Consider the following 144179-nt stretch of genomic DNA (forward strand, 5'->3'; position numbering starts at 1 on the left):
TGATTATTGTCCCGAGTTTGGCTGGAAGGCTAAACCACACAGTTCTAGTGATTAAGAACCTGCTTCTAATTCTCACCCTAAATTTATTCATGACCATGTTTGTCCTTGTTCCAGTATTGTCCTTCGGCTTAAATAGTTCTTCCTCTTCCTTGGTGTTCACTGCAATCATACAACTTTGTCTGTTTTTGCTTCATTAAGGCAATAATACAAATTAAGTATCCTCTTACAACAGGCTTTCTAGTCTCAGGCTCATCCTAGCAACTCTTTTTACCTGTTCCACTTTGAGTAAATTTGACTTGAATATGGATGACTACAATTGTATAAAAGATTCTGCATGAGGTCTCATAAGATTTACTGAAAATAATTGTCCTAGTATCACATTTGCATTTTTCTTGGATGCCAAGTAGGGCACCAAGGTCCTCTTCCTCCAGAGCCATTCTCATTTGATGAGGTTTTTTTCTCCTTTGTTCCAAAACATGTGAACTATGCAACTGATTTTCATTCCATGTCTATTGCTTCAGTCCCCAACACCATACAGTACCTTCTGTATGAAATCTTGATTATCTTCTGTAGTTAATGTGCCTCCAAGTTTTGTTTCATAAGCATATTTTTTTCAGCACATTCCTACAGTTTATAAGATCACTAATGAAAATATTAATGATTAGTAAAGCCACCATTTGTTTTCTATGGGCTAGATCTTCTAGAGACCAAATTTAAAATGTGGAGGTTGTATGAAGAGAAAAGGCTGGTAAGTTGTCTATGTCTCTCACAAGGCATCCATCCATTCCTTAGCATACATTTAGAGGGAAATGCAGTAGAGTTAAATAATTCATTTTACACCCAACTGTAATGGTGTTACCAAAAAAAAATCTGCTTGCTTGCTAGGTTTTACCCAGATAATTTCTGTACATCAAGGCAGAAATCCTCTTTTCCAGTTTCAACCCTTTCTGCTAGTTATGCCAAATCAGTACTCAGACACCACTGACTGTCATCTCCCAATTCTGTACCTGATTCCTTCAAGGGATACTCACATGACACTCAATGATAATTAATGCTATTTTAAAGCAATATTAGCTTCCCCCAATTACAGTAGAGTTCTTGCATCAAGTAACTGTTAGAATATCCCAGTGCTTTCTGTACAACTACAGTTATATTGGCTGTCTTGTGCCTTTGCTTTCACTGCCTTGTCATCCTACCGTGGATATTTCTATGATTTTCTTGCCCTCTGTACCATCGGGGTCACAGGACATACTATATTATGACATTGTTGCTTATGTACCATTCCCTTTGAAAGAGACAGAAGACACAGTAACCTTTCTTAAAAGTTTGAGGAAAGACTTGATTAAACTGTTGGTTTCTTCCAATTCCCCGTCATCTTATGGATCTTCTTTCTGCTTAGATATTTATGTTGTCTATGTGGAATTCTGTCTTAGCAACCTCAGAAATATATAGCCATATGTTAGTCTCTACAATATTAACTTGGCAATTTCATTTTTTCGATAAAGTAGGGAACAGCACAAAACTGAAATGGAATATCCACTTAGGAAGAGATTTTCAAAGGTGAGAAGGGTAGTAATGTTTCCAGCTTTTATTGAAAGTGCATCTGAGCTAGAACTGCTTATGACTTTGAAAATCTCCTCCTTCCATTTATGTTGTCTATCAGGACTAATGCCCCCAGAGTCATTCGCTTCTTTATTACTAGTCCTAATAACAAAAGAAAACAAAAGAAAACAAAAGAAAAAAGCAAGGGAAATCATACAAAGCCAGACATGAAGATATAATTCTTTGGTGGCTTGTACACCAACTGTTGTCACTCAAGTAATAATCCCTGCCAGTATAAAAGCAAGGCAATACTGCTTTACATCCAGTCTGCATAGACCTTGCATAGATGTAAATGACTGCACAATGTGTTTGGAAGTGAAGAATCAGGAACCTTATTTTTAATATTAAAAGTAATGTTTGTAAAAAAGACTATTGCAATCCATGATACTGTACAACTCTATATAGAGTTTTGCCTGAGACTTCAATCAAAAAAATGTGTCCAATAAGTTTCTGTTACTAATCCTAGAGACTCACAAAATATATTGCATATGGATGGTTTCTTTGTGTGTGTTGTATCCAATAACAATATCTATGGTAGGGAAAAAATCAGAAAGATATGTAGCTTATTACTGTTGCTGATAAAAGTTTGTTAGTGCCTAATATACACAATATATTATTCAGGAACAGTTCAACCATATCATTGGCAATGTGTAGGGGGTGCATGCAGGATCAGCCATTTGCCCGCTGGAAGCGCCAGCCACAAAACTGAAAGTGCATTCAGTGATTGGCCACTGAGGGAACCCCCTCCCAGTCAGCAATTGGCTGCTGGGGGACCCCTCTGGTCACCATTTGGTCACTGGGGGGACCCCTCCATCGACAATCTGGTGCCCCTCCAGACTCAGGAGGCACCAGTCACCCATGAACCATGTGAACGTTGTTATGTTCCTAGGGCTAATATAATATAGGGTGATGTATTGAGAAATACAGTCTTCAAGCTAATGCTTCTTAGGGGCAATTTCAACTTGCACACTAAGGACAGAATCTTATTAGAATCATAGAAAATTAAGGTTAGAGAACATTTCAGGAGAGATTTAGTTCAATGCTCTGCTGAGCTCAGCTCAGTGGTCAACCACCTCTGATTGGCTGTGGGATGTGGCCAACCACACCAAGCCTCAGTGGCCTCACCGGAGACCCTCCCCCTGCATCCCTCCCTGTGGTTTCCAGAAGACTCTCAGGGCAAGTGCCCTACTTTGTTAATTCCACTTGCCCTGGGATCTCAGCCTGCCAGCACCCAGCCACGGCACTCCATTGACTATGCCAAAGCCTTCAAACCCAAGAACTGTGGTACAGTCTGCTCACTGTCCTACATGACTCTTGTTGGAGCCTGCAGGATAATGTGTGGCCATCTGGACATGACCAGGTACCATGGGATGCAGCTTCCTGCCCATGAGCCTGCAGCCAGCCATCCTCCGTAGGTCCACCTATTGCAACCTGTGCCCACAAAGCATCTTGGACTGGGCCACCACCTTGCAAGTAGCCAATAACGATGAGGCAACCCAGGTTTTCATGGATGCCATGGTGTTCTCTGGTACCACCCTCAGATTGCAAAGTGCTGCCAGCTGCAACTTGTGGGAGCAGATCATCCTGGACACCTAAGACGATGAGCAGTGGGTCCTGAACTTCTGCATGTGCATCTGTCATTTTGGACATTTTTGCCAGACAGCCTCCAACATCAAGCTGTAACAGGGAGCTGGAGGCCTTGTTACCTTAAGAAAAGGCAGCTGGATAAGTTGGCTGTGTGGGGCTGCAGCAGCAGGAGCACAGGCTGGTCCTTAATTAAAAAGGGTAAACACCTGTGTGTGTCTGGGAAGCCATGTGACAGAAAGGGGGTGGGACTTCAAAGCATATAAGCCCAGAGACTGAGCCACAGTGGTCACTTAAATTCTGCATGTTGCTGGAAGAGGAGCTCCCCAGGAAAACTGACCACAGGAAACAGATTTGTGGACATCCAAGCTGCCCACAAGAGTGAGAGTGAACTTAGCACTTGGAAATGTAGTTTGGGGTAGGGCATTAACCCAGAGAGGGGAAGGACTTTGTGTAAGTAGTTTGCAGATATTTCCATTATGCTGATACTTATGCTTTTTTAGTACCAGAGGACAGGGTTGTAGGGTATTTAGGGCTACCACATGTCCAATATCAAAAAGAGGACACCTGTGGGGGTGGGGAAGGGGCAGAGCAGGCCCTAGGGAAGTGTGGGGCCCAGGGCAAATCAGCCTGTGCAGAGTCCCTTTAATACTGTGCAGGGCCACTGGAGGGGGTTTCTGTGCTTCTTCCATAGCTGCAAGTTATAAAAGCCAGAAGCCATTTTGTACCTGAGAGCACACACACCAAGAGCCTAGACAAGACTGCTTATCTGTGCAGGATTGCAGCAGGTTCCATGTGCCCCCCTGGACAGGCCACAGGCTGTCTCTGCCTGGCCTGCCCCCTTTCAGATCTACTTCTTGGCTGCAGGTGAGTGTTGCAAAGGGATGCAGTTTGCCACACCCCTTGCCCAGCCCTGAGATCCCACCCACCAGCAGGGGGTCAGCACCTGCTCCCTGCTGTGGCTCATCCCTAGCTGTCTTCTGTGCTTGCAGGTCCTATGGTAAAGAGCCTCTGCCATGCAGCTTCCAGTCCCTGGTTGTATCCCTGCACTGGGCATTGCTGGCAGCCATCCAGGGCTGGCTATACAGAGACAGTCACACAGGGGACCAGAGAGTCAGCACAGTACGACCATGTCGTCATCATCCCCGCTCCCCTCACCCCACCGTTAAGCCCTGTGCCAACTGCCAGGCCACCAAGTGGACCTGGGAGAAGGTGCATGACCTCATGGAGCTTTGGGGTGATGCTGATGTGCAGAGGCAGTTTGAATGGGATAGGCACTTGAATACCCACATTTATGATTTCCTGCCAGGTGGGATATGTGAGCGACAGCACTTTCAGTTGGTGTGGCAGTGCAGTGTAGAAATCAAGGTCTTGCAGGCACAGTGGATGGCCATAACCAACTTCAATTGTTGGTCCAGTCATGCCCAAAAGTCCATGACCTTTATGCAGCGCCTGACCCACACTTTGGTTCCCTGAGAGATGGGCAACACGCCTGTAAGTGCCATCAGCAGGGATGGCCTGGCCAAGCCCCTGCCCCACACTTATGCCTCCAGTGATACTTCACTGGAGGAGGAGACCTCTGGGGTCCCACCCCATCCTCTTCTCTAGCTTCTGCATTGACAAGCAGCTTGAGCAGCTGTGCCCAGTGGCTGTCTCACCCTCAGTGCAGCCCCAGACCTTAGAACAAGGAGGGGCCTGCTATACCACTGCCAGCCACCAACAATACCAGTTTTACCCTGGGGGAGGGGCCCTAGCAGGATGCAGCCAGATGCCATCGCTCCTGGTTGGGCATAGCAGGCACACAGCCAGATGCCATCATTGATGGGGAGACCCATGCCAAACCACCACCCTTGACAGCTCCAGACACATGGTAAGTCCTGCACTGGGGGAAGTCCCTCCCAGTCCCTTCCTCTGCCTCTGTCCTTGCCCCTGCCACCTGTCCCCACTCCCTGCCTCATCCACCTGCAGTCCTCTGGCCCTGGGTTCCCCTGCACAGCATGCAGACAGGTGGGACACAATTCAGAACTTTATTGCCCAGCCCAGATCCCTGCAACTGTGTAGGCACAGGCAGCTCGCACACTAAGGAAGGCATTGATGCCAGTGGCAATATCCTTCATGGCAGCGGGGGGGGCGGGGATGTGCAGCACTGCAATAGGTAGCCTTTTAGACAGTGGTGGAGGTTGCAGGGAAGCCTGGGCTTGTCCCCTGTGCTGTTGTAGCTCAGGATCCTGAACCAGAAGCACAGGTGTGTCCATGGCACCAGGAGGCTCAGCAGCAGCAGCAGGGCATAGTGGCTTGGGCAAACCTCAGCCTGCACAGACAGCTCATCATGTACTGCTCAGGGCATGCACAGCAGGGGCATGCTCAGGGAGCAGCAGTGATGTGGGGTAGGACCAGCCAAGGGCACCTCCCTAGAGAGGCCTCATGTAGGAATGGTGGGAGTGCAGCCAGCCCCTTAACCTGTCCAGGAGTCCAACACACCCTGAGTCCAGGTGCCATGGGCCAGGCATCAATGCAGCAGAGTAGTTGGCTGGCAGTGGGGGGGGGGGGGACGGGGAAGGAAGGGGGAGGAAAGCAAGGTCTGGAGCTATGGCCTTCCCTGGGAAGGGGGTGAGACAATATGCCCTACTCCTGATGCACAAGCTGGCTTCCTGAGAATTGTTTGATACCTGGAGGAGGTTCATCTCCTTTGAAGTTGTGGAGGGGAAGTCTGTGTTGCCATTCAATGTGAGAATCAGGCACATGTTTTACCTGTGGCTTCAGTACGTGGAGCTGACACCTATGGATGAATTCATAATTGTTTCCAATATTAATGCAATGCTGAATATTTTGTGAGTATGAAACTATGAAACCCCTGGCTCCAGCTTCCTAAGAAGGGTATTGCAATATGCTACCCTTGGCTTTCCAGCACAGTTCTTTTGCTTTGAATAGAACTAAAGAGAGTGGGGCTTGCTGTGCTCTCAGTTGTTGGTGGGGAGGGGAGTGGGAAGCAGGTAGCCTCTGTCTGGGACCAGGATGAGGCTGTAATTATGGAGGGGATGGGAGTGGTGGGGGCAGGGATTGCTGGTATAGTGACTGCTTACACTATGAGACTTCAAGTTGCCTGGCTTTCCCTTGGAGTTCACTAGAGTTCACTTGGAGCTAACTGGACTTTTCCTTGGCATCTAATCAGATGTGAGGGGTTGAGAGTGCTTGAGTGCCACCTGCAAGTCTGTCCAGATAGGCAGCTCAGGAGTCATCCTGGCAGTGGGACTGGATTGACTGCCATTACAGTCCCCTTGTGGTACTCCTCCCATCACATCCCTGCCTTTCTTGGACAAGAAAGGCAGGGATGGAAAGAGAGTGGTTGTTTGGCTAAGGGGAATTTGTTTCTCATTGCTGCTATGCTGCAACTGTCACTGGCAGCACCCCAGGTGCACATGGCCCTGGTACTTGCTGGCAGTGGCTGAGCCATGGAGGTGAGAGGGTCACCTCTATATCAAGACCAGTCCCAAAATTTTTCCACTCAGGGTGGATTTATGCAAGGGTCTGGGTTGCAGGTGTCTAGCCTTTAAGATGTTCTGTCTGTGAGGCTGTGCCCATGTTCAAGGGTTTGGGGGTTCCTGGATAGATATGTTATTGCCAGGTCTAGGTCTGTGGGGCTCTGCCTGGGTCTGGGGCCCTGCAGGTCCCCAGCTGGGTGTGTTAGGGCTGGGGTTGGGGTCCATGGGACTGTGCCCAATTCCGATCTATTCTAGGTTGCATGCACCATTTTTAGACCAGTCTGTGTATAGCAAATGTCTGTACAGTTACAGGTTTAGATTGATCTACAGTCACACAGACTGGTCTAAGTGTAACATCTGTGTGCACCCTGTGTGCCTGGGGGCTTGAGCAATGTGCTGAAACGCTGCAGAGATGCAGGTTCAAACCATCTCTGTGTCTCACGTCTCCAGGGTAAGTGCTCTGTGTACTGGGCTGAAACACAGAAAAATCCTTGTCCAGTCTCTACCTCCTGCTAGTCATGGCTTTCTGCTGTGTACACTGTTGTGGCTTGCACTTGTCCAACATACTCGCATACAGAGCTACAGATCTGTGCAGCCTGGTGCTCATGAATTATATGGATGCTTACTATATGTAAATAAGATTATAAACTGTACACAACTGTTTCAAAGGGCAATTATGCATGTGAATCAAGGACAAACCTGGGGGCAGGTGTGGTGGTGCTGTTGTACCTCCTCTTCTGCTGCCATTATCCCCAGATGACCCAGGCACAAGGGAAGCTCAAGAGCTGGTCTGGTCTTGCTCCAGTTCAGCATAGGCTGCAATTGCATGGGGAGCTGAACATGGCAAGGGACAGTAGCAGCAGTGGACAGGCTTCTTCTTCCTGTACATGCTCCCTACCACACCCTCCTAGCCCTCACACTGGCCAGGAGCAGGGAAAAGAGGAGAAATATATATATATATATATATCACTGCCACTACTACCACTGCCCCTTGGTATCCCAGACTGGAGGAAGAAGAGCCACAGAGCTGCTTCTCCCCAACTCTAATTGGTACTACATGGAGTAGCTGCATGGGGTGCCAATCTCATCTTGGAATAGCAACAGTAGTGTGCAGGTTCCCCCTTCCAGTGCCTGCTCCCAGAAATCAGGGAAGACAGGAGGAAAGCAGGTAGGGAACAGCCACTAGAAGGAGAAATCTGCACCTTTTTATCCCCAGTTAAACCTGGATCTCCATACAGCTACTCCTTATAGTTCCTGGCATGTAAAATGAAGTAGTGTATGTAAAAGGATTCTGGCTTAGGGGTCAAATCCAAAATTCCTTAATTGGCTGTTATTCAGGCCTAGATGCACAGAAGGCATCTAAACATCACAGTGCTAAGTGTTGCAGCAATTATCTTTTAGATTTCTTACCTACTGCTTACTGCCTACTGATATCCATACCTTGAACTTAACTCACCTGTGTACTCCATACAGTCCCTATCAGTGGGAGGAAGGAACCTATCTCTGAACTAAATTCATAACCCTGAACTCTCTCCTGGAGGAAGATGACTATACCAGCCCCTTCTGACAAATATCAATAGTGGTGTTCTGGTCTTTCCCTGCCCACTTCCCTTGTAGAAAGCACTGTAAACAAAACACTCACCCAGAGAAAAGGGATATAGGTGTAATTCCCTACTATACCTCAGGACATTTGAGTCTATATATCCTACCTGCATGATCAGTCCACCAGGGGATGGCATTCTGTTTAGTCATATGTTCTCAGTTCTCTTCTGTTGGAACTGCTTCGGTTCACATAGCATAATTATAGATTTCATTTGCCAGAAATTATATGCAAGAATGCCTGTCTAGCTTACAACCTTTTAAGCCTCAAGATACCCCTCAGAAGATGCCAGATCTTAGATTTCACTTGTTTTTTGACTACGGAAAAAATAATACAGCTATCCCCCTGTTGTAAAGAACTCAAAAAGACCACAGCAAGTCAGAATGTTCATAACACGATGAGTTCCTATTTGAAATGTCTGAGTTGAAATTGTGATTCTTGCTTGCATACCTAACAGCACTGAAATAACTTGGCAACCCATGGCATACTTCAAAGGATCTCAAGGATGCTTCAGTACTGTAGTTGAGAATTACTGGCTTAGTTGATAGTACAATCACCTAGTAAGGACAGACAGGTCCAATGATTGCTTAGGTGTTTTAGCTTAAGTACACTTTGGAGCATTACAAACACAAACACTAACAGAAGGCAGGGCAGAGGTGGCATCTTAGGGCATTTTTACATGTGCTTCGGGGTAGGGAGGTGCTTTAATTAGATCAGCTCCAAGAGCTACTCTAGTTAGAGCACCCATAGCATCACATGTATCGGTGTCCCTGAGTTTCAAAATGCCAGTGGGGGCACTTTAACTAAAGCTCATTGAATGAGCTTTAGTTAAGTACCCTCACCACCATTTTGAAACACAGAGATGCTGATATACAAGACAGAGACTACTGGACAGCATTCCCTCAAAGCTCTGTGGCAGGCGCAGCCAAGCAGGCCCACCTGACAGTGCGGCATGAGTGTGCCTGTGCAGCCACGCATGCCACACACCTTAGAGGGAATGCCGCTGCTGAAGCTCACTAACTGGCACACTCTTTTGCTCTGATGTGTAGTAATTACAGCACATTAGAGCAGCCTCCCCCCACGTCTACAGACACCCTTAGAGACATTGGTGATGTGTAGGGGGTGCACACAGGTGCATGTCCACCCCCTAAGCGTGGCTGTGCACCCCTTGTGAAAAGTTGGCAGTCACCGCTTGCCACCCTCCCCTCACCATTGACACTGCAAGCAGCATTTCCGGTGGTCCGTGATCACTGCTGGCTGCCACCAATGCTGCCTATGGCATCTGCAGGTGGTCGCTGACCACCTATCAGTTCTTGCCACCACTTCCCTGTGGCTGACAGTGCCGCAGCCACCTGTGGGGGCTTTCCACTTGCTGCCGCCAGGCTCCCACTGCCAACAGCGCTGCTGTCACCTGTGGGAGCTCACCGTGCCCCCCCCCTCCCCCCAGCCTCCAGGGGCATGTGGCTTTCATGCTTAGAAACTAACTCATTCAAAGAGGCCTAAGCTTGTGTAGATTACATCCTATTTTGTTAGATACTATGAATAGACTTGCAAAGAGTAGGGGTACCAAATATATATTAGAAAGGTAATTTAAATACAAAGGAAAGGGAAAGTAGGAGGAAAGGGTAGGGGCACTGCTGAGAGACATAAGGATGGCTTGAATAGAATAAAAGGATAAACAAAGCAGTTAATCTTCTGAGGGACATAAAGGTTATGAAAACTAGGCCAGGTAATGGGATAGGAATCCAGAGTCAGTTGAGATCATACTTAAAAGAATCCAGTCTTCAGATGATTTATTGTTCCATGATTTCATGTTCAGGTTGACTTCTAAGGTTGTATTGTTTGGGAACAGCTACTCTGAAGTCAGTGATATAATGTCCAGGAAGTTTAAAGTGTTCTGCTAAATAGCATGTGCATGGCTAAATACTTTACACACACAAAGTTTCCGTCTGAAAGACTGTTTGTCCCTACCACATTCAGAATCTATGAAAGTGATTCAGTGGGATGTAAATCTATTCATGTTCCACAGAATTCAGCTCTGCTATGAGCACATAGAAATGCATCATAAATTTTGAAATTTTAGTCAGCCAAAGATTATAACCAGGGGTCCTGGTTTTCCATGATAAAAAAAAATCACAAATTTTCTGATAAAAATCCCCAAATCCATGGTTAAACGCCCTTCAGCACTGCTTATGTCCCTTGCCCCCCACCCACAGCCCCTGCCTTTCAGTCCTGCTGGAGGGGCCCCCAACTGCCAGGGCTATGGGGCCTGGGACCCAGGTCCACAGCCCCTGCCCCCAGTGGAAGGCAGTGGTTGCTGCAGCAGGAGCATGAGCCAGCGCCCCCCATGCTGCCTGCCTGCTGCAGGCTCAGGTGGGGCCAGCTCCCAGTGGCAGTGGGCACTCCTGAGGGACAGGGGGTACCCATGTCCTCCAGATCTTCATGGGGGGTGGGGGCAGGGCGGATGTTCATTGCTCCCGTGCATGCAGAGGAAGCGTGGCCAAAGCAGCATGAAGCTTGCAGTGGCAGGCAGCTTTCATGCATGGCCCCGCTGTACTCTGCCTCGCCAGTCGCATGTACTGCACTCTGGAGAGCCTGGGGGAGGGCAGCAGGGTGGAGAGCACAATATTTGTGACCCAGGGTTTGCAACTGGCTGGGCACTCCAGCTGTGAGGGAGTTTTCAGCCTGTCTGTTCCTGGTCAGTGGTCAGCCAGACGCAAACCCCTGCCGCTCCTGGCCAGCTACAAATCTCCCCTCCCAGCTGGAGTGCCCAGCTGGGGAATGCCCAAGCTGGCTCGGGGCTGAGGGAGCAGGGAGGTTTGCAGCTGGCTGGGAGCAGCAGGGGTTTCCAGCCAGCCAAGCACTCTGGCTGGGAGTGGGGAGGCTGAAAACCCCTCTCAGCTGGCGTGCCTGGCTGGCTGCAAATAAAAAGGATGGGAAGTGGCAGATAGCTGGAGAAGCCTTAGTACTGTGCACATGTGGGTTTTCTTATTTTCTGAAAGGAAAGTTTGAGATCTTAAGGTCAGTACTTAGCAATCCAGCAGGCTTTGTTTTCTTCTATACAAATACAGGCACACACTCCTTTCTGAATAAATTCTGAGTCATTTGTTCTAGGAGGTCTCTCCTGAATCTCCCTGATCCCTCAGCCCTGAGCCAGCTTCCCCCCCACTCCCTCCCCCAGCCCTGCCTCACAACCCCCAAGATCCACTTACCTCCAGCAAGAAGAGTGGGCCTAAAGCAGCCTCTGGTAAATGTGAGTGTTGGGCCCTGCCTATTGGGCTCCCTTCCCCTCCCAGCAGGGTTGAGGGTTTCCCGGCCCCTTTTGCAAACAGTTCTTGTAGGCTGGAACTCAGCCAACCTGCAGAGCTCTTGGCAAAAAGGAAATTCATGGGTTTCTCTTCTAAAAGGGAAAATCCATGAGTTTCTCTGTTTTTCCATGGGAAACAGAAAACCAGGACCCCTGATTATAACTAACATCTGCTTAACTTGTATATCCATCCCAACCCCTGCAGTAGCCTAATGGGAAGCTTACCTAATCATCTGAGTAATAAGAAACCTGGAAGACAATGGTTTGTAGCTCACTCCTAATGAGAACTGAACTTCATAATCCATTTTGATCACCAGGCAGGTCAAGAGCACCTTCCCATTGAGGCCAGGCCATTGGGTGTCCAATACAGAAGGTTCTTGTGGACAGAAAACAAGGAGCTTAACTGAACTTCAGGGAGGTGAAGGCTGTCCTTGGTGGGAAAATAGCGAGCCCTTGCATCAGTATCTGTGTATTTTGTAAGACAGAATGACTGGGAAATTGCATAAATAGCATTCTGGACCAAGAGTTGTCTTTTCAGAGGGTGTTGCACCTTCTTGAAACTCCCTCTCTGAGGGACTGGCATAGATGTCCAAACTGTACTGTCTGGAAAGCCTTTGAGTGGAAGTCCTCATTACAAGTGATCATTCAGGAGAGACCTCCTAGAACAAATGACTCAGAATTTATTCAGAAAGGAGTGTGTGCCCATATTTGTATAGAAGAAAACCAAGCCTGCTGGATTGCTAAGTACTGACCTTAAGATCTCAAACATTCCTTTCAGAAAATAAGAAAACATACATGTGCACAGTACTAAGGCTTCTCCAGCTATCTGCCACTTCCCATCCTTTGTTGTAGGATAATGTCTGACTCCCTCTGCTGTCAAATCTTTCTTGAAATCACATTTCTGCTGTGACACCTCTAAGCATGCATCCAGCTTATGCAGAAACATACAGTGGGCATACTAGCATTGGTGATCCATTTGTTTTCAGATCATCCTGTACATGACAGGCCATAAACCCCCTTCCCAAGTGCATTTATATCACTGTACTGAGCAATATCCTGTTCCTGTTATTTCAGTAATCATGCTTGACAAGCAATGGTATGCCTCCTGATACAGATCAGCATTTGTGATGCATTTGCCAAGTGCATCTGGGAGTAATTAGATGAAATGCACAAACACCTTCTAGAATAGTGCTTTTCTCCCTGGACTCTCTCTTTGCCTGCAGACTGTGAATGTTTCTGCTGGGACTTAAAAACCCAGAAGTTCCTATTCTTCTATTCAGGGCCAGACTAATAACCACATTTGTAGTTATAAAGGAATTCACCGTGATGGTCATGATGTCATGGACTGTGGGCTTTTTTTTGGCCTTCCTCTGCTTGTTCCTTTTCCCTGTATCTCTTGAGCATATTTTTACAACTACTCCATGTCCTTATAATGGCATAAAACTGACAGTACCATCATCCCCCTGCTTTATCTATGGCAAGTTAGGATTTTTGTTTGTTTGAGTCTTCATGTAAGAGATGATTGTTTATGAAGTTCTTTAAGAATAGGTTAGACAATCATTTGTCTAGGATGATTTAGATGGGATGGTTCTGCTTTGAGTGGGAGGTTGGAGTGGATGATGTTCTGAGGTCCTAGCCAGCCCTAATTTTCTACAACTTTTTAGCCCTCTAACTTTCCCTCCTGAAGATGACAGTGAGCCATCTTCAAGAGGAGGGGGCAGATGGTTCTCACAGTCATATCTGTTCTATGATTTGGGAGTTCGACTACTCTGCTGAGATAAATGACATGTGGGTTCAAACACTCTGAAGCAAACATGGCCCTAGAACCTCGATCTTCCATGTCCTTAGTGAGTGCTATAGCCGTTAGACTATTTATGGAAGAAGGTCTTTTTGCTCTTCACATAGACTTCTAGATTTTCAGGTCGAAAAAAAAATTCCTACTAACAGAACTTATGTGGCCATGGGGAAGTAAGATTCTGAGCAGCCAGGCTTATCTTAGCATAAGTTAAAATTCCCCATTGGAATTCATTGATATATGCAACTGAAGTTACAGTGTCTAAGTGCTGCCCATTCAAATAAGCAGGAGAGGCAGGTGCTCTTGTAGGGTAAAGTAGAATTAAGCTGATAAGCTCTGTACTTGCATCACATTGAAAGTAAAGAACACAGACTAATCTATGTAGGAGACAAAAAAATACTTCCCTTATCCTGGTTGTTTACATTAGGACCTTGCCAGCTACATTAGATAGCGAGTGGGTGAAACAGAAATTTGCTTTCTCTATTTTATGACAAAAAGCTGGCTAGACCCCTAACACCAAGTACTGGAGTTCAAGTCTGTGGATCCAGAGTAAGAGAAGGTATCCTAGAATTAGGCTGAAACCTAGAGCTGGGACCTCCTACTATTTAGGTTTAGTTCCCATCTATATTTGCTACTGACTAGCCCATGTAGATACTTGCACAATATGCTGGATTTTGTGTGTTCTATTCTTATGTGCCTAACCTTCCCTGACCTGGTGGATAATGACTTGAATTTGAAAGCTTGTCTAAGTCTATCCCAACTATAGAGTTCGTCCAATAAAGATATCACTGTAAGACATCTTTGCCTCACATCATTTCTGGATGATAATAGCTACAACATCAGTCTTATGCTACAATAACCTTCCCCAGACATTTTATGGGGAATAGAGGTGACCTACTCAAGGCTTAGATTTGCTTATGTGCCTAAATATCAGGTACCTTCAGGTTAAGTGTTGCAACACAAACATGCTTTTGTCAACATAGTCTTCATTCAAGTTAAACACAAATGGAAATACCTTGAATGTAGTGAACGTCCTGATTACAGACAGTTTTGTCTATTTCCTCTAGTTGCTTTTGGAGTATAACTATACTGCAGTCACAGAAGTTGCTGCAGTATAATACAGAAATACAGGAGCTAACTTTAAACTAGCTTGCTCAGATACTAGTAGCAGCACAGAGCTCACTATAGGCTAATTTAACTAATGTCTCGAGGATTTTGCAGCTGTTGTGAAATTTTATACTGTGGTGGCTGGAACTATATAGTTGATAACTAGCTTGGAAATCTCAGTACTGCTCTGTGTTTTTTGTGATTGTGATGTAGACGTGCCATAAAATGGACATCTCCTTCACAGTCTGCTAGTAAAATTCCCAAGGTTTATATGAAAAATTAAACAATTTAATATGCCAGAGTTATCTTAAACTATATCTCTTAATAATCACATAATGAATCAAACAAGGCAGGCCATAAATAATATAATTACTCTTATTCCCATGGCATGACCTTTAGGAAACACAAATTATGAGGGCCAATGAACAATTGGTGAAAAATTTATACATCTGCTATCCCTGTAAAGTGACTAATCTTAAATTAATTTTTTAGTTCATCATGGGAGCTGGCTTTTTGGGGCAGACATGGCACAAATTAGCCTCTCACCCTTCCCAGTTGCCTCTCTGATTCCCTTACTCTGCCTAATCTGCTGCTCTGCTTTCTACTCTGTGCTCCCATCTCAGTCTCCTCCTTTATTTTCTGCTTCCTGCCCTATCTGCTTCTGTGCTGCCTGTTATTCCTTGATCTTCCAAATACCACACCGTGGCTGTCTATGTCACTTGTGGTACTCATGCTACAGGTTGGCCACCCCTAGATTAGACATTAATGGAGTGACACTTCACTGTGACTGGGGATTGTGCAGCATAGCTCAGGAAGGGGAACTGAATATTCCCTTGTTATTGGGACAGCTTTATACATGTGGCCCCTCCAGGCTGATACCACAGGTTGAAATCAGTGGGATGTACTGAAGCACTGGCCAGAACATGTTTTTCCCAGCCATACTCTTTACTCTCATTGCTTGGATTCCACTGGAACTGCTACAGCATCTCTCCATCTCCAGAGATTTTCACAATACTGATTTGATCCCTTCTGTGGTCTCTTGTACCAATCTCAATACCAAAATCAGTCAGCAGCACAATACATGAGCATGCTGCAACAGAAATACTGGACCTAACCCCTCTAAAAATATTGGAGGATTGATTTTTGGATATTTAAATCTTAAATAGAAATTAAGACTGTTACTAAGTGATTGAGAAGATGGTAGAAAATTCTTCTGCCAGTTTAAATTAATGTAAAATTTTGATATTGCAGTGTTTATACCGATTCTGTGTTCCTTCTTTTCAACTGCAAATGACAATGGAAGTCTCAAGGTAGGGGAGAATAAAACTCTACATGTTTAAAAAAAGCCTTATCTCCAGAATCTACACTAAAAACAAGTGATTTAAGAAAGTATCAAAGTTTTACAACTTCAGGAGTGACACCTATTTGATAAAAAATGAAAGAGAAAGGCTGTTCAAATGTTCATTTTCAAGTAAGTTTCATGCATTTATTTTTCCTTAAAACTACTGGGATTTTTCCTCTTAAACAGAGTGAACTTTAAAGGAATTGAAAACCAACAAGGAAATGTAATACTATGTGTATGCAAATAACCCACTCTAACATTAATATTAATATCACCCAGTCTACATGTAAGGTAGTAGATCTTTTTTTTTCCCCCCCCAGAAAGAAGCGTTTTTTAAAAAGATTGATAACTAACATCTCTTCCATGTCAACATTTTCATATGTCATTAGGAATCTTTCAAAGTATTTCTGTTTAATCTAGGGAGAAAAAGTAGTAACACTGCATCTAGTACCCATTTCCTGTGCAGTCTATGAGACATAATTATTGCAACCCCACGCAAGACGTAATTATTTCTGTTATTTGTACACTGCACATAGAATTAGAATGATAAAAACAGCCCCAATAATAATGATTAATTTTTAATTGGCAGAATAAAACTGTTCCATAAAACTAATTTGATACTAATCTGGATGCAAAAATGTACTGAATTCAGATATAGAGTATGTTACAATAATTCTTGTTGATTTGAGAAAGTCAGGATTTTAAAACTAACGCTTGAAATATTTTTGGAGTAGTTTCATGAAAGTAATTCCTGTCCTATTTCAAAATGAGAATGAAACAGAATTGAGAGGAAAGCATATGCATTCATTTTAAAGGGAGAAAAGATGATATAAAAATTGAGGTTTTATAAAATTGCCATGGTGCACAAAGCTCCAATAAAATATTGAATGTTTTGTTTTTTCCCCTTTGTTTTAATAGTAGTGTGTTTTCTTCCTAACAGCATTCTCTGTCTTTCACCCTATCCCTGTGCATATTGTGGTTTGTTTTTTTTAAAGAAATGTGTCTTCTTTTAGTAGCAGGGACTGTGATGAGAAATGAGGGATTCCTCTCTACGTACTGTTTCATACTGTATTTTTATGGTATAGAAGTGGTGGGAGCTTTAGGCATTTATAGTCACAAGTCAGCTAATTGAAAGGATTATCACTTGTATAAAATTACAGTTGAATTATTGTTAAAATAGATCTTTGTATCATCCCTTTAACAAACAAACAAAGAAACAAACAAGTAAATAATTTTTCATTTAAAATGAAATTATCACTTTGTTATATATACATTTCAATGAAGAATACCTTGAAGAGAGGGTTGTTGCTATTTATCATTAAAATAGGCTTGCATTATTCATGTCAGCATGCCTATTCTGAATAAATGTAGCAAGTAGAGGATCTAAATCTGCATGTACATGACAAAACATACCTGTCTGAACCACTGTTATTGAAATGCAGCTTATCATATATTGTCTTTGCTTATCCTCACCAATTAAGCATGCTTTACATCAATTGTGCTGCACCCATTCCTGACAGTACTTGAAAGCACAAGGTATTTTATTTAATTCAGAAAATGTGTAAGACAGACCACATTAGAGACCAATTGTTCTCAATTATATGAAGGGTCTAAGTCTAGAAAAAGGGGCTGTTACAGTTTGGAAGAGGAAATATTCAGCTTCCAAGAAGGATACACAAAGCACTTAATTCCCTCCCTAAAAAGTTCTGAAATTAGATTATGGGATTCTTAAGTCTATAAAAGGTATTTTAGGGTATTTTTAGCTGTTTTTTATAACTCCCTATGAATCTTGTACAATTTAGATGCAGATAACTGAGGGTTCCTGGATTTGCATGTAAAAAATAGAACATTAATCCCAACCTACACTTTTTCTAATTCTCTAAAACAGTTAAGATGATGTAATATTTGAATAGTGGTAGGGTCTATATTCTCCAGTCAGGTATTAATCTAGCACTAAACACTGGGTGCATCTACATATGAAATTATGGTGCATGAGCAAATTGTGGAACTTATTGCTCTGGAGTTAATTGCTTCCAGGCATACTGTTTGAATGTGTACCTGGGAGCAATTAACTATGGAGCAATACATAGTTTATTAAGGTGCAGCACATGGAGCCCATGCAGAACAGCCCCAGGTTGCAGGGGACTTGAGGGGTCATCCTGGCAGCCCAGGGTTACAGCCCCCCCAGCCCCCTCCTGGCTCAACATGCTGCAGAGAGGCTGGCTGAAGCAGGAGCAAGCTTCAGCAGAGAGCTAGCCAACAGGCAGCCCCCACACTGAGGCACCCTCATGTCCTAGCTAGCTCCTCCAGCAACTACATGTGCTCTGCTGCAGAGTTGTTTTTTTAAAGTATGTACACATGCCATTAGGGGGCAGTGATACACTTCAGAGCTTATTGCTCCACAATTTATTGCTCCCAGGTGCACAGTCTGCATGTGCACCCAGACCACAGCACACTGAGCCAGGTCACAGCAGCCTCAGCTGGCAGGGAGTCTGGGGGATTAGCCTCTCAGCTCAAGGCTGCTCTGATCAGGCTTAATGTAGTGTGGAAGGGCTGGCTGGGGCATGAGGGTGCTTCAGCACAGGTGTAGCTGGCAGGCAGCCCCCACAGTGAAGCAGCCTCCTGCCCCAACCAGCTGGGGCAACATCTTCTTGTGTGCTGCTGAGCTCAAACTCTGTAGTAAGAGTTATAAGTAATACCTTGTTGTGGAGCTTATTGGTTTTGTGCACCCTAATATGGGTGCACATGTAGAAGTTGAGACATTTACTGCACAGTTAATTAGTCAACTATGCAGTAAATATCTTGTGCATCTATATGTGCAATTAATGCAAAGCAATAAACCCAAAAGTAGTTTGTGCTGGAGTAAACTACTCCCAGATGGAATGTCTACACATGCACCTGGGACAGATATTGAATAGACAGACACTACTTGTATAGTGGGTAAACAAGTTGCTATAGCACAAAACTTAACATATCGCCTACACCATTGCTTGATTTTAGCTTTCCAGAGGTGTAATAAACCAATCCTGATTGAAATTATGCATAATAGTTATAGTTTTAAATGTTCTTAACATTTATATTGCATTTATATTGAATAAGCATGAACTTCTTTTTTAGAGATATGGATAGGGTCAAATCCACTATCTAACTATCTTGGGTTAACTGGCATAAGTTTTAAAACTTTATATGACAGTTTAGACAGGATGATCATCTGCCCCAGAAATTGTATTTTGAAACTATGAAAGCAGCTCCTTTATCGATGGCAAGATTCCCGGTGACTACAAATAAGCTTTGAATAAGACCCTCAAATTTAGAAAAGAATCCATGACAGTGGGCTCATCTCCAAGTGCATTGATTCATTTTTCCTAATGCGTATTAAAATTAGTACCTACACTGTAAGGTACTAAATAAATGTGTATTAGGCTGCCTTAATATGCATTACTGAAAGCACATATTTTTTTAATTATGTTAACGTACAGTATCCTATTATACTTCATATTAGCATAATTGCCTGATTTCTTTTTTTTTATGTGACACTATAATGTGTAGCAAAATAGGCAACTGCTCATTAAAGTACATGTGTAGATGTGCCCATAGAGAAGTAGACCTGGAAGGGACCTCATGCCATTATCTAGTCCACATCCCTGACATAGGATCATCCCTATCAAAACCGTCCAATGCAAACCCATTGACTAACCTCTTAGCAAAACTATAGTCAACCCTGACCTAAGGCAAGACATAACACCCTAATCTGTTACAGGTAAATATGATGGCCAGTATCCTGCTGCTGCAATCATTGTTAAAATATGCTCAAGCGATACCAGGAAGTGAGCCATGTCCCCTACTACAGAGGCAGGCAGAACCCTCCATGGTCTGTACCAATCTGACTATGGTAAAAATTCCTTCCTGACTCCAATTATGGAGTCAGACCCTGAACAGAGGAACAAAACTGTCAACAAGGAACCTTTGATTGTAAGGAGAATGGGCACACCATAGTCAAAATCCCCAGCTTTGGCTTCAGCCAACAGACAAATACCTTTGAGGTAGGCAAAAAAAAACAAACCTCTTTGACATATAGCAGCAGGAAAGGAACAAATTCCTTCTTGGCCTGATGCAAGCCTAGAAGAATGGGAAAAAGCTACAGCAGGCATAGCTGTGCCTAAATTATCTGACCAATACCTGTCCAATCTCTTGACTGTTAATTAATATATTTTTAATTTATGAACACCTAATATGAATTACATGGGGTGTTTTTTCTTCTAGGTTTCTGCCTTTACTCCATTTTCTGGTGCCTTTTCTACTTTCATTAATTTCTTTCTATTTTTTTTAAATGATTGATTTCATTCATTTTTTAAAGGATTTGTTATTCCTCCAACTACTATTTCCTTCTTCAGTTTGACTGGTAAAATTACAGACTTTCCTTCTTTAGTCCATTATCAGTCCTTTTTTTTATTTTTTGCCAAATGCCCACCAGCATTTCTCATCCTTCTCAATAATTATTTCTTACACTTTGAACCTGTTACTACAAATATCTTGCCTGCCTTTCTATTTCTCCTTCTTTTCTTCTACTTTCTCACCTCCTTTCTCAGTTGTATCACACTTCTTTTCATTTGTGCCATTTCATAGTTCTGTCTTTTAATTTTCCTTCTCTTTTAAATCATTCATTTGGTGTGCCAAAAACTAATGACATGAAAGGATTAAAGTTGAAGTGCACTGGAATTTAGGAGACTTTTGCAGCCATCTGCTTTTCTGATAATTAATATGAAACTCTTTCCAGCAACTTTCTTCATTCTATTTAATCCCTGAATTCAGAATTTGTGTGGACTAGGTGAAAAGTAATTTAGGCCTTGACGTTCCCCTTTCAGAGAAAAATTGGAGGGAGGAGGAAAAGTAACTTGCTCTGAAGTTCCAATACTTATTTCTAATGGAAGGTATGTAGCAGAATCTGAGAATTCAGAAGGAAATTAGAACAAAACTACAGATTCCAGGCCTTCCAAAATGATGGCCACTTTTCCATACTGTTTTCTTGGGACACATTCTAGCAATAAAATTTCATAGGATATCTTCAGCTAGTCTTTTGGTAGAACTACACGCTTTCCTCTAGATACAGAAACCATGGTGAGGGTTAATTTTGCTTATGACAGGATGCAAAAGGACCCTGTGTAAAATGCATGCCTTCTGTGTAGTGGGAGTCTGCAGCACAGAAGTTTACAGAAAGCAGTTGTAAGCAGAGCATGAACAGAATATAAGTGGACATGGGTTTGCTAATTGTGCCTCCTTGGGACTCATTATACCCATTAAGCTACAGTACCCTCTGTAAAACATCAACACAAATTTCCACCTTCTCAGTCTCTGGCCCAATATATGAAAAATACTTTGAGTTCCTTGGGCAAAAAGTGCTATAGAAATAGAATTATTAATATTGTCTGGAGAATTTTGCAAGACTGATTTATTGTTATATTTGTTCTGTAATAGAATGGGTTCTAAGATCCTCAGGCATATGAGGGCAGCTTTGCATCACTTCATACCTGTAAAACAGCTTCTAAGATGGTTTTCTATACCCTGAGTTAGACAATCAGGACATAATTTATTGCCACCATCATGTCTCCCTTTTCCTGGGAATGAATCCTGTGAATATGGGCAAGAAAAGGGGGATAAGGTAGAGGCTTTATCTTAGAATAGCTTCTTACTTCACTGAAAGCTCATGCAAACCAGAACAATCTGTATCTAGGGACTAGGATAATGTAGATAAACCCTTAGGTCCAGAGAGACATCAGCAGTGATCTCTCACAGTCAAGGATGATCACTCCCATGGGTCAAGTAAAGGGTTGCAAATGAGTCCATTGATGGCTAAGGAGGCTGATCCTAGAGCTGTAGACTGTCTGGCAAATGTCACAGGTGTTGGTTAAAGGGAGGGTCAGACCATGCATTTCTTGGTCTTGATGTCCTTTCCTTCCACTTCTGTCATTTTTATGCCTCCAAGACAAGACAGTCTTCCTCAAAGTAAGATGTACTTTCTCTCACAAGGTGTCACCATGTCCCAGGCTAGTTTATTCCCAATTTTTGGAATCAATGTCATACTTCTTAATGTTCACGTTGAGCATGTCCTTGAAGCATTTCCTCTGGGCCCTGTGTGTCCTTTGTCCTTGACTGAGTTGGGAGTATTGTTTTGGTAATTGTACATCAGGCATGTGCACACAATGCCCTGTCTATCACTGCTGCTGTTGAATAATCAGTGTTTCCATGCTGGTAGTGTTAGTGTTGGTGGGGACACTGGCATTTGTGTGACAATCCTGCCATATTATGCCAAGGATCTTCCGGATGTAGTGCTGGTGATAGCGTTCCAGGCTTTTTAGGTCGTTCCTGTAGGTCACTCAAGCTTCACAGCCATAAAGAAGAACTGAGATTACCACAGCTTTGTATAATAGGATATTTGTTCAAGTCCTGATGTTGTGACCATTGAAACGACAGTGATAGTTTTCTGAAGGCAGAGCTGGCCTCATTGACTTTGGCTTTCTTTGAGAGATGGCTGCTAAGGTATACAAAATACAAAACATTTTCCAGCTCCTGTCTGTCAATGAGGAACTTTTCTGGGGGAGATGACTGGAGAAAGCTGGTGAAGCACCTTATTTTTCCAGTGTTAAGGGTCAGTCCCAGACACTGGTATACTTGAGAGAAGCAGTTAAGGGTTGTTTCTAGGTCCAACATAATTTTCAGTGTACTGAAGTTCCACAATCAGTATCTGAAGCAACTTTGGTTTTGGCATGGAGGCAGGAGAGATTGAAAAGGTTTCCATCCATCCCATACTTAGTACTGAAGGCATATGGAAGATGGTTATGGATAAGCATCTTGACACCTGCAAGAAAAATGGGAAATAGAATCTATGTGATAACACAGCCCTGCTTGATGCCAGTTGAAATGGCAAAGGGCTCTATAGCAGAAACACAGCATAAGATGGAGGCAGTTATCTGGTCATGAAGGAGTCTTAGGACGGTGATAAAATTCCCTGGGCAGGCAAACTTTCATAAGTTCTTCCATAGAGCCTCAGGGTTAACAGAGTTGAAGGTTTTGGTTAAATCAGTAATGGCCATTTACAGTTCTTGATATTTTTCCTGGATCTGCCAGGCCACAAAAATCATGTCCGTGGTACCTCTTGGTGGTTTGAAGCCACACTGAGACTCAAGAAGGATTTCTGTGGCACGAGGAAGCTGTCAGTTCAGCAGAATCTGAGCAAGGATCTTCCCAGCAATGGAGAGGACACTGATACCTTGATAATTTCCAGACTCAGACTTGTGTTCCTTTTAAAAGATGGCAACAATATTGGCATTCCTTAGGTCAGTGGGAATTCCCTCAGTGTTCCAGATTTTAAGAAAGTGTATGGAGCATTTTGGTCCTAGTTTCCCTACCAACTTTGAAGACATCAGCTGACATGCCATCAAGGCAAGATTCTTTGTTGTTCTTCTTCTACCTTATCACTTGGTGGACTTCTTCAGAGGCTGGTGGACTGGCAAGTACTTCCCTTACTGGATGCTATAGAATGGATTTGATGGTTTTATCAATCACCATGAATTCTCAGTTCAGGGGCTTTTGGTAGAGCTCCTTCCAGCAGTTTTTGATGCACTTGTTGTCTTTCAGGGATATATTGCTGTCTTCACATCAGCAGATGGGGTAAGTCCATAAGAGTTTAGTCCATACACAGTCTTGATTTCACTGAAGAAGTGCCACATGGCATGACTGTCAACAAATGGTTGGGTTTATTTTGCCTTCTCTTTCCACTGTTTGTTTTTGATTTCTTGAATCTTCCTCTGGGCTTCAGCTTTTAGCCTTATGGGAATTTCCTGCTTCTGACTGGATGTTGGATGGTTTGCCAGTAACAGAAAGCTTTTTTCTTCTGATTGGGAAGGACTTTGATCTCAGTATATGTCAACTAGTCCTGATGGTATTCGAGGATAAAGCCAGTGTTTCCATTCAAACCTTGTGGATAGTTTCCTTTAGATTTTGCCAATCATTCTCAGTACAAATGTTACCACACCCATGAATGTTTTTTTGATTACACATTCTTATGATGATGTAGATGAGGAAGTGCCATTGTTTTAAGCAGGGGTGTTACCATGTTGTTTTGTACCTGCCATGTTGTCTGAAGATAGTTTTAGTAAAGGCAAGGTCATACCCTACACATTTACTAAGAAGATAATTGGCCTTGCCCACTCCTTGCTTCCCAATGGTGCCCCTTCATATCTAAAAGTCCTAGCCAACTCTTGCATTGAAATATCCAAGAAGGATGACCTTATTTTCTTTTGGGATGATAGTCAGGATTTCATTAAGGTCAGCATAAAACTTGCCTTTCTGTTCTTCCTTGGCATTGAAGTTGGAACATATGTACTAATAATGGTAGCAAACAAATTGTTAGTCTGTTGGAGGTAGAAAGTCATGAGGCATCATTAATGCCAATTTGGTCATTTGGCTGATAATCTAGTTCTTAATTACAAAACCAATGCCGTGTATGCATCTGTTGTTTTCAGGCTTCACTTTTCAGAAGACTATATAGTCATCCCCCTCCTCCCTCAGAAGGCCTTCATTTGCACATCTGGTCTCATTCAGAGAAGCAATATTTATGTTATATCACAAGAGTTCTTGGGTGACAATAGCTCTTCTACATTCAGATCTGTCACTGTTTAGGTCTTATAAGGTTGATATGTTCCAGGATGAAAAAGACATTTTTGTTTCAAACACAATTTGCTACCCTAGTAGCAGCTGTCCAATTATCCAGTCAGGTAAGATGTGAGAGTCTATGCTTGGGGAACATATTCTATTCCCCTTCCCATCCAGGATGAGCAGAGAGAATTCTAAAAAGTACGGCTCAGGTATTATTGTGGTTGCTGAATCACCCTCCTGTCCCATTCTAAGGGTGAAGTGACCACCACACAGCCACCACATGTATGTGAATCCAAGATTAGGGACTCCTGGTGATCAATTTTTTGTCCCCATTACCAATCATATATCACACCAGAACTTTGTAGAGGTTATGGGTATTAATGACTGGTCATTGTGGTAGATGTTGGACCAGTAGGAGAAGCCTGCGCCTGACTTGTTTTATGTGAGGACACTTGTGGGAGCCACTTCTGAGGAATGGAAGAGCTTGGGACAAACATCGACACTCTGGGGGAGAGACCCAGGGACCCCAGCCCTGAAAACTTACCTGAAAGGCAGGCTGGTTTGCTTGTCAGGTCACATGAGCTGGCACTGCATTGGCTTTTCAAGCAGCTCTCAGTTAAGTTTGGTGGTGGCCAGCTGATGATGTCAGCCACAGCTGCCACAACAGGGTATTTAAAAATGCTGGCAGAAACCAGCAACTGGCAGAGAGGCAGAAGGCAAGAAGATGAGCTTGCCAGGGTGCAACCTGGCCAAGCAGTATTTGCAAACAACACTGCCCCACAGATAATAGGTGAGAGCAGTGTCTGAGAGCCAGACAAGGCTCGTTTACCTCAGGCTCCACAAGAACAAGCTTGGGTTCAGCCACCAACTGCAGTGCATGGGCAGGGTTTATTCAATCCTGAGCCTGTGGAGGGCACCACAGGTACAAGCCCTGCACCGTTGTCAAGCAAGGTCAAAGACCCAGAGCAAAGAGCAGGCTGCAACCACGAGCCTGCACTGTGAGCAGAGGCTGAAGACTCTGGGGTCTCTCAGCTGAAAAAGAGAAACTGGGACCATCAGCTGTCACAGCAGCACAACAACTATGGCTGGTGAGTGGATGGAGTCTAGGGGAGGTGGAGCCCCAAGACCAACTGCAACACAGCAGTGAGTACTCCCATCTCTGGGCCTGGGCTTGGAACACCACCGAACCCCTCCTTTTCAGTTAAAATCCCATCAAGTCATGGCAGGAGCGTTGCAGGGGCCCACCCCAGGGAGAAGAGAGATACTCACAGTGCCTACTGAGGTCATGACAACACTGTTGCAAATTGGCAACTGAATGGATCTTTGCAGAGGAAAAACCATTTTCCAATGGCAAGGAAATCCAAGATGAATGGGGTTACTCTGGCACTGTATCTTTCATTCACCTACACAGCCATTGCAAAGTATGTCTTTTTCATCTGCTTGCTCCACTGTTAAGTTCTTAATGTTATGTTTGACTGCTCTTGGTTCTATACCTCACCTTTCCCTTTACTGCCATGGGTGACCCTACCAGAAGTACAAGACCCTGGAGAGTGTTGCTCTTAGGGTCATTAGTACACACAAGACTCTCGACTCTGCCAAGGTGGCAGTCCATAGAGAGGAGGCATAGAGGCTGCAAGATGATTTAAAGTATGTAGTATGCATGTCCTTTCTCCAGCAGTAACTTAATACACCTTTTACCAAGCCCCAGAACCCGTTTCATAATTACAGGTTGCCAGAAAATGGACTTTCCTTCCTACAAAAAAAAAGTAAAAACAACTTATCCCAAACAGGGCAAATTAACTTCTGGGGAGGGGGGAGAATATGATTTCAGATGAACTGAAATGCTTCATTTCAATACATTCAAAATCTTTCTAATCAATTTAGATTCTTTAAATATTTTCAATATATACAAATAGATAAGTTTTAGAAACAAATATTGTTTCAAATGAAAAATCAAAACTTTTCATTCTAAATATGTAAAAATACGATACTTTAAATACCTTGGTTTTTTCCCAAGTTTTAAAAAATTACTTTCATCAAAATATTAACATTTGAATGCTAAATTAGAATATTCTAACAGAAAAATAACCTTTATGATAAAACATTTTTTCAAGCACTATTTATAGGACTAAATGGAACTCATCCTTTAAGTAGCTAAGTGCTACTCAACTATGTAAAGTTACAAATGTAAGTGACTCTTGTCCAATATTCATTTCTCTAAGGTCCCGTCTGAACTTGTGTTTCTGAACATGTTCAAAAGAGATCTGCTACTGGCACTTACTCTACTGTGATCCTATTCTGTCCCAGTCAACAAAAAGCCTGAAAGTGGAAGAGCCCTCAGCCTATTCTATAGACTAATAGCTAGGGCACTCCCCAGGGAAGTGGGCCATGTGGGTTGTAAGGAGGGACTAGAAACCAAGTCTCCCAGTTTCTGGGTGAATGTTCTAATCATTACACAAAAGATCACAACCTTCCCCATCATTTAGTTAGGTGCTTGTCTCAGAAGTAGGATTAGACATAGCAGATCATGTGTAAACTAAGGTGACTAACATGCCAACCTTACAGAGAAAAATGGACGTACAAACTCACCCCTTTATTTGGTATTTAACATTGGCTGCCTCTAGTTGCATGTAGGCTTTGGGTCTTCTCCTTTGAAAAGCCTACCTTTCCATTGCTTGTGTTTCAATTAGTACCACTCTTCAAAGGTACCTAAGTTTTCCAATTGGCTGCATCCATACATACAGGCATGTGAAGTTTGTGGCACCACAAACCACACACATTGCACATTAAACCATGCACAGGGTTGCTGATTTGCACAGTAGAGTCAAAATTTGCAACCAGGATTTCCACATAGCAAAACAAACAAACAAAAAACCCTGAAAAAAGGGGCACAAAACATACCAAAATAGCACTCACTGGGAAAAATGAAAAGACAGGTGAGGAGGCAGCCCTGGGTTGGCTGCTTCCCTGTCTCCACATTCTGCCTCCTGACTGGCTGGGATGCAGGGTGCATCAGTGTGCTGCCTACTTGCTGGTTAGCCCTGTATTTAGGTACCCTGTGCCCCCAGACAGCCCCCACCACAGTACATGGAGCCTTATTGGAGGAGCACACTGGAAGCTGGGTGGAGTTGGGCACGGACAGTTTGCCCACAGCAGGACAGCTTGTCCCACAACAAAATGCACATGCAGGGGAGTGTTCTGTGGCACAAAGTTTCAGCACAAATTTGTGCTGCTACTACTTGTGCCACTGCAGGTCCATACCCCCGCTCATCTGGATGCAACCGTTGATTGCTTAAATATCCTAGTTGTTTATACCTAGTTAAATTGGATCATTTTTCTGGTCCAAGGCACCTAGACTTTAGATGGCGAAATCAAACTCAGTCTGGCCCTACAACAGTTGGACACTAATCTAGATGTAAGATGTTGGACACTTATCTAGATGTTTCTCTACTGGCTTATCTGATGTATAGTTATTTTCAAATAGTATGCATAAAGTTCCACAAAAAAGTAGAGTAAAACCGTCAAACTTTTTGTGATCTAGCAATTTACAGTATACATATCAAAAGCAATCTTTCAAAAAACCCCAGGTACATGGGCACAGTTAAACAGAAATTATAGAAACACCACTTTTTAAAACTTGGCTCTGAGTTTTTTAAGTTGTACACCTGAAATTAATTTAGATCTTGTAATACAAAGGAAAAGTCAGTGGTCTTGATTCTCCCCTGCCTTTCATCTGTGGACTTATTTAGAAAACTGCTCATTGCCTATACAATGCAATATAATTACTGTGGCATAATTTTAAATGACATGGGGAAGGGGGGCAGGCAAATGGCAGTGGTACTTATCCCCTGTGTTGTCGAGTCATTTGAAAGTAGATGCCTTGGCTAAATCCCATGCTGACCTAAGATCCTTGAATTGCTGGATTGCAGCTAGGGGGGCATGGCCATGACCTCTTTGCCTGTGTGGCACATTCACAGTAAGGATTCTTTACTGCTTATATACCACCAGGGGGGATGCCTTGTTGGACCTGATGCTGGCCATGGGAGATGACCTGGTGAGGGGGCTGCAGGTGCTCGACCACCTGGGTGACAGTGATCATCACCTGCTGGAATTCACCATCCAGTGCAAGGTGGCAAAGGCCTGTAGCAAGGCAGGAACCCTAGATTTCAGAAGGGCAAACTTCACCAAGCTAAAGAGACTAGTCAGGGATGCACTGAGGTCCCAGAGGGGAAGGGAGCCAGGTGTCCAAGGAGAGTGGTCACTCCTCAAGGAGCCCAAAGAGAGGTAATCCCAACAAGGATCAAAGGGAGCAGGAGGGCACACAAGCCCTCATGGCTCACCAAAAGCATCCAGGATTATCTCCTAGCTAAAAGGGAGGCGTACACCCAGTGGAAAAGAGGGGCCATCACCAGGGATGACTATACTGCAGTTGCTCAGGGATATAGGGAGGCAGTCAGGAAGGCCAAGGCAGAGATGGAACTGGGACTAGCTTCCTGGATTAAGGACAATAAGAACTCCTTCTTTAAATACATAGGGGGTAAAAAGAAGGTTCAGGGTAATGTGGGGCCCCTGCAGGACACTTTAGGAAATTTGGTCGTCACACTAGACGATAAAGCCAACATATTTAATGATTTCTTTGCCTCCATTTTCCTAAGCAGGGACTGGAACAGCCACCCCTCACCCCCCGCTGGGCCACCCTCAGGCCCCAGGGGTGGTGCACCTAGGCCAAGGGTTAGTGTGGGACTAGTTAGGAAGCTTCTGGAGGGATTGGACATATTCAAGTCAACAGGTCCGGACGATCTCCACCCTAGAGTGCTAAAGGAATTGGCTGAGGTCATTGCAGGACCCCTGGCATGGCTTTACAAGCACTCGTGGTGCTCTGGTGTGGTGCCAGAGGACTGGAAGAGGGCCAATGTGGTTCCCATCTTCAAAAACGGGAAGAAGGAGGACCTGGCAAAATATAGGCCAGCTAGTCTTACTTCGATCCTAGGCAAGCTGTTCGAGAACATTATGCTGGCACACATCCATGAGGGGCCAGCAGGGGATTTCATGCTTAGGGGCAACCAACACAGATTCATCAGTGACAGGTCCTGTCAGACCATTCTGGTGGTCTTCTATGATCAGATCACCAAATCCTTAGATGCAGGGGTAGCAATAGACATAGTCTTCCTGGACTATTGGAAGGCCTTCGACACTGTCTCTCACCCTGTTCTCATTAATAAACTGGGGGACTGTGGTGTCAACACCCACACAGTCAACTGGGTCGCTAACTGGCTGGAGGGCCACTCCCAGAGAGTGGTGGTAGATGGGTCATTTTCAACCTGGAGGGATGTGGGCAGTGGGGTTCCGCAGGGCTCCGTCCTCAGGCCCACGCTGTTCAACATCTTCATCAGCAACTTGGACGAGGGGGTAAAAAGCACCCTGTTCAAATTTGCTGATGACGCTAAGATGTGGGGGGATGTGGGCACTCTAGAAGGGAGCAATAGGCTACAGTCAGACCTAGACAGATTACAAGGGTGGACGGATGAGAACAGGATAGGATTCAACACCGACAAGTGCAAAGTGATGCACCTGGGGAGGAACAACCGGCACCATACCTACAGGTTGGGGAACTCCCTTCTTGTCAGTACAGAGGCAGAATGGGATCTTGGAGTCATCATTGACTCCAAGATCGACATGGGTCGGCAGTGTGGGGAAGCAGTCAGGAAGGCCAACCGTACCTTGTCATGCATCCACAGATGCAACTTGAGCAGGTCCAGGGAGGTGATCCTCCCCCTCTATGCGGCACTGGTCAGGCCGCAGCTGGAGTACCGCAGTTCTGGGTGCTGCACTTCAAGAGGGATGTGGACAACATGGAGAGGGTCCAGAGGAGGGCAACTGGTATGATCAGGGGGCAGCACGGCTAAAGGACCTGAACCTATTCAGCATCCAGAAGACAAAGCTGAGGGGGGATCTAGTGGCCTGTTACAAACTCAGGGGGGGTCAGCAGGCATTGGGGAAGTCCCAGTTCTCCCGAACACTGCCAGGAGTGACCAGGAATAACCATCACAAGCTGGTAGAGGGTAGATTTAGGCTAGATATCAGGAGGTGCTACTTCACAGTCAGGGCGGCTAGGGTCTGGAACCAACTTCCAGGAGAAGTGGTGCTGGCCCCTACCCTGGGGGTCTTGAAGAGGAGGTTAGATGAACACCTTGCTGGGGTCGTTTGACCCCAGTACTCTTTCCTGCCATGGCAGGGGGTTGGATGAGGTGATCAACTCAGGTCCCTTCCGTCCCTAGAAACTATGAAACTATGAACTATGAAAAGGGGGTGTGGTTGCACCTCCTTCACAACAACACCAGATCTGTTCATGTTCACAGGAATGTGGATGGAGATAGAAGGACACTGGCCCATTACAAAGTTGACATGTATAGTGCTCCTACTGATCTGGGATGGTTCAGAAGCATGGATAACTAAAAGAAGTCACAGGCTAACCACAATTGTTTTTCTTTGGGTTGGTCTTCAGATAAGGTCATTCCACCCAACTACCCTAGTGCCTTAGAAGGTGGCCTTCCATATGATTATTTTCCATCTATCCCCATAAAACCTACTGTAGTGCTTTTCCAGGGCCCAGGTTCAACAGGAGGGATGAAGGGTATCTTCATCCAATCTCTTCTTGTGGGTGTGCTCATTGTGTGTGTCCATATAAGAACTTTCTCACTATAAGAGTGTTAAAGCTACTCATGGATGTCGTGGAATCTCCATCCTTAGATGTTTTTACAAGCACGTTTAGATAGATATTTGACTCTGACAGTTTAATGAGGGACAAATCTTGCCCTGATCTGGGAGGTAGAGTAGAAAATCTCCTGAGTTCCCTCTCACCCCTCCTATCCTATGATTCTATATCTGTACCAGATGAATCTATAACCCTGAACTGAGGATATTGGTCCTGTTAGAGTGTTATGGACCATTTGGTAACTGCACACTGAACCCATACAACAGATTGCTTAATTGTTTTCCAGTCCTAATGCCTATATATCAGAGGGAAATCAGTTCCATCTGAAATACTGAGCAGGAACACCATTCGTTTAGAAATTTCTTGAATTTTTTGGGTTTTTTATTATTTTTTTGCTCAGTTTCAACCACCAGCTAAAGCCATTAACAAAAATCATATTCTAACCCCCTGTCCCCCCAAAAAAGGCTTCTAAAACAAGTACTTTGGAAATGCCTTATGGGCCTGGGAAAGGCTGGCCAAGAGAGGGGATGGACTAGTAGATGTTGTGAGGCTGAGACTATGCTGCAGTTACATATAATTTTTTAAGGAGTATTTAACTACTTTAGATTAGATGCATATTCATCCAAAGCCATGGGTGCATTATTACTTGTATCAAAATCAGAAAAAAACCCATTAAAATAGCTAATAGTTGAAGGGAAATTGGGGGGAAATGATTAAAGAAATTGATTCTATTGGGGAAAAAAGATTCCTTTTCCCTTGGATAATTCTTAATAGTGGCATTTCTGCATTCAATAATAATTGGATACAATGCATATACAGTAGTGATAGCAAGTGCAGAGTCAAAACTCAAGGCACTCTCTCTTCCAGGACAGCACCCCTGACACAGATCTAGGTTCCTTCTGGTTCACTTTCCTTCTGGCCCCTCATATATTATTGTCTTAGTTTCTAGCTGTTTAGCTTCAAGAGATGTGAGGGATATGCTAGACTTTTCCTAACCCAAGGCTAAACTCTTTTGCTAGCAGGTGGACAATGGAAATTCAATCCCTCACTGGGGAGGGGAGAGCTAGAACTCAGATATTTTGCTCCATGGTAAGTGCTACTAGGTTGTTGATGTAAAGGGGCTCCCTCCTCTATCATCATGTTTTCATGGCTTAAATCATGGCTGTACAAATTCTAAGCAGCCATGAGCCACAAGCCCATTGGGCCACACCAGTGGGGATAAGGGGTCCCAAGCCATATGCTGCAGAGATGACCCCCCACCCCACATTGCACTATGTGCTTTACACCTCCCCCTCTTGCAGTGAGTGCCACCCCACATGCAATGATCCAACAACAATGTTATCCCCACCACCACCACTTCACCATGTGTCTACGTGAATGCTTACCCTTCCACTGCTGCAGTATAGTGTATGCAGCTTTGGATCCCCTCTGAACACCCTGTGTCATGTTGTCCTGCACCCAGCCAACCTCTGGCACCTGTGCAAAGTGCAGAAGCTGGAGGAGGGAAGAGGAACCTGAAGACTTATAAAATGAATGAATGGACAAGATAAGTGACAAGGAGAGTCACAGCCTAGCCACTCCCCTTGTGAGCCCATGCAGCCTGTGGGCTGCCAGTTGGACAGCCCTGACTTACACAGTTACACATCTTTCCTGGATTTGGATTTGGGTCTATGTTGCCAAGTGGTTTGGACTGTAGTGATAGAAGTTATAATATAGAGTTGCATCCCTGCACAAGACTGAGGAAGTTGGAAATTGGGAGATGGTCCCTCAGTCAGGGATCACCAAGCTAGATAGAGATAGGCAAAGGGTCTTCAGAGCTTGTCTACTGCTTCAAAATAAAGTTTGTTGTTCATTTCTTTTCATTCATGTTATGCTGGTATTTATTAAACTGGTGATCACCACACAGACTGCTTTAACTGTTACTTCAAATGAGGATGGGGACAACAGTGGTGGCTGTGTGGTAGTGTTCTTGCCTACCATGTGGGAGATCTAGATTCAAGTCCCAGCTGAGATGGCTTGGGGTGAGTGAGCTAACAAGAAGCAAATCTTCTTGCAGTGGAAAGGGGCCATAGTGTTTTGGGGGTCTACTACAGACCCCCCAACCAAGGGGAGGAGCCAGACCAGGAATTTTTGGGCCAGCTTGCAGAGGATGTAGTTGTCATGGGTAATTTAAATTACCCGGACATCTGCTGGTAGGAACAGTCAGTCAGGTCGGACCGTTCCAGGAGGTTCCTGGCCGAGATACAGGACCTCCACTTAATTCAGGAGGTGCACAGTCCCACCAGAGGAAATATTCTGTTGGACCTGGTCCTGGCCACAGGCAATGACCTGGTAGGGGGCCTCCAGGTTCTTGACCACCTGGGTGATAGCGATCATCGCTTGCTGGAATTCACTATCCAGCGCAGGTTGTCAAGGGCCTGCAGCAAAGCCGTAGCCCTAGACTTCAAGCCAAACAACTTCAACGAGTTGAGATTAGTGGGAGAGGTGCTGGAGTTCTCAAGAGCAGGGCAGCTCAGTGCCCAAGATGAGTGGTCGTTCCTTAAGGAGACAATACTCAGGGCCCAAGGGGTGACCATCCCAACAAAAAGCAAGGGGGAAAGAGTGCCCAAAAGCCCCCCTGGCTCACCAAGGTTGTATGGGAATGCCTGATAGCCAAAAAGGTGGTGTACAAGTGGTGGAAGTGGGTGCTATTTCCAAAGAGGAGTATACCTCCTCTGCTCGGGCCTGTAGGGGGGTTGCCAGGAAAGCTAAGGAGGACATAGAGCTAGAACTTGCATCCAAAATCAAAGATAATAAAAAGTCCTTTTTCAAATATATAGGGAGGATGAAGAAAGCAATGGGAAATGTGGGGCCCCTGCAAGATTCTCTGAGCAATCTGATGGTTGCTCCAGAGGAGAAAGTGGACCTCTTTAACCAATTCTTCACCTCTGTTTTCTTGTGCAGGGACTGGGACTTCCCCACCGTGATGCAAGACGGACTTGAGGGGAATGTCTCCAGACCTCAGGTTGGGGAGGACCAGGTTAGAGATCTTCTGGAGGGGCTGGACATGTTCAAATCAGTGGGTCCAGATGGTCTCCACCCCCGGTTGTTGAGGGAACTAGCAGGGGTTATTGCAGGGCCCTTGGCATGGCTTTATGGTGGTGCTCGTGGTGCTCAGGCCAGGTGCCAGATGATTGGAAGATAGCCAACGTGGTCCCCATCTTTGAAAAAGGGAGAAGGGAGGACTCAGGCAACTATAGGCCTGTTAGTCTTATCTCAATCCTAGGGAAACTCTTTGAGAAGATCATTATGGAGCACATCTGTGATGGGCCAGCCTCAGTGATGATGCTCAAAGGCAATCATCACAGTTTCATTAGGGGCAGGTCATGTCAGACCAACCTGATTGCCTTTTATGATCAGGTCACAAAAGCATTGGATGCAGGCATCGCTGTGGACGTAGTCTTTCTGGACTTCAGCAAGGCCTTTGACATCGTCTCCCACCCCATCCTCATTAAAAAATTGGACGACTGTGGCATTGATGCCTACACAGTCAGATGGATTGCAGATTGGCTGAAGGGTTGCACTCAGAGGGTGGTGGTGGTGGACGGGTCATATTCAACCTGGGGAGAAGTGGGCAGCAGAGTCCCCCAGGACTCGGTCCTTGGGCCCACACTGTTCAATTTCTTTATCAGTGATTTGGACAATGGGGTTAAAAGCAACCTGTTCAAATTCACTGATGATACCAAAATGTGGGGTGTGATGAGCACGCTAGTAGGGAGGGAAAGACTGCAACAAGACCTGGATAGGTTACAGGGCTGGGCTAACAAAAACAGGATGCGCTTCAATACTGACAATACTACTCGGGCAGTAGTAACCAGCAGCACATTTATAAGATGGGAAACTCCCTTCTTGAGAGCATGGAGGCAGAAAGGAATCTTGGAGTCATTATTGACTCCAAGATGAACATTGGCTGACAATGCGAGGCCATGGTTGGCAGGGCTAACCGGAGCTTGTCATGCATCCACAGGTGCATCTCAAGCAGGTCCAAGGAGGTGATCCTTCCAATCCATGCAACACTGGCCAGGCCACAGCTGGAGTACTGTGTCCAGTTCTGCGCGCCCAACTTCAGGAGGGATGTGGACAACATTGAAAGGGTCCAGAGGAGGGCCACCAACATGATCCAGGGACAACAGGGCAGACGCTACAATGAGAGACTGTGGGACCTGAACCTGTTCAGCCTTCACAAGAGAAGGCTGAGGGGAGACCTGGTGACCTTCTATAAACTCACTAGGGGGGACCAGAAGGGTTTGGGAGAGACCTTGTTCCCCTAGCTCCCCCTGGCATAACAAGGAACGACAGCCACAAGTTGTTGGAGAGTAGGTTTAGATTAGACATCTATAAGAACTACTTCACAGTCAGGGTGGCTAGGATCTGGAACCAACTTCCAAGGGAAGTGGTGCTGGCTCCTACCCTGAGGATCTTTAAAAGGAGGCTTGATGCCTACCTGGCTGGAATCATTTGAGCCCAGTTTTTCTCCTGCCCAGGCAGGGGGTCGGACGTGAAGATCTACAAGGTCCCTTCCAACCCTACTTCTATGGTTCTATGAACATATTTGCAGGGAGTTGGGATGGTGCAGGCATTAAAGTGTACAGTTAACAGTCCAGAGCTCGCATGTTTAAGGCCATAGCAGAAGCACTCATGGTGTGGCCCTGTCCGGTTCCAGTGACTCTCTAAATTCTGCTAAATGCCTTGTCACAAGGACATGAAAAAGAAAAGGTAGCAAATTGTGGGACCGTTCATACTTGAATGGTTGATATTTTGTTAAAACAGCTGTTGGTAAGGGGCCCTGATCACATTCTGTAACTTATATGAGTGAATTATCCTGTCCATTCATTCATTTTATAATGAATTCTAGAAAGAACTCACAAATTACATGCCACAACCATTAGCAGATTATTTGCATTCACTACATAGTTTATTAAATGCAGATTCTTATATTGTTTTGGCTCTAACGAGCAGAGAAGAAGTTAGCTGTGTTAGGCTGCAGTCAGTCAGAAGGTAGGGCAGGATAGCACCTTAAAGACTCACCAGTTAATCTCTGAAGTGTCTTGACTTCTGCTATTAAATAAATGAATAGTAGCCAACCTAGTGGGCAGGTGTGCCACAAATTAGGCTTACACCCTCTCAGCTAGAGAATTGGTGGGACCATTAGGTGACCAATGTGCAAAGGGTGCACTCAGAGGTGATAAGGATAACAGAGAAGCTAAACAAATTCTTTGCATTGGTGTTTTCTGCAGAAGACACTGGAGAAATTCCCTTGCCAGATGAGTTCTTTCTAGTAGATTGGTCTGAAGAATTGTACCACACTGAAGTGACAACAGAAGAAGTTTTATAGCAAATTAACTAAAAACTAATAAGACACAGGGAGTTCTGAAGGAATTCCAAAATGAAATTGCAGAACTGCTAAAAGTAATATGTAACCTCTTGTTACAAATGGTCTCTGTGCCGGAAGATTGGCAGGTTGCCAACATAACACCCATCTTCAAGAAGTGCTCCAGAGGTGATTTTGAGAACTGCAGACCACTGAGTCTCACTGGTAAGTTGGTAGAATCTATAATAAAAAATAAAATTAGCAGTCACAAATATGATCTGCTGGGAACACAGTTTTTGTAAAGGGAAATCCTGCCTTACTAATAATCTGTTGGAGTTCTTTGAGGGTGTTAACAGGCACATGGACAAGGGAGACCCAGTTGATATTATATATTTGGACTTTCAAAAAGCATTCAAAAAGGTCTCTCACCAAAAGCTTGTTTGGAAAAGTGTATTGCCACTGATTTGTAGGGGAGGTTATTTTGTGAACTGAGAGCTGGTTAAAACATAGGAATCAAAAGGGTAAGGCTAAAAAGTCACTTTTCAGGATGGAGGGAGGTCAAAAGTGGGGTTCACAGGGATCTGTGCCGGGCCCTATTTTTTTCATCAATGACCTGAAAATGCAGGTGCACATTGGAATTCCAAGTTTGCAGATGACAAAATTATTTTGGGTAGTCAAGTCCCAAGCTGACAGAGAGAAGCTGCAGAACAATCTCACCAGACTAAGTGAATGAGAAAAAAAAAAATACAGATGAACTTCAGTGTCAACAAATGCAAGGTAATGCATCTGGGGAAAAATACCTTCAACTCCATGTACACAGTACTGAACTAGCTGTTACAACACAAAAAAGACACCTTGGATTCAATGTAGCTAGCTGTCTACAAACATCAAATCAGTGTGCAGTAGCAACCAAAAAAGCCAATAAAATGTTGGGCATCAAGAAGGGAATTGAAAACAAAATGAAGAACACCATCATGCCACTATAAAAATCCGTGGAGCATGTACATCTTAAATACTGCTCTTGTCCTCACATCTGCAAAAGGATGTAGTAGAATCAGAAAAGGTACAGAGAAGGGCAGCCAAAATGAACAGAGGCATGGAACAGTTGTCCTTCCAGGAGAGACTAAAAAGACTTGGACTCTTCAGTTTGGAAAGGAGAAGTTGGTTGAGTGGGGGTGGGGTACGAGGATTATTGATAGAGGTCTATAAAATCATGGAGGATGTGGACCAAGTGTTGTTCATCAAGTCCCAGAATACTAGAACTAGGGGGTACCCACTGAAAGTAGTAACTGATAGGTTTCAAACTAACAAGAGAAGTACTTTTTAATGCAACATGTAGCTAACTTGTGGAATTCATTGGCATAGGAGGTTGTAGAGGCAAATAGTATAGCCAGGTTTAAAAAAGGGACTGGATAATAGATCTATTAATGGATGTTAAACAGAATGGTTGGAAACGTTTCTTCCAACATCTTTAAACTGGTGGATGCTAGGGAGGATATTGAATAGGGGGGATAGATCACTTCAGAGATATCTGATTTAATAGTCTCCCTCTATAGCCTCCATTCCTGTCACTTTCAGAAATAGAATATTGGGGCTAGATGGACCATTGATCTGACCCAGTATGGGACTTATGTTCTTGTGCTTTTCCTGGGTGTGTCTACACATGAAATTTATGCAACTGAATAAATTCTGGCACAGTTCACGCTGTAGTTTATTGCTCCCAGGTGCTGTGTTTACACGTGCGCCCAGGACTGCAGCTAGGTCAGTGCAGCCCTAGATGGCAGGGGACTGATCAGCCTGCCAGCCTGGGACTGCTCAGCATGCTCTGAAGGAGCCGGCTACTGGGTGGGACTAGCCAGCAGGCAGCTGCTGCACTGAAGCACCTCAGCCAGATGTATCAGTTTTTACACATTCGTTGTGACACACTAAATAATGCTGCCATAGGATAGTACTTGTGTTGTACTACAGCGTTGTTTATTAATTTACTGCAGGCTAATAGGGCCACACATGTAGATGCTGAGACTTTATTGCAAAGCTACTGTAATTAGTTACCTCCAGTAAACAACTCATGTAGATGAGCTCCCTGAGTACCACTCTGATTCCCTTCTCTGCCCAATCTGCTGCTCTTCTTTCTTGTTCCTGCCCTATCTGCCACTGTGTTGCTAATTCCCTCCCTGATCTTCTGTGTGCCATAAGAATATGCTGCCCATGCCACTTGTGGTATATGTGCTGCAGGTTGGCCACTCCTTAAATCTATGATAAACACAAAGAAGAATCCAGATTTTATTTTATATATGTATACAATATATATGTGTGTGTATAAAATAAAATTCAGATTTTCTTTGTAACAATTAATTTGTCTGTCTCTTCTATGTGTATGTGCATGTGAGTATGTGTAAAATAAATGTATGTATATTTAAAATTCTTTGTTGAACTCATTTTACAGATGAATAATATATATTTATTTTATATATCAATGACCTGGAAACACACACACACATAGATAGATAGATAGATATAGCTATATATCAGATTAATTATATAAATCATAATATATTATACATGTATATAATAGTAATATATAATTTTATATATTCTTTGGTGAACTTGGGAGATATATATAGATATATATATATAGATATATATATAGATATATATAGAGATATAAACCTGAGTTCTCCAAATATATATCACTAATATGATATGTATATACATCTTAAAACAGTAAAAAGTATATATAATAAATCCAAGTCAGAGGAAAATATCATCTAGTACCTTCTACTCAGTGGGATTACTCCAGGATGAATGACCCTTTCAGATGCATAAAATAGATGCACTGTTAATGTGACCTCATTAAGAACTGTATTTTTCTTTCATTGTGACTGTGAGGAACTTTATAACTGCATTTTACAACAAAAGTCAACCCTTTCATACACTTTGGAGGTTAAGACAATCCAATAAGCAGGAACAGCTGTGACTTTAATCACATACAAAATAAACCCTTTCATTATGTCCTGCTGTATACGAGAGACAGAATGCAATAACTAAACACCAAAAGGCAGGAGGCAATCAGTGGGGGCATTTATTTCCTTTTATTGTTTTATGGTATCCTAATTACCTTTAAAGTAATGTTCACTTTTTAATTTAGTGTTGACTTAGAGGCAGATAAATATTCATCAACAAAATTCTAAGGAAAATTTTTTTAGAAAGTAGAAAGGTTAATGCTTTATATGCTTCAATAAATGTAAAACATATCTTGTCTGTTAATATGCTGTACATTAATTTAATCTTTTTTTCCAGAACCTTATTAGCAAGTTGCCAGTACTAATAAGCAAAAAGAGAAATCAGTTGGGAAAGTGGAATATTTTCATGGAATTCTTCATCACTAAGCCACAAGTGATAGAACAAATACATCCTTCATAGGGGTGAGAGAGAAGAGGGTAAGCAGTTTTTGCATATGCAAAGCTTGACGCTACTAACTCTTGTTCCTATTTGTTTTTCTTACATAGTTGATTGACTACTTTACTGAATTTGATGAGGCTTATAATTTTTTTTTTAAGTTTTGCAAAACATGCCTCACAATTTAATAATCAAAATACTTTGTAGGTGGGTAACCTTTCCTGAACTCCAAAAAAAAAAATTCTATGGATAAATGCGTTGTAAACTTTATAGGGATGGACAGGAAATAAACCAGAGACCTTGTATTCTAAATTGAGCTGATCTACTCCAATCTGAAATAAAGCCTTGAGATTATTTTTAATTAATCTAGTTACAAGAGACTGGCAACAATTCAACAGAACTTCTTGAAGCCTGGAATGAAAATGCACCATCATAGATATTTGATGCTATGAACTTGAGTTGAAGCACAGTTTTTGTCATCAGGTTGTTCTCCCTTGCCACAGAGAACAGGACACAAGTCACTGAGTTTAAATTGAAACAAAGCACGTGTAGATTAATTTCCAACAAAAAATACAGAAAAGAAAATGATTTAATTGTACAAACAGTACAAAGATGATGAAACAAACTTCCTAAGGAATTTGTGGAAACAAATTCTTGTATTGTAGGTTTTCAAGAAGAGGCTAGGCAGTCACCTATCAGAGACTTTGGAAAGTTGGATTAGCCCCTTTTCAATCTTATGATTTGATAATTCTATGGGTAGTTGATAGGATGGAAAGAAGGTCATGTTTAGTGGAGTGAATGAGAAATATATACAATATTTTAATACTTAGCCTTTATAAAGCATTCTTCTTGAGCAGATCTCAAAGTGTTTTACAAATGTAAATACAGTTTTGTAAGTTTGTGGGAATTTTTAGAGATGAGGAAAGTGAGGCACAGTGAGACACCATGAGGTGCACAAAAAGAGTCTCTGGCTGTGCTGAGTGTAGACTCCCTGATTTTTGTTCTAGTGTTTTACGTATTTTAGTTAGGAAATAATGAGATAGAAGTAGATTCAAAGTACAAGGAACTGTGTGCAGTATGCCAGATTCCTTCTGCCTGTGAAATACGGCCAAATAACATCTTAGAACTCTCAGATGAGTCATTTTAGTTTTGTTAGCTTTTCAACATTTATATTTTTAATTAGTCCATCATACAATATGGGTTAATTAAATAAATAAGTTCTTAGAAGATGCATATCTTCCGGGCCAATTGACAACTTCTGTTTTATATTCGTGCACTGCGGATGGAATTCTATTTGTATATTTAAATAGCAGTTTTCTAACCATTCAGTGGCATTTTTGCCACAGGTTTCAATTCTATTTCTAAATCTGCAGAAACATAAGCATATGTGTATAGACTATGTACAGTATGCTATGCAGTAGTTAGGTATGTATGTATGTGTAGCTAAGCACAGGTTCTGGAAAAAAAGATGGGAGAAGAGTAGAGTTTTACCCAATAGCAATTTCTAGGCCTCCCTCACTCATAAACAGGGATCCTGGTTTTCTCCAATTTTAAAAAATCCCCAATTTTGAGTTAAAAAAAAAGGATTATAACCCAAAATTCACAATTTTCCATGATCAAAATGAAATGCCACTATACGTGTGTGTATACACACACACACACACACACACACACCGTGCATGTCATTTTGATCACGGAAAAATGTGGATTTTGGGTTACAGTCCTTTTTTTTAAACTGAAAATTGGGGATTTTTTAAAATCACAGAAAATTATGATCCCTGCTTATGAGTGAGGAAGGCCTAGGAATTGGATGTTGTACTTTCTGGGGGGGGGGGTGTATACACACACACATATGTGTTTCATTTTAGTCAGGGGGAAAATGTGGATTTTGGGTTACTTTTTTTAAGCTGAAAATTGTGGATATTTTTATCAGAGAAAACCAAGACCCCTGCTCATAAGCTAGGTGGGGGAAGGAAGGGTGCAGGGAGTAGCAGGGTCAGTACAATTCTTAAGAATTGGCCAGGCTCCATCCTAGAACTTTTTCTGAAGTCAAGGTCATTGCTCCATCCACAATTACTAGATAAAAAAGGCAGAGTAGTTCAGAGGCAAAATTTCTGTCCTATTGGGAGCAAGGGCTCTGCCCAGAACATGGCCTCTGGGGCCAGCTGCTATTCTACAAAGCCACTTACCCTCTAAATTGTTCTCTTCCTTTTGGCCCCACATACCTTCCTTTCTTGGATGTCAATGTCCAGCGAACCAGCTTCCAAAGGTGTTCTAAGTTACAATTCATTACAAATCATTATGATGGCTATAGGGTGCAAAGATGATTTTCGTGGCTGAGGTGATGATCTATTTTTGCGCTGTGCTAATTTCACTTACAGCATTGAAATCCTGAGCTCAGATCCTAGGGTTTTATGTAGCAGAGAGGGATTTGGAGTTGATGGGGAGCTTAACATCATAATAGCAGAAAGAATTTGAAAATCCCAATGGATAGGAAGTCAACTGAATATAAGCACCCAGATCTTGGAGGGCACATCTTCAAAGGAAGTACACTCCATATTCTGATGTGATAACTACTTGCTGTGTAAGCACCCAAAATGAAGCATCTTAACACATCTAAAGAAGGACCTTTGAACGTGCTATAGGCAAATAGGCAATAGCTAAAACCCACACATCAAGCTGACTGACTGCCATAAATAATTTGTGCCTCTTCAGTTATTAAAGATTATTTCAGTTGTTTGAAATATAGAGCTCTGATTTTCCCCAGTATCTCATTTCCTCCTTTGCATTACCTTCACTTGTAACACTATTGTGAAGCGCTGCCCTTCATTTAAATCCTTGAGTACTTGCCCTGCTTGAAGATTCGTATCTCTCTACTTATTATCTGTCTTTCCATGTCCTTCTGGGTTTGCACTTGTTCAGGACTAAATTATTTACTTCTGTATTTGATGAAAATGTAAACTATATCAATCAAACTGATAGCTCCCCAGGTGACTTTGCTTACAGTTTTAGGTCATACATGTACAACAGCTGTTTAACTGTCAATTTTATTTTTCCTGGCCTGTCTCTCTGTAGGCCTTTTTATTGTGTGTGGAGCTGAAAGGATTGAAGAACACTAAATATACTGATGACAAATAGTGCATCATTTTGCTCAGTTCCTTATAGAAGTTTGATTAGATTGCTTTTAGTGATTCCACAGCAAGACATTTTCTATGTTTGAGGAAGTTCATAGTTAGATATGTGTGCCTGGGGAATCCATTAACAGGCTGAAGTATAAACTGCCATACAGTTTGTCAATTTATAAGTTCATTTTTTGTGTTATGTCAGAGGATGCTGTTTTCTTGTAGCCCATCATGCAGCATCTCCAGTGTACTTTTAGAATCCTCTGCAATGGAGTAAGGGAGATTTTTGGTAACAACATTTTTATGTATTTAAAAACAAGTGGCCTATGGGATTGGTAAATAATTACTAGTTCCCCCTTCTCTTTCTTCAGTAACTAAAAACTTAAGCTGCCTACTGGTTTCTGAGCTACCAGTTAATGAGTACTTCAAGGACTTACGGTGCATAGTCTCTTTTACTATATTTACAATGTAAGATGGAGCCTCAGTCAAATAGGGAGGAAGTAACATGTTATAATTGTCAAGGTATGGGTCATATATCATCTTAGTAGTGTTAAATCCTTCCAAAACTGAAACGTGTCCAGAAAGAATATAAAGATTATGACCTTTATAGCATGGGGTCTGTCTATTTGGGGGTTACTTTATTATGCTGAGGATGGAAAACTATGAAGAAGGAAATAAAACCCCATTCACTGGAAGGTAAAGGATTTCATTGGAAGTCATCCATATGTTTTCACAGTGGGGTATGATATTAAAATATCAGTATCTTTCAGTTTATGTGCTGGGTCAGACCCACAGCTGGTGCAGCTCCATGGACGGCAACAGAATAGATGAGTTTATGACAGCTGAGGCTCTGGCCCACAGATGTTGAGGTGTTATTTTTTGTCTTTAGTGGAGGTCATCGCTCTAGAAGACTGGGTAGAACTGAACTTCAGCCTAGAATGTTTGCAGTATAGATGAGACTGTGTTTGTAGTACATTTTCTGGGGTTGGCTGTTAGGAAAAAATATCAACAATCCATTGCATGAGTATAAAATCCTAACATAAAACATAATAGCCAGGGATCCTGGTTTTCTGTGATTTAAAAAAAAAAAATCCCTGCTTTTTAGATTAAGAAAAGTAACCCAAAATCCAGTTTACATGATTAAAATGAAACATTACTGTATATATTGAAACACCACTATTTCAAATATAGTGGTGTTTCAATATATACAGCCGTGTTTCATTTTAATCATGAAAAATATGGATTTTGGGTTACTTTTCTTAATGAGAAAAGTCGGTTTTGTTTTGTTTTTTTTTAAATCAGAAAAAAACAGGATCCCTGGTAACAGCTCTCAAAATTTTCCCAGAGTATGCTAAATAAAGGATGTACAGAATGACAGGTGGAGGGTAGTGACTCAGAAAGGGTGTGGAGTATAGAAATTATAAATAGAATTACTTCTGATAATTAATTAAAATAATCTTCTTGCAGGGTGTTCTTTTGAAAAGAATGTCAGCTCTCCGTGGAGTCTATGGCTATTTGTACATGCCACATAATTAGCCTTTAAAGTGGCTTAATGTCCTTTTGCACCGTTTTAATGGTACAGCTGTTTGCATGTGTTGGTGGTGTAATGCACTTTAATGGCAGGCTGTTTCCACATGTCAGTGGCATAATGCACATTAAATGACTTTGGGACGCAGCAAAATAAAACATCTCTGAGGTGATTTAGTTTGCCACAGAGGGAAGCTCTGGGTCCCGTGTATCTCAGGGGCTGTGCAGGCAGCCCATGCAGGCAGCCTGGCTGCAGCCTGTGCAGGCAGTCTCCACTGAAGAAAAAAAACAAACAAAGGGGTTAGCCTGATCTTTTGGGGTCTTTTTTTTTCTCCCTGGCTGCCTGAACTGTGTGGGATCCCAGTGCTTTCCTCGGCAGCTGTGATGCCCTCTAGGTGCTTGCAGGAGGGTGCTGCCTGGGGGTGCTGCTGCTGCCACGGAGGGAGGTACCATCCCCTCTGCTGCAGCTTAGGACCACTTGGCCCACTGGCAGCTCACCCTCTCCTCCCTGCCACTGGAGAAGCAGTTAAGGGTCGGGCTGGACCCTTGTGTACATGCCATGGGGGTTTACTTCACCCTAACTTGTAGCTGTGTTTTTAAAGACCCACCACTTCTGTTCAGGGAGATTTAAATGAAAGTAAACTCCTGTGGCCTGTACATACACTCTATAATGACTTTCCCAAATATGTGGTTAGATGCACAGCAGCGTGTCTGAGAATGCTGAAAACCGTAAACTCGTAACTCGATGCCCATTTCATTTGACCACACTGTCTCTTATATCTGCTCTTTGTACTGAGTGCTGAAGACTGTAACGAATCAGAAGACATTAGAGCAAGTGATACAGGAAGATAGACTCTAGTAACATTACCGGCAACAGAAGTAAGAGATGACAAAAATCATCTGCTTCTTCAACTGTTACCTGAAGACCTGAACAAATGGAGACTTAAGAGGCTTATAAGTCATCACAGGGATCCTGGCTTTCTCTGATAAAAAATCCCCAATTTTTTAGATTTTTAGATTTGGGGTTAAAGAAAGTAACCCCAAATCTACATTTTTCCGTGATTAAGATGAAATGCCTGTATATAGTGATGTTTCATTTTGATCATGGAAAAATGTGGATTTTGGGTTACTTTCTTTAACCCCCAAATTGGGGATTTTCTCTTATCAGAGAACACCACAATCCCTGGTCATAAATCATTTGTACATGAAGTCCACAATATCCTGGAAGAGATGGAGGTTGCTGAACCAAACATGTGGGCAGCAATGGAGTAGGCTGACTGCTGTGAAAAATCAGACCTATTCCTACAGAGTTTTATACCAACACACAACAAGTTCCCTATTGGGTATGGCCTTGACAGAGAAGCACAGGTCAGGCTGAACAGACTGAGATCTAGATACAGATGCTTCAAAACAACATTTCACAAGGGGCATTTATACACATAATTTTTTGTCCTGTAACACGCTGGAGATACACCACACACGAGCTGATGTGAACTGTGCTTCACCACGTGCAGTTGTATAAGCAGAGAAATGTGCATCATCATGCAGCAACTGGCTGTAGTTTACTTTTGAACTAAAGTACTTCTATGTGTTTTATTTCAAAAGCACCTCACTGCCATTTTCTCAACGCTGACACCCACCTTGCCACTTACACAGCTGCAAGCTGCAAGCATACTGTGTGCTTTTCAAAGTGCCCGGTGCTGTAGCACTCGCATGTGGAAAAAATGCCCAGGATGAACATCTTGGGCAACCCCCTGTGTGAATGTGGTGTCTAACAAACAGCACAGTACCCAATTGAAAGCTGCAATCTCTGCAAATGCCCAGATAGCGTAGATGGAATCCACACATTTAGTGATAATACCAGACAGAGGCTCATAGAGTTGGAAATTGATCTCTCACACCATATAAAATACAGACAGATGACAGTAAGATTTGTCTTTATTTCATTATAATTATACTTTAGAAACATTGTTTCAAATAATTATTTATTATTTCCCATTTGTCATTTACTTTTGTTTCGTGTAAAACTATTCCAATAGTAACTCTGACTAGCCATAAACTTAGTTAAAATTGCTGGGTAAGATATGATTACTATCATTTTGGACTACTGAAGTGACCCAAAACAGCTAGAACCTCACTAAAATGTGAATATTATCAATATTGGATTATATCCATAGCTATCATAAATTAACGCACTTCCACTGAGGATATAATTTTATATCTGCTGAGGCCCTACATCTTTTAGCTTCAAATTAATTAAAATTGTTAAGTACTTTACTGAATGTACATTACGTAAAAAGACCTGGAGTCATGTTACCTAGTGTTCCTTCAGGATAAAATCTCCAAAATCTGTAAATGAAGGTCTACTTTTTTACTACTAATTAAACAGGAAAAAAGAAAAGAAAATACAAACTGTCATTAGAGCTATTGGTTAGAAACCAATTCAATACATTTAATTTGAAGTAAGAAATAAAGAAGAAACCATTATTGGTACCTGAGGCATAAAACCAACCCAACATATTACATTTCAAAGTGGCCAACCAAACTGCTTTTCAAAGGTTTTAAGATAAGCAGTAAAACTTCCTAAAGTAATTAAAACACAGCACTGGACAAGCTACTCAGACAGTGGCAGCTTCCTGGCAGTCAGTAAAGCTATCCCAGATAATCCAACTGAGAATCTAGACCAGTACCACTGATATTCATATTTGCTACCAGTCTTTATCTTACTGTGTCTCATTTATAAGCTTCCAAAGTTCTTGGATCCCTTGACAATCTTTAGATAGTCCCTAAATAATCTCTGTCTAGATTACTGAGGAAACAATTCCCTGTTTCAGCTGAGTCTTTAGTTTCTCACATCAGGATAAATATTTTTTACTCACGTCTCTGAAGCTCTAACATTTTTTTTTTGCCCATTGTTTAAGTCTTCAACTTTTATTTACACATTTTGTTTTCTGTTGTTCCTGTAGAACTTCAACAAGTGGGTACTGCTATATGCAAATACTATTTACTGTAGTTTTATAATCCGTGTAGAACAAAGGCTATAAAATAACTATGACAGACCTGCCTCTTAAGCCAAAACATTGCATCAAACAGCATTTTGTTTTCTCTTTGTCTCTAGAGGTGCATCCCCACATGCTGGGGCATGTATTTGCCATGGTAAAAATAGCACAGATTTGCGTTGCTGCTTTTTGCCATTGTGCAGGCCCCTGCACGTGAGGTTTGGTGTGGGGCAAATAGTCCTAGGTGGGATAGGGAAAGCTGAGGCCAGTACCTGTGCTGGCCCCAGCAGCTTTATCCAGGATCGTGGGGGCCTCCCAGGCAATAGAAACACTGAGCTGGCCACTTGAAGCCTGGCCATCGGCCAGAACATGGTTCTAGCTAGCCAGGCTCTATTTCCGGCAGGGCACACTGCTTTTGTGTGAGTTACTCTGCCTTTTTAGCAGCATTTTTCTTTTCTTTTAATATACTGGTATCTCCCAGTGTCAAATTTGGCACTATGCTGCAAATTAACAGCAAAGTGAATGATTGCATGTGCACTGCATGCAGTTTGTAGCACCTCAAATAGCTTTGAGGTGCTGTAAACTGCATGCTCACATTCATTTGAATATACCCTAGGGAGGTAATTTCTTAAATATAAAACTTTTTTAAAATGAAGACATCACAAGGAAAAGAATTCTCCTCTGTCACTTGAGTTAGTTGGCAAGGCTCTATCAGGAAAGAGCTGCAGCCAAGACTAGGATCAAAGGACTCCTGGCTGACATGACACAGTATTGGAATGGGTAAATATCTCCTGCTCTTCTTCTCAGCCATGCAAAATAAGGAGTGGGAGGTGATATTATTTTGAACTATCCTCTGGAGGTTGGACTAGATGACCTCTCAAGGTCCCTTCCAGCCCTATTTTTCTATGACTTCTCTGTGATTCTGGTAAGTACTGTGTCCTCTAAGTATTACCACAATAAAACACGATTATAGGAGAGTGAAATTTCCATGGACAGAAAGAATCTTGCCTGTTAAGGGAGTAAAAGTTCACTAAAAATCACTGAAGCAGTTTGGGAATTCCACACCACTTGATTTTTATGTAGTTTCACTGTGGCAAATGTTATTTTTAAGATAAGTCACCTGTAAGAGATTATTCTGATACATACTTAGTTTATCTTCTTTATGACTATAGGCCAGATGCTGATATACTTACTAATGTCAAATAGCATGTTGCCCCATGAATCATCTCATTGGACTTAAAAAATACTACCAATGGAATGAGATATTACACAGAATAATATCAGAATTTTTTCCCGAGCATTAATTTAGGGCCTACATTTTTCACTACTATCCATTTGAATCATGTTAATAGGATGACTTTTGAGGTAAGGAATAATGTTATGTGAATGAGATGATAGAACCAGAACCTATGCTCTTTAAACACTATCCTTGTTTTGTGTTTCTAATGCTAAAGCTTTTACATGGACAAAAAGTTAACCTCTGTTCAGAATCTCCTTGCACTTATCATTGTTTCTGTTTATGACTCTGTCACATTTGTGCAGAAATTTGGAATAAAGACCTAATTTATACTATTGATGATGCCGTCAATTTTATATTTTAAGTAAAATAGCATAAAATTAAGACCCCAAAGCTTTAAAATTCAGAGAAAGGGTCAGGATCCTTCTCCTTCAATACAGTTTCCATTATAGCTGGAATTAAAGAAAATGTTTATTAAGTTGCAAACATATGGCACAGATTAGGAAACTACTAGGACTGAGCTCTGATTGGTTGGTTAATATTCTAATGAGATAGATTAATCAATGTAAACCACATAGCTCAGTTGAAACTGCTGTTCTAAACTGCTAATTTCATTTTCATCCAGCAGAGAAAATGCCAATCTTTCCCTTTACTGTAAAATCGTCTTGTTGTAACAATGAAGCAACTCCAGAGTTACTGTTATTGTGAAACATCTGGTAACTACAAGATGTGGCTCCTAAGACATAATCACATCCTTGGAAAATTAGGAGAACTTGCTCAACTTCATTATATTTCATGTTTTGTAATACCCCTGAGTGTGGTTGCCTCATAATTTTGTAATCACTTTGCCTCTGCACCATAAATGAGACCACAGATGCTACATTTTGCTGTAATGGCCACCGCTTAACATAAATAAATGATCAAAATAGCAATATTGTGCATATATAAAATACATTCACCCCGATGAATAATGTGGCATTAAACACTGTTTTGAAAATGCTAAAATAGGTGAAGAAGGCATCAGCAGGGACATCATTAAAAAAGCAGGAGATAGGGGAGCAAAAGAAGCTATTCATTTCCATAGCGTTGTTTTCATTTAGAAATTGTGATAGCTTATGTAGTCTTTCATTTTTATGCTAGAATATTCTCATTTTAATGCATTGAACAGGTCTAAAGGGCCCTTGTGGTTGAGCCCCTCCTTCACTACAAAGGTTTTTGGAGGGAAAATGAGACAAATTCTTGTGTTTTGGAAGTCTGTGTAAAAGAAATGGAATGGAAAAATAAATGCAGAAATACAGGACTGGAATTCTAGAACCCGTGCCATTTGCTCTGGGGAGTCTGAGCATCCTCCAGCAACATCTTTAAACCACATGGGAATAAAAGAGGAAGGTGTGTGGGAAGAGACTACTCAGATGTGAACAGTTCATCAAAATAGTGTAATAATTACAGTAGCCATCCCTACCCTGCTGAGTAAACTTCTCATCTGGTTGAGGCAGATGTTAGAAAAATCAGCGGATTTAGTAGCTTTAGGGGATAAGGTGCAAATGCATGCAGGGAAGCAGACAAAAGAAAAAATACAGCTAATTTGCTGAAAATTCAGAGTTTTTGCAAGGAACGGGGACCTAGAAATCAGTTGGAGGGGAGAGGCAGGGGTGGAGGAGAATATTGCTCCATTTGCAAATAATATTTTTGTTATCCATCCCAAAACAACAGAGGCTGCTTAGCACCCTGGGCTTTCCCCCAGTTACCTTATTGCTAGGGCATATTATTCTTGGCAGGCAGTGTTAAATATTTTAAGATTGGTTTCCCCAAGGATTGTACTGCACCCTTATTGCTTCTAATGCATATTGCACGAAACACAGAAGGCATAAAAAAGGGTTGCCCTTTGTCTGACAAAAACATCAAGCTGAATCATCTGAAAGCAGAATCAAATATTATTTAAGCTGTGTTGGCAGAGATAACACATCTTCAATTTAGAAAATGGCTAACAGAGATCTGTGGTTGCAATTCCTGTGTTCACTAACCTTGCTTCTCCACTGCAACTTGTAATATTATTAACACAGTTAGCACACAACACTGTAATTTTGATTGGAAAGCATTTTTTTCACTGAGTTGACATGGGTTTAAATGATAAAGCAGGGAACAAGTCTTTGGAGAATTAGGCCCAGTAAAACATTAAAATCTAGAATTTGGTTTCTATTGTAAAGTTAATTAACAAATTAGCATCCAATAATTTATATGCATTTAATGTGTTTGCTTTTTAATGATTCCTTCATGTTGTATTGACACTGTTTCAGGGTTTGGAGAATTTGGTTGATGTGGACCTGAATTCCTGGAATTGTGGATATAGCTGTTGCATATGTGCTTTTTCAGTGTTTTGAACTATCACAAGAGCTGTCTACATTATCCTTGACATGAACTTCCTGGTAAGTGATAATATGACAATAAGTGACAAAAGAGAAATAATAATAAAGACACCAATTGCAGTTCCATTTTTCCCATGTATACTAAGAGTCCTGAGGCAGCTTTGAATTGCCCTGTGCTAGTTTACCAAAGTAAAGTAGTAAGTTACAGTGAAGCCAGAAAGGACAGTATATCCTGGAAAATAACTTACATCTGTTCCAAAAGAATCAGTGTTAGAGCCAGCCTAGTGTAAACTGGGAACTACAGCTTACATAAAGACATCTGAGATGCATGCATATCACCACGTGTGTGCTACAAAATCTTTGCTACTTCCGCTTCCTGACTTATCTATGTATCCCTAGGACTGTATTTAGCTGTGCTGCATTGCTAGGAGTTGAATTAAAGTAGCCATTCAGTACTTCCTTTCTCAGTATACCCATTAGGATTGCCAACCCTCCTGGATTGGCTAGGAGTATACTGGAATAAGCATCGATCTCCTGGTAACTATTGAAAGCAATTGGGGAGATTGATATTGTGAATGGGTTGAACAGCACAATTAATAACTAGAAGTGCACAGATACATTGTTCCCATATTGGATCAGCACCGATATAAGGAAAATTGACAGTTGGCTTTTTTTGGATGACGTGACTGACAATGTCACTGATAAATGCCCTGTTCATTCATGCAGCTGCAGCGCAGCATGCAGATGGCCAGGAGTATAGCCCAGCAGTGTAGAGAGCAACCGGGTCCGGATGCTAACTCTATTGTAAGGGATGGGGCCTGAGGAAGAGTAGAGGGGCACAGATTAAGGCACCTATGGTGAGGGAGGGAATAGGGCTGGGGCTGGGGCAGGTGCTGCACAGCCGGAGTGAGGCATAGGATGGAACCATGAGTGGCTCATCCAGGGAGTGCAGTGAGGGGGCAGTGGCATCTGCCACTGCACAAATCCTGGGAGGGCATGGGGAACATATGCCCCCGTATCTGTGCACAGGGTGAGGGCTGCTGTGGGCTGGAGTGGTGCTGAGCTCTTTCTGGTGGGGGTTGGGCTGGGGCTGCATTGAAGGCAGGCAGCAGCAATGCTGGGACTAGGGGCTACACTGAATTTTGGGGTAGCTGCAGCTCCCCCCCACGTAAACTCCCTCCCAGCACTGCCACTGCCTGCCTTGAGTGGAGCCTCACCCAGCCTCCCACCCAGAAGAGCCTGACACTGCCCCACCCCACCCCACAGCATCAGCCTGCCCTTGTCTTATGCTCAGATCCAGGGCCACGTATCCCCCATGCCCTCCCAGGGTGTACCTAGTGGTGGGAGCCACCACCCCCTCCCTGTGTCCCCCAGACAAGCCATTCACTGCTTCGTCCCATGCTCTACCTTGGCTGTGCAGTGCCTGTCCTTGCCCCTGCCCCTGCCTCTGCCCCAGCCCTACTCCCTTCCTTAGTGTGGGGGCCTCAATCTGCCCCTCCTACACCCCTTCCTTCCCCCCCTTCCCCCTTCCCCCACAACAGACTTACCAGACAGATGCTGCTCTCCAAGGTGCCCAGCTGCATATCAGCAATCAGATCAGTATTGGCTGATATGACTTGTTAAAAATTGGCCATCGGTATTGGCTCAAAGCATCTTTATCGGTGCACCCCTATTAATGATATTATATCGTGTTAGGGAAAAAATCACCAGGAATAGCTTCAGTCAGAGTTGGCAGCCCTAATACCCAAAGATCAGGGCCTTCCAATTCATGGTCTATGCTTGTGAGCTCTCATTTGAACACTGCTTTCCCCGCATCACTCTGGCAGGAACAGCAGCTAAGCCTTTAAGCTTCCCTTTCCTTTTACCAGATGTTGCTTCCTGCCATTTCCCCAGGGGTTGGATTATTACAGCAGTAATGTATGCTGAGGGTAAATCTGAGGCTGGGCTGGAGGGGGCATGGTTTGAAGCTGCATGCTTGGGCAGGGGGCAGGGAATTTGCCCACATGTTGCAGCTGTGAATGGGGGCACCCACTCAAATATGCATTGCAGTGAGGTGTGGATTGCATTCATGCACCTGCACAGTACATTAATGATGAGATGGGTTGCCCAGTGCAGTGGTGAAGGGAACATTCATACAACACACCTGTTGTGGCCCACGTGATGTGTGGCTTCTTCTGATGTGACCCCAGGAGCTTAGAAATTTGACAGTTTTGCTATAAAGTACAGGATTTTACAGGGCTTTTCTTTGGGCTGTTGGATTAATGTACAACATTATTTGGTAATATTATGAAAGGAATTACTAGATAGCACCATTATACATAGTCTCACTAGTTCCTTTTCTTAGACTGAAAACAGAAAAGGGCTTCTGAAGAAAAAAGACATGTTAGATTTTGATGCTTATGCTTTGGGGAAAGCAAACACTAAGGGAACTTGCTTTTTCCCTTATATTGTCCTTGATGCAAAGTGGGTTTCTTAGAAGCAGACACTGGATTTTTAAAAGTTAACCTCTTTTGAAAGTGGGGTTTGCCTGTATACTGTTTGTGGCCACCTGTCTATAAGGGCTCACCTGTTTAGTGTAAATATACTAGTTGCATGAATAAATAGCATATATGTAACTGTTTTTCCACTAATGGGAGTCTGGCCTTCAAGAACCAAGAATCCTGTGTACAGCACAGGATAAACAATAACATGTCATGCAAAGATTACAGAAACACCAACATGACAAGAATCTGAACAAAGTCTTTCAAATACTTCTAGAATCTTTTAATATTAGGATCTCCTTTTTTGAGCTTGTAAAATATTAATAAACAGCATATGACATCTTTGTTCTTGTTCAAACTCTTTAATTTGCATTGAATTTGCATATTATTTAATAAGTCATATGTCGAGGGGGTGTAGATGTGTGGGTTAAAATTCTGGAAAGTACTAGATGCTTTGTACCTGATGTAAGGTTTTTTATACTTCCTTTTAGCAACAGAAGTTTTTTGTTTGCTTGGCACCTTATAAGTATGTAATATATGTGAAAGCAATGGAGATTTGGCTGGTGAGCTTAATGGGCAATATGCTGCTTTTTTGTACTAGCACTTCCATACCATATGGTGTGCTTAAGTTCTGGAGACTCTTCAGATGGAAGTTTTTTGATAGTCCCATGTCTCAGAGGCTAAGGAACATTTTTAGATATATTTTGAAGAGGATGGATATTGGCAGTGATACTCTTCAGGTGTTCTTTTTTACTATTAGGTAAATTGCCAGTAGAATAAAAAAAACTTGCTTTTCTGCAAAACTTTCATTAGTACAATTATGTTAATGAGTGTTTACAAACACCTAAGAAATTATGTTTAAAATTCATACAAGACCTGGTGAAGAATGTCTTGCATTTCCAGCCTTGTCTAACTCTATCCCAATGACATGGTTAGTTGAATAAAATATATCACCCTCAGAAATCCTTGCCACTTGCATAATTTCTGGACCATCATGTCTACAACATCATTTTTGCACTACCACACGACATTTTGAAATTTCAGGAACTTTTCATTTTAGCTCACCTTTCCCCTTTCCATTCCTTTGATGACAGTCAAACTGTCATTATTATCCTGTCTGATGCTGTTAGGGAACACTGCACTTTTTTGTTCGTTTTCTCTGTCACTTATTGCTCTTCTCCTTTTCCCATCCTTTCTCTATATATAGGTTTTATTCATCTTTACAATGTGAATTATGATGGCTCAATTGTCTGAAGTTGGATCAAGCATGAGGTAAGTAGTGGTTGGAAGGATGGAAGGAAACACTGATTCTGTAGACTTGGATTGCCTTTTAAAATCTGTATTGTTTCTTTTCTAAATGTAAGCCCAATTCTTAATGTTGCTAATCTATGCCCTGTAGTAAATCAGGTTTAGAGAGCCAAGTGTGGTGGAGCACAAGACAGTATTATGAACTGCTATGCTCTGTTGCTGAAACTGATAACTATATATTACCCTCAGCAGATCAGTTTAACACTTTTGACCAAATCCTAAGTAGCACAAACATAGAATTTATGTATTTAAGTTGCTATACATGATCTTATTTCACACCTGCAACAACAAACATCAAGATGTCTTATGTCACTATGAGCCCTCTTAGTATGGCTTTTAAATGGCTTTTACATGGGATCATAGGAAAGTAGTGCTGGAAGGGACTTCATGAGGTCATTTAGTCCTGTTCCCTGTCTAAGGCAGAATCATCCTGGTTAAACCATGCAAATCTAATGTCCATCTAACCAAATGCATGGAAATTTTCAGGAATGGAGATTCCACAGTTTCCATAACTAGACCTGGCCTAATACATGTTCTAAACAATTATCTAATTTGGACACATACAAATCTAACTTCACCTCTATCCTTTTGCATTTCAAATCCATTTGGGTAGTTCATAGATTCCAGATAAATCCTCAAGTCCTTAGTAAGTCCTTAGAAAGACATCAGCTGGCAAGTGTTTGACAATGAAATAAGGGTCAAAATGGCAATCACCTTTTACCCAATTATCTAGTGGTTAAGGCACAGACATAGTACATACAAATTTTAAGGCCCCGCTATGGAATTTAGGCTCACTTATCTAACTATTAAGTGTGGAGATCTTTCCTGCAGCTATGGACATTCAGGGTCCTGATAGTGAGCTACCTCATGGATAGGGGTCTTGGTGGGCTTAGCTAGGGTTTTTCAGGGGGCAATGCCAGGTGCAGGGTCCAGCAACAACCCTGCCACCTTCTTATAAACATAAAAATCATTGTTGAAGCTGAGGACCCACTGGTAGTTCCTAGCCTTGCACTACTTGGGCCCCTTGCCCAAGGCACTCTGTGCCTTCATGGCATTGAGGATTTGGTGAAAGTTCCTGAATTAGTCCAGGGAGAGGTATACACTTTGTTCCCAAAAGGTCCAGGGAGAGGTGTACCTTGATCTCCAGAAACTGGAGCAGTTCTTCCCTGGGGACCACTGTTACCAAGAGATCTGCAGGCTCCACAGACTCCAAGTCACCCTTTTCTTGATTGTGTGGATTTTTTCTAGGTCTTCTGGGGGACAGATGTTTCCCACTCCTCCATCCCAGTGGGGGCAGAGGCCCAATGGAACATATTTTGAACTTCCAGGTCTGCTATATTTCGTGACACCAGCAGAAGTAGTGGTGCAGCTTCTTGAGGTTGGGGAGAGTAGGCATAGCAGAAGAGAGGGGGAGTCCACCTCAGATTTCAGTCATAGAGTGGCCAGCAGCTGGGTTAGCTCCAGGTAGGGGGAGTGGTGTGGAGTTAGGACGAGTTGGTGGTGGGGTAGTGGGGGTGAGAACACCCCACTACCTTCCTTCCTCTGCCAACTCCCCCCACCCTGCCTTGAAACCCTGCTGGTGGTTGTGGCATGGCTTCCCCTGAGCTTGTGGAAAGGCTCCATACTGGTGGCAGTGACACTTCTCAGGTGATTTAGGAGGCACTCTTAGAGGAAGTGTCCTGGTGCCAGGCACTGGAAGTAACAGCTGTCCCCATCTATGTAATGGACTTGTATTAGGGACACCTGGAAGGGGACCCTGAAGCCCCCTTTCACCCCCACCCTGGCCCCTGCCATCAGCTGAATGGTGACCTGGTGGTGGGCAGACCATACATGGCAGAGGCCAGGATCCCAGCACTCTAGGAGGAATAGGGGTGACTACATAGATGATCTTCCCTAGGTCCTGGAGGTGGTGCATCAGGGCTGAGTTGAGCAGATGTGGTGAATAGATGTTTAGGACTATCAAAGTTTCCAGCTCCTCTGGCGGCTCAAGGGAGATGTTGACAGCCCCCAGCACAAGAATCTTCATTATCTCTGGTGCAGTAACCTCTATGGCAAGGAAGAAGAACCCCTTAACATAGAACTTGGAGACTACCATGATCCTGGGGCCTCCCACTGCTACATAACCACTTGCACATAGGTCTCAAGTCTGAAGTATCATTGGGCAGCTAGCAGTGCATCCGGTGCTACCTGCTGAGGGTGGGGAAGAGCCAAGGTAGAAGAGGTGGAGGCAGTGGAGGGCCCAGGCCTGGAGCCTTTGGGTTTCCATATAGCTCCCTGCTACAGCCTGGCTTGGGGCAGGGGTAGGGAAGGGTTGGGTGGTTGAGGTGGTCCCTGATAAGCAGCACCTGGTTCCCACATGTGTTACTTCTTTGGGCTTGGTGATGAGTCCTTTATCCTTCTCACACACTGTGAAGGAGGCCACCAAGGAGCCTCTTACTCCTGCCCTGGGTTGATGTCAGGCCATGGACCCTGTGGGGAGACTGGCCAGGGGCCCTGCTGGCTCCTTCTGTTTCATTAGCTTCCCCTTGTTGGGGACTGCTGGGGTCACATCCACCTCAGGGGGCTCTTTCCCTATTATGGGAAGGTACAGGGGTGTGGTGATATTGAGTTGGTGGTATTGGGTCAGAGGAGGCCCTGGTCTCCTTCTCCACCTGGGAGAGGGATGATGGCTTACATAAGGGTGCCTCTTCTAGCTGCATTTATGGGGGACAGTGGTGAGGTTTGGGGGCCTGGTGTGTGTTAGGGAACTTAATCTGCAATTTTGTGTTCCATTCGTTCAATCATGCCAGATCCTTTTCTAGCACCTCAAAGTCTTCCTTGGCTTTTACCAATTTGTATACTTTTGTGTCATGTGCAGATTTGGCTGCCTTGCTACTCCCTTCTTTTTCCAAATCATTTATGAATACATTAAACAGCATCAGTCCTAAAACAGATCCCTGGGGGATCCCACTGTTTACTTCTCTCCATCCTGAAAACTGACCATTTATACTCACTGGCTGCATATATAGGAGATGCTGAGTGCACGGTAGCCTGAGACCACTGTGCAGTAGTGTCACAAGGCAGCAACCATGACACAACACTACTACACAGTAGTTTCAAGCTACTGTGCACTCAGCATCACAAACAAAGCCATTCATCAACACTACTGTGCAGTAACCCAAGTTACTGTGCAGTCATTTAGTAATTGTATTAACAAGTGGTTTGTTTATAAACAAGTAGTAAATGACTGCATAGTAATGACTGCACAGTCAGTGTCTCATGTAGACACGGACACTTTTTGCTTTCTATCTTTAAGCCAGTTTCTAATCTACAAGTGGACATCCCTTTTACTCCCATGACAATTTAGTTAAATGCTTGTCAAAGACTTTTTGGAAGTCCAAATATACTATGTCAACTGGATCTCCCCAGTTTTTCAGGAATAGAAATTAGGCACACTGGCCTGTAATTCCCTGTGTTCCTTCTACAGCATTTTTGTGAATATGGAAGTCACATTGGCAACTCTCTAGTCCTCTGGTACCAAGGCTGTTTTAATTTATAGGAGCTAGGGACAGGAATTACATATAAACCTGTATAAGTGATCAGAAACCAGTTCAAATTTGTAATACATCAGAAGTTCAGTGCACATAAACTGCTTTCAAAATGCCCCAAACCACTTTAAGATAAATCTGGATCAGATTTAGTTTAGTATCAGACTTAAACATCTGTCCCAAATTTCCTAGTTAGCTTACAGTTCCTCAACATCCCAGAATACTTTGAACCTCTCCCACAAATCTCTGCTTGGCCTTAAACCAAGCTGTTTGCTTCAGCTGGGTAGGGAGGGGAGGGATTCTCTAGCATCTCCTGGCTTCTGGCCTAAACCACTGCAGGCATGCGGCTGCTTTTCCCTAATCCGAAGTGAATGTCTATTCGCTTGTTTATTGGTTCGATCTGTGGAATTTAGATTTACTTGCAAAGCTAGAATTGATTCAGCCTCAGGTTTTTTGACTGTTTGTACTTAGACAGGCTGTTTTAGTTGCATACTACAGCTAGGAATTCAGCAATTTCTAATCTGATCTCCTTCAGGACTCCAGGACCCCAGGGTGAATGCCATCAGGTCCTGGTGATTTGCTGTTCTTTAGTTTGTCTGTTTCCTATATGAACTCATCTATTGAAATCTCAGTTTGGGTCAGCTCACTGACTTGTCCTTAGACAGGAGTGGATCTGGTGAGGGACTCTCCCTAACATCTTCCACAGAAAAGACAGATTAAAAGAACACATTTAGTTTCTTGGGGATGGCTCTGTCATGCTTTAATGCCCCTTTAGTGCCCCTTTTACACTCTGATCATCCAAAGGCCCAAAAGACACTCTGGTACATCTTTGGCTTCTAATGAACTTAAAGAAATATTTATTATTATGTTTTGTATACCTACCTTTTGTGTCTCTAATCCCTCCTCAAATTCCTTCTTAGCTTTACTTATTACAGTCTTACATTTTATTTGCCACAGATTGTGCTCATTTTTATTTTCCTTATTAGGGTCAGACTTTCACTTTTTGAAAGAGGCCTTTTTTTTTGCTTATTGCCCCTGCAACTCTGCCATTAAACCATGCTGGCTTTTTTTTGGTTCACTTTCTAGGTTTTTTTAGTTGAAGTATGTATTTGCTTTGTGCCTCCAATATGGTGTTCTTAAGCAGTTTCCATGCTGTCTGCATGTTGTTCACCTCCTTAGAGGCCCCTTTTAATTCTGTCTAATTAGCTTCCTCATTTTGGTGTAGTCTCCCTTTTTAAAAGTTACTATCAGAGATTTTTTTTCTTGTATCCCCTACGACGGATGTAATATCCAGTTGCATCGTGGTCAGTGGCAATCTGCTTTTTTCTCTTTGTGAAAAAGGTAAATATTGGTTCCACAAAAGAGAAGAGCAGACTAAGAAGGCCCTAAGAGAGCTATTTTAAAGTATTTTATGAGATCTATTGCTCATCTCAGCAGTTTTCTATTATATTAACAATGTCCCATCATACCCAATGAACATCCATTTTTCCTAATACAATACAAAAAGTTTATCATATTAACAACTCTCATAATATATTATTGGAGAAGAGTACTAATACAATACAACACTAATTTAATGTGATAGAAATGACTAATATAAGACTTCCATTTTGCTTTACTGCAGGAATGTCAATGCTGCCTGTTCTGGATTTCTTTTAACATTGTCTATAGGGGATGCCTTTTTCTTAAATTAACTTAAAAATTACCAACAAAGCTTTCAACAGATACTACCTCCAGTAGGGATGAAAGATTGGGGAACAGGCTTAGCTATTTCAGAAAGCAGAAAACCCTAATGATTTTCACAAATACTTTTTTTCATAGAGCAAATGAACTATTTAAAAAGTTCTAAAATGTCATCTATACAATTATTCAGGATACACATTAAAACATCATTCTACTTAAACCCATCAGCCAAACACTTGTGATTGTAAAGGAAATATATATGTATAATGTTAATGTGTACAAAATAATATTAGCTTCACAGCTCACCTGTTTATATGACTCTCTTATGGTTGGATCCTTTCATCAAGAAGCTTAATTCTAACTTTCAGAACAATATCCTCCATGACAGTTAACAAATATTTGACTGACTCAGTGGATGGGAGGGCAAGGATGCAATATATAGATTCCTTTTTTGCTTCCCTAGTCCTGGAATTGTCTGCCAATCTACATGAATTAGGCTCTTCTAACCTGTGTCAGGTGCCAGTGAAGACCAGTGATTGCTATGGTGTGGGGCAGTTCTGCCACACTTCTCTCCTCCTGGCCCTGTCTCCTATGCTGGAGGCAAAAAAGGGAAAAAAGGAATAGATAAAGATTTTTACAACCAATCTGTAGGAGATAAGGATTCTTCCACATAGAGCTGATACTCAGGAAGCTGGATTTCTGGATTGAGGACCAGTAGGAGCAATTGCTCTAAGTGATCTTTATGTTACTGATAAAGTTGTATCCTTCCTGGACTTCATTCCTGAGTCCTATTTTTACTATTGTTTGTGTTTCTCCCTCCCCTTAGTAGTCCTTTCTGTCTTTTCATTCTTTACACCTGTTTCTCAGGGCAATGTGTTGCTTTCTAACCATTATCCTGACTGCACGTCACTTTGCTTTACAGTAGTGTGAGAACTTCTCATGGAATTTGTACTATTTGGGTTTCTGGTCTAATGGGCACTTGGGCACTGTGGCAGAAGAGCTATCTGTTAGAGGCAAGGCATGAAGATAGCTCTGCTATTAGAGGAGCACTATGAAAAACATTACCATGTGTGATTGGGTGGGACTGATGGAAGGAGGAAGAAAAAAATAGTTAAGAAAGGCATAAACTTTAAAATGGGAGAAATGATAGAAGAGAAAGTTTAAAAGGCAAAGAAGACAGAGAAGGAAGGAACAGACAAGAAATAAAGGATAGTATAGAAAATGGAACGGGGTTAACAGGAAGAAGAAACTAAAGCTAAAATTCTGAAAAGGGTTCTGCATCTATAATCAGGGCTATATCATCAGAATATTTAAATTCCTATTTAGGCACCAAAATAAGTAACTGGATTTTCAAAAAAAAACAAACCAAACCAAACCTAACCAAAACAACACAACGAATAAATAAATAAATAAATAAATTTTAAAAAGATGTGCTGAATGGCTTTTGAATATCTGGCCCTCGCTTATATTTTTAATTGGGAATTAGTTATGCATTTTATTGCAAAGATGTAATTATTGCTATGATTTGTTAAGTGTAGTGTAATTCTAAATTCTAATAATCCTTACCCGATGAAAATGAGTTGGCATATAACCATGGTGAGGAATAGCCAAACATACAGCTCTTGATATAAAAGAGGCTATTGATTGCATAAAGTTATATGAAAAGATTCAAGTTGCACCAAAATGGTTTTCATTTCAGTATTGATATCTAGAAATATAAGTTTTATTTTGATCTATATCTTTTAAAAAGAGTGTAGGGTCCTGAACTATATAAAAGTGTCTAGTTTTCCCCTGAACCTGGCCATCAGACTACTCCATTTCATTTCTCATCAAAATAAGAAATGGAAAAGAACCATGAGTTATTTCCTCCATCCTTGGTTCCCTTTTACAGTTCTATCATAGATTATTCCACAGCCAAAGTTTTCTTACAATGAGGATGATTACCAAAATTTTAGGTCATATCATTAGGTAATATATATTGAAGTATACCCATTATCTAATTCAGCTGACAATCTCTCCCATTCAGCACCTTTAAAATACATCTCCAAATTATATCCCTTAATTCCTCTCTTTCCTTGTCATTTTTACAACCTTCAAACAGTTGTATGGAAATTGCCATTGGAAACAGAAGAAATATCTCTTCAAGAAATGAATATTTGCTGTATGTGGTATTCCAAATACTAATTATGTGCCTGTGGAACAGTATTGAATTATCTACTTGAAAAGACAAATTTAAGTATTGTTTCATTTCTCCTTTCAATCATTCCTTTCCAAGTGGAGGATATTGCCTGTGGACACTAAAAATATTTATTTATTTGTTTTCTGTACCGTGTGTCTTTATTATCAAAAGAAAGGTTGAAAAGTACACATTGTTCTTAGAGCATAAAACATGGAGGTCTGTGTTAACTTAAGAGTCCTTAGTGAAGTCATTCAACTGGATCCTATGAAAGCTCTATTTCCCCACAAGTGACTAATACACAATTCTGTGTACCAGTTCAATAGATATACATGCCAGGCAGTAAAATCATCATGATGATTAAATCTCAGAGTGGCTTACCAAGGGATGTGGTGGATTTGCTATTTCTTGGAATGGTCAAAATCAAATTAAAGATCTTATTAAAAAGATACACTTTTTTATCAGCATTTGTGTGTTTCTATAGGGGAATGGGAATGAGATAGATGGTGATGATGGATGCTGTCTTGGTATTTGAAGATCTGAATATCTCCATTCTTCCATGAATATACCATGTAAGTCTACACTTGATCTGAGCCTTCAGGAGCCTAGATTAAGACTATTATTTAATCCAAACTCATGCTTTTGGGCTTTAGAGTTTATGGATATGAAAAGATTATTTTCCCCTCAGTGTCTTACTGGTTTCTTTAACCATTTTCTTCTCTCTCTCTCTACCCCTTCCTTTCAGACATCAGGGAAGGACAACTGGAGATAAATTACTATGGTAGTGGATGGCACAGCAAGCCCTACAGGTGCTTGGTGAGTGTGTCTTTATGTGCCTTTGTCCCAACTGATCAACAGATATGGGATTAGAAAGACATTGCCTGTGAGATCAGAATGGTGGGATCCTTGTAGCATCTTCTGGAGTTTGAGGCTTGGTTTAATTCCTGGAATATTTAGGTATATTAACAGGACACTCATTGTTTTCTTCACATCCTGTAGTAAATTCTGTTAATTTTTAGTTTGACTGTTAGAGTAGAATATTAAGAAACACTACAGATTCCTGAAGCTACAGTTTTTATTCTGAAGTATCTTTTTTCTAATTTGTTATCTTCATTAAGATCCAGAGATGCTAAACTTGATAAGATATTCTAGGAGATTTAGTGCACTACTAGCACAGGACAAGTCTGATGTGCTGATGGGAGCCTGTATTGCTCAAGAGGTACCACATCTTCATTTTCATATTATGCTGTAATATCCTGGAATTGTCATGGTAGATTAACTTCATGTCTTCCAGGAGCTGTAGTAAGAGATTTAAAGGTGTAATGGGAGCTGATGTGAGATCCCAAAAATCACACTTCCTGCCATGCTACATGTGAATGGAAGGAGGCATCATTGTGGGATCAAGCATCAGATTCCATTACACCATATTGCTGGTGCAGAGGGAGCCTGGGATCTCCTACACCAGTAAGTAGGAAGCTTCCATGGCTGGGAGCCATCAGTTGACCTGGGGTGCTACTAGCTTTAGGGAGAAACAGGCAAAAAATATTATAAACACATGAACATGTTTAAAACAGAAAAATAACAGTAAATTCCATACTCTGTTACTGGGACATTTCACACCACTGAATGACCAATAAAGACGGTAGCATTAGCAAGCCACATCTAAATCTTTAGATAGCCTAGTCGGAAGTGAACCAGTCAGTGAAGAAGCTCTTCTCCTGCATTGCAACATCCACAGTCATTTTACATTAGTCAATGATGAGCATGTGAAGTTTTTTGTGATTATGATACTTTTAATTTAATATATGGCCTTTGTTACATGGGCAACTCCTGGAGCTCTTAACCACACATTAATACCTAAAACTGGTTTAAAGCACTCATTATGCAGGTTAGGGTAGGATTAGCTCTCATCTGTGCTATCTAGCTTGTATTGCACTAAGATGTAGCCACTCCAGGCTGCATCTTAGTGTAAACACCCTGCTTACTCCCTCCCACATTGGCCCAAATTAGACCCACTGCCACCCTCCACCCTCCCCAGCACCCCAGATCCCTGCTCATTACCTCCCCTCATCCCCCTACTTGTGGCTGCCTGAGTTATCCATCCTGGGGTGTGGGTAGGAAAGGGTTAACCTGCCTGTCCAGCTCTTACCACTGCTATTGCTGAGAAGAACAAGCAGCCCTGTGGCAGCAGTAGTGGCCCACCAGCAGGCAAGTTAACTCTTCCCTGCCTACTCTATCGGGAAAGATAATGTAGGCAGACACAACTAAGTAATGCCTTGGGGGTGGTGGGAAGCAGGAGGTAGCAGGGAAAGCCCCAGGAGTGGGGTAGGCGGGGGGCCGAGGGAACCCCAGGAAGCAGGAGGAAGCCCAGACTGGCAGGGGAGATATTCTTACATTTCAGTTTTCCAGGCTCCTTCTGGCCCGAAGTGTGACTACTCCAAACTTGAGGTAGCAGTAACACGGATCAACATTTGTGCAGTTCATGGTCTAAGATGTAACAAGGCCCTAATGCAGCTGACGTAACAGATGAGAGAGAAAATTGTAATGTAGTGTGAAACTTTTTCAGAAATAGATACATGTGAAAGAAGCACAAATTCCACGTTTTTCCATTTTGTTTAAACTATGTGTTTCCAGTTCTGTTATTGAATGACTGGCATGAATATTCCACAGCATTGTGCCCATCTTCAAGAAGGGGAAGAGGGAGGACCCGGGCAACTATAGACTAATCAGCTTAACCTCTATCCTAGGGAAAATCTTGGAAAAGCTCATTAAAGAATCTATATGTGATACCCTCATGGAAGGTAAGATTCTGAATGACAGCCAGCATGGCTTTGTCACAGGTAGGTCTTGTCTAACCAATCTCATCTCCTTCTACGACCGGGTCTCTCACCACCTGGACATGGGAGATGAAGTAGATATCATATACCTACACTTTCAAAAGGCTTTTGATCTAGTATCCCACAATAACCTTGTGGGAAAACTGGAAGATTGCGGGCTCAGCTGCTCAGCAGTTCAGGGGGTGGGAAACTGGCTACAGGGTAGGACCCAGAGAGTTCTCATGAACAGATCTGTGTCATCCTGGCATGAAGTGGCCAGTGGTGTCCCTCAGGAGTCCATGCTTGGACCAGTGCATTTCAACATATTTATCAATGACTTGGACAGGGGAATGAAAAGCTCGCTAGCTAAGTTCATGGACAACACCAATTTATGGGGCAGTTTGGTCATGCCAGAAGATAGGTTGCAGATACAGGTGGACCTAGAAAGGCTAGAGAGTTTGGCAGACCGGAACCAGATGAAGTTTAACACTTCCATGTCTAAGGTGCTCCATCTGGGAGCAAACAACCCCCAAAGTACATACAGGCTCATTGGTGACAGCTTGACTTGCACCACAGCCAAAAGGGACCTAGGGGTAATGATCAACCATTGTATGAATATGAGCCAGCAGTGCAATGCAGTGACCAGCAGGGCAAATAACATGCTGCCATACATCAACCGATGCATCTTGTGTAAAACTAAAGAAGTGATACTCCTGCTGTAATCAGCACTGGTAAGACCACGGTTGGAGTACTGTGTCCAGTTCTGGGCTCTGCACTTCAATAAAGATGTGGAAATACTTAAGAGGGTCCAGAGAAGAACCACCTGTATGATTAGGGAGCTGCAAGGCAAGCCATGCAAGGAAAGGCTGAGGGACCTGGGCCTCTTTAGCCAAGAAGAGAAGGTTGAGAGGGGACTTAATAGCAGCCTACCACTATATCAGAGGAGTGCATCAGGAGTTCAGTGAACAACTATTCACTGGGGCACCCCTAGGGAAGACCAGGACCAATGGATACAAAATCCTGGAAGGCTGCTTCAGGCTTAATACCAGGAAAAACTCCTTCAAAGTCAGGGTGTCCAGACTGTGGAATAAACAAAGTGACTAGAGGTGGTGCAGTCACTTACCGTGGAGGTTTTCAGAAGGAGACAGGATGTCACCTCACTGGCATCACTTGACCCCAGTTTTCTTCCTGCCTAGAGCAGTGGGGTGGATCTGATTATCTATGAGGTCTCTTCCAGCCCCTGACAATCTATGAATCTATGAATCTATGATTTTCTTACAGACAATAATAAATAAATTATTGTGTAAAATGAGGTACCACTAAATTAAAGAAAAACAATCTAAAAATTGCTGTCAGTCTAAAAAATGTATGAACCATGGGTTTGAAAGCTCAAAATGAAAATTAATGAGTGTTTTGAAATAATCAAAATGAACTGTTTTAACTTAACCATCCTTTATCCAGTTGATATTTAATGGACATTTTTGAGATGTTGAACTTGTCATCATTTGAGATGAAGAAATTTTTCAAATTTTCCAAAAAATACTTATGAGATGAGAAAACAATTTTCTGCCTAGACAGACTTCTGAAAAAAATGTTTTTCTACTTACCAAGATAGCAGACACATTCAGTCTTCAAACAGATAGGAGATATAATTATATTCAGAGCAAATTTTAAAAATCTATGCCTGAAGAGATAAAAGCATGGAGATCTACAACCAGATCCACATCCAAAAGGAAAAAACAACCAACCAACCAAACAAAACAACAATCACAAGAACAACAAAAAACTTCAAAACTTTTATCTTTATGGTTGAGCATAGATAGGAAAATTTCCTAGTCATAGAGGCTTCTTGATCACCTAAACGAACATGTTCTTTGACAACATCCTTCCCTTGTACATCTAATTACCAAATAGTGGGTGCTATTATCAATCCAGGGGAGGTAAGGTTTTGTAGGTGAAGGGTGAAGATATAAACATTTCTTGAACCATGGTCCAGTTTTTTTCCTACATTTTCTGACAAATGAGCAAAACCAAATGAAGCAGCCTCATTTTCAGGCTATGACAAGGGCCAAAACTCCTTTCTGCATAAGTTTTAGAACCTCTAGAGCTAATCTGATAGCCCTTTGGCTGCCAATGGGCTGCATTGCAGCTCAGTATATCCTTAAGCTTGTCTCTAAACAAAGCCAATGAAGAGATCAGAGGATAGTTCTGGTGGGCTTCTGGTCACCAGTATTATTAGGGGACCTGCTGCTGTTTTCTATACCATATGCAAGGTTAACTACCATGTTACAGTGCCTTCTTTCCAAGTCTCAGAGAAGATAGTCTTCATCTAGTTTTGATACCATCCAAACCTTTTCTCTATGACTAAAAATTCTCCCTTTAATAACAGCCTATTAAGTTCTCTCTGCAACCAGTGTTGTACTAAAAATAAAAGTTGTTCTAAATCCTCAACTACTATTAAAATCAGTTCCTTCACCAGCTGTGCACATTCTTATTTTTAACCTTCTGCTGAGGCATGTACTTTATACTTGCAGAGTTTCAGGTTGCTTTGTATGTTTTCTTCCAACCACTGCATTTTAAAAAGTTACTTTATTTTATTTAGGAGATTCACATAAGGGCCTCTTGGTTTCGCTTTAGATTATAGCACACCAGTGGTTTTCAACCTCTTTTAATTTGTGGACCCCTACATTTTTTCAAATGGAAGTGTGAACCCCTTGGGAAATTTTGAATCCAGGTGAAAACCCTTTTGAATTGTAAGTGTGGGTACTCACATACCTTTGATAAATCATAGTAATCTTTTGATTAATCCTAGTCATCTTTTGTGGACCCCTTAGACAATCTATGGACGTTCAGGGTCCAATAGGTTGTAAACCTCTGCAATATAGCATTATTAATGGCTGGGATAATAAATGTAATCCTTTCATAAATGCATGCTGGAGCTTAGAAGATAAAGTTTTATAAATTTAATAAAATGGGAATCCAGTAATGGAAGCCCAGTCTCATCATGCCTTATTAAAGTAAGATCTTGTACACTTCTGTCTGGTAACCTGAGGTAATAAAACGTCACTAAACCATTACCGGTATTTTTTTTTCAGGATGAGATTAAGTACTGTAGGCCAGCCCTTTTTTTGTGGTGTAAGTACTGTAGTAAAATATCATTCACACAGTAGATCATAGCAGCTTGCTATACTCAGTAGTAACTCTGTAGTGTAAATGATATTCATTTGAAAAAGTCTTGAATCATCTCTGTTCACAGCACATCTTTCAAGACTGTACCAGCTATCGGGTAAATAATATACATTTTCAGTAGTTTCTAAGGTCTTTATTCTACAAAATACATACGCCAGCCTAAAGTATATATTTTATGTGGAGCCTTATTGAAATACACACAAAACAATGCATCTGTTTACTGCACAGATGAAAACGAATGCATCTGTTTACTGGATTCAGATTTATATCTGAGTACAAATTTATAGAGAACAATAACACAGCTCAAATGTGTTCATTACATGAGTAAATTCATATTTAAAACTTTAATTAAGCTCACTTCAAAAGATTTATTACGCTTCTATTAACAAAAGGCAATGCTTGTTTATCTAGAAGAGCAAAATCCGGATTGAGTTCTGTGATAACTCTAGTTTAGGCTTTGCATAACCAAAAATTAGGCACCTGGTACCAATTCAAAGAAACAGGAATAGGACTCTAGCTCCTTAATATTTTGGCTTTGGTTAGTCAGGAAAGCTGTCTTCCTTTGCATTTCCCTTTCCTCTTTATTCCAACAATTTGTTTCCTTCACCCCTTCCCCCTTCTGGCCTTCTTTCATTCTATGCCAGTGAATAAACTATTCTTTAAAGATGTGCCAACTGCCTTTGACTCATTCAAAAATATGTCTGCTATGCTATCAAAGAAAAGCTAAGTAGGAAGTAAAGGAAAAGAAGGAACAAACAAAGAAACAAACATATAGGAAGTTAAATAGATCCTCAACACATCTACCAGCCTCACTAAGGCAACCACTTCCCACTTCTCAAGCTAATAATAATACTGTCAATAGATTGTTTAATCAAGTATAGGGAATATTCCTCAGGTTGCGCCTTAGAAACAGTGCTTTGTGTTTTTAGTAAACACATTTCCAAAGTCAGATAACAGATAGTGATAATAGTGGTATTGCTTAAGGGGTCCTTTTGAGTGAGGTGTTGCAGTTATGTTGTAAGATGCCTGGTACATTTTTGGTGCTTTAATGTAATTATAATTAATATGAATCATTCTGCTATTGTTGTTGCTGTCATTATTATTAAGTTTAGATAAGGCATTAATAAGTTCCCCAAGTTAACACACATAGTAAAAATTCCCCCCATTTCTGCTCTGTAACTGCATAGCCAACAATATTCTGTGATTAAACAAGTATTAAACAGGGATGCATGTAAGTATCTATCAGCTTTTTTCCTTCATTTCTGAGAATGACATTTCAACACTACCGTATCAGAATTTCATTTATTAGCATGTCAGTTCCAGAAATACTGTGTCAGAGAAGATGATACTTCAGGCAATCCAGTCAAAACGGCAACATTCATAAAGTCACTGCTCCAGGATAATCAGCAAGATGCATAGGTAACTCATATCCAGAGATGCCAGTAAAATATTCACAGACTTCCTCTAATATCAATCTCAAATTCTTAACAAGGTGTGATTCTGCTTTTCTCTTAAGAGGGATCTTCTTGCAATCCCAGCTGTAAATCTTCAGGGAAATGCATAGAGAATTCTAGGCTTTCTGTAAGGCTGTGTCTATACCAATAGTTGGGATTAAGTTTAAGGCTACCCTCAACCCTCAAGCCTGTATTGTAAATTCTATTTCTGATGGCAGTCCAGCCTGACCTCTGGTAAATTTCAGTGCTGGAAGAACAAGTCTGCTTCCTAACTAGGCCTTTTTTTACACTATACTTGGAACTCACCTGAACACTGCTGGTTTCAAGCATCAGGGTTTAAACTGATGCTGCCCCATCATTAGCAATCATTACTCTTCTAGCATCTGTCTTCCAGATATGCTGCATCTCACTTCATTTCTCTCTATAGCCCACTATTTAAAACAAGCACAGTGGGGGGGGGGGAAGTAGTGGTAAAACTAATTTCTGTAGATTAATCCTCCAAGAAGAATCAGCACAATGGGATAATAATGTCCACAAAGTGGACAATCATATTGTCCACAAAGTGCATTATAGACGGGGCAGTTAACATGGCTTGGGTGGTTGACAATTGGTGATGCCACTCTTAAATATTTGTGTAGACCTATATGTAGATTCAACCAAGCCTATTTCTGCCAAAAGTCATTCCATCAGTCACCCGAAATAAAAAGGACTGACGATCTCACATGGGAAAAGCTCACAGTTTTACCCTCCCTTCATCTACCATAACAACTGCACCTGTAATCATTAGGGACAGCCTTTGTTATCTAGGTCTCTGCTAAAAGTTGTAGACTGCCAAAAAGGAATTGTGGCACTATGGAGTAAACTGAGTAAAGGGCCTACAATGCCTAAAAAATAGGCACCGTGTCCCAGGAAGGTGATCCAAAACAACAAAGGAAGCAAGGCACTTATGAATAGAAAGACCTAGCTCCTCCAAAGGGTGATCCAGTGCACCTACTGAGCATCCTATAACATATGATGACTGGGGGAAAATAAATAAAAAGAGGCTCCTTTGTTGAACCTGGGCCACCATGCAGCCAAAAGTAGAACGTTCACATATAACAAACAAGGGGAGCGGGATTCTATAGCCTACAGCACTATAAATTTCTGGACTATTTAATGCATTTGCATTAGACAGTCATTTATTAAAAGAAAAAGAAAAAGAAAATCCCTGAAAAAATTTGTGGATTCCCTGTTCAAGCAGAAGTGAAAGGACTTCATTTGCTGGTGTGCAATACTATGTTCCTACTGGCTTGCATGTCTTCTGGCCCAACTGAAACGTATCTTACTGCATTTTCACAGCTTCATTAGAATGGGAAGAAGGCATTTTTAGCCATCCTATTCTGGTAGTTAAAGTACTTTTCAGGGAAGTGGGATATAGGTGTTGAAGTGTGTTTACATTGAGGAAGAGTTGGAATCCAAGTTCTAGCCTCATGCTCTAATCATTATGCTATCAAGCAAAAGGTGGTTAGAAATACTACTACTAGCTCTTTTCAAGTATGAAAGAGACACTTTCAAGTGTAAAAGAGAAATGGCCACAGGCGATGACCTGGTAAGGGGCCTCCAGGTTTTTGTCCACCTGGGCGATAGCGATCATCGCTTGCTGGAATTTACCATCCAGCGCAGGGTGTCAAGGGCCTGCAGCAAGACAGTATCCCTAGACTTTAGGAGGGCCAACTTCAACAAGTTGACGAGACTAGTGGGAGAGGCGCTGGGGTCCTTGAGGGCAGAGGGACTCAGTGTCCAGGACGAGTGGTCGTTCCTTAAGGAAACAATACTCAGGGCTCAAGGGGTGTCCATCCCAACAAGAAGCAAGGGGGGCAAGAGTGCCCAAAAGCCCCCCTGGCTCACCAAGGACATCTGGAAATGCCTGATTGCCAAAAAGGCGGTGTACACCCAGGGCAAGGGGGGTGCTATCTCCAAAGAGGAGTATACCTCCTCTGCTCGGGCCTGTAGGGGGGCTGTCAGGAAAGCTAAGGTGGACAAAGAGCTAGGACTAGCATCCAAGATCAATTATAACAAAAAGTCCTTTTTCAAATATATAGGGAGGATGAAGAAGGCACCGGGTAATGTGGGGCCCCTGCAAAATACACTGGGCAATCTGGTGGTTGTGCCAGAGGAGAAAGCGGACCTCTTTAACCAATTCTTCACCTCTGTTTTCTTGTGCAGGGACCGGGACTTCCCCACCGTGATACAAGATGGACTAGAGGGGAATGCCTCCAGACCTCAGGTTGGGGAGGACCGGGTTAGAGAGCTTCTGGAGGGGCTGAACATGTTCAAGTCAGCAGTTCCAGATGCTCTCCACCCCAGGGTGTTGAGGGAGCTAGCAGGGGTTATTGCAGGGCCCTCGGCACAGCTTTACGAGTGCTTATGGTGCTCGGGCCAGGTGCCAGATGATTGGAAGATAGCTAACGTGGTCCCCATCTTCAAAAAAGGGAAGAGAGAGAACCTGGGCAACTATAGACCCGTCAGTTTTACCTCAATCCTAGGGAAACTCTTTGAGAAGATCCTCAAGGATGCTCAAGGGCAACCAGCATGGTTTCAGTAGGGGCAGGTCATGTCAGACCAACCTGATTGCCTTTTATGATCATGTCACAAAAGCATTGGATGCAGGTGTCGCCATGGACGTAGTCTTTCTGGACTTCAGCAAGGCCTTTGACACTGTCTCCCGCCCCATCCTCATTAAAAAACTAGGCGACTGTGGCATTGATACCTACACAGTCAGATGGATTGCAGATTGGCTCAAGGGTTGTACTCAGAGGGTGGTGGTGGACAGGTCATATTCAACCTGGGGGGAAGTGGGCAGCAGAGTCCCACAGGGCTTGGTCCTTGGGCCTGTGCTGTTCAATTTCTTTATCAGGGATTTGGACGATGGGGTGAAAAGCAACCTATTTAAATTCGCTCATGATACCAAAATGTGGGGTGAGGTGAGCACGATAATAGGGAGGGAAAGATTTCAGCAAGATCTGGATAGGTTACAGGAGTGGGCTAACATAAACAGGATGCGTTTCAATATTGACAAGTGCAGGGTGCTGCACTTGGGCAGTAGAAACCAGCAGGACACTTATAGAATGGGAAACTCCCCTCTTGAGAGCATGGAGGCAGAAAGGGATCTTGGAGTCATGATTGACTCCAAGATGAACATTGGCTGACAATGCGAGGTCACGGTTGGCAGGGCATCCACAGGTGCATCTCAAGTAGAGCCAAGGAGGTGATCCTCCCCCTATATGCAATGCTGGTCAGGCCACAGCTGAAGTGCTGCATCCAGTTTTGTGTGCCCCACTTCAGGAGGGATGTGGACAACATTGAAAGGGTCCAGAGGAGGGCCACCCGCATGATCCGGGGACAACAGGGCAGACCCAACAATGAAAGACTGCGAGACCTAAATCTGTTCAGCCTTCACAAGAAAAGGCTGAGGAGGGACCTGGTGACTGTCTATAAACTCACTGGGGGGACCAGAAGGGTTTGGGAGGGACACTGTTTCCCCTAGCGCCCCCTGGCATAACAAGGACTAATGGACACAAATTATTGGAGAGTAGGTTTAGATTAGACATCCTCAAGAACTACATCACAGTTAGGGTGGCCAGGATCTGGAACCAACTTCCAAGGGAAGTGGTGCTGGCTCGTACCCTTGGGGTCTTTAAGAAGAGGCTTGATGCCTACCTGGCTGGACTCATTTGAGATTTTCATTCGAGTTTTTCTCTCACCTAGGCGGGGGGGTTGGACTTGAAGATCTACAAGGTCCATTCCAACCCTACTTCTATGATTCTATGAGACTGCAGGCATGGGCTGTTGGCTGTTAATATACAAAGGATTTAGGTAGAGTTTATATGTCTTCCAGATTGCAAGAGAGCTTAGACAGGAGTTACGGGTTTCTTTAAATTGTATGACTCATAAGCATGATCTTAAGCTTAATTTTAGGTCCCTTGGGAGTTTTCAGGAAAAAAATAAAGTTACCTAGGTAGTCTCTGGCTACTGAAGCAAGATTCCTTTGGATCACGTTTTATGACTTAGCCATATGAGTTCTGTTTATGGTAAATCCTGTTTATGTGCTTATGAAATAGTTTGGAGTTGTTTCTCTCATAGTGCAAGGGAAAACCTAGATGCCTCAAAATGTCCGTAAAAACATGCTGAGCAGGGAGATGCCTACAGCTGGCAAATACTGGATCAAGATGTGTCTGAAATGCTATTTATCTATGAGGTTTTGATGCAAGACTCAAGGCTAAAGAGATGCATAGCCTGAATTCCTTCCTGGAGGGCGAATGCTTACACATATTATTACAAGGAACTGGATGGATTGAACTTGTTTATTTTTTCTTTTAAAACACAGCCACTGAAGGCTATGTTTCTGCTCTCGTCAGCACAAACCAGTACCTCCAACCTCATTGGAAAACTTCCTAAGCACATTTTACCCCCTGCTATAAAAGGTGTGCCAGTAGACAAGGAAGTGCAAATTTACGCAGCCAAAGAGATTGAAAGTCCATCTAGCAAACACAGCCTTCTTTCACAGCCTACTGTTTAGCCAAGAGGGGGTCTCTTCCCTGTTCATAGTGCTTACTCATTTTATATTAGCCAGTTGTTGATGAAAATATATAAATAGTCTTCAGAGTGATGACCAGAATTGTAAGGGGCAAGGATATCTTAAGGCACCATCTTTTATTGGGCATTTTAAGTGGCAGATTTTGGTGTATTCCATGTTATGGAAGTGTAACAGTGAAGTTTTAGCCATGATGGTTGAGAAGTTAAGTGAGAGTCAAGGATTTTAAATTTCAGAACCACCATGGCAACATCACTCATACACCACAGTAAGATGGAATATATCAAAATCTACTGCTTACAATGGCCAATGAAAGCTGTCTTTGCCTCTCACATAATTTCTGAACCATCATGGCTACAACATCACTCTTACGCTACCGACCAGAATTTAGACATTCCTTTTCTTCTAGAGAAGAGTTTATATAGCTTTTCTAAAAGATTTCTAGTCACAATTTTCCAGTGTAAGCCTTACTGGAGTAATCATAAGGACAATTCTATGCCGGCAACACAAATGTCATTCATTCTTTTGGTTTATTTCTGGATCAAAGTTTAATTATCTCTCTGTTGTCTTTGTGATTCGCTGCATTTTTTCTCATCTCTAAAATATCCCTTGTTACATGACAAGTGTTTCTTTTATTCTACCCTTTCAGAAAATAATTTTGTCAATTGGTTTAATTTCTTCTCATCACTACATTTGATTTTCAAACCTAGCTAAGATGCTTTCTTGTCACTTTTGTTGCAAAACTAATTTGTCACTGGAGCAGGCTGAATATTTTTTCAGCAAATAATAAATGGCTGATAAATTCAGTTTTGTATGGCCCAAATCATTCAGTATTTTGGATGAAGTTTGGGGAACACTTTCAAGCAAAGAATTGGCAACAAAAAATAAAATATTTAAATTTAAATAGAATTTAATTTTCACCATTTCCAAACAAAACACAATTGACATGTTTTATCATTTCTTTTTAAATGATTTCTTTTATTCTGAAATTGTAAGGATAAACAATAACAAGGGGTGGGGAAAGAGAAAGTAAAATAAATAAAAAATAAAACCAAAAATGAATGCTTTTATTTCAGGAACATAAAAAAAATTTGGTCTGAATTAGTTTGTTTCTCCTATTTTTCAATTTGACAGTTAAATTAGAAAAATCCTAAGTAACCCAGCATTAGTTAGAGCCTAATTAGGAACTTCTTTTTTTCTTTCTTCCTTCCTACCTTCCTTCTTCTCACTATCTGAGTGAGGAAAAAGAAAACTAATTTTGCACTGTGCCATCATTCCCCACGTATATCTTTCTATAGGTCTATTGTGCTTTTGATAACATGATTATATGAATTACTATGAGAAAGAATCTGTAAGTCTTCACTGTGTTTTTAAATAATCTTCAAGGAATTTTCTAACTTTCATTGCAAAGAGAGAGACTTCTTTTTAAGAGTTAAAATGGCTTGAAATCCCTGCTATCTTGCAGCTGTTGCAGTCATGGCATTGTCCTTTGCCATCTCTTATTTTCTTTAAGGTAACTTTTCAATCCTCTTGAAATGACTTGGGGTCAGTTGTCACGTGTAATGGAGAATGGTAATTCATGTGTCAAAAAATCTTAATCCAAATGCTGTATTGCTCTGTCTGATTTTCTGCTGTCAAAATAAACATTTCACAATACCTACTGTAGTAGTAAGCCAGAAGCCTGAAGCTAATGGTCCAAACACCAGTGTCTGCCAGAGTGCCCTAGGCCTTCAAGTGAATGCAAGCTCATTTCTCACTCAGTCTGGATAGTTACGTTGTAACCATGGATATTTACACAACTCTGTTGTTCTTTGCCTTGATGCTCTTCCAGACTCAATCTCAAAATGTGCATCTTCACGTCCTATATTTATCTCATTTTGCTGTCTTTTTAGCTCTTAGTAATAAATTCCTAAATAAATTTACATGTAATAAATGCCAGTAGTTTCCTTTTGTTTTGTTCTCCAGATAGGATAAAACATCTTAGTTTGATGGACTCAGAAACACAATTGACAAATTTAAATATAAATATTTTGTTTTCTTCTACCACCTGTGAACCTCCACAAAAAAAAGGTTTTTATAACACAGTTAGTGTATAGCCTGCCACCTGACATCATTTTCATTAGTTATAAACCTTGCTTTCAAGAGGTTTTATACTTAAGCCATTTTAATTGACTTCATTATGAATTTTGGCATAGAAGTTTTCATCCCCAAGGGGATGAAATAATAATTTATATTTCTAAAATCAATGTGTCTTTGTTTATTTAAGTTTAAATCATTCTGTTTACACATTACCTAGTTGAAAAGATGTAAAATTCACTTGGATCATGACGGCCTGTGCTTTTTTTTAAGTAAAAAAAAATCTTGATTTTAATGAAGTAAAAAACAATTAATAAAGACAAAATGTCTGGGTTTTTTTAGATACAACAAACCAAAAAATATCCAGCTGTCACACATATGAAGCAATTAACTTTCATAACATTCTTATTTCATTGCATTTTGTCTTGCATGCTAAGTGTTACTTTCTTAATCCTACAGCCATGGTAGATAATGTTGAAACATCCATTGATCTAAATGGAGAGAGAATCAGGCACCGGTGCATAAGTCAAGTAGCATATCAGATGTGTTTGACTTAGATGGAACTTTTTGTGCCTAAGATTTATGTAGCAACTTTCCCCTGCAATTATTGAAGACTTCGCATATCAGTTTCAGAAAAATGAGCAACATTCTCATTCCAACAATCCTAATAAGGAATGTATATTATAAATAAGCTGACTGTAGCCCTTTATTTTGCATTGTTCCTATTGAGACATGACATGTCAGATGATGTCAAATGCCACAAGAAGAAAAGTATTCTACACAGAAAGTCTCAGGCTAAATAATTTGTTACCTGCGGGGAAAAAAAGAAAAAAAAAGGAGAAAAAAGGTGACACATTAATTTTGGCCATTTGTATTAAAAATATCCATAGTGACAACAAGACCTAACATGTTATACAATGTACCATTTCATCAAACTTTAGATCAGAGACACGCAATTATTTCAGCTGGAGGGCTGCTTAATGAGTATTGGTGAGCTGTTGAGGACCACAAGGGTAGCCCCCTCCCTTAGTAGGTGCACCACCCCTTGATTGTCATCTTGGGACTGGAAATCCCACCTCCAACCCCTAACCTGTGCCACTGGAAGTCCCTCCCCTTCCTCCCAGAAGTACTCCTTTTGACATAGGTGATGCGTAGGTGGGGCACCCTGAGATTGGCCCTCCTTGAGAAGCGCTAGCGGCACTTCTGCTTTTCTCAGTGGCACTTCTGGTTTTGCTGCTGATGATTGGTCACTGGGGAACACCCCCATCCCAGTTGGTGATTGGCCTTTGCTGGTACCCCCTTAGAGTCAGGAGGCACCAGTCATCCGTGCCTTTTAGGAAGGGGGTTTGCCATCCTAGAACCAGAAAAAAAAAATTATGTACTAAAAATCAAACATTGACAACAACATATTTTAATTTTATTAAAAAATATATTTTTGTCCTGATTTGTGTGTTTTGTACTGTATATAGAGGTGATTGCATATTAGCTAAACATGTTATCATAGTCTTGTATATTGTGGAGGGCATGGGGGTATGGGTGGGGGGTATGTGGTTGGTGGAGGGCTGTGTGTGTGTATGGATGTATGTGTATTTGGAGTGTGGGGCAGGGCTTGGGGGTATGTGTGGATGTGAGTGGGTGGGTATGGGAGCTTTGTAAGGGGGTGTATTTGTGGGCATGTTTGGCTGTGTTTGTGTGTGGTTATAGGGTTTGTGGGGGCTGTGAGATGTTTGGAGGGCAAGGGTAGCTAGGGGTGTGTGTGTGGGGGTGTGGTTGCATGTATGTGGTTGGGTGTGTGTATGTAGCAGGGAGCAGGGCTCCTGCTAGAGGAACTGTGTGTTGGGGGGGCTACATGTGGTGAGGGGTATGGGGTTTGTGGGGGTTTGTGGAGGGGGTGTGGTTGTGGGCTTTGTGGGGGAGGGTTTGTGGGTATGGTGGGGTGTGCATAGGAGTCCAACCCCCACGCACCCTCCTGAGCCAGTCAGCACCTGCTGCCTCCCACAACAGCTTGGAGTCCACATTCCCTGTGTCCTTGCTGCCACCAACAATGAACAGCCCCATCCCTGCCCTGCATCCACTCCAAACTCACCCCCACCAGAGCAAATCAGCCAGAACCCAGACACAGTCCTGACCCATCCCACACCACCCACCTGTGGCACATCCTACCTACCCTTCAACACCCAGCTGTGCCATGTCCTGCTGCTCCCTAGGCATTCAGTGTGGCTGGAGCAGCTTTGAAGCTGGACTGCCTTTCTAGGCAGCCCAGGTGATGGCCACTTCTTCCAGTGGCCACCACTGATGGTCCCAGCCCTACAGTACCAGTGGGAACCCACACTGTACAGCCCCAACCCCAAGTGCTTCATGCCTACTCCAGACTTGCTTGTCCAGGCTGAGCAGTGTGGGTGCAGGACAGCACAGGAGAAAAGTAGCCCCTCCCCTTTGTGCTTCTGGCCATTTCTGCTCAACCCACCCAGAGTCCATGCCACACTGCCCTCACCTATGCTGCTGTCACCACCACCTCTGGACTGCCCAGTGGGGCAGCAGTGGCAGTGCAGAGCAGATACAGGGCAGTGCACTGCAGGCTGCTGGTGGCTGCAGCAGGAATGGCCAGCAGTGGGAGGGGAAGAGGCCACTTTTCACTGATGCTGAGAAACAGCTTCTGTCCTGTGTCACTCACTGCTGCTCAGCCTGAACGGGAGAGCCCAGACCAGGTGCGGGGCATACGGGGTTGGGGCTGTGCAGGGTGGGTCCCCACAAGTACTGCAGTAGTGCGTCCAGTGTTGGTGGCAGCTGGAGGGATCTGCCACCACATAGGCTGCCTAGAAAAACAATCCACCTGTGGAGCTGCCCCATCCACTCTGTGTGCCCAGGGGGCAGTAGGATGCACTGCAGGCAGATGGTGCCCAGGTGAGGCAGGATCATGGGACCCACTGTGGTCTGGACAAAGACCAACCGTGGGCTGAGTCCAGTCTATGGGCTGTATTTTGCCAATCTCTGCTTTATATTATGCTGAAATGTTTCTTCTTAAATGCAAAGCCATAGCTTGCCACTGTGACAATGTAGCCTTGGCAGGCACTAACCATGATGCTGCTGCTAATGTGCAGTAGCAATGAGCTCATTGTTACTGCACAGTAGGGTCAGAAACAAGTACTGCACAATCATTTAGCAAGTACTTAATGACTGCACAGTACCAGCTACACAGTGGGAACACAGGTAGACGCACCCAGAGAGTAGAGATGTATGTCTGAACTTAATGTCTTTTCTGGAGCTTAAGCATTTGAGCCAGGACTACACATTAATTACCTCCATTCCTGTGGAAACCATAACCCTTCATCATCTTCTGAAAGCAGTCACTAAATGTTCAACAGTTGGGCTCTTTATTTTGGGATTATATATATATATAAATATATATATATATATTTTAAATTCAGAGACTGTAACATTTAAATGGAACAGTACAGGGACCAGACCTCAAGATTCCCTTCTCCTTAACTACCAGTGTTGTAACTATTAGGCTACTATTATGCTACAGGATTAAGTTCTTTTCTGTTATCCCACTTACAATACTCAAAAAGCCTGAAATGGTCATGGAGAAGTTTGTGACCATCTGACCTTTTCATCCCTTGGGGTGCTCTGGTGAACAGATGTTCCCCTAGATCAGGGGTGGGTAAAATATGGCCCATAGGCTGGATCCAGCCTTGAGGCCATTCTATCTGGCCCATGGGCCCCATAAAAAATTTAGAAAATTAATATTTCTCTGTCCTTGGTTCCTGTCAGAAATGACAGGAGCTGGGGCAGTAGGACTCAGGGGTACCCTGGCGGACTCCCACAACTGCAGGGCTCATCTAGCCCCACCCCCCACCCCCCCAGCTGGGACCATGTGGCTGCACTGGCATGGGAAGCTCAGGTAAGAGTTTGGGGAAAAGCAGGGGAGGACTCTGGGCAGGGAAGGAGCCTGGGGAAAAGTTGAGTGAGGGGAAAAGTGGCCCCTCACCCACCCCATGGCTGGTGCTCCCTGCTGCATCCACTCACAGCCCATGCAGAGATGTCCTGAGCAGGCACGGGCTGCCCCACGCAGGCTGCAAGTGGCTGCAGCATGGGGCACTGGCCATGGGGTGGGGGAGGTGCCACTTTTCCTTACCCTGTGCTCAGCACCAGCTTGTAACATGGTGGCAACAACTGTGGCTCCCCCTCTTACCATACTGGGCAGCATTTGCCACTGCTGCCTCTGTGCTAAAACAGCAGGTGAGCTCTGGGTGAGCAGCAGCAGCAAACACTGCCCAGCATGGCAAGCTGGTGGGCCACAGCTGCTGCCACTGTGTGCAGCCCTGATGGGTGAGCCAGGAGCTAGCGCAGGGCCCAGGCTGGCAGCAGGGTTGGGTTACCAGCTGGTGCTGAGCAGGGGAAAAGCAACCCCTCCCCCTCCCCGTGCCTGGTTCCCTGTGCTGCAGCTGCTTACAGCCTACATGGGGCTGCCTGTGCTTGCTCAGAAAGCCCCTCATGGGTTGTACATGGCTGCAATGGAAGCTCTGGACACAGGGTGGGCAAGGGGCCACTTTTCCTCATACTCTGCACCAGCTTATTCCCTGCTGGTGAGCAGGGGTTTGTGGCTCTGTGCTGCCCTCCACCTGTACTGCGGGGCTGGGGGACACTGGGAGTGAATGGGCGGGGAGCCAAGGGGAGCCCAGGGCCTGCACTGGTGTGTCCCCGGGCCAGCGCCAGCAAGGCCCAGAGCAGGGCAGCAGGGTCACAGGGTCCTGGCCAGCAGGTGGTCTATGGAGCTGAGCCAACTTCCCCATTTCCCTGCTGGTGCAGCCCAGCCCAGCCCAGCCCCACAGACTCCTGCCAGCCTGCGCCCTGCTCCGGGCCCTATCTGTGCTGGCCCTGGGACATTGGCCAAGGGCCGGGGGCACCTGTAAGTGGGTGAGGCTACCCATGCAGCCCTCAACAGCTTGCCAAAATTGGGTAAGCAGCCCTCCACCTAAAATAATTGCCTGCCCCTGCTCCAGATCCTGGTAAGCACCCCTGATAAACTTATAGGATGCAGTACTCCAGCTGCAGCCTCATCAAGCTGAGTACAATAGCAGAATGACATCCTGGGATTTGCTTGAGAAGCATCTATGGATGCTGTAGCAGAGCACTGGAGTGCTCCCTACTAGCAACAGTAATAAGGACAGCTGCCAATTAATAGGGCAGCACAGGTGAGGGTTGCCAGGGCAACTAATGTTGGTCAGATGGCTAGAAGTGGGCTGGGCCGGGCCTTTATAAACAGCCCAGGCCAGAGCCTAGCTAGCAGTTCCCTTCTGGCAGGAGCAGGAGCAGGAGCAGGAGCAGGAGCAGGAGCAGGAGCAGGAGCAGGAGCAGGAGCAGGAGCAGGAGCAGGAGCAGGAGCAGGAGCAGGAGCAGGAGCAGGAGCAGGAGCAGGAGCAGGAGCAGGAGCAGGAGCTCTGTGGCTGAGCTGAGTGGCTGAAGTTGGTGGTTGCAGCCTTACCTTGCTGACCGGCTGCGATGATGCTAGGGATGAGAATACCCTAAAGAGAGGTAGGGTTGGGAGCCCTAGAGGGGCTTGGAGTTTACACTATGAGCAGGGAGGCTCTGTGTTGTTTGTGTTGTAGCCAGTAGGCTCATGGTTTCATTATCATTACACCAGAGGACTGGGTGAAGCTGTAGGGGTGTGAGGAGGCCTCATGGGAGCTCCCCAATAAGCTGGGGGTTCCCAGCAGTGCAGTGGGCGCTGTATTTTAGAGTGTGACCAGGGAGGCCATGGCGATTGATGCCGGAGAGGGCGCAGCTTTAGTTGGGGCATGTTAGCCCAGCCCCAGAGCTTAAGGGGGGGCAGCGAAGAGCCCCAAAGCTAAAGGGGGGCAGCGAAGAGCCCTGGAGTTAGTGGGGTATCCTGACCCCAGCCCAGTGGGGCAGTATTGGGAGTAAAGCCTGAGTAGGGTGTAAGACTCCAAAGGAGGGTCAGGGGGCCAGGCACGGCTATGCCCCAACTGTGAGAGGCGCGGCACAAGGCCCCAGAGTGGGCGAGGCCCCCGAGAGGGGCAAGACATACGGCAGAAACCCCGAGAGGGGTGGGAAAGCCCAGAGGTGGGCAAGAGGCCCCTGAGTGGATGAGGTGCATAGAAAGAGTAAGACAGGCTCCAGTGGGGCGTAGCCTGGGCGAGTCTGGCCCCTCTGGGTTTGTCAAGGGGGTGCTGGTTGGGAGGCTAACCCAGAGGTGCCAGGCAGGGTGCAGGGAGACAGAAGGATCAGATATAGTCCACGAAGAACTGCGAGGCTCGGGGCGTGCTAAAGGGAAGCCTGGAGGCACGCATCGCCCATAAGGCAGGGGTGCACTAGGGCACCCCAATCGGAACAGGGCATAGTGCAGAGTAGTGTCCAAGGCAAGACAAGGCAGTTTCCCTTACTGAACATAGAACATCAAAGACGTGGCGGGCGAGTTGAGGGTGCTGAATCGCCTAACTGGACACAGCAGGGGGTGCTAGCAGGATCACGGCCACCCCTGCACCCACTCTGACAGATGCAAGCCAGCATTTTGCTTGCTTTACTAGCAGCAGTATCACACTGAAGGCTCATGTTCATCCTGTGGACAATCATGACCTCCCCCCAAGTCCCATTCATCCGTAGTCCTAGCCAGCATAGCACTGCTGAGCTGATAAGGATGCTACAGTTTTTCTTTCCAAGGTGGAGAACCTTGCATTTTTAAGTGTTAAACACCATCAAGTTCTCATCCACCCATTTGCTGAGCCTGTCAAGGTCAGCCTGGATCACCCTTTTGTCCTCAGGTGTGGATGCTTTACACCAGAGTCTGGTGTTGTCGGTGAACTTGGGCAGTCTTCCTGGACTTTCGGAGGGTCTTCGACGCTGTCTCTCACCTTGTTCTCATTAAGGAACTGGGAGACTGTGATGTCAACACCTACACAGTCAAATGGATTGCCAGCTGGCTGGAGGGCTGCACCCAGAGAGTGGTAGCGGATGGGTCATTTTCGATCTGGAGGGATGTGGGCAGTGGGGTTCTGCAGGGCCCACGGTGTTCAACATCTTCATCAGTGACTTGGATGAGGGGGTAAATAGCACCCTGTTCAAATTTGCTGATGACACTAAGATGTGGGGGGATGTGGGCTGCAATCGGACCTAGACATGTTACAGGGGTGGGCAGATGAGAATAAGATGGGTTTTGACACTGACAAATGCAAGGTGATGCACCTGGGGAGGAAGAACCAGCATCATACCTACAGGCTGGGAACTCCCTTCTCATCAGTACAGAGGCAGAAAAGGATCTTGGAGTCATCACTGATGCCAAGATGAACATGGGCTGGCACTGTGGGGATGTAGTCAGGAAGGCCAACCTTGTCATGCATCCACAGATGCATCTCAAGCAGATCCAAGGAGGTGATACTCCCTCTTTATGTGGCACTGGTCAGGCCGCGGCTGGAGTACCGTGTCCAGTTCTGGGCGCCACACTTCAGGAGGGATGTGGATGGCATAGAGAGGGTCCAGAGGAGGGCCATTCACATGATCGGGGGCAGCAGGGCAGGCCACATGAGGAGAAGCTATGGGACCTGAACCTGTTCAGCCTCCACAAGAGAAGTCTGAGGGGGGATCTAGTGGCTTGTTACAAACTAGTCAGAGGGGACCAGGAGGCATTGGGGGAGTCCCTGTTCCTCGAAGCACTACCAGGAGTGACTAGGAATGATGGTCACATGCTGGCAGAGGGCAGGTTTAGGCTAGATATCAGGAAGCGCTACTTCACTGTCAGGGAGGCTAGGATCTGGAACCAACTTACAAGAGAAGCGGTGCTGGCTGCTACCCTGGGGGTCTTTAAGAGGAGGCTAAATGAACACCTTGCTGGGGTCATTTGACCCCAGTACTCTTTCCTGCCATGCCAAGGAGTCGGACTTGATGATCTGCTCAGGACCCTCTCGACCCTACTAACTATGAGACTATCCTTAGGCTAGTTTGTTTGGTCCTTACTGTACTGGATCCCTGGAGACATAAGCTTTTCTTTGTAAGAGTAGGGTCCACCAGTATGCCTTGTCCTTTTTGAGTATGTGCATACCCCTTCCCTGCTGTTTTTGGTGCATGAAGAAAGAGTACCTACCACCTGATGTGGTATGATTGAGTATACAACTATTGGAACTGCCAGGACAAGAGCTGGACATATATCTTATGTTCCCATCCCATGCAGAAATAGACTTCTGATGGTGCTAACACAAGGGAAAGTAGCTTATTATAGATAGATATGATCTTTGATGCTAGGTCATTTACAACAAGAAATACTTAATAGTGTCCTTTACTGCACACAACCGGATTAATTGGATTTTTCATCATCTAAAATAGTTTTGTTGATTTGATTTCTGTGTACTGGAAGTGGGGGAAGTCTATCCATTCAAAGGATACAATTTTAAAATCTCATTCACATGATTAGGACTTTTGTCATTCCAACCATTTTACTCTCTATTTTGTTAGACTGAAACTCTTTGGACTGTGAAAATGAAACTGGGGAAATAAGATTGAACCACTTAGACCTCTGTAACTGTAGTCTTTAATTTAACTAGCAAGGTTTGTGCCCATATCCCACCCAGGGAGTGGGTAGGAAGAGGTAGAGAGGGAAAGTAGTGGTGAAGTTAGGAAGAGGGGGTTCTGAGAGTGGAGGTGAAGAGGGGGGTGGAAGTGTTATCTGGTCCAGAGTCTCAAAGAAGTCCCAGGTTGCTGCTGCTATGGTGTGGTCTACCCTACTTGGTTGTTGCTGATAGAGCAGCAGAAAAGTATCCAGGCACCTGACTGTTGTTGTGACAGCAAGTTTTCAGCATTGTTGCTGTTATCTGGGCCTGGATTGCTGGGGCTGGGGTTGCAGCAGGAGGGGGGGGAAGTTGGGAGGAGAAAATGCCATTCTGCCACCCCCATTAAATTGACACTTGGGGTTGGTTTTCAAATTCCCCTTCCTCCGAGTTATGCTACTTTACAGTTTATTATATGTGTCTTCTTAACACTGACAAGAGTAGGGAAGAGTATATGCTACCTGAGGGGCTGCTGAGATCAATTACATTTTCATGGTCTCCAAGCATGATAGAAGATGGGGGAAAAAAGGAGGGAGGAAAAAAGAATTTAAACACTTTTTTACATCATGTATTGTTTTTATTGTATTGTTAACATAGAAATAACTTTACTGAATAAAAAAAAAAATATAATGAATTGACTGAAAGAATTAATTCTACATCTCAAAATGTTGTTACATTCCTGAATTTAAAAAAAAAAAATGTCACCAAATCCTAATGGCAAAGTCCTTGTCAGGAAGGAATGTACTTCTTAAAGGGAAAATAATGGTTTCTGGTAACACAAATGTACCTCTAGCTCTATGGGTACAGCTTGAAACCAGTTTGAGTATGGGTTCAAGCAGAAGCCATGAGGTCCTTAAATAAGCCAGAATAGTAATAATAGAAATGGATGTCATCAGGAAGAATCAATTTTGGCAACTCCAGTGTCACTTTGAAGGTGAACAGTGTCAGATAAGTGAGAAGCGGTGCAATAATCAGAGCATAGTACAACTGTGTTGAACTCAGTTGTGTTGCATGTATATGTCAATGAAATTATTTTTACCTCCAAGATAGAAAATATCAAAAATTAAAACTTTTTGGGAGAGATTCTTAAAGTGTCTAGGGATCACAATTGACAGGTAACAACATGAGCCCAAATTCAAGTTTCTTTCATAGTACAATGTTAAGATAATGAGTTATAGGGTATGCCTACACAATGAGCATTTTATACAGTGATACATCATCTAAAGTGTGTCCTTTCTATAAGCTAACTCTATGTTAGCTCTGTACCAGGTCATACACATACTCTACTTGATCTAATATACCCTAGAACGAAAAAATAACAAACTCCATGGAAAAAGAAGGACATTTTTTCCTACCTTTTGTCACATTTTTTTCTGTCATCCAGAAATATGAAATATATACACTAGGAATTATAACAATGTTAACTCACTCAAAATTCTAGAATAATGTTTCCTTAGATTGTTTAAAAAAAAAAAAAGAAAAAAAAAGAATCAAAGTATCCAGAAATATCATCTGGCTCTTTCCTGACCTGATCCCAACTACTACCTGGAAAGGAAAGGAGCAAATCTATTATAAGTTAGATAAGCATTGCTAGAATAAGAAAGTATAGTAGTATTGCCCACTGAAACTTCAGACAGGGTTGTATAATATGAGCTAAATTGTGTCCTTGGGAAGTTCTTTCTAAAATGCCTGTGATCAAAGATCCAGATTCTTAACTAAAACAATACTGTACTATTAAAGGTTTTCAATTATTGTTTATCACCTATGATTCAGAACTGTGCAAAAATAGCAATGTTCTAACCCTTCCTATTAGGAGATTATCTCTTTGAAAATGTGTCTTAAATAGAGTATATTTAGTAGATAACGTGATTCTTTTATTATAGTGCAGCAATGTTTTACTTGATTTCCTTCTGGGAAAAAACTAATGGTCAATATTTTTTTAAGTAACAATGTACTATCTATGCTATCTTGAATTCTTTTTTTCTCTTATCAATCTGTACTTCAATGCCATTTTTAATAGAGGCATTTAGTAATATTACCTGGTCTCATTGCCTACCTTCATAACAATGGACAGACATTGGCAAAAAAAATGGCTGTTCTTGGATTCAGAAATGTCTGCTTTCATTTTTATTCCTTACAGGCACATAAATCCAATATTTAGATAGTTGCACTTTTCTTGTGGTTTCTGTTTGCTCTGGGGACCAGAATAGGAGATTGTCATTTCCTTTCTGGTTAGTGTTCATTATTATCTGTCATTAAGGTCCTTTTGTTACAATATTTGTAGGTAGAAATGAAATCTGTTAGATGAATCTTTCTGTGACTGGAGTTTTTATAACACAGTTGCAAAGATTCTTGTACTCTGCATCTGTATTTCTGGGATGACATGTAAAAGTCAATAAAGTTCTTCAAAGGAAATTAAATCACAAATACTTGCATTAAAATATTTATTACTTTGAGATACAAAAATCACAAAGAAAAAATTCTGAGCAAGGCTGAGCCTGGATGCTGACAGTACCCCTAACTCAACATCTACTATTATGTATAGTTGTTGTGTAGCACCTGTATACAGTGCCACTGGAGAACAAAGATAGGGTTTTTGCCCCAGATTACTTAGTCTAGGATCTGTAATGTGCAAATCAGTAAACAAATTACTTAAGCCACTTCAAGTGACGTTTTGCCAGCAAAAAGTGTGTAGGATCCTGTGTGTGCATAATGGCACATCTGTCTTGGATATGGGTATAATTCAGGCAAGGGCTAGTAAAAGCACACAGTTCAAATGATGTCCTTATAATTCAGAGGGTTAGCCAGATTTTCCCCTGAGCTTTTTTATTTATTTATTTATTTATTTACAATCCAATCTCATTTTAAGAAGTTTGTAAATACACTCCTGCAATGTGTAACATCCCATGGGGCAGAAGCAGCAGTTAGAGGTACACTGCCATTGGGGGAAATGACACATTCGCATTATACAGTGCATGTTCTTGCACCCATTGAAGAAAATATTCAGTACCATGAATGAGGAGTATGACATTCATTATTTATTATCAATAGCATAAATATGGGTGAATGAAGCGCACGTTTTGGTTGCTGCCTCAGGATGGGAGGGAGGAGGGGGTCAAATGGGCCTAGGTGGTCCCCTGACTCCATTCCTTCCTGTACCCTGCACCTTTCCTCCAGTATCTTCCCCATAATAATAATAATAATAGCAACAAGAACAACAACTTGCAAATAGTGTTTTGCAGTTATAAATTGTTGGGACTTAAAAACCTTTACTTCATTAACATTTATTTTATTTGCATAAGAGGAGATCAAAATAAATGGTCATTTACTTATCAAAACATCATTATTACTGGGTAATTGTATATTGCCTGCCATGGTTCACCTAAGCAAATTCTTTTACTTATTCTTTGTTACTGACATGGATTTACAGAAATTTTTGAGTTAGTACTGATCAACTGCATTTGCTTTTTTTTGTTGTTGTTTCTGTTTTTAAAGAAGAATAATTTTGTCTCTCAAAATCTTTTTCAGAATCTTCAGGGCAATTTCCCTTCTAGCAATATCAAGTGTTCTAATCATATCCATTTGTCACTTACACATTGATTGTTATCATTCTTGTAATTAAAGTCTTTTCAAGCACATTTATCTGTTACATGAAAATGTACATCTATAATGATGCTGAAGTTGTAATTTTGAACAATTAATGTGAAAACCCAAAATACAAATCATTATTCTTCTCAACCCTTGTTGCCTAGGCAGTCCAAGGTTCAAGAAATGGTGGATGATGATAATCATGTATGCTGGAGTGTAATGCCTGGATGGGAAAGGTAGACTAAAACATTCATTAACAATTGCAGTACTGTGAGAAAAAAGAGATACTACTTGCATGCTTCAGTCTTTTTTTGGCATTTATTTATGTGATTTTTTGGTGAAAAATGATCAAAGAATAATGTATGTTCTTTATTTTTTAATATAACAAGAATGTCAAGGGTGTTTGGACTGAAACAGTGTGCATGTTTTTAGTACTTGTACAATATATAGTTTGCTCTACCTACTATTCCCAATACCTGCTAACATGTTTGTCAGTTTCCAGCTAAATCCTGGTTACTCTCCAGTGTCTGTCGTTACTCTCCAGTGTCTGTCAGTTAGACACACTGGTAAACACCCTCTCCTAATGAGACAAAGTGTTTCCCCTTTAGATTACAACTTTCAAATAGAGTTAGGCTATCAATAATCTGTACATAGAGAGAATGAAAAATAAGGAGGCTTGCATCTCTCTGGGATGGAATGGGGTCATTCTCTGGCCCCATTCTCTCCATCTGCCCACTGAGAGAATACAAACACAGGCATTTTAGGGGACCAGCTCTCCCCAGGAAGCTGTCTAAATTTGGGGGAAGCAGCAATGAAGTTTTAGTCACGTTGGAAGAGAAATTGGATATGGGGCAGCATCAGTTTAGTATAAAATTAACAAATAATTCTGTATTAATTGCATTTAGTTTTATAATCAATTGGGGGGCACCATTTTAATCAAAAAGGAAGCTGACTCTGAGGTCATTCATTAATGAATGAGGCCACCAGTGAATATAAAATCCTTATCAACAGTATTTAGGTCAAACTTTGATACAGGGTGTGTCTACACATGTATTAGAGCTGGGAACAGTTTGCTCAGCAGTAAACACTCCCGGGCAGGCATCTACACATGCAGAGAGGTGAAAGCAAATATGCTTTTTATAGATTCATAGATTCTAATGGCAGTAAACTGCTCCCACTTCCTGAAGCTTTGTAATGGGCCCCTGCCATCACCAGGGGGAGCAATAGGCTGCCTCTGAGTGCTAGACCAGGGGCTAGCAGGGAACACCAGGCCAGGAGATGTCTGTCTCCTGGCTGCAGCTGGAACATTGCTCTCTGCCCCCGGGGGGCAGGGTGCTGCATGCTACATCCCAAGGACAATGTCCCCCTGCTCCAGCAGCATGAAGCACATGGCCCTGACTCCCTGATCAAGGGCAGAGTACTTGGAAAGAGCTTCAGGGGAGGGGTAGGTCCCAGCATCCTGCCCAAATCCACTGGTGAGGCATCTAGCAGTGAGCCCCCAGCTGGGCAGGGAATCCCTTCCTGGCAAGGAGCTCACTGCTAGCTGCCCCACCACCAGACAGAGGCAGGGGATTGTAATTTGCCCCATCCTTGAAGCTCTTTCCAAGCCCCGTGCCTCAATCATCCAATCAGGGCATGGGGCTGGGACTTGTTCCCAGCTCCCTGCTCCCACTCCGTGATCATGAGGGATCCTGGTTTTCTCTGATTAAAAAAAAAAAATCTCCAATTTTCTGTTTTAAAAAGTTAAATCAAAATCCACAGGTTTTCCATGATTAAAATGAAACACTGTTATATAGAGAGATAAGGAAATATATATGTGGTGTTTTATTTTAATCATGGAAAAATGTGTATTTTATGTTACTTTTTTAAAATAAAAAATTAGGGATTTTTTTTATCAAAGAAAACCTGGATTCCTGGTGATCACAGAGCTGGGCAGGGAGCAGGCTTCTCGGCCCCCATCAGCAGGAAACTCCTAGCCCCATTCTACAATTGGTGACCAGAAGACAGGGGATCATTATCTGTCAGCCTGTGCTCCATGGTTGTGGGACTGGAGCTGGGAGATCCTTACAGGGCTCAGGCTGGGAGACAAGGATCTCCCAGTGCTGACCCCTGCCACAGTGGATTTCCCAGTGCTGGTGCTGGAAGAGAAGGATCTCCCAGTCTGCTGCTACTGTGGAGCTGGGGCTGGGAAATAAGGATCTCCTATCCCTGCTCCCTGTTTGCAATCTTGGAATAGGGGGCTGGGAGCTCATGCTGCTGGGGCTGGGTGACATAGCTCCTGGATAGGCTGTGGTGGTGGAGCCTGCCCTGGCAGCAGGCAGGTCCCACGGGCAGAGAGCAATCTCCCACCCTCTGCTGGCTGGCTGACCTGGAGAAGATTTGTTCCTGGTCAAATGTCTACATGCACACTAAAACACACTAAGGAAGTGAAGGTAAATTTGCTACTTGCATTTGGAGGTAGCAAATTTACTAATGATTAGAGCAGGTTATAGTGCAGTAAGCGTGTGCACATGTAGACATGTGTGCTTACTGTACAGTAAACTGCTCTATTGCACAGTAAAGTGTCTCATGTAGACACACCCACATTGGCCCAGAACCATGAATGACTGGGGGGGCACCATGGTGGTGAGCATGGACTGCCCACAGATGCCAGTGGTGGTGTTGGTGGTGAGGGGGTGTGGGTGGTGAGTGGTGACCTCCTGCAGAAGCCAGCGGTAGCTTTGGTGTTGGCCAATCTCAGGGGTGCCACGTGCCCCCCGTGCCTTCCCTATGCATTGCTTATACCCAGAGCCACAAAATGATGGTGGGAGGTGGTCATCAAATGTAACTTTTAGCTGACTGTTTCTGGGACTGGAATTTACAAAGTTTAGCTCACTGTGAAGTGAATGAGATTAATAACCATCAGTAAACCGAACTAGAGAGTGAAAAGAGAAGACCCAAAGCAACTAACAGGATAGGCCAATAAGAGTGATGCATCTTTAATATATATATATATATATAACTGGTGATTTTTTTTTTAATCAGAGAAAACCAGAATCCCTGGTAATCAGCCTCCAGAATATCATGTTGCAATGAGTTCTGCAAACTACTTACACACTGTTTGAAGTAGAACTCACTCTTGTTAGTTTTAAACCTACCACATAGTTTCATTCTGTGCTCTCTATTTTACTATTTGAAAACATATAGGTAATACATCCCTGCTTACTTTCTCTTCACCTTCTAATATTCTGCAGACCTTCATTATGTCCTGTCAAATGTCTCTTTTCTAAGCTAAAAGTCCTAGCCTATTTAGTCTCTCCACATATGAAGCCCCTCCATACCTTGGATCACCTTTTTTGCCCTTTTTTATAGTTCTTCCATATCCTTTTTTGATGTGTAGGGACCAAAGCGATACACAGTTTTCAAAGTGTGGATGCACGAATAGATTTATTAAAAGGCATAATGACTTTTTGTCTTGTTTTGTTTACATTTCCCTTCCTAATGACTCCTAACATTTTATTTACATTTTTTACTGTGTCTGGAAACTGAACTAATGCTTCTAGCAAACTACACAATGGCCACATCTACAGGAGATGCTGATTGCTCAGTTTTTACTGCTCATTCATTTAGTACATACCCAAATAGTACACAGTAACAGTAGCTACTGGGTGCATCTACATGTGCAAAGTTACTGTGCAATATGTGCATGCCCATACTGTGCAGAAACTATGGTAACTTACACCACATTGGGTGTAAATTTGCTACCTGCATGATATGTATATTTACTACCTGCATTTAGGCACTGAACAGTAAGGCACATGTAAACTCCTTAATGTGCAGTAACACTGTGTGTGTGCGCTCCAACTTGAGAGTAATTTTACTCCCAGTTTGTAGTGCACACAGCATTACCACATAGTAATGCCTACACATGTAGACACCAGTATAAAACTCACTGTGCAGTAGCCTCACCACATGGCTTCCTGGTGACATTGACTGCACAGTAGCTCATTGCTACTGCACAGTAATGTTGCATCACGGTTTCTGACATGGCCAACAACTCCAAAATCTCTTTTCTGTGCGGCAACAATTACTGTTGTGAGTATTACTGTATATATGTATTTTAAGTTATTTCCCCCCCCATGTTTATCACTCTGCACTTATCTGCATTGAATTTAACCTGACTTTTATTACTTAGTTGCTTAATTTTGAAAATCCTTCTGCAGTTTTTCATAGTCCACCTTGGTCTTTATCACTGTGAATTATTTTGTTTTGTCAGTAAACTTGGCTACCTCATTATTCATTCCATTTTCAGGTCATTTGTGAATATATGAAACAGAAACAGTTCCTACACAGATCCCTCAGGGATCCCGCTGTTTATTTTCCTTTCTGCAAACCAAATGTTTATGACTACTCTCTTTTCTATATTTAAAACAATTTCTAATCCACAAGTGGACATTCCCTCTAATCCTGAGGCAATTTAATTTCATTTAGAGCCTTTGGTGTAGGACATTGTCAAAGGCTTTTTCGAAGTTGAGGTGTACTATATTAACTGATCCATATTCTTGTTGACAGCCTCAAAGTCAAATATGCTGGTCAAGCATGACCTTTGTTTAGAAAAGCCATGCTGACTTCTTCCCAGCAAGTCCTCATATGCTGAACAATCCTTTTGGAATTATTATTGCTAACAAATACTGTATTTAAGAAAGGAGATAGATAGAAAGAGTACTAGTTAATGGGAGCAAATCAGCATGGGCAAGGTGAGCAGTGGAGTCCCTTAGGACTCAGTATTCAGCCCAGTACTCTTTAACATCTTCATTAATGATCTGGATTCAGGCGTCAGTTGCAGATTAGCAAAGTTCGCAGATGATGCTAAACTATGGGGGAAGGTAGTCACACTGGAAGACCAGCTGGGGATACAGGCCGACCACAGGGTGCTCCACCTTGGAAGGAGAAATAAGCATTATATTTATAGGCTTATCAGTGCTTCACTTGCTAGCACCATGACCAAAAGATACTCGGGGGTCTTGATTGACCACATGATGAACATAAGCCACCGATGCGATGCCATAGCTGGCAAAGCAAACCAAACACTGGCATGCATCCATCGATACATCTCAAGCAAAATCATCCTCCCACTCTACTTGGCCTTAGTGAGGCCACATCTGGAGTACTGTGTCCAGTTTTGCCCCTTCTCCCACTTCAGGAGGGAGGTGGATAAGCTTGAGAGAGTCCAAAGGAGAGCTGTGCTTATGATCAAAGGCCAAGAGAGCAACCCTTACAAGGAGAGGCTGAGGGACATGGAACTATTCAGCCTGGAGAACAAAAGACTCAGGGATGACTTGGTGGCAGCCTATAAGTATTTAAGGGGGGTACATCAGGACCTGAGGCCATGTGTACTTGAAATGAGTGGTTTGTACCACTTTAATACTGTTGGTGTTTTCACACGTTGGCAACATATTGTATAGTAATTCCAGTTGCTGTATCAAATTCAGTGGTGTAATGCACCTTAAATTACTTGGGGCGCAGCAAACTAAAACTCCTCCTCAGAGTTTTAGTTTGCTGCCCTACAGCTGAAGAGCAAAGCACCAGGCTCTGTGTAGCTCAGGGTCTCTGCAGAAAGGCTATGCAGGCAGCTTGGCAGCAGCCTGGGAAGGCAGACTCTCCCCAAGACCCATTTTTTTTCTTTCTCTGGGGCCTGCCTGCCTGTCTGAGCTGCTTGGGAGCCCGGTGCTTCCCTCCGCAGCTGCAGCGCCCCCTGTCACTGCCCAAGCCGGGTCCCTGTGGAAGGGTTCTGCCTGGGAGGCCTGCTGCTGTCATGGAGGGAAGCACCTGCTCTCTGCAGCCCAGGGACCACGCCGCCCACTGGCAGCTCACACTCCCCTCCCCACTGCCAGAGAGTTAGGTAAGTCTGAGTGTGTGTGCAACACAGGGGATTAAAGAGCCCTAAACTGAAGCAGTGTTTTTAAAGACCCACCACTTCAATTTAGGGCCCCCGTTTTGTCTACACACACCCTGGGAGAACAGTTGTTCACCAGGGCTCCCCAAGAGATAACTGCTAGACCTTGACTCCATGCAGTGCCCAATGACTAGGGAGACAATGATCCAATTGCTCATGGATCCTGGTACTTATTACCCAGAGCAAGCAGGAAGCAAACACCAGCACACATTGCTTACAACAGCTTTATTCAGAATGGAGACAGCACCAGGCAAGTTCCCTCACAGACACCCAGTCTATGAACATGGGGAGCAGCCATGAACATTAGTTCTTTTTACATTTTATACACCTTGGTTCTTACATATTAACATCCCTCCTTTGGTTCCACCCATTTCTCCTCATATCTCAAGCTCCACCTGTTTACTGTTTGCTTCCCTAGCATGGTATTGCCGATGTATTTCATTCATTTACATGCCTCTCTGCTAAGAGCACATGCACAAGACTGACTCCCATCTTCTGTTGGTCACTTGTGGTTCCTCACTAGTTCTTGATTGTTTTCTTGCTGACTTCAGCACCATCTCCAAGGCCATATTTCTGCTTTTCTCTCCTGACGCTAGTTGGTGGGCTATTCTATTTTTACTCAACACATCATGCACTTTGCACCCTACCCTCCTGTTAAGAATCCGCTTACTTAAGCATTAGTCTAGTTACTTCCTTTTAATATATATCCAGCCTTGTGACTAGCAGCTTTTGCTGAGATTACTTTTAATATATCATCCAGCCTTGTGACCAGCAGCTTCTGCTGAGACACAGGAAAAACTTCTATTCAGCTGCACACACAGCATTCCCAGATTCCATATTGTTATCCTAGCACCCAAAATCAATATTGTTACCCTAACAATAACAAGGTCTAACAGCCAAAAACTCCTGGAAGACTGGTTTAGATTCGATATAAGGAAAAAATTTCTTTACAGTCTGAGTGTCCAGGGTCTGGAATAGACTCCCCCCCAGAGGTGGTGCAAGCACCTACTCTGGATTCATTCAAAAGGTGTTTATCTTACTGGGATCATTTGACCCTAGCAGACTTCCTGCCTTTGGCAGGGCGGGCTGGACTCTATGATCTCGAAACATCCCTTTCAGCCTCTAATGTCTATAAAGTCTATCTGATTGCAACAGTTATTGTGGCAATCCTATCCGTAGCTGGAAAGATCCTTGGCTGGATTCTCAATAGACTCACTTCCATTGCTAAGGAGATTCAACCCAAAGTCCCAATATAGTATCCGATCACTCAGAGGTACGATATGGGTTGCTAGACAGTTTCAAGAGAAGTACCATGAGCATTAGCAAGATCTTTCCATAGCATTCCTTGACCTTATTGTGACCTTTGATTCAATTTACAGAAAGGATTTATGGACGATCCTGAGGAGATCTGGATATCAACCAAATTTTTTTACCATTATTAGACTTTATCTTGACAACTTGATAGCAGTTGTCCCAAGCAATGGCTCAGAAACAGACGTCTTCACTATTACAACCAGAATCAAGCAAGGATGTGTGGTTGTACACACACTTTTTTCTACCCATATTGCTGCTATAGTGTTATTGCTGCTGAGAGACTTCCATCCGGAGTCAACATCCTGTATTGCATGAAGGAGAAGCTCTTTAGCATCAACTAGTTACATTCCAAATCCAAGATAAACAATACCTCTATTATTCATCTTCCGTATACTGAAGATTTGTGCCATGTATGTTCACTCAATTGAAAAGTTTCATGGCACTTTTGATTGGTTCTGTGAAGCATGTGAAATGCTTGGACTCATTGTCAACGTCATGAAAACCAAGAACGTTTACCAACCCACCCCAAACCACCTAGCTGTGCCACCAAATGTTACAACCGGAGTGCAATCCTTGGGGAATGTTGAGCATTTCCTCTACCTAGATAGCCACATTTCCTACAAAATAAGCATAGATAACAATATTTAACACTGAATAAAAATTGCTAGCTTTGCTTTGGATGTCTCCAAAATTTTGTCTTCATGACATCAATTACTAAAACAAGCATCTAATTTCCCTGTTGTCATTCCTGCCCTGTTGTATGGGTGTGAAACTTGGAAGACATTTAGGAAACATCTGAAATCTATAATGACACTATCAGTAATGTCTTAAAAAATTCAGCCTGTCACTTGGAAGGATAAAAGACTGATTGCCAGTGTCTGGGCTCAAGCAGACACCACCAGCATTGAAGCCATGTTTATATGGCACCAGCCTCATTAGACAGGGCATGTACAGACAGCTTCCAAAACCACTCAAGAAGATGATGCAACTATATCCCAGTGGTTAGACCAATTATTTGGAAAGTTGAGATAGGTTCAAATTCCTTATTTTTGTGAAGCAAGATTTGTTTGTAATATGTTTTACTGGGCCATCTTCACAATGGCCCAGTGGGAGAAATGCTTGATAAGTTTTTAGGCACAAAATACCCTTTTCCAGGTCTGGGAAAGAACAACTGATTACTAGTTTTGCAACTTTCTAAGTAAAAGTAATTACAAAACAATTTTTTCTTCTCACACAACCTCCCCTCTCCCATACCCCCTTAGACCCCGATAAAGGCTACAACACTATAAAACTACTTTTCTGTCTAATACAGAGAGGAGTTTTGAGTGGAGGCATTCCATCTCTTAGGCATCAGGCTATTTTGTGGTGGAGATTTATCAAACTCTACTGTTGAAGCCATTACATCTCATATTAAGTATTCATTTGATCTGAACCTAAATATCCCACCAAGGACCAATATTGACACATCATCTGCCCCAAGCTCTGGCAGATGTTACAATTCACCAGTGGAAAATTATTAGGCAAACATTATATAGTATAGTGTTGACTAATGCCAAAATTATGTCTTTCCCTCACTATCCAAGAAAAGAAGAAATAAAATATTGTTCCTTTTATTGATCCTTTTCCTTGCCCACAGGATTTTGAATGTAACCATTGTCCCTTGTAGGTTCAAAACATGCACACACATACACACACACACATTCACCAAGCAAAGCTGATTTGTAAGAGTGAGTCACCATATACTCTATCTTGATGAGCAAATAACTAAATATTCAAACTAAACATTGAAATATCAGGGAATTTTTCTATCATTCTTACTCATCTTTGATAGGCACAAAATACTGAAATTATCCTGTTGATGTATGTGAGTTATAATCTTTAGCAGCAACAGAATTTATAAAGAGAAAATGAAAATAAACAGATTACTTGCTTATAGATTCAGCATCTCATGCAATATGTCTATCCCACTCAGGATTTTCGTGATGTGACAAGATTTTGTCATTTTATGTTCACATGTATAGAAGAACTTTTGATGTGTATTAAATGTCATAGATTTCATAGACATTAGGGCTAGAAGGCACTTTGTAAGATCCTCGGGTACAGCCATCTGCCCAAGGGGCAGGAAGTCAGCTAGGGTTAAAGGATCCCAGCAAGATGAACATCCAAACATTTCTTGAAAGTGTCCAGAGCAGGTGCTTGCACCACCTCTGGAGGAAGTCTGTTCCAGATCTTGGGGGCTCGGACAGTAAAGAATGTTTTTCCTTATGTTTAGCCTAAAATAGTGGCAGGAAAGAGTACTGGGGGTCAAATGACCCCACAAAGGTTTTCATATAGCCTCCTCTTAAATACCCCCAGGGTAGGAGCCAGCACCATTTCGCTTCGAAGTTGGTTCCAGATCCTAGCTTCCCTGACAGTGAAGTAGTGCCTTCTGATGTCTAGTCTGAATCTACCCTCTGCCAGATTGTAACCATTATTCCTAGTCACTCCTGGAAGTCCTTGGGGGAACAGGAGTGACAAAGCCAACATATTTAATGATTTCTTTGCCTCCATTTTCCTAAGCAGGGACTGGAACAGTCACCCTCCCACTGGGCCACCCTCAGGCCCCAGGGGATGCACACCTAGGCCAAAGGTTAGTGAGGAACTAGTTAGGGAACTTCTGGAGGGACTGGATGTATTCAATTCAGCCAGTCCACATGATCTCCACCCTAGAGTACTAAAGGAATTGGCTGAGGTCATTGGACGACCCCTGGCATGGCTTTACGAGCACTCATGGTGCTCTACTGTGATGCCAGAGGACTGGAAGAGAGCCAACGTGGTTCCCATCTTCAAAAAGGGGAAGAAGGAGGACCCGGGAAACTATAGGCCAGTTATTCTTACCTCAATCCTGGGCAAGCTTTTTGAGAGAATTATTCTGGCGCATATCCACGAGGGGCCAACAGGGGAGGTCATGCTTAGGGGCACCCAACACGGGTTCATTAGTGGCAGGTCCTGTCAGACCAACCTGGTGGCCTTCTATGATCAGGTCACCAAATCATTAGATGCAGGGGTAGCAGTGGACATAGTCTTCCTGGACTTCCGGAAGGCCTTCGACACTGTCTCTCACCCCGTTCTCATTAAGAAACTGGGGGACATACAGTCAATTGGGTTGCTAACTGGCTGGAGGGCCACACCCAGAGAGTGGTGGTGGATGGGTCATTTTCAACCTGGTGGAATGTAGGCAGTGGGGTTCCGCAGGGCTCAGTCCTTGGGCCCACACTGTTCAACATCTTCATCAGTGATTTGGACGAGGGGGTAAAAAGCACCCTGTTCAAATTTGCTGATGACACTAAGATGTGGGAGGATGTGGGCACACTAGAAGGGAGCAATAGGCTGCAATCTGACCTAGACAGGTTACAGAGGTGGGCAGATGAGAATAGGATAGGATTCAACACAGACAAGTGCGAAGTGATGCACCTGGGGAGGAACGACCAGCACCATACCTACATGCTGGGGAACTCCCTTCTTCTTAGTACAGAGGCAGAAAAGGATCTTGGAGTCATCATTGATGCCAAGATGAACATGGGCCAGCAGTGTGGGGATGCAGTCAGGAAGGACAATTGTACCTTGTCATGCATCCACAGATGCATCTCGAGCACGTCCAAGGAGGTGATTCTCTCACTCTATGCAGCACTGGTCAGGCCACAGCTGGAGTACTGCATCCAGTTCTGGGTGCCGCACTTCAAGAGGGATGTGAAGAACATGGAGAGAGTCCAGAGGAGGGCCACTTGCATGATCAGGGGGCAGCAGGGAAGGCCTTATGAGGAGAGGCTAAGGGACCTGAATCTGTTCAGCCTCCAGAAGAGAAGGCTGAGGGGGGAACTAGTGGCCTGTTACAAACTAGTTGGGGGGATCAGCAGACACTGGGGAAGTCCCTGTTCCCCAGAGCACTGCCAGGAGTGACCAGGAATAACCGTCACAAGCTGGCAGAGGGTAGATTTCGGCTAGATATCAGGAGGTGCTACTTCACAGTCATGGCGGCTGACTCCTACCCTGGGGGTCTTGAAGAGGAGGCTAGATGTACACCTTGCTGGGGTCGTTTGACCCCAGTACTCTTTCCTGCCATGGCAGGGGGTCGGACTAAATAATCTACTAAGGTCCCTTCTGACCCTAGAAACTATGAAACTATGAAACAGGGACTCCCCCGATGCCTGCTAGTCCCCTCTGACTAGCTTGTAACAGGCCACTAGATCCCACCTCAGCCTTCTCTTGCGGAGGCTGAACAGGTTCAGGTCCCTGAGCCTCTCCTCTTAAGGCCTGTCCTGTTGCCCCCCGATCATGTGAGTGGCAGTCCTCTGAACTCTCTCCATTTTGTCCACATCCCTCCTGAAGTGCAGTGCCCAGAACTGGATGCAGTACTCCAACTGTGGCCTGACTGGTGTCACATGGGGGGAAAGATCACCTCCTTGGACCTGCTTGAGATGCATCTGTGGATGTATGACAAGGTACGGTTGGCCTTCCTGACCGCGTCCCCACACTGTCGGCCCATGTTCATTTTGGCATCAATAATGATTCCAAGATCCTTTTCTGCCTCTGCACTGACAAGAAGGGAGTTCCCTAGCCTATAGGTATGCTGCTGGTTCTCCTCCCCAGGTGCCGTATCTTGCACTTGTCAGTATTGGAACTCATCCTGTTCTCATCCGCTCACCCCTGTAACCTGTCTAGGTCCAATTGCAGCCTATTCCTCCCTTCTAGCATGCACACTTCCCCCCACATCTTGGTGTCATCTGCGAATTTGAACAGGGTGCTTTTTACCCCCTCGTCCAAGTTGCTGATGAAGATGTTGAACAGTGCGGGCCCGAGGACACAAGCTGGCAGAGGGTAAATTCAGATTAGACATCAGGAGGTGCTACTTCACTGTCAGGGCACCTAGGATCTGGAACCAACTTCCAAACAAAATGGTGCTGGCTCCTACCCTGGGGGTCTTTAAGGCAAGGCTAGACAAACACCTTGCTGGGGTTGTTTGACCCCAGTACCTTTTCCTACCATGGAAGGGGGTTGGACTTGATGATGTGCTCAGGTCCCTTCCAACCCTACAAACTATGAAATTATGAAACTACCAGTTTCTGGGTCTGACCTCGGAGCCAATTCCCCAGCCAGCTGACTGTGGGGTAATCGAGGCTGCAGTTGCCCAATTTTTCCATGAGAACATCATGGAACACCAGGTCAAAGGCTTTTTTAAAGTCCAAATATATGACTCAACCTCTTCCCTTTTGTCCAGATGATACATCACCTGGTCATAGAAGGAAATGAGATTGGTCAGGGAAGACCTACCTGCAACAAACCCATGCTGGCTATCCCTCAGAATGTTGCCTTCTGTGAGCCTGTCAAGAATGGTTTCTTTGATAATTTTTTTCCAAAATCTTCCCAAGACATTGAGTTCAAGAAAGGGAGGAAAGAAGACCCAGGAAACTACAGGCCAATCATTTTGAAGATGCGCACCACATTACCCCTCTTCCAATCTTCAGGTACTTCACCAGAGTGCCATGAGTTCTCAAATATCCTTGCCAGTGGCTGAACTATGATGTCTGCCAGTTCCTTTAGTAACTTGGGTGCAACTTATCCAGACCGGCTGATTTATGGGGGTCCAGCCTGTCAAGATGCTCCTTCACAAGATCCAAACCAATGGTGAGTATATATTCATCTTCTACCCAGTCATATTAAGCAGGGTGGTCCCTTTGGGCTGGTGAAAACCCAATGCAAAGTAATTATTATGCAGATTGTTTTTTTCCTGGGTGTCGGTAGTCAGCTGGCCCAGTTGGTTTAGTGGGGATCCAATGTTGCCCTTGTTGTTCTTTCAACTCCCCACATATCTGAAGAAGGACTTTTTATTGGCCTTGATTCATGTAGCCAGATGGAGTTCAGTTGCAGCCTTGGCTTTTCAAGTTCACTCCCTGCAGGTGCAGACCAGTACAATATATTGCTCCTTAGTGGTCTTTCCTGTCTTCTATCCATTATACACCTCTCTTTTTAGATGAAGGAGGTTTTTAGATGAGTTCCCTGTTGAGCCTATGGGGTTGTTGAGCCCTTTTACCACCTTTTCTATGGGTGGGGATGGACTCCCTTTGTGCATCTAGGATTGCTTCCTTAAGGAGCAACCACTCATGAACTACCCTCCCTGTGAAATCATGGCCTTTCAAGGCCTTAAGAACAAGCCTCCTGAACTTATGAAAGTCAGCTTTCCTAAAGTCAAGGACTATTGCATTGCTGGTTGACTTGCCAGCTTTGCAATGGATAGAGAAAATAATCAACTCATGGTCACTGTCACCCAGCTTTCCTTCAATTCTTAGGTAACTGATTAGATCACCCCCTTTGGCCAGTATTAGGTCCAGTAGTAGCTTGCCTTTAGTCAGCCCATAAACTTCTTGGAACAGGTAGAGCTCATTCACACATTTAAAGGAGCTTTGTGACTGATCAAACTTGGCCAAGAGCCGTCTCATTCCATGAGATGTCTGGGTAGTTGAAGTTTCCCATGACAACCATGCACTGAGAGCATGCAGCCTCAGCCAGTGCAGCCTGGTGAATTCTTGGTCAAGCACTTGTTCCTGGTTGGGAGGTCTGTAGTAGATGCCTACCATTGTATCACTTTCACTATATTCCCCTTGTATTCTAACCCAAAGGGCCTCCAGTCATCCTCCTTGGATGCCAATCTCAGCTTGTAGGGGTGTGTAGCTGATCTTCACATAGAAAGATACACCCCCACCCCCTTTTTCAGCACAATCTCTCCTGTACAGGGTAGCCATTTATACTGCTATTCCAGTCATAGAAGGAGTTCCATCAGGTCTCCATGATCCCTACGAGATCGTAATAATTTCTGTTTAACTGAAGGATCAGCTCCTTCTATTTATTCCCCAAACTCCTAGCATTAGTGCACAGGCATGTAAATATGCCATTGGAGGCCCTGGGCTTCCTTGTACTCCTGGAGAAGCTCTGTTCCTGGGCTGGGGTAGGAGTGGGTTCCCTGCTGGTTTTGTGGTTGGTGCTTGGTAAGCTTGCTCCGATGGTTGTCTGGTCATACCCCAGTGAGCTTAGTTTAGAGCCTGGTCGAGCAAGTCATCCATTCTGGCTGAGAAGAGCTTCTTCCTCAGTGGAGTGAGGTGGAGTCTGTCTCTTCCCAATGGACCACTGCCTCTCTTCGAAGGGCAGACTGTGGTCATGGAAGCCGAAGCCTAGACTGGTGGCACCAGTGTAGCAAAACCCCCAGTTTTTCTTTTTTTATTATTGATCTTAAAATGCATTCCCTCCCTTTCACCAACCATTTCTAACTTTTCTCTCCCTCTCTATTCCCTATAGATAAGTATAAGTGAGCTCAAAATTAGGATAAGCTTTAATCATTTTTATTTTTGGTGGCAAGTTTTTGGTTTTGGATATCCATTGTTTTATAATTATTAGGTTTGTGTTGATTTTTACTGTTGTATATTGTATTGTTGTCATTTTTGTATTGATTTTTGTTGTTTCATATGCATATAGTATGGTTTAGGCCTGTGTTTGTAAGTGAACTAAAGTCATGTCAAGTCATGTCAAGTTACCATTTTATATGTCAAGCCTCCAGCTTCTGTCCTCTGCCTGGGCATCCCATGTTGTAACTGGTAACTGATTCTGTCTAAATTTGGTGTGTGTAGTACGTGTGATCCCAGACTAGTTATTTTGAATGAGTTTGTATCTGAGTTGCTAGTGTGAGAGTGTGTGCATGTGTATAAATATATATAATTCAAATCAGCTAGCCCTGACAATCTGCACCCCAGGGTACTCAAGGATCTGGCGAGTGTCATAGCCCAGCCCCTGGCATGGATCTTTGAAAACTCCTGGCGCTCTGGTGTAGTGCCCAAAGACTGGAAGAAGGCCAATGTGGTGCCGATCTTCAAGAAAGGGAGGAGAGTGGATCCAGCTAACTATAGGCCCATTAGCCTGACTTCTATCCTGGGGAAGATCTTAGAAAAGTTTATTAAGGAGGCCATCCTTGAGGGACTGGCCCAGGCTAACATTCTAAGGGGTAGCCAGCACGGGTTTGTTGTGGGTCGGTCTTGTTTGACCAATCTCATTTCCTTCTATGACCAGGTGACCTATCACCTGGACCAGGGAGAAGAGATTGATGTCATATATCTTGACTTCAAAAAAGCCTTTGATCTGGTATCCCATGATCACCTCTTGGCCAAACTGCCCAGTTGTGGCCTGGGCTCCACCACGATCCGCTGGCTGGGAAATTGGCTCCGTGGTCAGACCCAGAGGGTTCTAATTGACGGCAGTCACTCATAGTGGTGCCCTGTGACCAGTGGGGTCATTTGAGCTCAAACTTAGTAGGGGTCATAAGAACTTTGTATTCATTCCTGCCCAGGGCAGGAGGTTGGACTAGATGATCTTCTTAGGTCTCCTCCAACCCTACTTCTATGAATCTATTAACCTTTTTTGGGGGCAATACAAATGTATCAAACAATGATCAGTCCAGCAACTGTCTGTGCTGGACATAGTTCTGGTCATCCAGATGTCACAACAGTCCTGGGCTTGCATTATGATATAATCAATCAGGTTCAAGTGTTTTGAATTTGAATTGGGGCACCTCCATGGTGTCTTCCATTTGTTGTTTGGGTGGAATAAGGAGTCTATGATAATGAGGTCATGTTCTGAACACTCCCTGAGAAGAATTTCATTTTATTTTTTCTTCCACCCTTTACTTGCTAAGTGTTCTTTTCTGTAGCTCAGACTCCCATCCGCTCTAACATCGAAATCACCAAGAAGAATTTTCTTCTTTGAAGATAGATGACAGGACTTGGGCAATTTTAGAAGAAGAAATCTTCTTTTCATCATATGCACCAAGAGTCAAGGCACATGCACTGATGACCAGGGATCTGGGTTTTCCGTTTCCCACAGAAAAACAGAAAACAACAGATTACCCATTTTATAGGATTTTCTCTTTTAGCAGAGAAACCCATGGATTTCCCAGCCTGCAAGATCTGTTTGCAAAACGGGTGGGAAAACCCCCTAACCCTGCCCAGAGGGAAAGGGAGAGGGGGAAAGATGGGGCCTGATGTTGCCACTTACTGGTGGCTGCTTCAGGCTCACTCTTCTTGGAGGTAAGTGGGGCTGGGGGGGGTTGCAGGGCAGGGCAGGGCTGTGGGGGAAGCTGGCTGGGGGTTGCAGGAGCAGGGTGGCTGTAACTCCCCCAGCCAGCATACCAGGGGGGCTGCAAACCTCTCCTGCATCTGGACAGAGTGCCCAATCTGGTTGGGGGCTGAGGGAGCAGGGAGGTTTGCAGCTGGCTGGTCACTCCAGCTTGGAGGCATGGGGTTTGCACCCTCCCCACTCCCTCAGCCCCCAGCCAGCTTGGGCCATCTCCAGCTGTGTGTGGGGGTGTTGCAGCTGGCTGGGCACTGTGGCCAGAAGCAGGGAGGCTCCAAACCCCCCACCCCACCACTACAGTGCCTGGCCAGCTGTAAACCCTTGGTTGCAAACGCTGCAGTCCTTGCCCTGATGCCCTTCCCCAGGCCCTCTGGATCTCAGCATGTGTGACTGGCATGGCAGGGCACAGCGGGGCTATTCAGAAAAGCTGGCCTGACCACACTTCCTCTGTGTGCATGGGGGCAGTGCAGGATTGTGCCCCCGCCTTCAGGGGAAGCATGGCCAGGGCAGCACAATGCTCACAGTGGCAGGCAGCTTTCATGCATGTCCCCCTGTGTGGTACAATGCTGGGTTGCGCACGCTGTACTCTGGAGGCCAGCAGGGTGGGGAGCACAGTCCTGCAGTGTGCACACACCGTGCCTTTGCCCCCCTTAGATCTTGGGGGTGCAGGTCCCCTCTGACCCCCAGGAGTGCATGCTGCAGCTGGGAGCTGTCCCTACCTGAGCCCACAGCAGGCAGGCAGTGGGGGGGAGCTGGCTCGTGTTCCTGCTGCAGCAGTCTCTGCCTTCCAATGATGACAGGAAGCTGTGGACCTGGGTCTCTGGCCCCCTAGCCCTGAAAGCTGGGGTCCCCTCCAGCAGGGCTGGGGGCAGGGGCTGTGGGGGTGGGGTGGCAAGGGGCACAAGCAGGGCTTTGGAGGATTGCTGTGGGGGACATTTGATTTTAACCATGGATTTTGGGATTTTTATCAAAGAATTTGCAATTTTTTATCAAGGAATTTGTCATTTTTATCATGGAGAACCAGGATCCCTGCTGATGACTATTGTATGTTGTCTATCGTTCATATGAAGACAAAGGATAAAGATATGCTTATTGATGCCAGCTGGACATTCTGACATCTGAGTAACATTCTGATATCTGACATGTGGTCTTGATAGCAAAACAAAAGCTGTGTATTTGACTTTTCCAGCTTTTCCTTTCCAAAAAAAGTGTAGTTACTGACATGCTCTGTTAGCTGTCTCTCCCCTGTGTGTCTGATCTCACTAACTTCAGCAATGTCAATAATAAATCATGTAAGTTCTCTGGCCATGAATGCTGCCCTTTGCTCCAGTAAGTCATTGTTAGGATCATCCATCAGGGTGCAGATGTTCCAGGTTGCAAACTTCATTATTTGATTTGGACCATAGAGAGAGTGATCTCACTGGACATGGTTTTCCAGGCAGATGAAATGAGACATGGCAATGTCACTGTGCATCAGAAACCACACAATCCTCTGTGGGAAAGACAACCTAATTTGATGGCAAGGAAAACTTAGGTCACTATTCTGCTTCAGCCTTCATTGTCCTTTGCAGCCTTTGTGAAGTATTCTTTCTTCATTCATCTGCTCTGTTGTTGAGGAGTTTCATTTTTATTTTTGGATCACTATTAGTTTCAAAACCATGTTCTCATCCTTGCTGCCAAGGGTTACCCTACCTGGAGTGCAGAACTCCAGATACCACTGATCTTGAGCCTCTCCACCATGTCAAGGTTGTGATCCTTCAGAAAAGCAGAATTCATATACATACAAAATAATGATCATTTAAACATTATTTCAATCCTGCTAAATTGAACCCTCTAGTATCACATTTTACATTTTATCAGTACTGTGACTGTCATGAGAGTGTTCAACCTTTGGGAAAGACTGACTGTGTAATCTAACTGTTATAAACAGTTAAGAAACATAACATACTGTATAGAAAAGAATTTAATCTATTTTGAGCAGATGCACAACAGGGCACATAGGTAGTCATGATGGAAAGGCAGCAATGACTGTGGCAGTGCTGATCATGGTGGCACCACACACACAAAGGTAGTGCTCAGGGATGCTGCCCTGGTTGCTTTTCTCAGTTATGCTACTGAACTTGAGTAGAAGACAGGGCATTTATCATAACATGTTGAAATCAAAAGATACAGAAAGTGTACATTTAGCAGGAGCAAATAAATTCTTACACACACACACACACACACACACACACACACACGATTAGAATTTTATGTGAGGAATTATCAACCAGATGTTTCAATACTGGGACCATAGTAGCAGTGATGGGAAGGATGCAAAATAGCAGAGATATGCTGAACAAATATCTGGTTCTCTACCCTATTTTTTGTTATGGAAGCATTCAAAAATTTCAGTGAATGTATAAGAAAGCTTGTCATACAGAAGCTCAGCATCAAGAATATGTAGAAGAGAAAAATATTCTCACTGTCCTAAATCTTCGGTATTCCCCTCATGCACCATGTCCCCCCGCCCCTTTAAAAAAAATGAACAGAGTGATATGGCACTGCATTCACCCTGCTGGGAAGGAAATGTCCTTCAGAACAGGTAGAATTGTAATGTGCTGGAACTGTAGGTTAAGGTTTTTTTTAAACATTAATTATGACAATTATCTTTTAGTCCAACAGGTTCTCACTGTAAAATGCCTTTAAAGCTGCACTGAATTATCCTTATCAGAATGAAGAGCTAAACCCACAGCCATTATCACACAGTTTCAGAAACACTGGCTGTCAGTAACTAGAAAGAGATTATATTAATTTGCTTGCTATAGGCATTTAATATAAGTATTTATTAAATGTTTTGGTCCTTGTTGAAATAAGAGAAGGCAAATATGGATAATGAAACATTTTAGTTCCATTTTCAAAGCCATTGACACATTCTCTTTGGCATAGTTCTCAAGATTTTCACAACTGGAAGATCTGTTCCTAATCCCACGATAATGGTAGGACCATACTATTCCAATTTACTTTATCATATTTCAAAAATATCTTTCTAATAACCTCTCTTGCTCATATATATGTGATATACTCCAGTAAGCCTCATCCAAACAACTTATTACATTTAATTACAAATAATATTGTGTTTATACTTTTACAAAAAAGATACTTTAATGATAGTGTGAGATAAAAGCTGTGGTACACAAACCTAGCGAAAAACATAAAGTATATCAATGTAACTGTTGCAGTCTAGTGTAGATTAAAATTATGCTATGAAGATGTTGGATACAGTACAGAGAACTTCAAGAAGCTTGGGTATGTGATTTAGAACCTATACATGTCCCACCTTCCATCCCTCAAAAGACCCAAACAAACTAAATAAGTAATAATTGTAAATATTAAACTAAACAACAACAACAAAACCCAAAACATTCGCAGCTGGTACAGTTGCATTGATTTGTGCAGATTTGCATCTAGTGAAGTTCTTAGTGTGACATTTTGTGTACAGACAAAAGTGACAATTGTTTGCCTGATCTAGTCACAGAAAGCGGGCTATAGCTCTGACCAAATACAAGTGCACAGCTGAAGACTGCTTCAAAATGGCTGCTTGGGTCAGGTGAACACATTTCAAAACATAGTGTCTTCTTCAATTACTGTCTGTGCTGCTTGACAGCTCTGAGCTGTTTCCAGACTGGCAGGGGGGAAAGGGAACAGAGGAAATTTGGTCTGGGGGGTAGGAGTATTGGAGCTCTGCGAGGTGAGGGGGATCCAATTCATTCACCCCACCCTCCAGTACCAGTGGGGGAACCCCTGAATGGGTTCCCTCTGCTCCCTTTCTCCCTCCCATTCTGAAAACTTTGCAGGCTTGCAGGGAGGAGGGGGCCATTGCTAGAGGAAACCAGCTGCAGACTCACAGCAAGCAGCAAAATTCCCCTCCCCTCTGGAACCAACAGTAAATTTCTGTGTGTTTCAGGGGATTGTTGTAACTCGGAACTCGTCTTGCAATGTGTTCTCAGCTACAGCAGGGAACTGCACTTCTGTCTGCATACTTTATTCCTTCCTGGTGGTCATCTAAGTGGCTTTTTTTATGGACATCTAAGCCATGTCCATGTAAGCATGGATGTTTGGTTCCCCGGGGACAGCTAGCAACCACTGGTTGTCCCCAGGGAATGCCTATATCATGTGTTCTCTGGAACACGGCAGGTTACACTGTATGGGGTAGGGGAGGCTTATGCCAGCAACTGTGCTGACCTTAGCAGGTTTACCTGGGGTCCTGGAGGCATGAACTAGATCTTGGAAGATCTAGGAAGATCTTGGAAAAGTTTATTAAGGAGGCCATCCTTGAGGGACTGGCCCAGGCTAACATCCTAAGGGATAGCCAGCACGGGTTCGTTGGGGGTAGGTTTTGTTTGACCAATCTCATTTCCTTCTATGACCAGGTGCCCTATCACCTGGACAAGGGAGAAGAGATTGATGTCATATATCATGACTTCAAAAAAGCCTTCGATCTGGTATCCCATGATCACCTCTTGGCCAAACAGCCCAGTTGTAGCCTTGGCTCCACCATGATCCGCTGGCTGGGAAATTGGCTTCGTGGTCGGACCCAGAGGGTTGTGATTGATGGCAGTCGTTCATCATGGTGCCCTTTGACCAATGGGGTCCCTCAAGGCTCTGTCCTTGGACCCATACTGTTCAACATCTTCATTAATGATGTAGACACTGGAGTCAGGAGTGGACTGGCCAAGTTCACCAATGACACCAAACTTTGGGGCAAAGCATCCACGCCAGAAGATAGGCGGGTGATCCAGGCTGACCTGGACAAGCTCAGCAAATGGGCAGACGAGAACCTCATGGTGTTTAACACCGAAAAATGCAAGGTTCTCCACCTTGGGAGGAAAAACCTGCAGCACCCTTATAGGCTCGGCAGTGCTACGTTGGTTAGTACTACAGAAGAAAGAGACTTGGGGGTCATCATTGACCACAAGATGAACATGAGCCTGCAATGCGATGCTGCAGCTAGTAAAGCGACCAAAATGCTGGCGTGCATCCATAGATACTTCTCGAGCAAATCCCGGGACGTCATTCTCCCCTTGTACTCGGCCTTGGTGAGGCTGCAGCTGGAGTACTGCGTCCAGTTTTGGGCTCCACAATTCAAAAAGGATGTGGAGAAGCTTGAGAGAGTCCAGAGGAGAGCCACGCGCATGATCAGAGGTCAGGAAAACAGATCTTACGATGACAGGCTGAGAGCCATGGGACTCTTTAGCCTGGAAAAGCGTAGGCTCAGGGGTGATCTGATGGCCACCTATAAGTTTATCGGGGTGACCACCAGGATCTGGGGGAACGTCTGTCCACCAGAGCGCCCCAAGGGATGACGAGGTCGAACGGTCACAAACTCCTGCAACACTGTTTCAGGCTGGACATAAGGAAGAATTTCTTTACTGTCCGAGCCCCCAAGGTCTGGAACAGTCTGCCAGCGGAGGTGGTTCAAGCACCTACTTTGAACACCTTCAAGAGTAAATTGGATGCTTATCTTGCTGGGATCCTATGACCCCAGCTGACTTCCTGCCCTTTGGGCAGGGGGCTGGACTCGATGATCTCCCAAGGTCCCTTCCAGCCCTAATGTCTATGAAATCTATGAAACTACTTGTGCCTCCTGAGGTTGGGGAGGCATGATGACCACCTGCAGGTGGCAGTGTTGGGGGCAGGGGCATGGTGACATCAGTGGAGAAGGTGGGCCGAGCAGGGACCACTTGCAAGTGGCCGTGGTGGTGTCAGCAGTGAGGTGGGGTGGCAAGTGGCAACTGCCAACAGACACCGGCAGTGGCCAATCTTAGGGGGGTCATGTGATCCCATGCTCCCCCTACACATTGCCTATGCCTGGGGGCATCATGGGGCTGCAGCAGAGGTGATCCTGCTGGTCAGAGCCTGGCCAATAGCTAAAGCATGACTTCAACCGGCCAGGCTCTGCTTTTGAGCAGCATACACTGCCCCCACATCCACTGATCTGATTTTATTTTGCACAGGTTTTTTTGACCCCTGAATATCCATGGGTAAAAAAAACCCTGGGGTGCTCCCTTGCACGGTGTAGAACACCTGAATGTCCAGTATGTGGTGTTGCAGACATGTCTGCGACACCATATACAGCATGGCCACAGTTGTCTAGATGCAACCCTATAGGGCATTTTTGGCAATTATACACCCTAAAGAACTATATTCCTGGACGCCTACCCTTTTGTATAAAAAAAAAGGACAAGAAGAGAGAGTACATTTTCACTTTTTCCACCAGAGAGCTCAATGCTTAGGGTACTCACCTGGAATGCTGGGAATCCAAGGTTCTGGGTCTCCCTCGCCTAAACTGGGTTTGACCATGGACCTCATGACTTTCAAATATTGCTGTCAAGCAATTAGGCCACAGGCCAGTCATTATCAAGTACTTTTACTGGATTGCTCCATATGAAGTGGTCTCTTGGGCAACCAAGGAAGATATGTGGAAGACCAAGAGAAAGAGAACAAACTACTGCAAATACCACTTTGCTCCTGAATAGGGACACCCACCCAGGAGCTAGTGTACTTTAATTTATTGACTCTTTACTTTTAGTTGATAGTCCTTAGAGTAGCAGCAATATTGCATTAGCACATTGCTTTGGCACTGTGGCTCTCTGGTAACACTTATTCTATAAAGTGTGAAAGAGGCAATCCTTCAGACTTTATTTCTCCATGACTACTTGAAAACTCATAGGTAATTTGGTAAAGAAGAGTCCAGTTCTGATACAACTATTAGATATGCATAACTGTAATTTTTCTCGCAGTCATTAGCTATCTAAAAAACCTAGTTCAAAGAGCTGGCTAGTACATTCTTTAGTCACAGAACAATAGATATGGCCTCAAAGACAAACAATGACAGTATAGGACTCTCCAGTTCTCAGACTGATTATATTAGGTTTTTATGCCAGGCCAATGTGTTCAATTTTCCCAACAATCATTTTAGTTAAATAGTCTGATCCCTTAAATGAAACCAAGATTGTAGTCTCATTTTTCTCATCTTGCTTCAATTACTGGATTGTTGAAGATTGCATGGAAGGGACACTACCTAAGAAATAATGAAATCTTCCTAATGTCACATGAAATTTTGCTAATACTAACTCTAAAATTCTTGTAATTGAGGAGCTGAGATTGCAGTCCTCTTTCCCTCAGGAAGCTAATACCTTTTGCATGTTACAATTTATGCCTCAGGATATAAAGGAGATAGGTGGTCAAATGATTGCAACCTTACCTTGATGGTAAAATTGCTTTAAGACATTCTGCCTTTGGTTGTATTTGATGGATTATCTATTCAGCATTTCAGGTCTTTGTTCATCTATTATTGACCAGGAAAGTGATGAGCTACAGATGGTCCAGGCTTTTTATAGCACAGAAGAGACATGCAACAGTTTATTTGCTTTGCACATGCAAGCAGATAAGTTTCACAAGACATAAAAATAACTTCTAGGCATCAGCATCAGAGTCCATCTGTATACATTTATGGACATATCTTTACATGTAGTGCACTTTTGACTAAAGAATCAGGAAAATATATTAAGAGAAATAATATTATTAGAGAGCGGTATTTGGGTTTGGGTATGAATTACAAAAAAAACTGCACTGATTGTATTAAGAGCAGGGCTGTGTGTATAATAACAATTCTGTTTTGCTTCTTGGACTGAAAAAAACCCAAAAACAAATTCAGTTTGAATTAAGAAAGATGTATTGAGGTAAAAACACAAGAAAAATGTGAAGGAAGCCAATCAATACCTAACAAACTGAATAGGCTTTCCCCCTTCACACAAATTATAGTTACTGGGGCAGATCATATTTCTGGACCTGGTCAGAGCAGATAAATCCAGTGTCTGGCCATCTGGAAAAGATTTTCATGAGTTTTCAGAATTCTTGAACTAGCATTCATGTGAAATTCTAAATTCAATATGTTCTAAGACACTGAGTAAATAGACGTCTTCTTGAAGTCTGATCCAGCTAATCTGAAAAAGATTGCCTTTCTGTTTTACTCAGACCTGCCTAGTTGCATGAAGTTTTATAAACATACTGTGGAATGTAATGTAGACATCAGGAGGAGTGTTTCCAATATTGTTTTGATGTGAAGATGATTCTAACGATATTATAACCTTACTTCATGCATTCATGGGTTTCTCCAGATTTGTCATGTTCCTACATTGGTTAATTGTGTTGACATTTGAATATGGCTATTACCATTAATTTAATGAGTGGAAACTGTGTGGGAAGAGAAGGAGCAACATTACAGGAACCAGCAGCTTAAGAGTTTTGGGAGAAGTGGTGGTGAAGATTTAGGATAACAGGTAAGAAGGAAAAGGCAGGGGACCTGGATGAACGGGTTGGGCAGGAAAGTGATGGTTAGTTGTAAATAGCTGAAACAAGGCAGAAGTATGCAGCCATGGGAAAGGTGATATACAACAAAAACAGGAATAGGGGTAGCTGAGTAAGCATAGGAACTCCATTTGCCAAGTGCAAAGATATATTCTAGCTGTAGAAACCTTGTTTGTTGGTAATGGGGTGAGAGCAGCTTTGACATAATGGCAGCCTGTGTTGTTCTGAACAGTGCGTCAGCTAAAGACTAAGTTATCAGGGGAAGAGAAAAGGCAGATGAAAATATAGTCAGTGGAAAAAAGAGCTGCTTGTAGGCTAGCAGAATGTTCCTGGGACCTGAACAAGCCCTCTGATGTCACAGCAGCTGGGCTGTATGGTCAGTAGCCAGTATAGGGCAAAAAACTGGCTCTTTCAAATCCTCTCTGATGAAATTGTTTATTTCCCTGGGATCGTCTCCATCTAGTGCTGCTTTGTTTTAAGAGGCATGTTTTTATCTATGGCAGATGCCTGTGTACAGTCTACAAATGTAAGTCTGACCTCAACAGTTAAACTGTTTCTCAACCAGTGCATGATCAGACTAATGTGAACTGACAGTACTTATGCCCAGGTGTCATTGCCTTGCGTGCCTTTTGACAAAAAATGTGACTTGACAGATTTTATTGTTCAATTTCACCTCACCATGCAGCATTCCCTTGCTAAACTAGAAAGGTTGAGGGACAGACTGTTTGCTTGGAAAACAAGGAGTTCATGGTACTGAGTGCCTCCTATATGCTCTTAACACCTTATTACTGCTACTCACAAATTATTCACTATTCACCCCAGACAGTTTTCATTGTTTCTCTGGCCTTCCTCTTCAGTCCCTTGGACACTGTATAATTCAAGAAAATATCATTTTTGTTTTGGACTAATACAATTTTTGAGCAGGTAGAGAAGGGTAAAAGTCAAGGGACCTGCCAGTTTTCTGGGACAGAAGTATTTCTGTCATTATGGTCTTGGGCAAAGTAAAGAAGCATTCACAACATCACAGTACAAAACTGAAAGTACTTTTATTAGTTATAAACAGAAGTTGAAACATTGCCAACATCCTGTTCCTAATATAAATTACTAATGCTGGGTGAAGCCTGAAGAGTTCAAAGTTCTGTCTGGCTTTGTGGCTTTATTATATATTTATTAATTTTTTTTCTCAACTTACTATATAGCTAACATATTTCCAACCAGCATGCGCTTGTATAGGACACACAAATCTGGTTATTTACCTAAAATACCCAAACCTAGGATTTACAGGCTAAATGCATTTCAGGGATATGATAACTGGAATGAAAAAGTCACATCTATGAAAATTTCTACTTTACCATTAACAAAACAATAGCAGTATGTGTAGAACAGGAGAACCTGCTGAGTAGAACAATGAATATATGATTAAAGCATTATTCCAGCATTTGAGAAACCTATGTTCAGATAAAAGCTTTGCAGCAGATGTCCTGCTTGACTTCAACTTGACTCTCCTGCTTGACTCCTCTCAGTGCCTCTCCTGCAGTATTTTCTTATGTCACAAGGGTATGGCATTTAAAGATTATGTGATTTCATTTCTAAATATCTTAACGATTGTGAGGCACCCTGATGCTCATAAATATATAAACCTGATGTTAAAAGTGATTTCAGTATGTGTGAAACAAGGGTGTGAAACAATTTACATTTTAGATTTTAACAAATAACATTGTTTTATTTGGTATAAAGAATATAAATGTTACATTCAGGAAGATAATTTGATGTTAAGTGACTGGGTTTTTTTGGCAGTAAGAAAAACTGAAACATGTTTCCTAATACTGGTACGAAGGCAGGAAGTAATCCAAAAAGCACTGTAGAGATGTACAACTAGAACATTGCTGAAAACAGCATGTTATGATATACTGAAAGACCTACACAATTTTCCAGCCTCTGTTTATCTCCCATAGCTCTGTGAATGAGCAGAGCAGAGTAGAAAAGAGCAATATAGTTATGTGCAACTTGAGATCCTGAGTGATGGTGAAATAGGGGTTGTAGGAAGTTACTGAAGAAGGACAGAAGTGGACTACTCCAGTGGAACTGATGGTTTGATGATAATAAGACAGGCACCAGTGGACAGGTAAAAAACCTGGGCTGTCAGAGATAATAAGCATGCAAAGTTGAAATCCCTAGATGTTATGTGACAAGTTAACAGTAACATAACAAAACACAGAAGACAAGCAGACACCAATAGCATCATCACGGAGACCTACAGGGTGAGGTGAATATAGGGCCAGATTCTATTCCATCTATTTGGCACATTAAGTGGATTTTGATCCCTGCAATACTATTCCACCCTACTGAATTCCCTGAAAGACCTTGAATATAAAAAGTGCGTGGTTCCCCTTCTCCTCAATGTTGTTTTGTGATTCGGTATTAAGGGAAAGATAACTGTTTGTTACTAAAGTAGATCCATTAACAGATTTTCAGGCCTTGAACCAAGTGCAATAGTATGACATTTAGACAGCTAAGGCTAGAAATAGACATTGCCATTTGGCTGCCTGTTGATCTTTCAGGACAACATGTTCCCCATTTCCAGAGATGCACCCCTGGTAATCTCTGGGGTGCATCTCAGGAAGGTGGGAAATCCAGGTTCCCCACTTCTCTGGGGATGAATCTCTGGAAGCTGGAACAGCCTTTGACCACTTCTAGAGATGCTCCCTGAATACTCTGGGACTGTCTCTCTGGAAGCAGGGAAAACCAGGCAGGCCCTCCCAAGATCTGTGGGATCTGATCCTGGGGCAGCAGGACCAAGACCTAAGAGTGCCTGCCTGAAATGGGTAAAGAATGAGGTAGCTCTGGGCTGCCCATGCTTTCCCTCTGTAAGATATCTGGTACAATACAATGGCGCAAATATTACTACCTTTTGTCAGGACCACATTTATCTTGGCATGACATGAGGGATGAACATCTATTTGCTTTTGTTTTGTACTGCCAAAAAATGAACAGCCACTTGCAGTCATAATCAGGGACCTTGGTTTTCTCTGATTAGAAAAAAAATCCCCAATTTTTTAATTAAACAAGGTAACCCAAAATCCACATTTTTCCATCATCAAAATGAAACATCACTAATCTATCTATCTCTCTTTCTATCTATCTATCTGTGGTGTTTCATTTTAATCATAGAAAAAAGTGGATTTTGGGTTACTTCATAGATTTCATAGACATTAGAGCTGAAAGGGACCTCGGAAGATCATTGAGTGCAGCCTCCTACCTCAGAGGCAGGAGTTAGCTAGGGAAAAAGGATCCCAGGAAGATAGGCACATCAAATGTTTCTTAAAAGAGTCCAGACTAGATGCTTGCACCACCTCTGGAGGGAGTCTATTGCATGGCTTGGGGGCTTGCACAGTAAAGAAGTTTTTCCTTATGTCCAGCCTAAAATGGTGTTGGAGGAGTTTGTAACTGTTTGACCTTGTTATCCCATGGGGCACTCTGGTGAACAGGCATTCCCCCAGATCCTGATGCACACCCCTTATACACTTATAGGCAGCCACTAATTCACCCCTGAACCTGCACTTTTCCAGGCTGAAAAATCCCATTGTTCTCAGCCTGTCATCATAAGGCCTGTTCCCTTGCTTTCTGATCATGTGTGTGGCTCTCCTCTGGAGTCTCTCAAGCTTTTCCACATCCTTTTAAAATTGTGGAGCCCAGAATTGGATGCAGTACTCCAGCTGTGGCCTCACCAAGGCTGAGTATAGCGGGGGGACGACATCCTGAGATTTGCTTGAGAAGCATCTATGGATGCAAGGCAGATTTTTTTTCTTTTTTAATGCTAAAATAGGGGGTTTTATCAGAGAAAACCAGAATCCCTGCTCATAATCATAACCATCCCCAAACAATCAACCCAGACCATCAAAAAACAAATCATAACAACATTTAGTTTTTACAAGAAAAAAAATTACAAACTACTAAGTAACTTTTTGAATAACTTTAATTTAGATCATTGATTTCCTCAATCTTTGTTTCTGTGGCCTATAGATTTTTCTAAACTAGTTATTCTATTTTGTTTAAATATTTGATGTATATATAAAAGGTGAGGTAGCCCGATACATATTCAAAGTATGCATACATTCACAGTAATATAATGAAAAACAAGCAAACAAATGTAATCTCACAAATCTGACATACAGAGATAAGGCTTCCTTTCTTTCCTAATAGTCTAAAAGAGAGAGAAAATAAAAAGAGAGTAAAATACATTTCTAGAAATTCCTTAAAAATAAGCACATCTGAACAATAAGATTAACTTTGATTTCTGAGGAGGTATAATTAAGTTTAAGAATGGTTTGTTTTTTTTCTCCATGCCCTTTGTTTTCACCGTAACACTCAATTCTTCAAGATTCCTACCAATCACTTCCATATAAACAAGATAAAAACTTTTTGTTTTATACTTAGTGTTCTCCTCCTCTTATGATTTGCTGTTCTGAATAACTCTTCAGTATTTTCTAATGACTCTGCTTTTTTCTTGGTTCATTTCTTTCAAAGTTTTTCAGATGGCAGGTATATACAGTTTACCTAAAGTGTCATCCAGAAGATCATTGCTTTCCATTTCAATTTGGTTTTTCATTTTCTCTGTGATGGAAATGTATGTTCTACTAAAGTTGAGACTTATTTAATTCTTTGCTATATGTTTGTTAAATGTTGACCTGGAAGATTTTTACATATCTAAATGATGAGAAAGCTTGGATTTATATGCAAATGGAACTAAACTGTACAGATGTAATATTCTGGATCAGTGGGTCTCAGCCTTTTAGACTCAAGGCACCCTTTGTTAGATGCAAGGCAACCCTCAGGAAATGTGACCTTTTAGTTTTCACTTGGTTTTTGACTACAGAAAAATAATGCAAAAATTGTTTTGTTTCAAGGAACTCAGAAAGCTCACAACAGGTCAGAATGCATTTAATACTATTAATTTCCATTTGAAATCCTGGCCATGTCCAGACATGTATGAATGTTTAGTTTCCTGGGGACAACATAGGTAGTGCACCTTGTGCCACTGCCAATTTTTCTTAGGGAATGCCCGTGCCATGTGCATGGGCAAATTACCCAGGGAGGGGTAGAGGAGGCCTGGGCCAGCACTGGACTGGCCCCAACAGCTTCACCTGGGGTCCTGAGGATCTTCTGGAGCTTCAACAGTGGTGATCCTGCTGCGCGGAGCCTGGTTGGCAGCAGAGTGCAGCTCTGGCCAGCCAGGCTCCGGCTTTGCGTGGCACATGCTGCTGCCATGTGCACAACTCCACTTTATTTTCTGCAGGTTTTTTGACCCCTTGATAGCCAGGGGTCAAAAATTCCTCTATGTTGCTCCCTTGCAGCATGGAGAACAATGGAACGTGTAGTATGTGGTGCCACAGGCATTTCTGCGGTGCCACATAGTACATGGCTGAGCTCATCTGGACATAGCCTCTGGGCTTAAATTGTTAATCATCTTTGCACACCTAACAATGTTACCATTGTGTAGCACCCTAGAAAATGTCTCATGGCACTGCAGCTTGCTGGGCACCCTAGCTGAGAATCATTGTTCTAGATCCTATCACAAAATATTGATGTATTCACATCCAGACCTCCGCATTACACTTGTCAATCTGGAGTAGGAAAATTTCTATTTCTTCAGTATTTTTTCATTTGCAACTAGTGCATATGGTCCAGAACAGATACCATAGTCATTAAACATGACTAGGTAAGACTCTTCGTTATCCTCAGCAAGCTATTTAAAATTGGCAGAACAGAGGAATTATTTTAAAAAATATTAGTGGCCCAATTCTATCACCCTTCATGGCATGGACTCTCAGAATGGACTACTATTAACTTAGCTACCATATTCCACATGGGTGACAATGGATGACATGGGTGACAGAAAAATATGACCCTGATTTATAGGTTCCCTGATAGTTGCTCTTGTACTAGCAGATCACAGATATTATAATTGCTTGTTTACTTTTAATCTTTATTTGCTACCCTGTGGTCATATCTACATGTTCCCCTATGGTGCCATTGTTACTGTACCATCATTTAGTACTTCCTTTTGTACTAAATGATGGTGCAGTAACAGCCTGTACTGCGCCGTGTCAGCACTGCATGGTTATTTTTAGCTGCTATGTTGCTGTAGAAATTAAGTATACCCAGGGAATGTGTTCCTACAACAAAGTAACAGAAGCATCACAGTTTTTGCCCACAGATGGCACGTTGGTGCATCTGCACAAGATGCTTAGAACATGGTAAATTAACTCTGCCATAGGATAGTACTGTCAGGGATAGTAGTATCCTATAATAGAATTAATTCATTTACTGTACCCTAATACTGGTGCATGTGTAGACTACGATGCTTTACTGCTGAGCTAATTAGTCAACTAGTCCCTGACAGTACTATCCTATGGCAAAATAATTTACTCCACCAAAACACACATGTAGGTGGTAACTGGGGCTGGGTAGGGCATGGGGTGCTAAAGCGCAGGGGCTGCCTGCCACCTAGCCCCACACTGTAGCACCCTTTTACCTAAGCAGCCCCTTTACAGCCTACCTGAATCCCAGGGCTGACCCCCTGATTCCCCTGCCAGTCCAGGGCTTCTCCACCCCAGCTCAACATGCTGCAGTCCTTGGTGCATGTGTAAACTCTGTGCCCAAGAGCAGCTGACTCCAGTGTGAACTGCACTGGAGTTTACTGCATTGCACTAATAGAACATGTAGATACATCCAGTAAGAATTAAACATTTAACATAAATTTTATTTTAGATAAATTACTAACCATATAATCAAGCTAATATATTAAGTCTCCACATGCAGGTGGTCTTCAGGGCACTGAAAGATCAGATTTTTGAATGTAGCCAAACAGGAACATAAACTTGTGGCCTTTTTGGATGCCTATACATGAGCAGTGCAGCTGCTCTGACATACTATAATTACAGAATGTCAGAGCAGTCTTGATTCATCAAGTCTGCTGGAGCATGTTAATTATATGACACTCCAGCAGACGCCAGTGTCTCATCTATCTGCACCCCCGCACTTAAAAATGGTGGTGGGGGCACTTTAACTAAAGCTCATTAAACAAGCTTTAATTAAAGTGATCCTGCTGCCATTTTAAAGTAACAGGACACTGATACATGAAATGCTCTGGGTATATTAATTAAAGCAACTCCAAGAGCGGCTCTAATTAAAGTACCCCCCACACCCCTCCTGGAGCACGTGCATAAATGCCCTTTGTGAACTCTTCTTAGCTAAAACCAGGAACTTGCTCTGGACTTATTACCAAATCAAATTTAAGCTCTGGACTTATTAACTGTAAAATGTCTGAGAATGGTACATCTTACCATGTAATGTCTCCCTGTTCCTATAATATATCGAAAATGGGTATAGAACCACTGTTACAACATAGTTGGGTAACTCAGAGTCCGTTCCAAGCCATACTTTATTCATCCAGTATGTGAAATAGAATTCTGCCTTGGGTTGTCATGTAGAGGTGAATGGAGGAGATCAGGAGTGGAAAGAGGTGTTTTTAAGTCATGTTTTCTTTTTAATTTCCATTATCCTAAATCATCCAAAAGCCAAAGTAGCCCATTTCTTTTCCTTTTTTTGTTTTATTAGGCAGAATCCTCATCTCTATTGGAGCAGCTTTTTAACTGCATTGTGCTAAGGAGGAAACTCAAGGTAACTGGATCCTAAAACCTAGGATTTGCTTCATAAAGCCACTGAAAAGTTACTTTTGCAGGATGTAGAGAACTGAAAAACCCTGTTTCTTATATTAAGATCACCTAATTTTGTTCTCTAGCTTTACAATCTCAGTCCACACAGGGATAGTCTTCTTGAAACTTGTTTTTATTTTTTATATTTTCTTTTAAATTCTTTACTGTGTAACAAGGAATACTTCCTTTGCCATTAATAATATGCTTTTATGAACGAAAAGAGTAACAGTATCTCAAATCTTAATGGCAAAGGAATCTTTTCTATAGCAATTTATTTCAGATTGTCTTCTAAACCATTTTACTTATTGGTATTTCTGTGGAGTTTATCATCTAAATTTCTGAATCCACCAGTAGTGCTAATATCACAACAGGAAAAATATTAGAGGTACTATAACCCTTAAAGTGTGCCAGCTAGTATGAAAATGGAGAAACTTTGTACCTACTTCATCTTTTGGCTGTCCAGTGGAAAAAAATATTTGACTCAAAACTGAATATAAAATATCACATAATGTCCCCTCCAACAAAGATAAAATGTATATTAAGAAACCTTCAACTCCCCTTTGAACTCCAAGACCTTACCTTCTCCATTCACTTCCTGATTCTAGTGAAGATTTCCATCAGAACAGTTTTAACTGATGGCATGTTTGGAAGTGAACACATGTGTTAAATAACTCACTACCACCACTATTAGTCTTCAGTATATATTCTTAAGTAGACTGGTTAAAAGAAAGCAAAGGTGAACAATATGAAGACCAGACTTTGAAACCGAGTGATTTCCTTAATGCAAATCTGTTCAATGCACTTCTAACACACTGTCAAAGTGACTAGTGCAATATCCAAATTGATTTTATTAACCTGTTAAACAGAATTTAGGTGGAATCTATCAGCCTAAGCTAGAAAGGGATATTCCAGATCAAACTTTTTCCAGCAGTTGCAAAACCCTTGAGGTGCCTAATTAATTTGGCTTCTTAGTTTAGGCTGAAAAGATATGTAGGTCCCTAGATTTAGACTCTTCAGCACACTCAGAGTAAACCAGTTCAAGCAGCTGGGCACTGAAGATGTCTTTAAATATGTTTCAGAGTTGCAGAAGGAGCACTTTAATTAGAGCAGTTCACTGGAGCTGTTCTATTTAAAGTGTCAACAGTGTCACATATACACAGCATCCCCAAGCTTCAATATTGGGGTGGAGGCACTTTAACTAAAGCTTGTTTGATGAGTTTTAATTAAAGCATCTCCGCCACCATTTTGAAGCATGGGGATGATGGATACACATGATGTACAGGCTGCTGGAATGTGCTAATTAGCACACTCCAGAAGACTCAGTTAATCAAATCTGTTCTAACATATGCTAATTAGCAGGGATCCTGGTTTTCTTTGATTAAAAAAAATCCCCAATTTTTGGATTTAAAACTGTAACACAAAATTCATATTTTACTGTGTTCAAAATGAAATACCACTATATAATATATATCTATATATTAGTGGTGTTTCATTTTGATCATGGAAAAATGTGGATTTGGGGTTACTTTTTAAATCTGAAAATTGAGGATTTTTTTAATCAAAAAAACCCAGGATCCCTGCTAATTAGCACACAGAGCAGACATCCAGCACATGTATAGGTGCCCCTAAACTATAAAGACATCTCATTTGGGGTTTCCCTACTTGGTCTGAGTGAAAACTTCAGATAAGAGAAAAGTGACAAATCCACAAGTAGCCCTTCCAAACTAGATTGCTGCTCAGTGGTTGGAGAAATGGCTGCCTACAGACATTCAAATAGTCTGGAATAATTCTCTCAGGGTTGTTTTTCTGGTAAAGGAATGTACCTGTAGCTGCATGTACAGACATTCAAATACTGAGGTACTAAAGAATGGACAATTTGCAGTGCTGACACTGTCCAGCCAAGGGGAGTGAGAAGGAGTGAAGGAGGATGGCTGTGCACACATCTCAGCCTCTGTGTGCTTCCTTAGTCTGCCGGGCAAAAGTGGCATCAGTGCATAGGGCAGCCCTGACTATCTGACTGAGACTGACCATGGTCAGCTTCTGTTTTCCTGCACCACAATGTGGGTACTGTGAAAAAGGTATGGTCTGTTCCCTACTGAAGCCACAGAGTGCAGTGAACAAGACATGATCTCCTTGCGGGGTGCTGGAGGACTATGCTTTCTTCTGAGACAAGCCACAGCATGCACACATTCACTCTCCCAAGAGAAAATCTCCTGGGAATGATTCAATAATAGTTATTTCCAGGTTATTTTTCTCCTGGAGTAGCCATTTTTACCACAGGAGAAAAAGGCTATAAATTTGTGGTTTCTCCTGGGAGAGAGAGAGAGAGTGAGAAAATGGTGGCAGCACACTTTTGAACTAGAACACATCAGAGGCGTTTTAGTTCAAAAGTGCACTGCCATCATTTTCTGTGCACTGACAAGCATTTTGCCACTTATACAACTGAATGCAACACAGCACAGTGTGCAGCAGCTCATGTATGGAGCAGGGGACTCAAGTAATTGAGTCTGCTCTGATGGTTCAAGAAGCCTATCCCTGTGAGATCTGATGCACTAGATATCCAGCGCATCCTGGAACAAAAATGTGTGTATAAATGCCTCTAGTAAGAAGTGAATCCACTTCCTGAAGAGTGTGCTGTAACCACTGATTTATGGGCTAGACAAGGCTGGGGGTATCCTCTGTCCCTCATGTTGAAGGTGACTTTCTAAACAGGAAGAAATACAAAGGTTATGGGTCTAGATGAATAGCAAGTCAAATGGAGCCAGATTCTGTGGCTCAGTATAGTAGGTACCTCCTTCAGAAAAAAGTAAGCCCTGAGTTGTGCTGCCAAAACTGTTGTTCATGAATATTACATTCAAGAGTCATGGGGGAAAATGTACAAAAAGTAAGGGTGTGTAAAGTGGGCCTTATTCAATTTGGATTCAGATTCAGCCCGAATCAGGAACAGTGATTTGATTAATTGATTCAGATCACTGTCCCTAATTCGATATGGCCAAATCTGAATCTGAAGATTCGATGCGGATTCAGACATAGACACAGCTTTAAATGTTTTTTTCTATATACCTCAAGGTACCAGCGTGGTTTATGAATGCTCCAGTGCTGGGGCACATGAAGCACTTCCAGTCCACTTCTGGGTCTACTGAGGAGCATGCTGGGCCCCCCTACCATACCCTCCCGATCAGCCACAGAGGGATCCCAGGTGCCCAGCCCCCAACCCAGGAGGAACCAGTTGCTGAGCCAGGGGCATGTGGGGGTGGTGGGGAGCACACTTTTTGGTGGACCCAGAAGTGAACTGGAAGTGCTTCTGGTCCTCTTCCAGGTCTGCTGCTGAATGTACTGGGGAGCCCCCCATACTCCTGAGGGACGCTCCATCTGCCCCACCATCTGAGCATTCACAAGCCAACTGCTACCTAGAGGTATGTAGAAAAATACATTTAAAGCCATGTCCAAATTGCCAAATCTTTCTGAATCTCTCCAAATCGAATCAGAGACTGAAGCTTTGCACAGCCCTAACAAATACCACTGGGTACAGAAGGCAGATGGTAGGACCCAGATGTAATTTCCAAGACAGTATCCACCAATAGTCTGAAGAGACTTGCTCCTTAATTCTTGTTGTTCTGATGATATGACTTCTTTCTATCCAGTAGTCAAGCTTAAACATCTAGCATCAGCGCTGCCTAGGCTATAGTTTCATGTCTAGCACTTTCCTGGGAAGGAAAGAGCAAGATGTAGATTCAAACCACCTGAGTCTGGTGAGCTTGGAATCCAGGTTTTCCACTTCCTGAACAAGTATTTTAACCACTTGGCTATTGGGCAAAAATGGAGATAGAGGATCTGAGGATGAAAAAGTTGCGTATGGCTGACTACTCAGGAAATAGGACAGTTATGTGGAATAGGATTTTTCTGTCAGACTTATTTAGACCATTCACTACATAGCTTGGATAGTGAATAGGATCTGAGCCATTACCTCTTTTCCTGTTGACTTAACTTCTCTTCAGTGAATATTTTCAGCAACTCTTTGTATTACTAATAGAATAGGTAGTTATGTGTATGCTTTTATTAGCTGTGTAAACTCTAAAATATTTCTTTCTTGTGAAAGTTCCATACTCAGATTGTGTGTGTAATGAGAAGAAATGGCTAGTATGAAATAGGAAAAAATGGCTAAAGTTATTCATTGTTGACTGTGATGTCTAGATTTTTTTTTCTATTTACCATACCAGTTTGTGTAATAAGGGCAAGCCTTAATACAGATTAGAAATAAGATAGTACAGATGGACTCCTTAGGGATATGCTTATACTTCACATATGGTCTCAATTCAGATTGCAGAGAAGAGTTAATTTATACATTGTAAAATGATCCTTAAAATAAAATCAAAGTGGTTTTACTGATTCATAGTATGATTTCCAGATGAGTAACCTAGATTTTTTTTCTAAAGCTCTAAGCAAATACTCATCTACCTGAGTATTTAGGTAATCCTACCTGTAACCAAGCAGTCCACAATGCTCCACTTGCACATACTAAATATGCCCATCAGTATAATTCATATTATATGCAAAACAATAACCTAAAGATATTATTAAGGTTACTAAATCAATTTTTCAAAAGTTAGTAAATGGCAGAATTCAGTTCACCTCAATCTGACTGTTTTCTATTTGCATGTTGAAGTATTCTTTAATTACTTGATTACATGAAACTTTCTTCAGGAGGAAAAAATCAAATCCTGGATACCACATTGTCATAATAGTCTTCCTGCCAAATTATAAAATTATGCTCCAAAGCATGGGCATTCTGGAATTTCTCAATGAAATTGAGAAGAATATTTTTTTTCTTCACTAATTTTCAGAAATAGTTAGTCCATGTTAGCTCAAATTCTCAAAAACAATTCACACCAAGGCAGGCACATATTATGAATAATTTTAGTTCACATAATTAAGTTTAAATTTAACAAAGTTATATGCAATGGGGAAAAAACAAGCTTTTTATAATGGAATTTATCAGACAACAGTAACTGTAGGTATTGGAACATTCAGTTCTTATAATTCAATATATTGTTACCAATGGGTCTCTGTATAGTAGATTTTGTTTGTTCTTTATTTCCTTAAAAAATGTTTTCTATTTTATGGACAAGATCAATGAGAGAAACTTATGTACAATGGCCCACCATTAAGTATTGAAGTTGAAAATGTAAATTCCAATAACGCATCACTGCTTTCTTTTTCAGAGTTAGCTTGTAGCTCTAAAAAGAACTGTGTTGTACTATCTAGAGCTACAGTAAATCCCTTTGAGAAGGAAGGACACTGTTCCTCAGTATTTCCTCCTAGCTAGTTTGAGCTTGCTGGCTTTTATGAATGCCATTCTTTGGGTGGCCTATTCTTTATCTATTGTAGGGATGTAACTCTTGGTTGTAGGCTCTTCAAGGGGAGAAGATGCCTAAAAAGTTAGGCATTAAAATGTTGAGCCTAAGCCCCCATGTCAATATGACCCAATAGATCTTTAATATATAGATGTGTGTGAGTATTCGGAAGTTATAAAAACGTTTACGTTGCACAGATCATAAATTATTCAAAGAAAAGAAGTGTAGCAGGCTCACCTTTCAGAGGTTGGGTTGAGTCCCAGACTTGAGATCCTGCTGTTCTGTGAGGGAGTCAAGAAGAACGGAGCCAAGAAGAGATGGGGAGCTCTCCCCCAGTGGGTAATAGGCTCAAGGCTCCTGAAGCTGCCACTGGAGGAGCAGCCTTGGGAGTGGTGTGAGACCGCTCAGGCTGTTGATGGTGCACAGGGACTGTGCACAGAGACGCAGCTCTGGGACCAGTGTGAAACCACTCAGGCCCATTACGGTACACGGTTCAGTGCACAGAGCCCAGGCTTTGGGAGCTGCAAGCAGCAGCCCAAGCCTGCAAACACAGAGGGAATGCAGGCCACACAGTGCACAGGGTGGCATATGAGGGAGCAGAGTCAGGGAGCAGCAGAGGCTGTTTGGGTTAGCCACCTGGTATAAGGATGGATGGCCAGAGCCTGAAGGGCCTAGCCTGTGCTAAAAGAGCCCTCAGTTCCAAAGCCAGGGCATGGGGAAATAGTAGTGCTACAGCGTGAGGCCCAGCACTCAGAAGCCAGCAGCAGTGGTGCAGCAGCTGAGAGGATCTGAGCCCTCGGTGCCCAGAGCGGGGCATAGGGTGGGGAGGAACCCAGCGGCATGGGAGAGGCCTGGAGAGGTGCTCCAGCAGAGGAGACCCCATCGAGCTGCACCCTGACCACCACCACCTGAGGAAGCGTGAGTCATTGGGCCCTTGGGTCCCACAGGGGAAAGACGTTTAGAGTGGGCAAACCCAGAGAAGGGGCTGGGTGAGCAGCCCCCCCACCTAGTCAAGGCCCTAAGTGGAGAGGCCCCTGGTACTTCCTGGACACCCCCCAAGGGACCCCATTGGAAGGAGGACTATCTCTTGCCATGGGTCAGGGACTATATTAAGGAACAGATGTTATTAAGATTGTTCATGTTTGCACCTTATATTTTGTAATTGAAATGTTGTATTGTAATGTTGTAAATAGTGTTACTTAGGGTTTGACCTTGGTTATTAGTTAATGTTCACTGTGTAAAAATATGTATATGATATTTAGTTTTTTGTTTATGTATATTATAACTCAATAAATTGTATATAGTTAAGAACTTCGGGCTTGGGCTAACTCTACAGAGGAAAGAGGGATCTGCTCAAAATTCTGGGATCCTTTTCACAGCACCCCCTCCTGCCTGCCCATCCCATCCAACTGAGAATAGGGCACATCTTTGGGTGTACCCGAATTACATAAGTATATGATCATGTAAGTATATGTTCAGCCCAATATTTGCAAAACTGCAGTAAAAGCTTTGGAATATAATTGAACAAATTGACAGACTTCTTAAGAGAAGATTATTATTGGTCATCTTCTCACATTTTGTGAATACTCTTGGATTTCTAGCTGGCATGTTGTACAATACAGCTATTTTCCCCCACAGTTTAATCATGAGGTCAATACTAAAAACGTGGTCTGACTTTGAAGTAAAGTGAAGTGAAGTGTGAAAGGAACTGTCACAGTGATAAGGAAAAAGATGCAGGTTTTTATTGTTATTACCAGCTATCCTTTCCCTTTATCAGTCTTACTTTCTAAATTCATGGATATAGACTGAGACACTAGGAACAGTAAAGTTGAAAGGCATTTATCAGTTATGCATTAAATAAAGGTTCTCTGGTTTCTATACTTTAGCTGTAGGAACATAAATGTTTGAGACAGATTTTTGGAAGATTCTTTACAATAGTTGCATCCAGGAATGGATTTTAATATCACAGAGTTTTTATGCATGGAGAAGCTGCTTTAGCTTTTTTCCGCTAACTTTCTGAAAATATTTCCATGGATAGAAGGAAACTATCATATATTCTGCCTCCCTTTGCAACCTTCACAATTGTGCTCAGTGTTGTAAGTGCTTAGTACTTGGCTTTAGCGGTACAGAGATATGTATAATATTTAAACATTTTTTTTTAAGTTTTTTCTTTGAAATATATGAAATATTTTATACATATGATATTTTGGAATTGGTGTGGAAGTTTTGCTGTTCCATGCTATACACTGAGGGCAATAATGCTTCCTTTTTCCTGCATTTTTTAGCCTTCCCTCTTTGGTCTGATTCTTAGTTGCACAATAAACTGTTTGGGATAAGAACTTTCTCTTACATTATGTCTGTGTACAAAGTGTGGCATGACATTTCCCCATTCTCCATGACAGCTTTTGTTTTGCCACAATACCAACAATAAATAAGAAAAATGGCAAATTACCATCAGTTGCTTGGAATGAGATGCACTTTTCTGCATCTCTAAATAATGTGGCCCTGAAAATCTTTATACCACACCCTTAGATTCCATGTCACTCACAAATGATTTATATCACTGCTAACACATACACAAATTCACAGACAGACAAGTTATTTTCAAAGAATATTAGTATGTTTACTAAGGTCAAGCAATGAAAACTTAAAGATGTCTGAATTAAGTTTACATGTGCAACCTAAATTCTTTGCCTTTGTGTGTATGAATTATGATATAATCTTTCATTTTCTGATAGCATACTTTTTCAACAAGAAACCCCTGCCTCACTCAGTGAAAAAGGATGAATACCATTTAGTTACTGAGCAAACATTCAGTACGTTGTTTCCTCCTCATTGTTCAGTATGTGGTACCTTACCTTATTTAGCATCCTCTGTTCAAATTCTGCACTGAAACTAAAATATTGATTTCCTCATAGGCTTGTTTGTGTTTAGCAGTGTAGTATCTGAATGCTTTACAAACAATAATTCATTTATCTTTACCACAATGCCTTATTTTGCAGATGTGAAACTGGGCTCAAGAAAGATTAAGGTAAAAAGGTACCTTTGGAGACCCGTGGAACCTAATATTTTTGACCAGGTAGAGATATTATATTTTTACCAGTATAAGTGCTTGGAAACTGTTCTAAACCCATAACAGTATACAAGTTGGGTTCACAGAGATGGGTTTAAAAATGGCAGGACCCAGAGTAAGATATACCTGGATTGATGTGTGCTTAAACTTAATCAATTTAGGCTAGACTGGGGAATTGAACTTCTGTACCAGATCCCATATTGATTCATGTTAGGTCACTGTCTACCAGCATCCCAGATGCCTTTGCAGCCCACTAGCTCCCCTCACAGGGAGGCATGCTACCATTCATTCATGCTCTGTTGGTCCAGCCACCCACCCAGCTGGTCCTGCACCCTGGCTCTCACAAAACCAAGTCAGCACAGTGGCTGATGCTGCGGGGAAGGTAAAGGGGGAAAGGGGGTGCTTGGTTATGCCCTGCATCTCAGTCAGGATCCCTGGGTCTATGCCTACTTACAGGCACAGGGGGCTCTCTGGATGGGTATGTGGAAGCCCACCCAAGAGGCAGAATCAGGCTGCCATGGGATGTGCAAGCATGGATGCCTTTGCTGCTTGATTGCTGCTGTCATGCCTATGGCTGGTAATGATGGGGAAGCAGGGGAAGATATGTTCTCCCATGTCTGGCAGCCAATCAGGGATGGCTTAGCTGCTCAACTATGCTTGGCAGTCTCCAGCAATCCAGAAAACCAGCTGAAAGGCATGCATGTGGCAGCTGAAGGGTATGACTGTGTGATAAAGGTGCTTGCTGAAGGCTCTATGAAGATTAGACCAAGTGTTTTTCTGTATTTGTTTAGATATTAAGCCATGTGCTGTTGCTAAAAGCCTAATTAAAGTATAAGATGTAATAAGGCCTTGTATAAAGTAAGACCTAGTAAATTTAGCAAAGCCTAGAAGTAGTAAGGCCCTGTGGCACAGTTAAAATTACCTTATCAAAGGAATGCAAGGCTTGTACTACTATTGGTCAATCTAAAGACAGTTGAAGTAAAAGAAATCTGAGTGGTCATATGTTATCAGTGTCCTTCAGAAGCTATAAATTAGCTCAAATATCTGGAAACCATTCAGAAGGAAGATGCAGCTCTGTGAAAAGGATTAGTTAGCTGTTGCCTGGATCAGTGGGCCCATGGACCTCGAGGGGCCCAAGAACTGCATTCCAGGGTCTTTCCTGTTACCCCTCGGACAGTGCTGCTCAGGGACACCTGACTTCGCTGAACTCTGTGAAAAGAAAAACTTGCTGTGTATCAGGCATCAGAGGGGACTGCCGATAAGTTGTCAATGCAAATTGCTTTTGCCTGTCATTGTTTGTCTTGTTATGACACGTAGTTGTGTTTTTGTTAAGTCAATAAATCTTTCTTACCTTTCTACCCCTGACCACACTCTCAATCCTGAACCCTCCACAGGTGGCTGGGACACATGCAGGAGTGCTTTCAGCCTACTGATCTTAGCCTATGCAGTGCAGGAAGTCCACCAGAGGGTGAATATATATTCTGTTTCTTCATGAAACTAACCTACACTGCTTACAGAGACTCATATGATCAATTCTGCCTCAGGCTTTTTGAACATACAGACTTAGACTTTCAGAACACTTTGCACAGTATTGCACTATATATACTCAAAGTGTACTCCCCTTAACTTGATGTGAGGTTTGGAGCACTTAACACTTTAGGAAATCAGGCATTGGGGGTCTCATATTGGGTGCTCAGAAAATGAGAATCATAGTGTCAGTAGCTTCCTGTAAAGTTTGATTTCAGTAACTTGGTTAACATCACACAGAAACTATCAGACAGAAAGAAAGGTAGAATACAGTTCCCCAGAATAGTATATTATACATTAAATAGGATATTCTTATTTCTCTTCCTGGTACTTCACACTGGATGCATCTACATGTGTGCTTAACTATTCAGTAGATTAATTTGTTGTGGTGTAAAGCATCACAGTTTACATGTGTGATGCTATTAGACCACAGCAAACTATTTTTTATGCCATAAGATAGTAGTATAGGGGACAGTGCTATCTTACTTCAGCAAAAATAACTGCCCCTAAATACAGGTGTAAATGCTGACCTGGGTGTACATTATTCCCAGTCAGCCCAGGGCCCAGACCACTGCCTCCTGCCTTGCAACAGGGCTTCAAATGCTGGGGTACTCTTGTGCCCCAGCCAGCCCCTCAACCACCTGGTGCTGCCTCCCAGAGCCCAGGACTGACCCCCCAAGCTTGCAGCTGCTCTGGACTGGCTCAAACTGCTGTGGTTCCAGGCACAGTATCTTCATGTGCACCCTGGACCGCAGCAGGTTGAGCATCTATGTGTGCCGTTAAGCCACTATGATAAACTCCAGAGCAAACTGCATCAGAGTTTATAATGTAACCTTAATGGCACACGTAGATTCACCCACTGTCTAGCAGCTTGGCCTTGGTGCCAGCCTCCAGTACCACACCTCTGCTTATCCTGTTATGTATCTGGACTCCTTCGATTCGGGCCTTTGTCTTTACCTAACTATAAACATGGATATCATTTTGGATTAGGAATATGACTCTGACTGCCACCTTTTGACCCCTTTGGTGCAGCCTTGACCCCTGATCTGGATTCCCTACAGGCTCACGTACTCAGCTAACCCCATTATCCACAAGACATCTTATGTCCCCATCCTCATATGTATTCAGTTCCATTCTCTACTCAGGATTCTCATAGTAAAATGAATTTCCTGTACAAGGAAGAAATTCACAGTGATTCCCAGCCAAATTGTTTTTCACCAGTCTAGTTCCTCATCTTGTCTCGAGTCTGCCCTTCTGAATCCATTTCTGATCTTTCTTTGCAATCTTGTCACTTGTCTCTTCCCAGATCCCACATCCAGCCTCAGTCTCTGTGACTGTTCCTGGATCTCTGTCCCAGTCTCTTTGTCCTTTCAAGTCCTTATACTCTCTCTTCACCCCAGCTTTTTTGACAGATATGACTTTGGGTCCCCAGTTCTTCCAGTAAGCATTCTATTTTAATCTGGTCACTTATTTTTCTTGGGTTACTTAACTGTTTACCAGTAGGTCACTGATAGCACAGGAAGAGCTATTCTGTGTTCTCAGTTCTAGTGCTTGGCTCTACCCTGGCCTGGAGCAGCTGGAAGTAGCCACCACATGGAAGATCTGGCTTAATATTCCTGGCTAAGTATAGTCAGTCAAAAAGTCCAAGGCTGAATCAATTCAATCTTCACAGGTTAGTCCAAGCTGCAATAAGCAAATGAACACACATTCATTTTTTATTCTGGAAATGCAGCCACATGCTTTCAGTGGCCCAGGCCAGAAGCAGGAGGGCACAAGAACATGCCTTGCTGCTTTGCTGGAGAAGACAGCTTGAGCCAAAGCTAGCCTGCATGCCCTGTGGAGGGAGGGGGGTACAGTACAAGGAAGTTGAAAAGTATCCTGGGATGTTGTGGGACTGTGAATTAACTTGAATATGGAGGGAGGATGGAATTTATGCTGAATAATTAGTAACATGGGATAGAGATGCTCAGTGAGAATGGATTATTTGGATTGTTTAAGTCTAGGTAAGTATGTATGAAATATTATATGTTTTCAAATGTTTATAAATTAGCTAAACTGGAGCAGATTTTTCAGATGGGAGGTAAACAAAAGCAGCCCCTTGCTAAAGTTCAAATCCCTATTCTGAAACAGATTTGAAAGCATACCACAAAGAAAATGTTACAAAATTTTTTGAGTATGGACAAAACTGTGCATTTTTCCTTATTCTGGTTCTCTGAAGGAGTCTAGCCTTTCTGGCTGAAAGCTTCCAAAATCAAATTTAAAAAATTGAATAAAACAACAATCTTGGCAGTTAATGTTTTGTAAACCTATAAGCACCAGAATACAGAGCTTTAGAATGGGCAGCGTAACTCAATCTAAACAACAGGCAGGCCTAGAAGCCCCATTTAAAACATGTTTATGCTATACATATGTGACAGACTTACCTAACCAAGTTCCAACATGTTCCAGGCCTTGCGAATTCTCATTTCTGATTGGTAGAGCCAATCCACCAATCAGAAACAAGTTGGGGAAAGCAGGCACTGCCTTTTTCCTGAAGGGAGAAGGAGAGGAGCTCCCTAACCTGATTGTGAACTGCAGCACAGCAGATCCACTGGCGTGTATAAAAGGAGAGTGTGTTGCCCTGGGGGTCAGGCCAACTGTCAGGATCTCAATATTGCACTGTTAGGCAGGAGGTTGTGACACAATTGCACGTATACAAACACACAAATCAATTAGGTGCATACACACACACACACTACCAACTCAGGCACATACACATCCAAACCAGCCTAGGCACATGCATACCTATCACTAATTCAAGCCCATACACTATACACCCCAAAAGTTAGACACAGATCACTAATTTGTATATCATGCACACAATGACATATATATATATATGCACACACTCACAAGTTCACACACATACAACCCACTTACATATACACACAATTAAGTTCCTAGCTTGGATGGTACAGTGTGTATGTGTGTGCTTGGGGTACCTGGGTTAAGGTTCAGGGGAGAGAGAGTGTTAAAGTGTAGGGTATGAAAGCTGCCAGAACTGGGATTAGAACCGGTGGACTACAGAAAAGCTGGCTGAGGATCTAAGGCTTGGGGTTACTTAAGGTAGACTGGGGCTGTAAATTGAGGCAAACAACTGAGGTAATTGGGGGCAGATAAGTGGTGGCAAGGAGGACACAGCCAGGAAAGAAACCTGGTTGTTCAGGGGAAAAGGAAAAGGCAGTGGGGATAAGACAGTGGCAAAGAAACAGGGGGTTTGGAGGCAGAGAGGAGCATGGGACAGGTGTTGGAGGTGGCAGTGTGGCAGAAGCAGGAAAGGGAGAAATGAGACGGAAGTTAGAGGGGTAAGGAGCAGGGACAAACCATAGTAAAGCAAAACCCAATTTAGGGGACCAAATAACAGTTTTATTGCACAGACAACACACTACACAGCCCCAGGAAGTTATTGGTTCACACACACACACACACACACACACACACACACACACACACACACACACACACACACACACACACACACACACACACACACACACACACACACACACACACACACACAATGGCAGCAGGAGAAAGAGACTCAGTAGAAGGGTTGGAGTCCAGGTAGGAAAGAGAAGCAGAGTCCAAGTCCTTGGTTGAAGAGGGGTTGGGAGGTAATATCTACCTATCCAGGCTGGAAAGGGGTCCTTGTCCAGTAGGTGTTGTTCAAAGGGTGGTCACCAGCAGGGCATCTGGGTGGATAGGTGGTGTGGCATGGTGCTTGGTCCAGATGGAGAAGGTGTCCCAAAGAGTCAGTTGTCACTACCCCTTTATATATATATTTATAACTATCTCTATAATATACCTGTTTACCACATGGAAGGCATAAGTCTCCCCTCCTTTTTTCTACATGCCCTATTGGCAGAAATCCTTCAGCATTCCCTTAGGCTGGAGAACCTGGAACCTCCACTCTTTCTGCAGGAGGGGAAAGGGATCAGTTCCCCAGGTTCTCATGACTCCAAGGATCTGGCTGGGAGGGGTCTCTTGGAGTTGTGGGTACCTTGTTGTGATATATATATAGATATATATATCTATATATCTATCTATATATAGATATATATATATATCAATGTTGTTATGATATTAATGTGATTTGGCTTGTGTTATCCTGTTGATGTGTAAATTTAATTGTACATATCTGTGTTTAATTATCTAAGTATATTTATCTGTGGCTATTGTATATATTTATTTATTTATGACTTCTATAGATTTGTAAATATTCATATTGAATTGTATATTAATAGTTATTTTTTTATTCAAGGATTTGGGTAAACAATAATAAATTTGTATATAGTGAAATGTTTTGTCCTGGCCTGGCCCTATAGAGAAAAGAGAAAATTGCTCTCCAATGGCCTACCTCTCTCACAGCACCGCTGGGTGTACTTGGGCTACACATACACAGAAAAATTCAAATATTCTCCCATTCCTTTGAGGTCAATAAAAGTTGAATGCACTGAGCATCTTGCAGATTCAGGTGCTAATGCAGCAAAAGGTTTATCAGTCCATTTTAAAGTTAATTTACTCATGCTTTGAATGCATTCAAATAAGATATTACAGTCTTCTGCAAAGAAACTTATTCAAAAGCTTATTTTATACCTCTTTCCATAAGTGCTTACTGTATACTCAGGAACAATCCACCAAACAACTGGTGTGAGCCTGCCACATTGTGATCCCCTTATCTTCAGAAAACATGCAAGATAACACTCTTAATATAGGAACATAAAGTCTTTATATTTTTTTTTATGGCAACTGTGAAACTACATAGCATTTCAAAGCAGGTATTTTATATTTGTCAGTTGGCAAATAACAATAAATATCTTTAGTAAGCCTTGTTTTCTTGCAATCAGAGAAAAAACCAGCACAATAACTGTATACAAGCTACCCTTCCATCATCACAGCCCTACTTTGGCCATTCTATTACCAATTTAAGCAATGGACTGGAGCACAAAGATCTGTCTGCTTTCTAAAAGACAACACTGCAATTATGGTTAGACAGATACAACAAGTATGTCTGTAGTTTTTTGGTTTAATGTTTACTGTAGTGAAGACAATTTTGAAGACCTTAGACACAGCATAAAGATGTCAGGATATAGGCTCTAGCAAATGGGTTTCTATTTATTTGTACTTTAAATATCTTCTAAGATACACGTAATTCACCATTTTTTAGCTTTTGATACTGTACCATCACTATGGATACCATTATTATACAATGAACAGATCAGATTTCAAATTTGCTTATACAATATAAATTTAAAATAGTGCAGCAGAAATAGAGACATAGGCAATGAGTAGGAGGGATGTGGGGGGACATGTGCCCCCCCCCCCTCCAAGATTGACTGCTGCCAAAGCCACTGCTGGCTTCTGTGGGTGGTCGCTGCTCTCCACCCTCCCTCTCTTGCTGCTAACGCTGCTGCTCACCACACCCCTTCCCCACTTCTGACACCACTGCTGGCATCTGCAGGTGGTCCCCGCTTGCCACCACTGATGCTGGCATCCGTGGTTGGTCCCTGGTTGCTGCTCACCTGGATAAAGATTCTGATTTCTTATAGACTGGAAAAACTTGCATAGCAAAATAGTTCCAAGCTTTACTGGGACTGTTACATTACCACTAATCTAAACTTTCTCCAGATGACCCAGTACTATTGTCTAGCAGGTCTACCATAATAACGAAATATTGGGAGTGTGGGTGTGTTTGGAACTAGTTTGCAAACTGCATGGAATATTGTTTATGCCTAGAAATGGACTATGCAAGCCGCTGTATTAATCTATAACATCTCCCATAGTTTCAGCCTTCTATTTTGTGATTAGGTAAGTACTGTCCCTCTTTCACTCTTCATTTAATTCTCTCCCCTATTCCTATTTTTTCCCTTCAGATCCTCTTTTTCCTATAGCCATCATCTAAAACAGGGGTTGCTAACTGGGGGTATGCATACAAGGTCCCAGGGGGGTATACGGGGTGGGTTGGAATGGAATGCCATCATTCCACACCGCTGCCTCATAAAAGCAGGGCTGGGGTGGGGTGAGAGCAGGGCCACACAGATGCTGCACTGCTGCCACTCAGCCGCTCACCACGCCCCCACTTGGCATCCAACCATTCGTCACATCCATCCTCCTGGGGCTACACTTACTAAAATGGGGCTGGTAGGGGTACACTTATTAAAAAAGGTTGAAAATCCCTGATCTAAAACTGTTTTTTTCTTACAATTCCTGTACCAATGCAATCTATAGAATTCTTTTCAAAATCTTTAGCTATCAAAAGACTATATGCATAAACTTCTGACTAAGGGAAAGTCTATAATTTTCTAGTTGTCTATACTTCAGAGCTCTCAAGTCATGATTTTATAATAAATCTTGTGCTATTTCCTGCCTTCCTGAAAACCTATGTGTCTGAAGTCAAGTCAATGAGAGAGAGAAAAAAACCCCAAAACCTTCAAGCACGTACATTTTCAGAGAAAAACTTGAATATGTGACCAAAATGGACCTTAGAACCTCAAAGACCAAAGAGAAAAAAAGCTATGTATATATATTTATGTATACATTTATTCACATACGCACACACATATTATAGTTCAACATTTCTAAGCCAATCTCATGACTTCTTGCGATCTGACTGAAGTTTGAGCAGTGAGGGTTGTCACTGCTAAAAATAGCTTTTCTTGGATATTCTGTGCTGAGACAGAGAAGAAAGATAAATGTGAGTGTGAATGCACATACATACACTCACACACATAGTTTGAAAACATCCAATGATATAATATGCAATTAAAAGGCCAGCATTGACACACAGTTTTGCTTTTTTTCTAAGTGATTAAATGAGTTGTTGACAGGAGACATTTCATTGTATGACAATGATAAGGCTTGATATCAAAAGCCAGGCCTAAATTAGTCTTTGGATCACCTATATACACTTGAAATTTAAAGGAAACTTTTATTTCATGCATAAAATCAGAACCCAAAAATATAATCTGGGTATCTTCAATCATATCCTCCTCTTCCTTCTGACGATGGAGTTCCAATATGGTTTTAAGCGAAAATGGAGAAAAATACATATTGAGTGTAACTTGATTTCAACTTAATCTGGATTCAGTAGTGCTTTTCCTATAAACTGATTATTTAAACTGGGTTACTCACGCACCATTTATTTCTGAGTGATGAATTACTGTGTCCCCAGTGAACAATCAGTGAACAGAGAAAGGTTGCAGAAGTAGCATTAACGTGTGGCTAGGACTATGCTGATTTATTTAAAAAAATGTGTGGGAACCACAGGGAAGCAAGCTACTAAGCTGTGTAACTTGATTAGGTAAAAAGAGCATTAAATGTGAAAATCCTAAACTCTTTAGCTTTGCTATTCTGCATATAAATGAGAGATTAGGTAAGAACTATATGAGCAGTCCCTTTGTAATATATAGGCCTAATTACAATAAATTTAGAAAAGTCTGAGTGTGTAATTTGCACAAAGTAGATTACGAGTGCATGGAAATTATGAGATGTCTAGGTTTTTTACAGCTTCAGATGGAGCAGATACAGTTGGGGGTGGTATTTTCTTTTGTTTTTTGTACGTAGGCCACCTAGTGAATATGCTTGAAAATTGTTTCATGCTATATTTCATTGCCAGTGAGTGAAGTTTATTTGTTAAGAACAAACTGTGAAGGAACTGAGAAAAAAAGAAGTAAAGAGAAAAATCCTGACTAAATAAAATTTCTGCACTAATCCTAGTGAAGGTGTTTACCTAACTGGCCAGACAAATTTAAACTTAGAATCTTGTATCACTGGTTCTAGAGTCAGTATGGATAATCTTCAATCAACTGAGTGCATTGCATAATACCACTCCCACTACAGAAACATTGATGAGTTTCTAAACTTATATTACTGAACCCTATAAAACGTTAGATCATTATTTCACAATATGCTGCACTGAGCAGCAATGTGTTGTTGCAGTGTTCCTTGAGCAGATGGGAAAAGAAAATGTGAGCAACACAATCTGTTTCCTGGTCTCCCTACTGTACCCTGGCTCCCTGTTCCTCTCCAATTCAGTGCTCCACCATGTTGGTCTGCTTTTCTATGGCTGGTACAGAGGCAAAGTTCCACTTTCAACAATCATAATGTCTGGCTGACACTTTACTCCAGTACCAACCAGAGCTATGGTACAGGGAAGAATCTGCCTCTTAATTGTCATTGATTGAATGGGAATAATAATACCATCTGTCTTCAACCCTCTGTCTGGTTTATTTACAATATAAAGTTCTTTTGGTCAGAAACTTTATCCATATGAAGGTAAATTGCCACGAGGCATAGGATATATCTGCATAGAACAGCTCAGTGCAATGTGGAGATACCTACAAAAAGTGTCACAGAGGCTGGTATGTTTACATAGGCCAATCCAGTCCTATTAAAAGATAGCTGGGTCCAGAGCTAGCTTGCTCTGAACTTGCCCAGAATTGGAATAAAGTGCTGTTTTGTGCATGTGGATATGTAGGCACCTGTCTGTTTGAGGCCTCTAGACTTGACTTTCATATAAATACCTGTTGCCATTTTAAGGTTTTAGACATAAACATTTATTTGGCAACAGAGAAGTAGAATTTTGAGCTCAGACCTACTGAGCCTGAGACAAGCCTTGGTATGTTCATAATAAAGAAGAAAAAAAAAATACTTGAAAGAAAATAATCCAGAAAAAAAAATGCAAAAAAAGAGAGAAGAGATTTAAGTAGAAAATGAGGCATTTTATCAATGATCTTCTTAAATAACCTGGAAAAAAATTAATATAGCAACATGCTAAAGAAATATGGCAGAGCAACAGATTCCTATGTTAGATAAAAAGAAAAAGTTAGTAACAGACAACACTTATACATGAATGTAGAGACTTCTCCGACACACTGCAATTCAGCACATCAGAGCAGATTTGATTAATTGAGTCTGCTGGAGTGTGGCAATTGCCATGCTCCAGCAGCTTCCTGCGTCTTGCGCATCAGCGTTGCACAAGCTTTAGTTCAAGTGTCCCGCTGCCATTATTAAGTGTGGGTACACTGATACAGGAGACGCAGCAGCACTTGAATTAAAGTGGCTCTCAGAGCCGCTCTAATTAAAGCATTGCCTCCCACCCTGGGATCACATGTGAAAGTGCCTAGAGATCCTTGATTTATTGTTGCACAACTGCACAGTGCATGGACCCACACAAAATTTAGGTATATTCATAAATGAGGTTGTTATATTTCAATACAGGAATGTGCAGAAGAATGATGGGCAATTGTGACAAAGATGGGGCAAGATGTAGAAAAGCATGAAAAGTATTACAAAATTAATACATGTTCATTATCTGTTTTTCCCCTGACATACTGTTAATAGAAAGGTATTGTGCTTAATTGAATAATAAATCAGAAGATACACTAACATGCAAGAAACAGAATGAAAAGTGATACGTAAAAAAAAATGTTGGCAGTGAAAGATTTGTACAAACTGCAGAAACACTTAGACTAGGGACAGAAGTTACACATAAACCGGTTTAAGTGATCCGAAACTAGTTTAAACCTGTAACAGAACAAAAGTTCAGTGCACATAAACTATTTCCAAATGGCTGAAACTAGTTTAAGATAAACCTGGTTGAATGTAGTAGGAGACTTAACTGATTTGGGTCAAACCTGTTTATGGAACTTTTGTCCTAGACCCCTTCCTGGTTTAAGTTAAATTAGAGTTCCCTAGCATGTTTTTCAGCCCTGGACTGGGCTGTGTGCTCCAGAGAGCAAGGCTGACCGTGCCTCTCTCCTCCTAGCAAGAGCACTATCACTGCTCCCTCTGGCTGAAAAGGGTGTGGGGGACTGCAGCTGGAGTCTGCCTGGCAGGGGCAGAGGAGAATCTTCCAGGCTTCCCCTTGCCCAACCCCTCCTTCGCCACTTGTTGCTCAAGCAGGGATCCCCCTCTCCCTTCTCCCATAGAGGTGTCTATGTGTGTGTGTCTCCAGTTTCACAGGGACAGGCAGACAGAATAGTGTCCGCTTAGGGCTTTCTGCAGCTAATCAGCAGGTCAGCTGGGAATATCTGTCAGCCAGCCAGGTCTGCAGCTCTTCCTCCCTTCTTCCTGGGTTTCTTTGAGGTTTGTGGCTTTCCAGCTCTCTCTTGCTGCCTTTGCCACCTCCCCACACTCACCCTGCCACACACCAAACATCCAGACCTTTGCTGAGCACTTTATTTAATCCCCAGGATTCTTTATATAGGAATTCATCTTCTCATCACAGTAGGAGATCATGGAGGGTGGGGGTACATGTGTCTCTCCTGCTGAGGTCTAGAGTTGCATTGCTGTGATTATTAGTGGTACCAATGTATGTGTGTCTGGGATCTCTGTTTGGCTTCTTCATTTCTTAAATGGGACAAGGTTGCATTTTCCAGCTGCATTCTAGTTGCAGAGAGAAAGAGAGAGAGACAGAGAGAGAGACAGAGAGACAAAAACTCGGTGTGGACCAGCATGGCTGAGCAAGAAGCCAGTGGCTTGCAAATGCCTGCACCCTGCAGGTAAGAAGAGCCTGAATTACGGGAGAGATGCTTTTGTTTTCTTCTGTAGTGCTTTATGGGTTGATAAGCTTTGTGTTCTGAAAAGCTGCTTCCTAGCTTGTTTCAAAGCCATCATAACACAGGCATATCCCACTCTGAAACCCTTATATCAAATGAACTGTAGTTTCACTATGAAGCAATTAATGATGGTGAGGGGGTCTGCCCCTTGAGTGGCAAGTGGGGAAAAGCCTGACAAGGGCTGCTTCCCTCTTCCCCTCCAGGCATAGCCTAGCTGAGGACTGTACAGGCCAGGGTGGGGGTTTAAATCCCTCCCTAATCATAGTGGCCTGCCAGGGCCTGGCCACACCCCCACCCCTTCACCTGTAGAAGGAAAGGGGGGGCTCACTTTAGCAACCTGCCCCCGGCTTCTGGCCTGAGCTATTCCAGCCATGTGCCTGCATTTCCTGAATAAAAAATAAATGTCTATCCACTAGCACATTGGTTCAAACTATTCAGGTTAAACTAGCCTGCAAAGATTGAATCAATTTAGGCTCAGGCTTTTCAAATGTCTATACTTAGCCTTAAAGTGAATGCTGAAGCGGAAGGCAGAGAATGAATGCGACATATTTTAGGGATCAAGAGGTCAGTAAAAGTGAGAGCCAGCCCTGTAATACATTGCAGAGGCTATAAGTTTTACATTCAAAACAATGATCTTTTTTAGGGTATATATATAATCCATTGGTGAGTGTAAGGACCAGGTTTGTACTCTTTGTCAAACTCCAGAAGAGATAAGTTATTGGGATCATGGTTTTCTCTGATAAAAAAGCAAACAATTTTTGGATTAAAAAAATAACCCAAACTCCACATTTATATATATAGAGAGAAAGTGTAGTTTCACTAAAATCACAGAAAAATGCAGATTTTGGGTTACTTTTTTTAATTAAAAAATTGGGGATTTTTTTTTTTTTATCAGAGAAAATCAGAATCCTTGGTTACTTTCCACAGTTGAAGTAACCTGGCTCTTTATTCCAAACTATAGCAACTGCTTCTTTTAGCACAGGAAGTCCATAGTTCACTCCCAAGTGTGGCTGCAAAGAGAGCTGCTGTCATATTTGCATAAAGGCAGTTGCCAGGAAAAGGCATACCTTTTTTTTTTTCTAGAGAGGAAATACAATAGGAAAATAGGAGGAAGTGATCCAAAAGTTTAATTACCTGCAGACAAAATCAGTTTAGGAGTGTGCCGTATTCATCAACTATTTCTTGGAACAGTGATAGAGATCAGGAGATTGTATAATTTCAGTAGCAATCTGTACTAATTTATTTGTTTATTTATCTATACCTATTATTTCCAACCCAGGCACTAGGGCACTTGGAGTGCCACAATATCCTTTGGAGGGTACTGCAAGATGTAAGGAAATAAGCAGATAAAGCATAAGATCAGGTTCTGCCCTACCTGGCTATTCCTCTGTCCCCACTGCCTGGCACCTCCACAAGGAGATAAGCAGTGAAATGGGGTGCTGCTTATCTCACAAAAGTTATGGAGGAGTAAATTGTGTCTAATGAAAGGTGCCGTGAATTTTAAAAAGGCTGAGAATGACTGATCTATGCAGGGGCATATCTAAAACTTTTGTGGCCTGGGCAAAGTCTGCTGCAGGTGCCCAGTAATAGAGAATAGAGGTGGTCACTCTGACCTGCACAGGAGACTCTAAGACCCCCCTCTATGTGTGCAGGTAAAGGCATGATGAGTTCTAATATGCTATCCACACAATTAATTCTGGGATTGTGCTCTATTGCTGGTGCAGGGGGAACCTGATCTGTGGGTCCACCTGCATTAGTAAGAAGCAAGTCTGGGAGCCCCCTCTACTGTTAAGACTCTCTGTCCCAGCTGTGCCCCACCTGGCGCTACCACTGAGTCTCAACACCTGACGGTGTTTGGGTGCAGGGACTCATCCCCAGCTCCACAAGTGGTACAACTGGGACCGAGAGTCCCATCACAAGCCAGGGCTCTCAGCCCTGGTTCCACATGAGGGGCAGCCAAGACCAAGCGTTCCATCAGCTGCAGGATTCTCAGGGCATTGCTGTGATCTCCCAAGCCCGGGGATGTGAGGAGCACTCATAGCTGGGAGATTCAGCACCAGCAGTCCCCACCCATGCCAGATCCACCCACACAGGTCACCAAGTCCCCTGACTCCCCCACGGACCCTGCATTGGTCCCTAGCCCTCTGACTTGTGCTCACCAGCCCTTATCCCTACAGGGTCCAGCTACATCAGTCATCAAGTCCCCTGATTCCCTCCACTCCAGAAACCCTAAATCCTGCACAGGTCCCCAAGCTGGATCCACTTCCTCTCCACCAGCATGGATTGAACTGATCCTGCCATGTCCTTCTATTCTTATAAATCCAGATCCTCTTTCCATGAACCCCACCTGAATGCCTGGTCTGTGGGAGGTCTTGGATTTACACAGTTTGTGTACAAGAAAAGAAGAGGTCTGGCAGAGGTCTGACCCAGGTCCAATCAAGTGAGATCCACATTCACCAAACCCCACCCCTCTCAAATAGTCTCACTGGGACTGGGGATCCCCTCTCCTCCTCTTTCATATATGGATACAGCCCA

This window comes from Crocodylus siamensis, chromosome 1, assembly GCF_052110815.1.
Source record: "Crocodylus siamensis isolate JL-2025a chromosome 1, ASM5211081v1, whole genome shotgun sequence".
Taxonomy (NCBI): domain Eukaryota; kingdom Metazoa; phylum Chordata; order Crocodylia; family Crocodylidae; genus Crocodylus; species Crocodylus siamensis.